Raw genomic sequence first — 144,179 nt, 5'->3', positions numbered from 1 at the left:
ATTTACTTAAATAGCTATTAGTATGTTAACCCTAAAAATAGAGCTTTTCATTGATTTCAAATGGTAAACAATTGTGTTTCAAGAAAGTATTCTATAATTCATGAATAAACATATATTGATACTTACATTATCTGCTTTGTTGTTTAAAAGTTTAGTTTTGAACAGTTATAGAACAATATGTTGAATTAACATTTCCAAAGAAAAAAAGATATTCAATTAAAAAGATTCATCTTATAACAATTTACTACCAAATAGAATACATTGTAACATACACATTACTGTATATTTATATCTATATATTTAAAACTTGAATCCCATAGGATTTTAATTTGTCCCATGGGATATTAAAAATCCCATGGGATAATAACAGTCCCATGGGATTTTTTTTGTCCCATGGGACAACAAATATCCCATGGGACTACAATTATCCCATGGGACCAAAAAAAATCCCATGGGATTTAGCCAAAATCCCATGGGATAATGGTCAATCCCATGGGATTTTGCCCTGTCCCATGGGATATTGAAAATCCCATGTTTTTATAAATCAAATAGCAAAATAAATATAAGAGTAACAGTAGAAAACCAATGAAATTATTGAATCCCATGCAATTCCGCACATTTTGGTTATATTCATGACATTGTAGCTCTTGTTTGAGGCGGCGGCGGATTTGCAAATGAGTGTTTTGCAAATTTAAAGTGTCCAGTGTTTTTTTATTTAATAATTTTCTTTATGAATAAAATAGAATATTAGTTTTATTTTCCAAATTACAGTGCCCATACAGGGTATAAAATCAGTAACAATTTATTGACATAATTGATAATTACAACAATAAACATTACAGTGTATATGACTGTAGATTTAGTATATTGGCACCAGTCAGAGCAATTATGAATGCACAATTAAATAATAAAATTACATTATATGCACTCGTTATAAAGTTTTTTGTTTGAATCAATATTCAGACATGATTTTCTTAATTCAAAACACTTGCCAATATAAAAGCCCATTTTTTTAGAGATACATGTATACATTCAAAGTGCAATCAATCTTTCAATCGCTATTTTATGATATTTTTGTGTCTGTTTATTGGTTTGCATATCAGTAGTCGAAACATGCGTTTGAGGTCCGGTTTAATTTGTACGCATGAAATCTCTAGTCTAAAAAAAGCTAGTGATAGAACCTTCACCAGATAAGCAACTGTCTAGGGCCAAGTAAGGAAGGTGGAAAAAAAACAGTATTGATACTATTACGCAGAACCATAAACAGATGCATAGACAGACCCAGTGGGTGGCAGTGGCGGATCCAGAACATTTCATAAGGTGGGGCCCGCTCCAGTCATGCTTCAGTAATTCCATATATAATCAAATTTTTCCAACAAAAAGGGGGGGAGGGGTCTGCCCCCTAGATCCTCCTATTGGTGGGAAACATTTAGTTGATATAATATATAGGAAATCATCAAAGCTTGACAGGAGTGGGCAGCCCTTTGGAAAGTCAGAGGCCATCCCTTTATGAAAAGTGCTGAATTGCCACTGAGATTTGCAGGTTTTCTTTGTAAAGATACCTTAAAATATCAACAACTCTGACTGAGTACACAATTTGATTCATTTTAGCTCATTAGCTGGGCTCACTCGCTAAAAATATTCATTGCGGCTCACTAGCAAATATCTTACGATACTCATGTGTAGAAAAACTGATAATCTATACATGTGTGTGGGGAGTAGTTAGCTTAAATATAGCTAAATTTGGAAAATTTGAAAATGACTTGGGGAATGAAGATGTAGTAAAGACCGAATATCAGTTTTGGTCTTATATATGTGTACAAATATATCACTGTTTCAGTGGCAATGGTAAATAGACACTGAAAAGTCTTGGATAACATTTTATAGTTTTGAATGTTTCTTCATCAGTTGACTTAAATTAGGTGGAGACAGGAGGTGTGTTCTTATTTCCAACAGAGGAGCGCTCAACCTATATCAATTTGTGCATGAAGCAAATTGATAGTTGCTAGATACTGAATGATTATACCACAAGAAAGTTTTAACCTGTGCATACTTAAAATACGATAAAAAAAAAAAAACATGTCTTTTTCAGGACTTCTGATCCAACCATGTAGTATGGCATTTTATTGAGATATGGTTTTGGTCAATGGATGTTCATGAAGAACCTGCAGTACAAAGTATATCACTGGATTTAGCTCTTTGTCTAAGTGTATTATTAAAGTACTTTGCTTTGAGCTCAGTTCATTGTTATGCAATTCATTCTTTGTGAAATAAAGATTTGACAGACAACTCTCATGTACAAGGATTTGTCAAAGTAGTATCACCTCTTTCTTTAATGTAAGTAATAGGGAGATAAAAAGCATATATCGATTTGAACCAAACATTATATGTCCTTTGACCAAATTTTATAAAAAGAACAAGTTTACCCGACAATGCTACTCCCGCTGCTAGCAATATGATGCTAGGTTGTTTTAATACATCTGTACTGCCTACTGATGACTTGGTCCTGAGTGTAAATGGTCATTCGATTATGTTTAAAAAAAATTATAAGGCCTATCTGGCCTAATTGATTTCTAAAACTATGTTTCATTGTACATGTTCAACATATTTCATTCAATTGTTTATTTCTAATAAATTTGTGTGAATTAACATTGTAACAGTAAATGTTAATTACCACACTTTCATACCACAACAAATACTGTATTTGTGGTACATGTATCACTTATATTTGTATCTATATAACAAACAAAAATGAAAAGAGAATAATTTTGCAATACCTTTAAGTTTTGTATACTATAACTTTTTAGATATTTAGACATATTAAGACTAATTAAGTAGATGTTGATAATATCCACTTGACATGCTTGAAATTCTTTTAGATTACTTTTGGAGCAGTTTTGAGTCTTTGAAGCATGCTCAAAAAAGTTCTTTTGGTGAAATCATTTTCATATTTGTCAATTTTTTGTTTGCTTTGACCAGCTTTGGAGGAAATATTATCAAAGAATTGATAGAAATCAGCACAGAAGTTTACTTCCTAGCTCATCTAGCCCCTAGCATCTTGTCAGGCATTGTCATTACTAAAAACCAATAAATGTATTCTAATCTGAGGAACAATTCGACCTTTTAACAATTTTTTTTACTAATGATACTGACGATCCTCCACAAAGTAATATAAATATAACCATACAAATAGTAAGCAAATACATATAAAGAAAAAAGATGTGGTATGATTTCAAATGAGATAATTCTCCACAAGAGACCAAAATGACACAGAAATTAACAACTACAGGTCACCGTAAGGCCATCAACAATGAACAAAGCCAATTCCGCATAATCATCTATAAAAGGCCCTGAAATGACAATGTAAAACAATTTAAACGTGAAGACTAACAGCCTTATTTATGTAAATGAAAACGAATATGTAACACATAAACAAACGACAACCACTGAATTACAGGCTCCTTATATCATGTTCTCAAATCTAAATATCATCTCCCATTTAGAAAAAAAAAAACATGAAAAAATGAACCTAGAAAAATGTATTATGTGTTGCTCTCCTAGCTACAAAATGATGGAAACAAAGATGTGGAACATATTCTATCATAATCATTTGGTAACTAATGCAATTAATGTCTCTTCCATGCCCGTCTTGAACATAAAAACAAAATAATAAATAAACAACACTCCTAATGCTCAGATTGTTTGTCATTGTGCAACACAACTGATAACACCATATAGGAAAAACATAGAACTCCTTTTGTCATAAGACACTGTCAAACATCCAAACATACTATCCACACTCATATGTGTCCACACTTGTTATAGTGTAAAAATATGCAAGTGTTCGGTAAACAGGAAGTTGTCGAGTGATGAATCTGAAAACGCATCACACGGTATAGCTGACTTATATAAATCCTGAAACCAAATTTCAGAAATCCTTGTATTGTAGTTCCTGCGAAAAATGTGACGAAAATTTTCAACTTGGCTATCATGTGTAAAATCATACAAGTGTTCGGTAAACAGGAAGTTGTCAAGTGATCACTCTGAAAACGCATCACACGGTATAGCTGACTTAGATAAACCCTGAAACCAAATTTCAGAAATCCTTGTATTGTAGTTCCTGAGAAAAATGCGACGAAAAAAAGTCATGGGACGGACGGACTGACTGACGGACTGACGGAAGGACGGAAGGACAGACAGAGGTAAAACAGTATACCCCCCTTTTTTTAAAGTGGGGGTATAATTATGAGTGATTATTCAGACTAGTGCACACATTTTACAGTTCAAACAAGGCAATGCCGAGCGTGGCATCCCCTTGTATGTAACATATTGGGGACAAATATGGACACTAAATTTGTATATGACACATGCAGAAATGGTAAATTGAATATGCATATTTGATACATGTATAAACTATTTTTTTAGAAATCAACCAAAACATTCAGTAACTGGAAATACCTTTAATATTGTCTTTAGAACCAGCAGGTAAAAATATGAGCAACCAATTTCCTGTGTATTATGCTATTTCAAGGAGAAAAAACAAGTCCATCTGCATGACCTTGACCTTTGGCCTTGAACGTAAAAAATGTCAGATCATTACAAGGAGGAACAACGAGATCGGGACCAACTTCGTACGAACTTACAATTTTCGCATTCGGGTGTCCATCGTATATAAAAATCGGGACAGTGGGACGCGGGCATAAAAAAAGCATCTATAACATGATGGATTTTTTTTCGGTGAAACTTTTTAGGTGGTGGTTTTGGGGATTAAGGGGGGTTGGGGTTTATCCTACAATGATAATTTAATCTTTCAATACATGTATTAGAATTTCATTTATAATTTTTGTACCTAAATTTCTCTTTTAGTTTGGAACTTTCTTAATCCAACAACTGTACAGTTTCCGATGACGTTGCTGTCAAAAATACAAAAACTGCTGCAACAGTATGCGTTATTTAAAGAGAAAAGTTTTTGTGATTATAAACCTGGCTTGACTGCAAATAGAAATGAGTTGACTGATATTTCTTTTAATTATGAAATTCAAAATCCTTTTTCATGTTATCATGGTTATTGGCGATCAGGCTTGTCTTCCTAATACAACTTATCAATCAAAATACTATAGCTACAAAAGTGAAATCAAAGTCAATAAATCAGTTTTCCTGAATGATAGTTTCACGTTAATAGGTAACGTAAAAATCAGAATAAAAAAAAATCTACTTACGAAATCTGTTCAACCCTTATCTCTGTCCTGTCTCCTTCAAATAAATCAAATCACCAACTCCTTTAGCAGTCATCACAATGATAACGACCGATAAAATGATTTGTAAATCATAATTTGTTTAGTAATACTAAATTAAGAGTATCTTCTTTTAAACATTAATGAATTTTCTGGACGATTTTCTCTTTGTAATTTGGTTTAAAAAAAAAATGTTTTTTAGTTGAAAGCTTTTCAATATTTTTCGCAAAGTGTTAGAATCATTAATGCAACGTTATTGCTAAATGTCAACCAAACTATAGTTTTATAATTAAGTCTCATTGTGCACATATATATCAATCATTGATTAGAATCAAATAAAATGCTTTACTACAGTTAGTTTGTTTTTAATTGATGTTTGACAAAATGTTTGAATGAACAAGTAATTGTGAAATGTGTGATTTTTTTATCGTTTAGTTATAGGTTAGGGAGCTACCATTTGATTTTTACGGGGGGGGCTAGGATGAAAAATTTTGTCCTGCATTTTTTTTTAGTTGTAATCTCTGTCCTGCCTTTTTATTTATCACTCTATTCGGTCCTGCCTTTTTTTAACTAAATTGTCATCCTGCCTTTTTCTTTTGCAAAGTGTCTCATCCTACCTTTTTTTTTACTCAAAACTCCTGTCCTGCCTATTTTTTTCAAATTTCATCCTAGCCCCCCCCCATAAAAATCAAATGGTAGCTCCCTTAGACAATACTTATCATGTTTTGTGTATATTTTAAGTCTGAGGTAAAGCCGAGGGTTTTAAATGTTCATTAAACATGACCTAGTATTGTATGAACAATTTATATCCACACCTTCGAATGATATGACAAAATTATCCTTTCCCATTGTAAAATTTAAACCTTAATATGTGACTTCACTTTATATAATAAAGTGTTTTAATATTGTTCTTAGAAGGAAAGTAAATCATATTTATTGGTCATTTCAACAGACGGAATGAAATAGCACTGAGATAGTTTTGTGAGAACTAAAAGGATGAATTGTTCGAAATTGGAGTTTTTTCTGCTTCAGGTAAATTTAACATTTATGTCTTTTAAATTTTATTTTCTTTAATAAATATTAAAACGACGGTCGTTCCAACCTCAGATATATTTATTGTTTTTCTCTCTCAAAAAGTTCCTTTGCGTAATTACAAATGACATATACCTCGACAAAATAGATTGCATGAATACAAATCCGATTGTCCGATCTGTGTAAAAAAAACAAGCAGAAGCATCCAGTTTAAGGTGGCTCGGGCGTATTCGAAGTTTCTATCAGAAGTGCCGTATTTTTGGTTATTTTATTCTTTAAAGAAAATGAATCAAATTGGTCGAAAATAAATAGTGGGTCACGGACCATTTAAGCTCAAAATTTTACTTTTAAACAGGTATGTAAAAGGGACCATTTTTCAATGAAATGATAGGGGAAATAGAGGTGTTGACATATTTTTTTCGGAATATCAAAAAAACGTTCTATGAAAATTGTTCCAAATCTATAATACGAAAAGCTGGAATACAGCTTCAAAGAATGAGCCAATAAAAAACATAGGTCACCGATAAGGAAAAAAACATATTTTGCCTTACAACCCAAATTTTGGCGGGAAAATGGTAAAAATGGGTGAAATGTCATTTTGACCCTTTAAAAAATACCGATAATAACGAAAATATTCTATTAGTCACATAACTACAATGATTTAATATTTCTAATCAATCAAAATATGAAAAAAAATTACGACAAATACTTTTGTAATTCATGCGTGAAATTATGCGCAGTCGAATAGTCCCGAGCCACCTTAATAGTAGTAAGCTTAGTAACTGTTTATAAAGTGTTATCCAAATGTGTTATCCAAATTGTGAATGTCAGTTTACATATGAATCAGTAACTGCAAATAATTAAAATACTGAACGTTAATCTTATTCAAATATTCAGGACAACTCATACTTATTCATAATGTATAATGTAGTTAGATAAGATATTAAAATAAACAATCAACAGTTTTAATTTCAACACAAATGGAAAGAATATCAATAAATGTGTTATAACTTGATATAAAAAAAAAACAGTAACCGAGTCACTCTTCCTCAATAACTTTGTCACTGTCAGAACCAGAATCTGTTTCAAAAGGAATATCTTTTACGATATGTTCAGTATATGTACATGTCCCAATTGTTTCTGATTGCCAACGACTATGTCCAAGGTACCATATCGTTTATGCGATGTGGGCACAGCATCCTACTACACGGGCACCAATTTTACATGTACAGTACCAACCTGTTATGTTATCATATCTGTACTCAATCCATAGACTGTAGGCTTTCGATGAAGAGTGTCTTGATGATAACTTAACACGGAGTAAGTTTGGTCGGTCCTTGCATATTTGAAGAGTGTAATTTTCATAGTTTATGTGACTCTCCGTATACCGTGGAGCAAGCTTAAGCTGATACACACCCACAGTAATGTCTCTGATTTCTTGTAAGTACAACTTTGGAAAGGCTAACACATTATACACAGCTTTCTTTCGAATTTGATTGTTATCTTCCTCACTTTGTTGAACATAGTTGCCTTGTCTTCATCGTTGAAGCATTTTTGACCGATCTCGTCACTTACAAAATCGTTTATCAACTGATCACGAAAACAATCGATGAGCGCACTCACTATCTTTACGAAATCTCAAATGTGTGGTACATAGTGGTTAGCAATAACCTTATCGGAAAAAAAAACGCCATTGCTTGATACGGCCATTCGCTTTCGACCATCCACCTTAATTTAGTAAGCTGAGATGCGTTTGCCTCCTCTGTGGGGTGTTGTTTCATTCCTTTATCTATATAAAACGGCATCTCTACCTTTAAATTCATATTTTTTAAGAACTTTTTAGCGTCTCTGAATCCTCTATCCACCACAAAAACATCATTCTCCTGAACCAAATTTTTCATGTCCTCAGCATTTGTCTCAAATAAATACTTTTGTAATTGAAGCATCATTATTATGATAATCAGCAAAGTAGGGCCATGACATTGAAGATGTAGCCATCTACTCCAAGAATTAACATAGGTTTAACTAAAGGTATTCCTTTATGCATGCTCTATGTCATCATTTAAATTGGTGAAACGAGATGTTTTGTATATACAAACTGTCAAGTAAGTACCATCTACAACATAGTAACTGTATCATCGTTGGTGCTGTATGCTTTTGAGAAAATTCTTAATGAGTAATGTGGTTAAAGTCTAAAAAAACAAGGGCACGAAACTCTGCATCAATGATTCTTTTTGAATGAACAGCTCGTCGTATTTGGTGAGATTTTAAGGAGAGCAGAGTGCTTAATATAGAATTTGATAAGCCTGTGCTTAAGAAATGTCCTTACTGAACGCACCTCATAGTTTCGTATGTCCTTTACGTGCAAAGCAACTACATCAAATTGTTTTCGTGTTAGATCTGTCAAATTAACGTAGTAATCATCAGATTGAGGACGAAATATCAAAATTAAGCTTGCCAGTATCTTTTATGACTGCCCGAGTTTTTTCCAACAGCTCTGATATGTCCGTAATGTTAAAATATGATGACGATGATGATGATGATGATGATGATGATGATGATGATGATGATGATGATGATGATGATGATGATGATGAGGATTGTTGTACAGTTTTCAATGAATTTTGTTTAAAACATTTGCCAATAAGATGGTCTGGACAACATCTGCTATTTGTCGCTATAAATTAAGTCAACGGTAGTATACCTCTGTTCGAAATTCATAAATCGATTGAGAAAAATCTGGGTTACGAACTAAAACTGAGGGAAACACATCAAATATAAGAGAACAAAGACACAACAGAAACATGAGAAACACTAAAATGCAACACACACAGAAACGAACTATAAGATAACAAGAGCCATTTTCCTGACTTGGTACAGGACATTTTAAGAAAAAAATGGTGAGTTGAACCTGGTTTTGTGGCTAGCCAAACCTCCCGCGTTAATGGCAATGTTAAATATAACACTAAAATGACAACATTTCATGACAGGACTACAATACAAATAAATAAAGAACATACAGGACAGAGAAACACACATATAAACAATACAATAGAACATTACGACAAGCTAATAGTTATCAAAGGTAACAGGCCTAAAGATGAAGAGCATTGATGACCCAAAATTTCAAAAAGTTGTGCCAAATACAGTTAGGTTATCTGCTTGGGATAAGAAAATATTTAGTTTTTTTTTTAATTATTCATAGTTTTGCAAACAGTAAATTTATAAAATATAAAAATGACCATATAATTGATATACAAGTAAACACCGAAGCGGTGACTAACGAATACGTAACACAACCTAGATTAACACATAAAAAACTGCATAGCCGTACAACGCATTATATTTCAGCCGAAAAGATCGACGCCCAAAAGTGACGTCACAGGTAAATTTATAAAAAAAAAATCCAAAAATAGGATAGAGTTCAAGATTACCATTAGGTTTGTAATACTGATATTACTTACATACTCAATAGTTCTTGGATAACTGGTCATTATCGTGATATATGGACTGCCCACAGGACAGTGGTATTGACTAAGATAGTGGTAACGACTGAGCCGAAGGCGAGGTCATTATCGCTGTCACAGTCAATACCACTGTCCTACGGGAAGTACATGTATCACGATAATGACCAGTTATTCAAGAACTATTATGTTTATTTCATTGAGGAACCATGTTTTTGAGAATTCTCATGAATTCAAACTGTCAAAAGCAAACTCAAAAGTTGTACGATTTCTATGACAAAGAGTGAAGACAATGTTTTAGTAATACTGCCATTCATTTTAGTGAAATTTTTCAGTAAATGAATACTTAATCAAGTTCTCTATAATTTTATAATTTACCAAAACATATGGTAAACAATTCAACAACTAAAATATAATATTGAAAACAGGAAAATGTTTTTATAAAGGGACATCTCTCTTAATAGAGAAACCACGCTCCATCGGTCATTAACAGAGAAACCACGCCCCAACGGTCATTAACAGACGGAAACTACGCCCATCGGTCATTATCATGTAAAAATTCATTAACGACCGGTTTTCTGGTCTGTTTTGTTCTGTTAATGACCGATGGAATTTATTACTGAAGAATAATGAATGTCATATGGTCCCTTTTTATTCAATAAGAGAAGCTTATTCTCAACCGATATGAAATAAATGTATTTGATAACAAGGAAAATTACAATACTTATAAATATAAAATTGTGTTTATCGTAATTAGATAATTAATTGTATCACTAGCTATGTCGGTATTTCGTCTAAATCAAACTGAAAACCAAATACATAGTGTAAGTTTAGTTGACCCAAACTAAAATCTTATAAATGAACTGGGTGATAAATTATCTTTACCCTCACACACAAATAGAACAGAAAAAAGTCAGAATTACAACTACAAACGATAAGACATTTGACAATAACAAATATAACATCAAAACTAAATACATGAATTTTAGATAGCAAAATACCGTGACACGTCTTATAGCAGTGCGAATTCACACTAAGCAAAACATTCACAATCGGTAATACAGTAGGACAACCGGAAGTGCCTGAGTAAAGATGTCGGTGCTCAGTGATACAGTTCACTAGACGACGTTGTCAACACGTAATGGCGGCCATAAACGTATTTACACTTTTGGTATTTAGCTTATCTTGCCTCCGAATGACCTTAGATCGACTCTGAATCTCGTTTTGACGTCAAGCAACAATCACTTTTAAATTGTGACGTCAAATATTTTAAATTATGATGTCAAAGTTTACGGGAACCTGTGTGATTTTACGTAATGTCGGACAAATTTGCATACAAGTGTAAATACGTCTATTATTTGACGTTGGATCTGGCATTCCATGCTGAAAAGTTGCATTTATGACATTCTTGAATGCTTGAACTTTATGCTAAACAACACAAAAGGTAAAGGTTTATTCCAGATATTTCAGTCAATTATTATCAAATAAGTGGGATCCAAAGAAATGATTTAAACGGCAAGAGTAAAGTGTAAAATTGTATAAAACATGAAAATTGAAATCCAATATATCATCATTTCCTTTTCATATAGATATACTAGTGTTGAACCAACTATTTACTGGTGAATTACATTCGGATTTCGGTCTAAGGTATCCGCACTTGTCTCCGGAAATATTATACCCATACAAGTTGTCAACATCCGTTTTTAAACGGGTCAAGGGGTTCTTCATGATCTCCATGGAAAATATTCACGCTTTCACTTCTTGCTCAGATAATAGAACATTGTAAACCTCTAACTGCAAATACGGACCAAAATGAATCAAATTCTATAGCACGTATGATCACGTTTCATACCGATTGTAAGTTCTCCTAAAAAAGGGGGGGAATTTAAAGGCCCCAAAAACTGCATAATATAGGCTACTGAGGCTACACAACTTTTGCTGAACGTCTCGGGTTCAACTCAAAAGGCCATCTACTAAATCATTGGAATGTAAGACACCAACTTAACTTTTTTGGATTCAAGCGTCACTGATGAGTCTTTTGTAGACGAAACGCGCGTCTGGCGTATATACTAAATTTAGTCCTGGTATCTATGATGAGTTTATTTTCAGTGTTCACCTGGTATAATATTTCATTAGAAAAAAAATATTTGTGTTCCTGATTTATATACACCAAAATGTAATATTCATATAAATTTCATAAACATAAAGTACAAAGGGAAAATGATTACAGGCACAGACTCCTCTTTCCCATATAAAAAAAGAATAAAAATAGATAACCATCCTCTAAATTCATATCATATTTTAAAAGAAATTTACACCTTGTAATTAACCACCGAATCACCCACCCATTTGAGAGCTTACACATGCATTAACATGTATCCCCATGACCAGGAACTATTACTAATTTAATATGCCTGTACAATTTCTTCATATCCATCATGTTATATTATTCCTATAGGCTATAATCATATACAAACTAATTAGAAATGATAATCCACTGAGAATATTAATTACTTTCAAAACATGTACTCCAACTTCATTAATATCATAATATTATCAAATTAATGGTGTTATGACAGTGGTGATTCATGGATTTAAATTAAAACTAGGTTGGGAGTGCCCCCAAAATGTATAAAATTTCAGCTTGCATTGTACAATGGACATGTTAGATATTTATGTACACTATTATAATATGTTTTCTTTGCCTGTAACTTTTATGTATTGAGCAGAAATGCTAGAGACATAATCATTTATAATACATAATAAATATAAAATTGAGAATGGAAAGAAATTGTCTAAAATGCAGGTTGCAGATTGTGGGTTGCAGGTTGTGGGTTTAAGTATAAGATATACCACTAGGGCATAAGCATGAGAGGGTTATCTAATTTAATTTTATCCAATAACAAAACACAACATTCTTGTGTAAATAAACTTCCACCAAAAAATAGAAATCTATCAATTTACATTAATTATAATATCTTGATAGGTTTATATAATACATACATTGTCGTATGAAAAGAGATAGCTTACCAACCATTTGGCTAAAACTTCCAATAAACACATAGATTCTCACCACTTACTAATACATGTACATATCAAGCATCAAGATTGACACACTTTTAATTTTAAGTGCCTTTTAACTTAGATATATATGTACATCATTGTATATATTTTTGATTAACAGTATTTCTGCAGTGGCGTAGCCAGGGTTGAAATGATGTGGATGTTTCGGATGTTTGTGGATGTACTCCCCCAGAATCCGACACTAGTAAGATTTTTGTTTAAATTCAAAATACTCACCAATACATATATTTATATTTTCAACCAAATTTTATTGTTTCCTCGAAACTATCATCATTCAATTCATAAATATTTGATGTAAAGTTTCCCACCCAATCTTATATTTGACATATCAAAAAACGGACCTCATTACAGCGGCACTTCTGTATAATTTAGGAACTTCGGAATATAGGAACTGAAGTGACTTCTCTTTCCAGGAATTTGAGTCATCAACCTTGGGTTTTTGATTTTTGATTACTGAGCTAAACACGTTGCAGGAGACATAAAAATACCGGGCGTCCAATCGTCCGGTCTTGTTAGCACTCTTATTTATATTACATATTTATCATACAACATAGCCAGAAAATAGTAGTGCTTTTGCTAATTAATATTCCTAATATGTAAATGAGAATTGTACCACGTGATAATAGTTTGAACTGGACTGGCTTGATATCACTAAAATCTTTAAAACACGGATATTATAAGTTGCCCGTCACAGAGTCCTTATTTACAATCATTTTGATATTTCCGAAAAGTTGTCAGGCGGTCAAAATCAAAACAATGAACGCGAATTTAGTGAATTTTTCATGTTTTCGTGAGTTTATTCTTCATGAAATAGGGACATTTTAACTTTACGTGGGAACCTAGAGTTCAACGACTACACATACAAGGTTTGGACTTGCTTATTCTTTGGACATTCAAGTTTCAAATTTCACCCCGGCAACCTGTTTTTCTAATGACCTTGTAAGCCAATTTTCAACACGAAGTTTGCAAATTTGACGTTTCAGCCATTTCAGTCTGTATTTTACATTGCAATGTTAAAAGGCTCTCGCTTCGATTTTTAAAATAGCTCAGGAACCTTGATTTTTGCAGCAACAGTCATTATGTTTCGTTTAAATGGTGTATATTGTTGTGTATACTTATTTTCTGCCCCGGCAACCTGTCTTTCACTTAAATTAAAATTAAAACAGACATTTTTTTTCAAAATTCCCTATCATTTTAATATAATTTCCGTGACCCGTATCCAATTTCCTTAGTTTAATATTCAAATAAGCAAAGTGGCGTTGATTTCTTGATATGAAATCATGAGTAAGAAAAAGATCCAAATATTACGTCGCAGGATATTCAAATTTTAATTGACGAAGTGGAGAAGATTAAATCTTTACTATTTAGCAGATTTAGCAACATAAGTAATATTTTTATTGTAATAAACATGAAATTATATATGAAAAGTAATTAAATGTTGAGTTGATAATCATATTACCATCATAAGTCAATTCGCGAGGTGTCTTTAAGTTTACAATAAAAGTTTTGACATATCGTAACTTGTGACACTTTCGAAAACATGTCTCACGACTATGACATGTCCTAAGACCATCATAAGACTTGTCTTAGTCATAACTTACTTTCGATAACCAGGCCCCAGTCTATCTGGAGTAAAGTGGTACTCTGACGTAGAATAATTAAATTGTGAATTACTAAATTTAGATAGTGGTATAGTCTTTATAATCTTGCAAATGGACATGACTTGTAGAGACTTGCTACCCACGACTCCCTCACAGAGTTGTTATATACAATTCCAGTGGGAAGGGAGCGTGTCACTCCTCTTATTCGAAAAATTAATTATTGGTCTCATTGAGCACGGACGTTGTTGTGTAATTATACATACCGTACAGCCTTACACACTCCTGTCTATAGCATGGGGTTTCCTACATCATTGGATGGGCTTAAGTCACCATATAACTATACCACAGTCAGCCTTTGCGGTTGCTTACATAAAAATATGTCATTAAAACTAAATATACGGGTTATTATTTTCTCATATATTTTATGATTGTATGATACTAAACCCCTAACGGGAGGGATTATGCTTGATTTTCATATGATGACATAATCTTTCAATCAGTTTAATTGAGGTCTGGAGCTGACATGTCCGTAACTGCTAGTAGTCTTTTGTTAATTTATGTATCATTGTCATTTTGCTTAGTTTCTTTTGTTACCTATTCTGACATCGGACTCGGACTTCTTTTAAACTGAGTTTTACTGTGCGTATTGCTGTGTGTTTATGTAGTCTACATTGGGTAGAGGTATAGGGAGAGGGTTGAGATCTCACAAAACATGTTTAACCCCGCCGCATTTTTGCGCCTGTCCCAAGTCAGGAACCATTGGACTTTGTTAGTCTTGTATGTTTTTTAATTTTATATCATTTATATGTTTGGAGTTTAGTATAACGTCCATTTTCACTAAACTAGTACACATTTTTGTTTAGGGGCCAGCTGAAGCCCGCCTCCGGGTGCGGGATTTCTCGCTGTATTGACGACCCATTGGTGGCCTTCTGCTGTTTTTTGCTCTTTGGTCGGGTTGTTGTCTCTTTGACACATTCCCCATTTCCATTCTCAATTTTATACACGCGTTTCATTCTAGCCAGACAATTTAAATACATTTAAATGCGGGTGTCTGAATCACTGTTTCAGAACAAGAAAGGAACGAAAACAAAATAGAAAAGAAACAATAGCATATAATATTTTACATGTGAATGATATTTATGACCCATTAATATTACCTTTTAATGGGGTCTTATTTTTTTAACTTTAAAGTAAAGACAAAAGATTGCAAAAATCTACAAGACAAATATCAATACTAGTACGCCTTCGTTAATATGACTTATTTGATTATGGATCGACAAATATATAAATATTAAAAGATGTGATATGATTGCCAATGAGTTACCTATCCACCAGACACCAAATGACGTAGACGTAAGCAACTATTATAGTACATTGTTGCGCTTATTGTTTTTTTTATTTATTATTTCCGTGAGTTCAACAAATATTTAACTAGATTTGTTCAAATTAGACGGAACACCATCGATATTGCAGTTAAAATAACAACAATGAGACGTTCTTGTATTTCAATATGCGTTAATTTATTTTTGAAATGATAAAGCATTGTACACTCGTACCATATATATATATAAGTTCTTCATAATGGACGAAGGGACAGTTTCTTATCTACGCATAAAACACAATGCTTATCATGTCATTGTTATAAAAGTTAATGTTATAATTTACAAGTTAACTTTCTACTTATGTTAAACGAAGGGTTTGATTCTTGTAACTTTATATTTCTAAAGAATAAAACAGCTCAAATGATGTATCTGAATTATGTTAATGTGATTCATCAAAAAAAAAAAAAAAAAAATTCAGCGCATATCATCTATGTAAACTATGATTTCATCATGATATTGAACATATTACCGATGGTGTATATTCAAAATAAATTCATTCATTTCGTTGAAAAAAATTAAACACATCATTCTATAATATGTTCAGACCTAAACATTAATCAGAAACCAATTCATGCAGCACCAGTGTAATATATACTGTCCATTTTATTGTAAATATACCACGGTTTGCAACCAACCACACGATACCCTGATTGAAAGTTCGGCAGTCAAGTATTGTTAGCATTTCCTATTAGAAATTTTTAGACTAATTTTCTCTATTCTTTATTTATTTTACCAATTATTCTCTATTCTGTATATTTTAGCACTTCATTATTATCTATTCTTTATTTTTATTTTTTTTTGTCTTTTTTTCTCTATGCTTTATTTTTTGTTTTGCCCTTTATTATGCAGTTGTCCTATTTTTCTCTGTTCTGTAACCCATCCAGACCCTCATATACAAGTCAAAGGTGTCTTGAGGGTATACGGCAATGAGACTGACAACCCAACGACACAATATGCATCAACTGCAGTTAATTCTAGATTTGTTCTAACCGTATTTTAACAAATCCTCGGATTTCACCACTAATTTGTGCTATTTGTAATATATATTAATTAATAAATATCGCCACTTATAACAATTTCGGGCAAAATCCGAAATTATAGTAAGAGTATAAAAATGTCAATTTATTTTTGTTTGTTTGTTGTTTTCAACATTTCAGTAACAGGCTGATTGTCTTCCTATTTTAATTGTTTCACATTTTGCCATGCCTAGGCCGTTTATAGTTTACTGTATGGTATGGGTCTTGATCATTATTGAATGCCGTACAATGTCCTAAGGTTGTTTATATGCTCGTCCCTTGGTATATCTGTTGGATATTTCAAATTGTCTCATTTATGGGAATCATAATACATCTCTATTTTGTATATTAAACAATATTCGCAGGGATTTACGCAACAAATAGAGAAGCGAAAGACACCAAAAAGGACAATAAACTCGTAAGTCGAAAACGAGCAAACAAAGCCATGGCAAAAAAAAAAAACGAAAACGACAAAAAGACAAACAGCAGTACACAAAACACAGCATAGAAAACTAAAGACTGAGCAACACGCACCCCATAAAAAAACAGGGGGTGATCTCAGGTACTCCGGAAGGGTGGCACCCGTCGTAATTGTCAAAATCAAGAGGCAGCTATAATACTATCATGTTTGAGAACGACGTTAATTTTAAAAGATCCTTTAGGTAATACATGTGATTGTGGATTAAGAATTGACCAAATTTCTATCGTGTTATTCACAGTTAAGTTATTATGTTAAAGGGTGCAAACTACTTAAATGTGTTAAGGATAATATATACATACGGTATATTTAAGAGTTTAATGTTTTTCCGTTATTGGTTTTTAAATGAATGTTCTTTTATAAACCCTTTTGTTTTCTTTCAATCTACTAATCGAAAAGATTAAGATCTCAATAAAAACGGGTGTTGCTAAACGGCGGAAACAGAAAACGGAACGGAAACGGAAACGGAAAGAAATTTTTATATAGACAGAATTTAAGGGGGGAAATAAAGAACAGTTTTACTATGATCAATAAATCTTGTCTTGCTGGTAATTTTTACTATTAAGAGTTTTATCTTTTTACCATATATTTCAATATAACAGGCGAACATGCAAGTGAGAAAATTCGTCAAATAAGGTCGATAACTCCTGTAAGAAGTCATTTGACTGTTTTTACGTGAATAGACAATACATAGAGCTTAACATTCTAATAAAATTGAGAATAAAAACGGGGAATATGTCAAAGAGGCAACAACCCGACGTAAGACCAGACAACATCCCAAGGCCACCAATGGTCTTCAACGCAGCGAGAAAATCCCGCACCCGGAGATGGTATCAGCCTACCCCTAGATAAAATTGTGTGCAAGTTCAGAGAAAATGGGCGTCACACTAAACTCCAAAACATATAAATGAGATTAAATTAAAAAATATATACAAGATTAACAAAGGCCAGAGGCTCCTGACTTTGGACAGGCGCAAAAATGCTGCGGGGTTAAACCTGTTTTGTGAGATCCAAACTCTCCCCCTATACCTCTAGCCAATGTAGAATAAAGAAACACATATGAAGCATACGCACAGTAAAACTCATTTTAAAAGTCAAATGTCAGATATTAGACATGTTTTTCACATCAGGTCTTCGTTATTCATAGCGTTTCTTAATAGACAGCCCTTGCATTTTATCCCTATGTTTTAATGTAAGCCATGTCGGCTAACTAAGCTGACAGGAAGGGTTATCCAACACAGTTTTAAAATTAGATACACCAATGGTAATTGTTTCAAAGGTTAACCAAAACTATCAGGCGACTCCCTGAAAGACATATGTTCAATACCATCTGGCCAAGAAGTTTCAGAGACTGAGCAATTTTGTAAAAGACGAAATCGGACGACGAACGCCAAGTGACGAGAAAAGTTCACTTTACAGGGCTAGGTCAGATAAAAAAGAACTCTCGCAAAGTATACCACTAAAGGCTAAAGCAGGTCTTAGTACCAGCAGAAAACGACCATGACAGAGCAAAAACATTGAATGAACATTTCACTATCACTATCAACAAAGACATCAACTAAATATGTACCACTAAATAAACCGTTACACCCAAAATGGAAAGACATAACTACTTAAGTATGGGCGAGAACAAAATTAGAATATGGATTCAATTCATAAAAAGTATGAGGGCCAGAAGTAATAGGCCATAGAATCACTGAATGTAAAAAAAAAATAGACCTAAAAAAAATAAAATGAATTAGCAGCTATATATCATATTATTATTCACAAATTTTTCAACAATCATCAATACCATCTTGATACCTGATGAATGGACAACAGGAGACATTTGTGCATTTCCGCAAATTAAGTATCTCAAACATGCATTCTCTGCAAGATGCTGCAGCATATAGTATAGTCTAACATAATGTGTTATCGTCTAGATTATTATAATATCATCAATGCTTTACGTCTTAGACGCATGATTCTTTTATTAGTTGTTAGTGGCTTTGAAATAGCTGTCAGTTAACTGCGAGTACTCTCAGATCTGTACCGAGTGTCTTTTTGTTATTGGGATGTACAAGTACCCGACCACGTCCACTTCTATTTGTGCCCATCTGAGGAGTTACGCCTTTTCAACGGATTTTTATTGTAAGTTTGTTCTTATGTTGTAATGTTATACCACTTCCAGGTTAGAGGGAGGGTTGGGATCCTGCTAATATGTTTAACCCCGCCACATTCTGTAGCTACAAATGTATGCGCCTGTCCCAAGTCAGGAGCCTGTAATTCAGTGGTTGTCGTTTGTTTATGTGTTACATATTTTGTTTTCGTTCATTTTTTTTTTGTACATAAATAAGGCCGTTAGTTTTCTCGTTTGAATTCTTTTGCATTGTCATTTCGGAGCCTTTTATAGCTGACTATGTAAAATTGAGAGAAATTGAATTTTTAGAGAAGAGTTAAGCGGCATGATATTTGAAGCAGCGTAGACAATTTGATTTTGAAAATCTCAGGACATGACTACGACTTATTAAGTGATGGCACTGTGCAAATCGTATATATCCATGTAGGCTACTAATTGTTCGACACTTTTTGCACATCAATTCGTATTTATTGATTTAAATTCTAGGAGATATAATGTTTTTCCTATGTAAATACCAAACAGCATACTTCAGTATTGCAAGGATTTACTATACAAATCCTTGAGTATTGTAAAAGGGTGAGAACGGCTTTGTAAAGTGAGAGTTTTCGCCACTTTTTTTTTCTCATTAAAATAAAGTATATACAAGTTTATATTCTAGTTCCATGGTTTCCATATTGGATTTTGTCCATACACCATTGCCCTATTAGGTTTCTTTTACGTTTTTTTCCATTATACAAGAAAAGATATAACAAAAATCACCAATGCAGAACAACGCAACAAGATACACCACAACACTCATCTTGATTCAAAAAAGAAAACAGAAAAAAATGATGCAAAGGATTTCCCCAAAAAATTATTACTTCACATCCTATTTATAGAATCGAGGCCGATGTCAATCTTTTTTAGGCCTATATTGAATTTTTGTTGTTGTTGGGTTGCTATCTTATTGACATTGATCAAACTTTTTTTTTAAAAGAAAATTCGAACAGACTATCCTGAATCGCACGAACGACGTACACATGACTTTATCAAATATTTCAAAAACATAGTCTCATCATTTCCTGGTAATTATTTCAATACATTATGCTTTAAAATCTGTTATTTTAAATTCATTCCTCTGGTTTTTTTTCTTGTGAACATGTGTTATTCTATATAAAACATGTCAATGTAGATTAAATAACCAAAAAGAAAAGATACATTATTAATTCTTTATTTTTCCGTTTCCGTTCCGTATTCCGTTTCCGCCGTTTAGCAACACCCCAATAAAAACTTGTTTAACCGTGTTACATTTCCGAACTCCGAAACAGCGGTTACGTCCTCTTTACTACGCTACGTTGACATGATTATTAGTTTAGCACAGCAACGTCACCACTGTTTCGGAGTTTGTTACCTTTCATGTCTTAAATCAGGAACCTCGTCAGAAGTTGTATAATATATAAAAAATCATCTTGTATTTTAGTTATTTTGGCAATTGCTTGTTAATGACGCATCTTTGATTGCGTTTGTAAAATATATTCACAATTTGTATAGACTGTACAAATACATATCTATTGTTTAAGACTATTTGTTTCGTTTGGTAATTTTTGTTGTTGGATTGCTGTCTCATTGACATTCTTCCCAGATTTCCCTTTATTTATATAATATAGTTTTCACTAATTTCAAAGCGTAATTCTATGCGATGTATGTTTACAGTTACATGTAACTATGGAATCAATTCAATTTAATTAACAAGAAAGAGGCGGAAAATACCAAAAGGGATAGTCAAACTCATTAGTCAAAAAACGAACTTTACCATCTCCTTTTGATACTCTAGCTCATTCCTGATTGACTTGCGGTGAAATGAATTTTGAATTTTGAATTATGAATTTTGAATGATCCTTCTCAGCTTTCGTACATGCAGGTATTAGGTTTCCGATCCCGATGGTGATTTAAGAATAGTAAATTGCATACACAATCATATATCATGTCGTCAGATGTATTACACATATGTGATTTCCTCTAATTCTTACCCGATTTATCCTTTTCCTGACCTGTTGATTATTTTTTTAATCAACGTGTGGTTCGTTTGATGTCAGTTGTTCATTTGTCAAAACTCGATTATGACGTCATATTTTCTTGCTTTCATCTGAAATTCCCATTGTGACGTCATGAAAAAAGGCGATCATGTCTGATGACGTCACATAGAAAGAATACATCTTTTTGCAGATCATTCGAAAAGAAGGATTAAACTTGTCTGCATATCGTCTTAAATCATTAGAGAAACAGATTCCACCACCAAATCTCGTGCAATACAATATTTATCCACTCTCGACAGTTAAATTTTTAATATTTAAAACGCTCGGCGAGCCTCGCGTTTTAAATTAAAAAAATTAACTGTCTCGAATGGATAAATATCGTATCACACTTGATGCAGTAGTAGAATCTATATACATGTAATATAGGCACAATAAACACGGTCATCAACATTTCCATTGTCAGATCTGTCGCCTTAGATTTTACACGTATTTTATATACATGTATTAGATATACCGCCTTGGTGGTCTCGTGCTCACCTCGAGTGCGAGAAGTCGTGGATTTGATACCCGACTGGGTCAAACCAAATACTTGAAAATTGGTATTTGCTGATTCTCCACTAAGCAATTGGCATCTAGGAATAGGTGCAAAGATTGGAGTTCGAATAATGTGTCCAGGTAGGGTAAAATGTTTTCCTGCGGACTGTCATCTTATGAACTACTACGTAAAAAATCCGACTCAGCGTGTCAGTGTAGTACAAAGAATGGTTTATATTCATATCAAATTAATATGTTCTCGTCATGAATATACCACTGGACTGTCAACAGCCATCCATCATCATCATCTGTATTGAATCATTTTATTTAACCTAGTATTTTTATTTTCCCAGTAATAGATATTTAATAAGAAGACTATATTTTAGATAATTGATGACACTCGTTACATTCATTATGCAACAGGAAATTCTTCAAAAACAAGTATGAAGCTAAAGAGAAAACTGCATGGTTTAAATTAAAAATAATAATAGCCAATTAGACAGTTGTGTCTAAAGCCATAAAAAAGTAATCTTTTTCTTGAAGGAGTCGCAATCTTGCTGATCAAACAATAACGTGTATCAGGTACAGGACTGGTTACTCTCAAGTTTCAATAGCGATACCAGTAAAATATACGTATACCAGTAAGATATACGTATAGTACTGGTATATTGTTGACGACATTTGTTTCGGAGTAGGACATCCTAAGGTGACCGGGGAATAGAAATATCGTCCCTCTTGGTCTTCTTCCGACAAGCAGTAAAACCCAGCCCAAAGTTGGATTTCCCGTTTGGTTGTGTTGCATGTACAGATTCGCAGCTACGTTCGGTCAGAATTGGGACGAGAAATCCGATGCCTAGTGTAGATAGAGTGCCACACTCTATTCACGTTAACAACCCCTGCAGCAACTCTTTGAGGGGTCAGTAGATGGCGTGTTGCAAGGCTAATTTTTGTGCCTTTTCAATTTATACTTATTTTCTAGTGGCAGTTAAGATTTCCCACCCTTTATCCCGGTCGAATCCTATTACAGGATCTACCTAGTGTATGCATTGTTAATTTGTTCTTATCCTATATATGCATAAAATATTGGTCACTGGACATTAAGCAACCAACTATCAATCGGATTTAGCTTCATCAAGTGTAAAATTTATAAAATTGAATGAAAAATGAGAATGTCGACATCAGTTAAATGTTGCATAATAAGTTGCTCCTTACTTTTACTATAATTACACATAAATCCTATCCTTTGCAGTTTAAGACGATTAACGTTTCTACATATATAATTTTCTCGAAATATAACTGTTCATATATTTACAAATTTACAAAGTCTTGTATATGTTATTTAATCAAAACGTATTTTAATCAGAGAACATTCAATAAATTATATTACTATAAATTACTAGATTGGCCAGGTAGGTGAAATTCCATCTATCCATTGGCGACAAGGTTTTTTTCACAGATGTAACTTATGGGACTATCGCAAGATGCATCATTCCAAATACCCCCGTCCAACATGTATGCACAATCCTCGCCACCGTTAGCATTATTCGGTTCTCCTGTGCTGTGTCTCCAACTATTGTACTGTACTGGAGTGCCGTCATTATACCAAACCCATTGACCTTCATGTCCGCGATCGGTTGCGCCAATCCAGCCTGAAATATGTAACCATTTGTTTAACTAGTCTCTTTGTTTCAAAATGTTCTACTCGAATACAGACAGCGTGACTATTGCATCTTACCGTTATTATTACATGTAACATAAAAACCCTGGAGACAAGTAGAACAATTCAATTATGCTTTTTACTTGCTTCAGCAAGACGACGGGTTCCATATGTGGAGTAAGAATTGCCTATCCTTTCAGAGCATCTAAGTAGTTCATTCAGAGTTTTTGGTTTGGTAAATGTTGCTGAGCCTTTAGTTTTCTATGTGATGTTTTATTATTGTTGTTTGTCCTTTCGTCGTTTTATTTTTGGCCATGCTTTTTTCTATTTTTATTGGACTTATTATTTTTGAATTCCCTCTTGTTATTTTTTCTCCTTTTTTCGAATTAAAGTTTTTCTGGTAATATTTGTGTTTATAAATTTTAAAACAAAATGTCTGCCTTAAATAAGTAATGAATTTTCTATACTCCCATCTGAATGGGGTTTATTTCAAGTTTTTTTATTATTTAATTAAGGTCTTTCCTTTCTTAATGGAAAGACCTTACTGTATTTCGTTTGTTTATTATTATTATTCTTTTTCCTCGTCCGTTTTCAAAGTCTTAAATCAAGAAAAGTACGCAACATATCCAAATGATCTTTGGTACTATGTACCTTATAGGAGTTGTCTTCCCAATTACAAAAAACACTGTTATCACTACTACTCATAAACTATAAGACTTAGCGGCAAATGTTTTTTTTTAAAATGTTCCTTGCCAGATGGCACAACTTCAAATTATTTTAACCGAAGCGATTCAGTGATTTCTTATAGGAGTTATTTCCCCTTGAATATTTTACTTTTCAATATGCAAATAAATCTCATGAACCATCAGTTGTAAAGACCACGGGTCTTTTGATTTGAGATCCTTGGTCCAAAAAAAATGAAAATTAGGTCAAGATCAAAGGTCAAGGTCGTATTTTAGATTTTTATTTGTTTTTGATTTCCCTATAACTTTGGAATGGTTATAGATACAGAAAATTTAAGTAGTGAAAAATGCTTGGTACTTCAAGGGGCAACTTTGTTACGTTATGACTGTATTGGTTTAACCATTATGTAAGGGACATAACCCCCATTTATGGTTTATAAAAAGCCATTATTAGGCAAAATTCTTAAACAAAAGGTCCTTGATCCATAGGGTCTTTTGCAATGACATTGTGGAGCAATGACCTTGACAAAGGTCGAAAGGTCAAAGGTCAAGGTCATGTACTAAGAGGCAAATTATGTGATTTTGGCACTATTTAAAGAGTTTTATGTGTGTTTGAATTCCAATCAATCAATCAATCAATCAATCAATCAGTGCATGTTTCCGTCTCATGTGTTTAATATAGGGTCCAAGATCTCATTTGATTCTTTTTCGCTTGTTTCAAGAGACCCTATTCAACGTGTTTAATCAATCAATCAATCAATCAGTGCATGTTTCCGTGTCATGTGTTTGATATGGGGTCCGAGATCTCATTTGTGTTTTTTTCGCTTGTTTCAAGAAACCCTATCCAACGTGTTTAACCAACCAACCAACGTGTTTAATCAACTAATCAACATATTTAACCAATCAACCAACCAATCAATCAATCAGCGCATGTTTCCGTCTCATGTGTTTAAGATGGAGTCCAAGATCTCATTTGTTTCTTTTTCGCTTGTTTCAAGAAACCCTATCCAACGTGTTTAACCAACCAACCAACGTGTTTAATCAAGCAATCAACATGTTTAACCAACCAATCAATCTATCAATCAATCAATCAATCAGTGCATGTTTCCGTCTCATGTGTTTAATATGGGGTCCAAGATCTGATTTGTTTCTTTTTCGCTTGTTTCAAGAACCCTATCCAACGTGTTTAACCAACCAACCAACGTGTTTGATCAACCAATTAACGTGTTTAACCAACCAACCAACCAATTAATAAATCAATCAATCAATCAATCAATTAATCAATCAATTAATCAATGCATGCATGTTTCCGTCTCATGTGTTTAAATATGGTGTCCAAGATCTTATTTGTTTCTTTTTCGCTTATTTCAAGAGACACTATTCAACGTGTTTAATTAATCAATCAATCAATCAATCAATCAATATATATGACACTTTATTTATAACAGTATAATTAAAAAAAATGGAAGGAAAGACCTATCAATTATTCAAGAAGAATTGAACTTTAATTATTATTATTATTATTATTATTATTATTATTATTATTATTATTATTATTATTCATGTTAGGTTTTGTAGATATACGTATGCAATATGTCAGCACTAATTAAGTAAAATTATAAACCTTCTATACCCCAATCAAAACGGAGTTGTTCATTTAAAAAACAATATTAGTTTATTAAGGTCTTTCCTTTCTTAACGGAAAGACCTTACTGTATTTCGTTTGTTTATTATTATTCTTTTTCCTCGTCCGTTTTCAAAGTCAAAAATAAAAAAAAGTACGCGACATATCCAAATGGTCTTTGGTACCACGTATCAGGGGTATAAAATCTATCTTGTATTAGAAGAACCATTATTTACTATTTACCTTATAGGAGTTATCTTCCCAATTATTAAAAACACTGTTATCACTACTCCTCATAAACTATAAGACTTAGCGGCAAATGGTTTTTTTTAAATGTTCCTTGCCAGATGTCGCAACTTCAAATAATTTTAACCGAAGCGATTCAGTGACTTATCATAGGAGTTATTTCCCCTTGAATATTTTACTTTTCAATATGCCAAAAAAAATCATGAACCGTAAGTTGTAAAGACCTCCGGTCTTTTGATTTGAGATCATTGGACCATAACTTGAAAATATAGGTCAAAGGTCATATTTTAGATTTTCATATGTCTTTGATTTCCCTATAATTCTTGAATGGTTATAGATACAGAAAATTTAAGTAGTGAAAAATGCTTGGTACTTCAAGTGGCAACTTTGTTACATTATGACTGTATTAGTTTTACCATTATGTAAGGGACATAACCCCCATTTATGGTTTATAAAAAGCCATTATTAGGCAAAACTCTTAAACAAAAGGTCATTGACCCATAGGGTCTTTTGCAATGACATTATGGAGCAATAACCTTCACGAAGGTCACAAGGTCAAAGGTCAAGGTCATGTACTAAGAGGCAAATTATGTGATTTTGGCACTATTTAAAGAGTTTTATGTGTGTTTGAATTCCAATCAATCAATCAATCAATCAATCAATCAATCAATCAATCAATCAATTAATCAGTGCATGTTTCCGTCTCATGTGTTTAATATGGGGTCCAAGATCTCATTTGTTTCTTTTTCGTTTGTTTCAAGAGACCCTATTCAACGTGTTTAATCAATCAATCAATCAATCAGTGCATGTTTCCGTGTCATGTGTTTGATATGGGGTCCGAGATCTCATTTGTTTTTTTTCGCTTGTTTCAAGAAACCCTATCCAACGTGTTTAACCAACCAACCAACGTGTTTAATCAACTAATCAACATATTTAACCAATCAACCAACCAATCAATCAATCAGTGCATGTTTCCGTCTCATGTGTTTAATATGGAGTCCAAGATCTCATGTTTCTTTCTCACTTGTTTCAAGAAACCTATCAAACGTGTTTAACCAATCAACCAACGTGTTTGATCAACCAATCAATGGGTTTAACCAATCAATCAATCAATCAATCAATTAATTAATCAATCAATCAATCAATCAATCAATCAGTGGATGTTTACGTCTCACGTGTTTAATATGGGGTTCAAGATCTCATTTGTTTCTATCTCGCTTGTTTCAGGAAACCTATCCAACGTGTTTAACCAACCAACCAACCAACCAACGTGTCTAATCAACCAACCAATGTGTTTAATCAACCAATCAACATGTTTAACCAACCAATCAAACAATCAATCAGTGCATGTTTCCGTCTCACGTGTTTAATATGGGGTTCAAGATCTCATTTGTTTCTTTTTCGCTTGTTTCAGGAAACCTATCCAACGTGTTTAACCAACCAACCAACCAACGTGTCTAATCAACCAACCAATGTGTTTAATCAACCAATCAACATGTTTAACCAACCAATCAAACAATCAATCAGTGCATGTTTCCGTCTCACGTGTTTAATATAGGGTTCAAGATCTCATTTGTTTCTTTCTCGCTTGTTTCAGGAAACCCATCCAACGTGTTTAACTAACCAACGTACCAACGTGTTTAATCAACCAACCAATGTGCTTAATCAACCAATCAACATGTTTAACCAATCAATCAATCAATCAATCAATCAGTGCATGTTTCCGTTTCATGTGTTTTTAATATGGAGTCCGAGATCTCATTTGTTTCTTTCTAGCTTGTTTCAAGAAACCTATCCAACGTGTTTAACCAACCAACCAACGTGTTTAATCAACCAATCAACGTGTTTAGCCAACCAACCAATACATCAATCAATCAATCAGTGCATGTTTCCGTCTCATGAGTTTAATATGGAGTCCAAGATCTCATTTGTTTCTTTCTCGCTTGTTTCAAGAAACCTATCCAATGTGTTTAACCAATCAAACAACGTGTTTGATCAACCAATCAACGTGTTTAACCAACCAATACATCAATCAATCAATCAGTGCATGTTTCCGTCTCATGTGTTTAATATGGGGTTCAAGATCTCATTTGTTTCTTTCTCGCTTGTTTCAGGAAACCTATCCAACGTGTTTAACCAACCAACCAACCAACTAACGTGTTTAATCAACCAACCAATATGTTTAATCAACCAATCAACATGTTTAACCAATCAATCAATCAATTAATCAGTGCATTTTTCCGTCTCAAGTGTTTAATATGGGTTTCAAGATCTCATTTGTTTCTTTTTCGCTTGTTTCAAGAGATCCCATTCAACGTGTTTAATTAATTAATCAATCAATCAATGTGTTTAATTAATTAATCAATCAATCAATCAATCGATCAATGTATATGACAGTTTATTTATGACAGTATAATTAAAACAATATGGAGGGAAAGACCTATCAATTATTCAAGAAGAATTGAATTTTAATTATTATTATTATTATTATTATTATTATTATTAAGTTTTGTGAATATACGGATAATGAAATATTTCAGAGCGTCCTTTAATCTTGTATCTTGCTTCTTGCAAAGCTAGTGTTCATAATTTTTTTATAGAGTAGTATTTAAAAACAATACCGAGCATGTGGGTTTGTAGCCAAATGTCTTCGTTTCTGTCATCAACCTTTGTTAAATAACCTCCTCTCATTCCACAAGAATACTGTAAATACATGTCATTAAAATATCAGAATTATTAAACAAAAATGAATATTGTACGGTTTTCAAATTTTAGTTAGTTTTTATAATTCCCCCGAACATGTTACATTGCCGGTAATCTTAAATGATGTGAATCGTGCATTGATAGTTCAAATTGAAACTATAGGAAATATTGTATGGTGTAAACGTGTTAGTAGGAAATCAACACCAGATAATACTTGACTAATGGAGATGAAAAAGTGAAGGGTAGAAATCACAGAATCTACATCAATCCCGCCAAATGTTCATCTGCCTGTCCCCCATCATTGTTTGGATTTTTCATTCTGTTTTTTGTATACCGCAAATGGTATAGAAACCCGTCTACTATTGTTGAAGAACAATTTGAAATAAAATTGAGATTGTAAATGGGGAATATGTCAAAGAGACAACAACCCGACCAAAGAGCAGAAAACTGCCGAAGGCCACCAATGGGTCTTCAACACAGAGAGAAAATCCCGCACCCGGAGGCGGACTTCAGCTGGCCCCTTAATAAAAATGTGTACTAGTTCAGTGAAAATGGACGTCATACAAAACTCCAAAACATATAAATGAACTAAAATTTAAAAAAAAACATACAAAATTAACAAAGGCCAGATGCGTCTGACTTGGGACAGGCGCAAAAATGCGATGGGGTTAAACATGTTTTGTGAGATCTCAACCCTCCCCCTATACCTCTAGCCAATGTAGAATAAACAAACACATATCAATTCGCACAGTAAAACTCAGTCCAAAAGAAGTCCGAGTCCGATCGATGTCAGAATAGGTAACAAAAGAAACTAAGCAAAATGACAATGATGCATATATTAACAAAGGACTACTAGCAGTTACTGACATGCCAGCTCCAGACTTCAATTAAAGTGATTGAAAGATTATGTCTTCATCATATGAAAATCAAGCACAATCCCTCCCGTTAGGGGTTTTGTATCATACCATCACAAAACATATGAGAAGAACATAACCCGTATCATGCCAACAAAAGGTTTTAGAACAAATGTGTTTATTTCCGAAGCAATCCCCTATGAGTGAATCAATATTAATACCAAAATATGCCATCTTCAATGATTGGATGTGAAATACCTGAACGTAAGATGTCTGCATGTTAATTTATATTTACAAATAATGTCCTTGTACCGATGATAAAATTTAGTAAATGTTTTGACTAGTTTGTGATATTGAAAACCCTGGTGTAATAATTTTTCGTTAATACAGATATTTCTTTCGTTAAAATCAAATACGTCTTTACATACAGTAGCGAATCGAACAAGCTGAGATATATAAACACCATACGATGGTTACAAGGGAACGTCACCATCTAAAAATGGATAATTAACAATAGGAAATGAACAAATCATCTCTTTTATCATAAATTTTGGTATTAAGCTTCCCGTTAAAGATATAGATATCAAGATCCAGGAAAGGGCAGTGTTCATTGTTAGTATTAGCTTTATTTAAAGTCAATTCAGCAGGATAAATCTCTTTAGTGTACATACTGAAGTCGTCATTATTGAGAGCCAATAAGTCATCCAAATATCTAAAAGTGTTATTAAATTTTTGTATCAGATGTTGTTTCGTTGGGTCTTTGCTGATTTTAGTCATAAATTGTAACTCATAACAATACAGAAACAGGTCCGCAATAAGTGGTGCACAGTGAGTGCCCATTAGAATTCCGATAACTTGACGATATACGGAATCTCCTTAGCGAACACAAATGTTTTCTAGTAAAAATGCAAGGGCAGTTATAGTATCAAAGCAGGTCCGATTAATATAGTTCTTTTGTTTGTTGTTACTAAAAAATGACTTAAAAGAGTTTTAACATGTATATTCGCATTCCTATTTTTTGAATGCCTATTTAATTAGGTATGTGAATTTTTTCTCAATGAGATTATGAGGCAAAATGGTATATAGGGTAGAAAAATCAAAACTTTGAACAGATTCGAAATCACTAAATATAAGCATACAATTTATCAAGTACTTCCAAAGAATTTTTGACACTCCAAAAGTAATTAATTCCACTATTCAAAGGCCTTATTTAAACAATTTATTTCCAGGCTTTTGATTGTACTAAGTGTACTTGTAAGTAAATTAGTCAGTTTAGATGGGGAACAATGGCTTGATGACGAAATAAATCTATATTTGTAAGGTGTTTTGTGCAGTTTCGGAAGCCAGTACATAGTTGGAACTTTCATTGTATTTGGTTCTGATTGTAAAGAGGTAGCTTAAAGTTTATGTTTGTTACAGATGTCATTTTCCGAATATGGAGTCAGTTGGTAAGTTGGTGAATTCGTGATTTCCTTTTGCAGATTTACGTCAAACAATAATGACATTATTAACACCCTTATCAGCCGGGACAAAAACAAATTCCTTGGCGAGTTCTTTTAGCTGATGTTTGATACGAGAAATAGGGCTATTGTGGTTGTTCTTTAAAATGTTGTATACGTATATCAACTATGTTCATTACTGAATTAAAAAAAGAATCTAAGGATTTCTTGTCAGCTTTTTCGCGTTTTATCCGTTTCGAGCAGTAAGTACGTAGTGAGTCGTGGATGATATTACGACATTCATTCCAATAATTGACGGCTGACGATATTTAGGTTCTTTACCGAGAAATGATTTCAACTCTCGGTCACGAACGATGTTAAGGCCTCTTGTTATAACATGGGAACAAGGGCCATAAACGTATTCGGAATTAGTACAATTTAATGACGTAGGTGTATTGTCACTGATATTTAAATCTTTACACATCTTTTAGCTGTAATAAAACACATATTTCCGGGTGATTTTTGTAAACATAACAAGTAAGAAGGAGTTCAGTATTATCAAAATAACCAGGAATTTGTCCTTTAACTGAATGCATTAAAAATACCGGCAACATTTACAAAATCAAAACCTTTATTGAAATATTTAATTTTTATAAAATGTTTCCTGTGATCTTCGGGGCGATAAATTTTGGGAAACAGTTTAGAATTACAATATGCAATTATAATTTGGACGATTTCATACTTAGGACTGCAATATGGAATTGTGTTGCAATCCTCTAAAAATTGATGTAATTTATTAACAGGTAAAGAACACAGCTTGGTTAACAGATAATGTGTACCGTTGTTTTTTGAAATAGAAATTAGGTCCAAAATAATTGTATTATTGGTACGAAATTTTCTTTGATTGCGATTTATTCTACGCCCATGAAAACGGTTTTTACGAACTTTTTTAGAAACTATATCCAAAATATTAACATAATCGGTTCTTGATATATTACCAATTCCCATAATATTATCATTAAGGCCGAGAGTATAGACTGTCTGTAATTTTTTAATCCAATTTAATTCAATTATTTTTCGTGATCGTAAAAACTTTGAATGAGATTCCCCTGACTGCTTATATACTACATCGAAAGGTTGAACTGTTAAATATTTAATAGGATGATTGTGCTTCTTAAGGTGTTGATAAATGATACTTTTGAATTTATGAGGTCTTTTAAAACGATAAAGGTGTTCTTGCGTGCGTTTAGATAAATAGCGTCCAGTTTCACCTACGTACAGAATACCACATCCCGGTTTGTTTCATATGAGTAAATATATAATGCTGTTAGTTTTTCAATTGATATCAGTTTCAAATTTTAAGGAAAATGTGCGACCATTAAACGTGGACCTTACCGTATTGTTGACCTCTATATGTTTGATATTCATTGTGTCGTTGGTTTTCCGCCTTGTTGTCATCTCCAGTTTTTCATAGTCAATATCAATATCATATTCCGAATAAATTATTCATGAAAAATTACTTTAAAATCAACAAGGAAATTCAAAATTAAGATGTTCTTAGGTGCTTGACAACATGTGAACTGTCAAATTGTAAATGTTGTTTTACAAGTTGACAATTCTCAAATCAATACAGGACCGTCACTGTTTTATTATATTAAATATAAAATGACTAGAGTCTTTCCTCTTACTCCTTAATGACGCGGGCTTAGCGAAGAATCAGCAATTACAAAGTCTTTGGTTTGACCCGGCGGAAGTTCGAACCCACGACTTCCCGTACTCGAGGCTATCACGCTATCTCGACACCACCGGGGCGGTTGGAAATCAATGGAAACATTGATACTATCATAATATGGTTATTATTTTGACCACTCAGAAATTCTCCTCAATAGTAAGGTTTAGTTATAGCAGTAATGGCAAGTAACCGACATCTTTTGGCAAAGTTATTGTTAACCTTAACTGATTTTCATTATTATAAGTTTGGATTTTGCTACCCATTAGACTTACCGCTGCTTGATCCCAACTTATCTTCTCCCTTCCAAAGAAGTAGCAATGATGATTATATAACATCCAACCATTAGGACAATGTGGCACTGTGGATATAAATGAATATATTGATGTTAATTTAAACGTCGAAACAATAATTAGATGCTGACATTAAGCAGGGTCCATTTTATCAATGGTTTAAATCAATTGGGAGAGTATCTTTCATAACCAATATTATATCAATGTTGATTGATCGATTGATAGTTGTTTGCTTAACGTGCAGTGGCATATATTTTATGCATGTTCAGGACGAGAACAAATTAACAAGTATAAATCAATTGTTTTGAAAACAATTATGAACGTTTGATTGATTGATTGATTGGTTGGTTGGTTGGTTGGTTGGTTGGTTGACTACTGACTGACTGACTGATTGACTGATCACATGCATTGGACCGGGTCTCTTAGAACAAATGAAAAAGAAAGAAATGAGATACCGAATCCCTTAATAAACACATTGGACCGAAACATAATTGATTGATTGATTGTTTGTTTGGTTAATTGATTGACTAATTCTTTGATCAAAATTTTGCATGGCACTCTCTTCGCAAGACATCGGATTTAATGTCCCCATTCCGGCCGAACGTGGCTGCGTATTTATACATCCTGCTAAACCAAACGGACGCCCTGTACTGGTATGCCTTAATATAAGTTATATGTATAGCATAGTATTCCGAGTTAGTAAAATACACTTTCGAACTCGACGCGTGAGAAGTTTATTTGGCTAACGAGGAAGGCGTTGCTATCAAGGACAAAAATCATCGTTTGGCGGCAAAATATAATAAACCGCAGTGTCTAAATATTTTAGAAAGCATGGCAGACGTATTCCCTCTTCCAGATTGGCTAGAAATCGAAGGCGATGATTTAGTTCTCTCTCAGGTGTGTATTTAAAAAAAAAATTAGATTGATTTGAGGTTATTGTCTTTTTTTTTTTGGGGGGGGGGGGGGGGGGGGGGGGGCTTTTAATCGAAAAGCGGTAAATATTTCCTGTGATTTTTTTTTTTATTTAAGTATGCATTTCAATTATGTCGATCATCTGATTTATATGCCCTTTATGAGCAGTGTATTTTCGGAAATGAAAATATTTTAATTCTATTAATTCTATTAAAACGAATTTTTAAAATATTGTTTTACTGTTTTGCAAACAGGCTCTCGTAATATATAATAGCTACTAGAACGCACCCGCGAAATCACGGGAGTATACAGCTTGTGATCTGTTGTAGGGTGATTTTTTTTGTTAAAGATATTATGTATGGAGAATTTCATAAAAGGTATCAAAAGCCCTCTCCCTTTTTCCAAAGTCCGATATTGTTTCCTTTCTGTTAAATTCAATTATTTTTGTGTTTCTGGCCTCAGAGCACAATTATTCTTCTCCTTTACTACAATGCATCTTTTGGTAAAAGTCAAATTAATTAAAAATTTGCACCGCTTCAAACATGAAATAAAATTAATGTAACTGCTTATATAAAGACCATTATTAGTCTAATAAAATATTCTTCTTGGAAAATCCATCAGTGATTTTTCTTTTGAGAGCCTTATTAACATGCCAATGGTAGGATATGAATCTTGTATAAATGACTAAAACCGACTAAGGCTTATTTGAGGGGTGGTCGGAGGGGTCCTGATCCCGAAATCCCGGGCTTAAAAACATGAAATCCCGAGATGCAGAATTTAAAGAAATTCATATCCCGAAATCCTGAAATGGAAAAATATATTCCCGGATCCCGTAAGGATCAATCCCCGAATTCCGAGCTTAAACACACCCGACCCCGACTCCCGAAAAAGGTCATGCCTCCCTCTAATCTCTACCCTACTTTCATTTTTGCCAAATCACTACTTTCACTTTCAACAATAAAATGTTATGCCCCATTTATGGGCATTATGTTTTCTAGTCTGTGCATCAGTGCGTTCGTTCGTCCGTCCGTCCGTCCGTCCGTCTGTCCCGCTTCAGGTTAAAGTTTTTGGTCGAGGTAGTTTTTGACGAAGTTGAAGTCCAATCAACTCGAAACTTAGTAAATTAGTGCCGATGTGGCATCCGTGTACTATGGACACATTCTTGTTTCCACATTTTTTACTTATTTTAATATATATATGCAACTGGTATGACCCCTTAAATAGTAAACATTTCAAAGAAAACAGTAGACAAAATACTGAGAGTCTATATATATTAAAGTAGTATAATCGTAGTTTATATGTAGATAAACGCGAAAAATAATTGTCCTAAGGAGGTATAATTGTTGTGGTTCTTGCGATCTAAACACCATGATACGGAGAACGCTCTGATTGGCTTATTTATTTTTTATTTTTGTTATCTATCATACGATTGGTTGTACTTGTGCATGTTTCCAACCGGAAGTCTTATCTGTGACTAAAAGTCAGTCTGATGACGGAATCATTATCCGGACTCCTTTTTTTGTCGTTTTTCTCCAAAAATAACTCAATCTGAATAATCATAAGAATGCATGACAAATGCGACTATGCATGTTACCTATAGAACACAGAGGCATGCTGATTAGTTTATCGTGGAAGGAAGAGAAGCGACACATAAAATAAGGTCTTCTCGTTTAATAGTATAGATAGAATATATAGGGATAGTAGATCTTGCCATGGATAGAAAACAAGTGCCTGTGGTTTTGCAGGTTCTTCACGATGTCGAGGAAGATATATCATTAGCAGACGCGTCGGCAATAATAGAGGAGACTATAAGACTGTCGCAAATTCAAATGCATCAAGCTGTGGATTATTACGATTTAGGCACGTTTGACATAGGAAATTTTCAAATCGTAATCCGCCTCCAGATTCCACCGGGACTGCACCAGCGCCCATTTATGTTGGAAACTCTGGTGCTGACGCGACAAATGGAAAATTCGAGCGTGTTGGCCATTCCAGCGATACAACGTCAAAGGACCACACCAGAAATCCTTAAAGACGTTACAAATACTAAAGGGGTAGTTCAATTTCAAATTGCAATTTGAGCAACATTTCATTTTGATTTATAATTGTTGTTCGTTTTTTTTTTTGGCAAATACGTTCTGTTTCAAAAGTGACAGAAGTTATATTTATTTTTTTCGGCTACTTCTTGAAATTTAGGAGTGGACATTATATTTTTGATTCTCTTGCCTGATTGAGAAAATCTGCAGAGATTTCCTATTCATTTGTATTTTTTTATTTGAAACCTAATAAAATTGACATTGATGTGTGTGCTTTTATGTAGGCGTAAATTTTCCCAATGAGGCAGAGCTTACCCATTAAAAATTTGATTGTAGGATTTCACTAATATTTACGATCTTGGGAGCCATTTCTGTGTCATTGATTTTAATTTCTCAGTTCAGGTTATGGACGTCATGCAAACTGCACGTGTTTTTATAGTGCTAACGGGAATATATATTTGCTTGATTCATTTACAGGTAAACTGACGTCTAACGCTGACCACTAGTCTGAATTCACTACATGCATTAAAAAAAATAAAAAAAAAAAATGCTGTTGTTATAGTAATTGAACAACACGTGTATGGATTTCTATTTCATAAGTGTGTACATAAGACGGATTGCAAATTTACAGTTAAATCTACATTTACGGGTGTGTAAGTAGTGTACAAAGGCCGATTCTGCGGCACTTTCCATTTTTAAGGGTAAATTTAGCACAAATCCAACTTTAGATTTTTTACAATGTAAACGGTTAGGGTTAGGGTTAGGGTAAGGGCTAGGGTAGAAACAAGAATATGGCTTTTTGTAAAAAATGGTAGAAACACCTTAAAGGGATGTAATCCTAGGGTAGAAACAAAATATGGCTTTTACAAACAATTGTAGACCTTAAATGACTGTGTTGCTAAAAGTAAAATGGATGAAATTGAAATAAATAAAAAGATGGCATTCAATAGTGTTGATATGAATATGGATCAGTTCAAAGAGAATGAAGAACTCAAAACTTGTGGTGCTTCACTAAAAAGAAAGAAGGGGCAGTTTTGTAAGAGTAAACCAGGGAAAGATGGGCTTTGCTGGAGACACAGCAAAGAACCACGCCAGCAGGAGGATACCCCAGATGTAGGGAATATTGTGGTGAAAACCAACATGAAAGAACTTCGAAAAATTGCGAAGAAGGAGGGTCTTAAGGGATACAGTAGGAAACCTAAGGGAGAATAGTTAAAGTTAATTGAGACCAATACTGCCCACAAATTTACTCGCGAAGAGGTTTTTACCAAAAGGGAACTGAAGACCATTGCCAAAAGACGGGGAATTACCAACTATTCCCGACTAGGTAGAGCTGACCTGACCGAACTGGTGAAGAAAAACATTGAAAATGCCCTCGTTAAAGAGGAAATCAAAATTGTTGACCGACGCGATGCATTGAAAGGTGTATTTGGCACAATCACCATTGAACCATTGAAACAGCATGATATGGTAACGTTTTTTAATGTAAGTCAAAGCACTATCGCCAGCACAATTTCAGATTCACTCATCAAAATGAAGGCCCTAAAAGTGTATTTAGTACTACAGGTGGAGATGGTAAAAACAAACCCAGCGACCGGAGAAAATATCTACGTCATTCCCCACTTTAGATCAACCCTTACCACCATCACCGAATCCACAGACCTTGAGTTGGAAATAGCATTTATGTTCGAGAAGGTCAAAGAAAATATGGCTAAATACATGCGTGAAGGTAGTGGGTGGACATTTGGTCATATTGAAAAGCTAGAAATCCACCTGAACAAGTTTAAACCTCTCAATGGCAGTTCCTACATAGCATTGCCAAAACCGCTCGCTCAAAAGAAAGCTATTATCAATGTGCAGAATACTGATGAGGAATGCTTACGCTGGGCCATTCTTTCAGCCCTACATCATGAGGAAGTTGACAAAAACTGTACCAAACGGGTGGGTCAGTACAAAAAGTGGACTGATGAGTTCAATTTTGATGGCATTGAGTTTCCAGTCTCATTAAAGGCCATTGACAAATTTGAGAGGCAAAACACCGACTTAAACATTAACGTCTTTGGCTTTGACAGTGTAAAAAAGGGTGAAGATGAAGAAGAGAACCTTCAAATATATCCCCTCAGAATATCTAAGAATACAGGTTCGAGACATGTGGATCTTTTGTTCCTGAAAAATAAGAGCAAGCAGCACTATTGCTGGATTAAGAGCCTATCTCGACTTTTGAGCTGTCAAATCTCAGAGCATGGTCATGAACTGTTCTTCTGCCGCAGGTGTACGTCTCACTTCTCAAGACAGAATATCCTGGATGAGCATATGGAGTATTGCAGTCAGAAGGATGTAGTAAGGATCGAGATGCCAGAGGAAGGAACCCACATAGCCTTTTGTAACTACAAAAAGTTGATGAGGGTTCCATTCGTCATTTATTCGGATTTTGAGTGTTTTACAGAGAAGGTCGACACTTGCCAGCCAAATCCATCACAGGCCTACACAAAGGCATATCAACAACATCGACCATCAGGTTTTTGCTATAGGGTGAAATATGCTCACGGTGATTACAAAGACACAGTCATTTACTGTGGAGAGGATGCAGCTAAAAAGTTTGTACAGTGCATGGAGCAGGAAGTTAGGGAGATTGCTAAGCTTTACAAGGAAAACAAACCTATAGAGATGACCGATGCTGATAAGGAGATTTTTGAAGCAACCACAAAGTCACATTAGCGGTGGTGAATTAGCTGGTGACAAGGTTCGCGACCACGATCACCTCACAGGTAAGTATCGTTGCGCAGCACACAACCAGTGCAACTTGGACTTCCAACTTCCAAGACATGTACCCATTGTTTTCCACAACTTGGGTGGATACGACGCCCATCTTTTTGTGAGCGAATTAGGATTTGGAGAAGGTAAGATAAACTGTATCCCTAACACCGATGAGAAATACATTAGCTTTTCGAAAGAAGTAGATGGAGCATTGGAGATGAGATTCATAGATTCATACAGGTTTCTACCGAACTCCCTGGAAACCTTGGCAGGGAATCTTACAAAGGAACAATTTGGGGCAATAAAGAAGTGCTTTGGCGATCGATATGAACTGATGATTAGGAAGGGAGTATATCCCTATGATTACATGGATGGACCTGCCAAGCTAGAGGAAACACAACTACCACCCAAGGAGGAATTCTTTAGCAAACTTTATGGCACACACATCATCGACGAGGACTATGCACATGCTCAGCAGGTGTTCAAGGAAATTAGGTGTAAGACTTTGCGGGACTACCACAATCTATACCTGGAAAGTGAAGTAGCCATATTGGAGGATATTTTTGAGGACTTCAGGAATATATGTATGGCTAACTATAAACTCGACCCTGCACACTATTTTACATCTCCAGGACTATCCTACCATGCAATGCTAAAATCTACAGGAGTTAGACTAGAACTCCTTTCAGACCCCGATATGCTGATGATGTTTGAGAATGCAACCAAAGGAGGTGTCGCCATGATCTCTCATCGACATGGCAAGGCCAACAATCCCTACATGAAGAATTTTGATAGCTCCCAGCCAACTAATTATTTGACCTATCTTGACGCCAACAACCTTTACGGATGGGCGATGGTACAATCTCTGCCCACAGGAGACTTTGAGTGGGTAGAGCCAGAGGAGATCCTAGAGTACCCCGATGACCATGAATATGGTGCCATGGTGGAGTGTGATCTGGAGTACCCCGAAAAGCTTCATGATGATCACAATGACTATCCACTAGCTCCAGAGAATGTGAAGATAAATAAGGTGCGAAAACTAGTGCCTCACCTAGGTAAGCGCGAAAAGTATACTCTACACTACAGAAATCTCAAAATGTACCTGACGATGGGCATGAAACTCACCAAAACACGTCGGATAATCAGGTTTAGACAATCCCCATGGCTCAAACACTACATCGATCTTAACACCGCTCTCCGCACCAAAGCTACGACCGATTCTGAGAAAGACTTTTTCAAACTTATGAATGTCTCAGTTTTCGGGAAGACCATGGAGAACATCCGCAAGAGGGTGGACGTCAAACTGGTCAATAGTGAGAAGCAGGCACTTAAGCTTGTGGCCAAACCCAACTTCGATTGTCGGGTCGTCTTTACCGACAACTTAGCAGCCGTCCACATGAAAAAGACCAAGCTTAAGTTTGATAAGCCTGTGTATTTGGGAGCCTGCATTTTGGACATATCAAAGACCCTGATGTATGACTTTCACTACGGTTTTATCAGGAAGATGTACGGTGACAACGCCCAGCTGCTCTTTACCGACACTGACAGCTTGGCCTATGAGATTAAGACCGAGGACTTTTACAAGGACATTACACCACACGTCCAAGAAAAATTCGATACCTCCAGCTACCCTACCGAACATCCTTCAGGCATTCCCACCGGTGTAAACAAAAAGGTGGTTGGAATGTTTAAGGACGAGTGTGGTGGTAAAGTGATGACAGAGTTTGTAGGTCTTCGGGCAAAGTTATACTCCTACAAGATGAACGACCACACTACCACCAAGAGAGCAAAAGGAGTAACAAAGTCTGTCATGGACCTCTATTTGGCCATTAACATGGAACATTAACAGGCATTTTACAACAACAAAAAGGCATATTTGAAGGTCATTTTTGGTATCTTCCGCCTATTTTTTAACATAATTTAATTTTAAGTCCTTAATTTAATAAGCATATGACTTCTAATAAATAATCCCTAAAGTTTCATTTGCTTTTAAATGTCTGAATTTAAAATCAACGTTTGTAAAAAAACATTTCTTTTAGTACTATAATTAACTGATATTTCGGTTAATAGCCAGTAAATTAAGCAAACATAGATAGATTGATTGATATATTGGTGTTTGCCTCATGTTTCAACTGCAGTAGTATTACATTACTAATTTCATTAAAATCGGTATATTGTATTCACATTTAGATATAAGGGTCGTTCAGGGCATTTTTGATTCCTAATCTACACCTGTGTTTCCGGGGATGCCAGTATGACTTGGTACCCATAGGAAAGTAATTTCTGAATTGAAAATATTCTAATTTCTCGCTATTTATAGAATTTTAAGATTTAACGGGTTTTTAATTTTGGTATTTTGTGTTGCTCAAAATCATGAAAGCGAGTCAGAACATATAATAATACATTTTGATTGTCGAAAGGAGCAATAAACTACAAGGCCAGAATTATTTCATAAGCTTCAGCATAAAGAGGGATGCAGCAGGAGGTAAGCTAAAAGTTGGAGCTCTGTCCATCATATAAGCAGTTAAAAGTCAGACTTGTTGGATTTGATAATTATTTCAGCATAATGTTGCTGAAATAAAGAGGGTTCGTTTTGAACAGTCTTAGTGTATTTACGGACTTGTCGATAATAATCATTTTGGTTTAGGAAGTACTCATGAAGTCTAATCTTAGTCTGAAATAAAGCAACGGAAATGAGAGGTATTCAGATGTGGTTTTAAACAAAATCGTAATGGAGGAATTTTATTAATTTTTCAAAAATATCTTCATAAATAGGAGGGACCTCAATTGCCGAGTGGTCTAACTTCAAGTATATCTCACTAGCCTGTCACGCTGAGGTAATGAGTTTTAGTTCCGGACGTAGCAGGTGTGTTCGACTCCAGTCGTAATTGACCACGATTGTCAGTTTTCCTACCGAAGGTCGGTGGTTCTCCCCGGGCACTCCGGCTTCCTCCACAAATAAATCTGACCGCGACGAAATAGCCAACAGTGCTGAAAGTGGCGTAAAACGCCAACCAATCAATCAATCAGAAATATGATTGAAAAAACAGTTGTAGGCAGAATAGTGTGGAAATGCCTTTCGCTTGACAGCATACTGGAGACGAAGTTTCAAACTGTAGGGAAGAGTGAAGGCTAGTCGGCCTCTACATACAGACTGTGACCTAGCGTGTGTTTAAAGAGACCAAGACCCATCATTGATTATTTTTGATGTAATCATTTCCTTGCAGAACCATACACTACGGAACCATAATCTAGTAAAGACAGAACGATTGATCTATATAAATGTTGTGTTAGCCATAACTTTGAAAATATCTTAATATTTTAGACACTTTGACTTTAACAAATTAATTTAGAAAGAGAAGATTAACTTTCTATAAAAAATAGACAAAGAAATCTTATTTCATCAACCATTCTAATCTGGTTTCTGTACAATGAAACCTAAGGATCAAGATGCAACTTCCGTTTGTTGTAAAGATGCATCCGGACGGTTTTTTATGTTGAAAATTTAAAACCATTTTCAGAAGCCCATTTCCCAGTTCTACCAAGGATTAATTGTAATTGCGTTCAATATTACTCATATTTTGGCCTCTGTAACATATTAAGACATCATCAACGTACAAAGGACCTTCAATATCGCTCATTAAAACTTCCACAAAACTGTTAATTTTTCGACTGAACAGTGTAACAGACAAAATACTCCTATGAGGTCCACTTTTAAACCAGACTTTAGATCTGTGATCTAAATAAAATGTAAAAAAAAAAAAAAAAAAAAAACAGCACCGCCACTAGCCAAAGTCAGTGCCAGCCACAACCTTTTAAATATATAAAGCTTTTAGACATCTTTATTTTAACATGTTGATATTAGGGAGAAAGGCTAATTTTCCACCAAAAATTAGACCAAAAAGGTGGTTTCATTTACCATTTTAATCTGGTTTCAGTACAAGTAAAGCTCAGGATAAAAAAATAAATTATCCGTTTGTGGCAGAAATGCATCCCGACATGTTTTGATGGTGGACATATTAAACCTTATTCAAAAGCCTATTATTCAATTTTCCCAAGACATGGTTGTAATTGCGTTCAACATTACTCATATTTTGGCCTCTGTAACATATTAAGACATCATCAACGTACAAAGGACCTTCAATATCGCTTATTAAAACTTCCACAAAACTGTTAATTTTTCGACTGAACAGTGTAACAGACAAAATACTCCTATGAGGTCCACTTTTAAACCAGAGTTTAGATCTGTGACTGATCTAAATAAAATGTTAAAAAAAATTAAAAAAACAGCACTGCACTAGCCAAAGTCAGTGCCAGCCACAACCTTTTAAATACATAAAGCTTTTAGACATCTTTATTTTAACATGTTGATATTAGGAAGAAAGGCTAATTTTCCACCAAAAATTAGACCAAAAATGTGGTTTCATTTACCATTTTAATCTAGTTTCAGTAAAAGTAAAGCTCAGGATAAAAAATAAATTATCCGTTTGTGGCAGAAATGCATCCCGACGTGTTTTGATGGTGGACATATTAAACCTTATTCAAAAGCCTATTATTCAATTTTCCCCAAGACATGACTGTAATTGGCGTTCTATATTACTCATATTTCCCCTTCTACTATAAAAACATATAAAAAAGTCATCAACGTATATTTGACCTTCAGTATTGCTTTCCAAAACCCCAAGAAGACTTTAAAGTGATTAATTTAATAGATAAAATACTCCCTTGAGGGACACATCTTATAATCATAAAGATCAGACATGGTCGATTAACTAGAATATTAAAACATCCGTTTGTGAAAAAATGGGCATACTGCCTTTCAACACTATATATAAATTATCTTTTAGAATACCATAATTCCATATGGTGTCGTAGGCCTTTTCAAGATCGAAAAAGACTGACATCACATGCTCATGCGTAATGTAACTGATACAATAGTCTGTCGGGCTCCTATCGAATTTCCCAAAGAACGACAGCTGGGGAGTAAAATATATGGTCACTTTGGTCCTCAGAGCAGCGGTAAAACCTTGCAAAAGTGAGGGGTCCGTTTGGCTGTGAGGAATATACAAGTACGTAGCAACGTCCGGTTAGAATTGGGACGTTAAATCGAAAACCTCGTATAAAAGGAGTACTACGCTTTCTGCATGTTAAGAAACCTTGCAACAACTTTGAAGGGTCCGTAAGTGGCCGGTTGCAAGGCAAAATTTCTGTCCATATCTAAAATACCCACATTTCCAAGAGGCAGTACAAATTTCCCCGACCTTCATTCCGGACGTCTTCTATTACAAGACCTACCATTTGTATTTATTGTTAATTTGTTCTCGTCCTGAACATGAATGAAATATTTGCTACTGGAAGTTTGGCAACCAACAATCAATCAATCCTATCTAAAAGGATCTTGGTGTTGTATTTACATAGTTTTTATTTATGTTAGAATTAATATGTCAGAGCTTAATTTGTATTGCAGTTAAAATAGTATTATGAATACATTTCTTATTTCAAATCTTTAGGCTGATACCTGTCTGACAGTTAATTCCGCCGTATCCTGGAACACATGAGCAACGGTATTCATTTGCATGATCTATACATGTCCCTCCATTTTGGCATGGGTTGGAAGTACATTCGTTAATATCTGAATAAACATAATAAATTAGTTTGAAATACTACGAAACAAACAAACTAGAGGCTCTAAAGAGCCTGTGTCGCTCACCTTGGTCTATGTGAATATTAAACAAAGGAAGCAGATGGATTCATGACAAAATTGTGTTTTGGTGATGGTGATGTGTTTGTACATCTTACTTTACTGAACATTCTTGCTGCTTACAATTATCTCTATCTATAATGAACTTGGCCCAGTAGTTTCAGTGGAAAATGTTAGTTAAAATTTACAAATTTTATGAAAATTGTTAAAAATCGACTATAAAGGACAATAAATCCTTAGGGGTCAATTGACCATTTCCGTCCTGTTGACTTATTTGTAAATCTTACTTTGCTGAACATTATTGGTGTTTACAGTTTATCTGTAATAATATTCAAGATAATAACCAAAACCAGCAAAATTTCCTTAAAATGACAAATTCAGGGGCAGCAACCCAAAAATGGGTTGTCCGATTCATCTGAAAATTTCAGGGCAGATAGATCTTGACTTGATAAACAATTTTACTACTTGTCAGATTTGCTCTAAATGCTTTGGTTTTTGAGTTATGAGTTAAAAGCTGAATTTTACCCCTATGTTCTATTTTTAGCAGTGGCGGCCATCTTGGTTGGATGGCCCGGTCACCGGACACATTTTTTAAACTAGATACCCCAAAGATGATTGTGGCCAAGTTTGGATTAATTTGGCCCAGTAGTTTCAGAGAGAAAATTTTGTAAAAGATTACTAAGATTTACGAAAAATGGTTAAAAATTGACTTTAAAGGTCAATAACGCCTAAAGGGGTCAACTGACCATTTCGATCATTTGACTTATTTGTAGATCTTACTTTGCTGAACATAATTGCTGTTTACAGTTTATCTCTATCTATAATAATATTCAAGATAATAACCAAAAACAGCAAAATTGCCTTAAAATTACCAATTCAGGGGCAGCAACCCAACAAAGGGTTGTCCGATTCATCTGAAAATTTCAGGGCAGATAGATCTTGACTTGATAAACAATATTGTACCTGACAGATTTGCTCTAAATGCTTTGGTTTTTGAGTTACAAGCCAAAAACTGCATTTTACCCGTAAGTTCTATTTTTAGCCATGGCGGCCATCTTGGTTGGTTTGCCGGGTCACCGGATACATTTTTTAAACTACATACCCCAATGATGATTGTTGCCAAGTTTGGATTAATTTGGCCCAGTAGTTTCAGAGGAGAAGATTTTTGTAAAAGTTAACGACGACAGACGACGGACGACGGACGACGGACGCAAAGTGATGGGAACAGCTCACTTGGCCCTTCGGGCCAGGTGAGCTAAAAAGGACCAGAAGAGCTATTATATCTAGCGCACGACTCTTTGTTATGTCAATTAAGGGCTAGACTGTCACAATAGCAAATGCAGAACAAAGATACAGAACCATGTTAATTGATTGAGTGATGGTTGATAAACGTCCAGTTTGTATGGTGTTAGCATATGAGAGGAAAACCAAGACCGACATATAAGCATATATGTATAACTAACATTTTTTTTTCATATTGAGCAGTTATGAACATGTAAACAGTAAAAGCGCCGCTCACTCATACAATTTACCCTAGCCTTAAAAACTAAACTTTCTAAAACCCTAGCATTCGTATAAAAAGCTCATAAAAATATCGACACATTCGGTATAAATAAAAATCAAACGTTGGTACCCCAAAAATAAAATCACAAGACATTTATTAATCATGAGAATAAATGATTACAAACATTAAGTATTCATTTGGATATTATTTCCTCAAGACATACATTTTTGTTATTTACGCCAAAGTAAAGACAAATTACAGTCCTAATTGTCCATATACATGTATCTTCCCATTTTTTTTATTATTATGTTAGAATAATTTCTATTCCTATCTAATATACCCAAATTTGTAGTGGCAGTTCAAAATTTTCACGACCTTCAACCCGGATGGCCTCTATTACAGGACCTACCAATCGTTTTTATTGATAATTTGTTCTTGTCCTGATTATGCATGACATATTTGCAACTGGATGTTAAGCAACCAACAATCAATCAATCAATTCTATCCAGTAGGATCTTAGATTTGTATTTACATGGTTTCTATTCAAGTTAGAATGAATATTATTGAGCTTAATTTGCATTGCACTTCAAAATAGTATTTTGACTTATGAATACATTTCTTATTTCAAATCTGTAAGCTGATACTTGTCTGACAGTTAATTCCGCCGTATCCTGGAACACATGAGCAACGATATTCATTTGCATGATCTATACATGTCCCACCATTTTGGCATGGGTTTGAAGTGCATTCGTTAATATCTGAAAACATAATAAATTAGTTTGAAATACTATATGTAACAACAGACAGGACCATAAGAGCTACTTATCTTTATCGCAAGATATTCTTTGTGTAGTTAATTACCAGTTAGAATGCACAATAGCAAATGCAGAACAAACATACAAGTATCATGTTTACATATGAGAGAAAACCAAAGAGACATATACGTTTACGGACAATTTTGTTCATAGTACATGTAGTATGCAGTTATGAACATGTAAACAGTAATAGCGTCGCACACATATACAATTTAACGTAGTTTTAAACACGAAACTCTAAAAAAAAAAACAGCATTCGTATGAATAAAGCTCGTATACCGACACATGAAATATAAATAAAAATCAAACGTTCGTACAGACAAAATAAAATCAATTTGACATTAATTAATGATTAGACTAGCTGATTACAAATATTTACTTTTCATTTATATATTATTTCCTAAAGACATTCATGTTTGTTGTTTACGCCAAAATAAAGACTACAGTCCTAACTGTCACTTATCTTCCCAGTTTTCTTATTATTATGTTAAAGAAACAGATTAATGAATTTGTATAACCGCTGCCTTTATTTTCGATTTTGCAACTATAGTGTGCATCATAAGAGTTCAAAATATCATGTGTGTCTTCTATTTTAGCAAAACTTAAATTAGAATAGATTACATTCCGAGCAGGGACAAATACATAGATTTATATTCCACTCTTTAATTACAAAAAAAAAACAATAGACAAATATTATGTGTCCAAAACAAAAACACAATAAACCGAAAGGCAAGAAAGACTTACCCATACAATTTGCAATCGGAAAAGGACTGTAAATACGTAAACCTAAAGTATCAACCAATACGAATTGCACACAACCATGACTAATATTACAGTTCCTTTAGAAAGCTGTATTCTTGTATTTTTGTTAACAAATATGACCAGTGTATTAGATGACTAGTTTTGATATATCTGAGAAGTTGTAGGAACACAATCTTGCGTTAAATTGTGACCCGATAGGAAATTGTAAAAAGGAATAGTATATGTTGTCAAGGAATTAAATCTTTCATACAATTAAATGTCACATTAAGTTTATCTCAAAAGACACATTTACGCGTACATAATGCTATGTGTTAAGGAAATAAACTGTATATAGTATTATATGTTTTTTATACTAGCCAAAAAAAAAAACACACACAAAAAAAAACGATACCAGATATGTTTACATAAGAAATTATATATTCAATCTTGTAAATTGGCCGGGTTAAGTTTTATGTTATGATCCTGACCTCTTGCAAAGTATTTAAAACAACAGGTAGTCTGTGAAATGTCTACGAAACCTCTGACCTCTGATCCTAACCTAACCTATATCTTATGAATATATACATGATATAGTTTAATGTCCATCCAACTAATAAGGTAAGAGAAACTCAGTGTATTACAAATGTCAGGCCGGTATATGAACCACTGGTGTTAAACTGATCACCGTAACTGCAGTTACGGTGATCCCAACATGGCGGAGCCAAAAACAGGTAAACTCGTCTTTTTGTAATTTTCTCCGTGTACACGCATTGTTTTAAAGAATTACTCAACCGCTATGTTGATATGTACGGTATTGTTGTATGTGTGTGTTGTTAATATAATATGTGACCTTGTTACCGAAATAATAGCCATTGAAAATTTACGGAAGATCATCGTAACTCCAAGAATTTTGTTTGTTATGATAGTGGTAACTTGATTATTAGATAGTCGTAACTTGTACATGATCATAGTAACTTGTCAGTGATGATCGTAACTTTCTCTATATACTGATGGGCGACTATATATAAATAGTGTTTGAATGTTTGATAACTAGGGAATAATTTTCTAATTTACTTTTTGCTTTGTAGGTATAGTCTTTATATTTTACAAGTAATAATTTACGGTAAATGTTCATCATGAACAAGGAGAGGAAAACATTTTCCATGTTCACACATTATTAATGGAAACTATAATGTTTAAACTACGTTCGTTTTCAAGTAAAGATATTCTTTAGGTCACTGTATCTTATTTTCCTGTGAATCACGTTCCCTTTTCAAACACTTTTTTTCTTAATCTGAATGTTTTAATAGTTCCTTTGGTGTTGGTAGTTAAGGTGTGCGCCAATACTGCGTCTGCACTAGACATAAAAGAACACATATTGCGCATATTTAAGCAATTTTACAGATCTGACATTGTTGGGGTTGATGTTTATACTTGTAGACATATATATATATACACGAGTCTAAATTGAAACTACGTTCAAACCTATGATTGCGTTGGATAAAAACCGCAATTTTTATACCTGTGCATTAAAACAAATTTCGTTGTAGAAGGGTCTAAAAACAGCACAAACAACATTTTCCAAAAGACCAAAAAAGTGAAAAAGTATATTTAAACAAAACGCATTTGACTAACAGGTCGAACAACTGATGTTCTTTAACCCTGCTGACTGCAGCTGTGATTGCCAAATAAAATTGATCACAAGATGTAACAAAATGGATCTTAATATAAATTTAATACTAAACCGAAAAAAATTTAACCTGTGGCCACGATGTTATGCCACAAACATACGGTGTCAATATTCTTTTAGTACACCAGATCCGGATTTCGACAATAAATGTCTCTTCAGTGATGTTAGAGATCGAAACGGTATTTGGAAGGCCATATAAAAAGTACCCGCATTTTAGATAAACTCTTGAATTTTAAGAGTCAATATAGGATGAACGTATATATATATATATATATATATATATATATATATAAAGTGCCAAGAAAATCAACCTAACGATGTTAGAGTAGATTTGATTTGTAACTTCCTCCCCGGTGCCGGGGCTGGAACCTGTATTTTATTTTCTAACTTCTACGACAACACCGCCTAGCATTGCGCAGAGACCTTATCCCCTCCTCTAACTTTAGCTTATAAAAATAAGCTTTCGTTTCGGGAGGTGTTACCTTCTTGTAGGAATTAAACAAGGATCTCTGATACAATACACGAAGTATTTATTTTTAGTGTACAGAAATGATCATCTACTCATCTCTTCAGTATAATTGCAGGATGCTAATTTATTTTTAGGAGCATACAATCACTGTAAATAAATATATGTATATGTCTGCCTGTGTGTAGTGACAACTGCAAATTATACCTTGTCCATCGGATTTCTTATGATTAAGAAATACCAGGCCTTAGAATATGTATAAAGTGCCTAGAAAATCAACCTAACGATGTTAGAGTAGATTTGATTTGTAACTTCCTTCCCGGCGCCGGGGCTGGAACCTGTACTTTATTTTCTAACTTCTACGACAACACCGCCTAGCATTGCGCAGAGACCTTATCCCCTCCTCTAACTCTAGCTTATAAAAATAAGCTTTCGTTTCGGGAGGTGTTACCTTCTTGTAGGAATTAAACAAGGATCTCTGATACAATACACGAAGTATTTATTTTTAGTGTACAGAAATGATCATCTACTCATCTCTTCAGTATAATAGCAGGATGCTAATCTATTTTTAGAAGCATACAATCACTGTAAATAAATATATGTATATGTCTGCCTGTGTGTAGTGACAACTGCAAATTATACCTTGTCCATCGGATTTCATACGAGGGGGGCAAGAACCTAGGTACTAGACCCAGATTTCTTGGGGCCCTTAAAACCACCAGAAGACTTACCTGAGCTTTAACCGGAGTTATGGGATTTGTTCTGAGGTTTGCCGTAGTTATTCTTCCTTTTCATAGCAGAAGAAGGAGGACCACCAGAAGCAGAGGTACTAGTAGAACTAGAGGTAGCATTAACCGACCTCTTTCCATTGTTAACTTGTGCATTAACTTTGACGGCAGGAGAGTTCCTCTTGAACCCACTGTACGGGTTAACCAAACATCTTGTCAGAAAGTGGAGATCTTTCAAAGACTCAGCAACAGAAGCATTTTCAATAAACTCTGCTTTTTTAGATAGGGTGCAATTAACAATAGAACCCATTAAAATCAACTGAGATGAACCTAGCGATTTATCCAGTTGAAGAAAGAAAGATCGTACTTCCGCCGATACAACCGAATATTCGCTGTTAAGCAAATGTCCGGTTGCAGCTAGAAAATGTTCGGCTGTACCAAGAACTTGCAAAGTACTACGAAGGAGATTCTCAGTCTGTGCCCAAACAGGTTGAGAAAGACGAAGACCATCTACTGGCTTTGTTCCCAATAAAGATGAAAAAGATTTGTCACAAATGGGAACAGGTCTACCCAGCGAAGAATCAAAGATATTAAAATCTTTGTACTTGAAGTGATCAGAAAATGAAGACATATCAAAACCAGAGATATTGTTATTAGCAACCTTTTCACTAGCAGAATTAGCAATACCTTCTTCATTGACAGGAAAAGAATTGTGAGAAGTCACAGTATCCTGAGAAATACCACAGGAAGCTTCAAAAGTTGAAGAAGGTTTCTTCGGCTTGGAAGGAGAGGCAAAAGGTATATGTGCTTCATCCCTCATCAAAGTATACACCTTATCCTTAAGATCGGTCAAGTATGAAGGAGGATCCTCAGTCTCCTAAGTGGCAGGTTGGTGAGCTGACTTAGAAGTAGGCTCAGGGGCCGTCTTCGAAACCTTGGGATAAGAAGAACTATCAACATCCTTATCAGTGAGGAAAGCCCTTTCTTGAATCTCAGGGGAAACAGAGAGCTCATCATCCTCCCTCTCATCATATTCTACAGACTGAGTTGGAGAAGGTTGATGAGAAGAAACTCTATTCTCCAGTAAAGATATACGACTGGATAGAGTACTACACTCAGCCTTGAAAGACTCACCAAAGTCCAAAAGTAACTTCTGAAAGCCATCTAAGGATGGTGCAGAATCAGAACCCTGAGTACCATGAGAAGAGCTAGAAGACTGAGCTCGAGAGTCAGGTACGGGGGTAGAAGGAGCTACTGCAGGAGTCAAAGATATTGCTAAAGGTGGAGCAGTAGCTACCGATTAGATGACTAGCAACAAATTAATATGCATATTCAGGACGAGAACATGTTAATGTTATATGAATATTAAGCCTGCTTTGTACTAGACCGACACGCTGAGCCGGAATTTTAACGTGCTACTTCATAAGGTAACAGTCCACCGAAGACATGTCACCTTACCCGGACACCAGTCTTTGCTCTTACTCCTTAATGCCACGTGTAAAGGGAGAAGCATCAAATAACAATTTTAAAGTCTTCGGTTTGACCTGGCCGGGTTCGAACCCACGAACTCCCGCACTCGAGGCGAACACGCTACCACGACACCATCGAGGCGGATAATTGGATTGAGAAGACATTAAGCAGTTTTCTCCATAACGACGATTAATCATTAACTTTAATGCATGCTCTTCATTAAGATACAATGTTTCGTGCTTTTTAGGATTATTACGATTAAATGTGTTTTAGAAGGGTTTAAAGTCTGTTTCAATATCATTACACATTTTATAAAACTTATACATGTATACATGTATATATTTAATTGTTAATTAATTAATTGTATACTAATAACTTTTATTTTGCTTTTGATTTCGTTTTCTTTAGTTCCTTTCGGGTGGAAATATTAACAAAAAATGCATAAAAATAAAAATTTGATACCTGTCTGACAAACCAATCCACTATATCCAGAATTACACGTACAACTATATCCGTCTATTTGGTTTGAGCACTGTCCATCATGCTGACAGGGATTGGATGTACAAGAATCGATATCTGAAATATATCATTATTGATCATTATTCATACAACATGTTTTGTTTAAACTTAAAACTTGTATTGGACTTGTAGGTGGACACAGTTAATAACTGTTATTGTACTTGTTAGCAGTGCATTTATTTTCACTTATTTCGCTCACGTAATTATTCTTCTATACAATCAAATATTTTGATAGCACCACAATGTCCACAAGACTAAATTCTTACGTCTAAGCTGATAAATGTTGTTTTCAAATTCTAAGAACATGTTTACTAAACTGGAAACATTTTCACGATTCATTTCTACACTGAACGTAAAACAAACAACAATCAATTTATAAAGTGAAAAATTTTTTAAGCTAAGATTCCATTTACTTTCAAGTGGCAAATGCATATTTAAACAAGATAGAATAAAAAAAAATAACAAAACATAAAAAGGATTTTGTCTTAGTGCTGCAAATCACGATAAGACAGGATTGAAAACTATACAAATTATACATACGATTATGGACGTCGCACTTCAAATCATGATTACACAGAGAGGATACGGAGCAACACGCCTCACATTGCTGATGGACTCCTGTCGACGTACGTAGACCAAATGTATTTATATGTGCACAAAGCTGGAATATAGAAGAAAATCACATTATATTCTCCTTTGATTGCTCATCATTCGAAAAACGTTTTCTTTTGCATGGCCGATATAGTTTCCATAGCAGAAGAAACGTACATGTACTCCGTGGACGCATACGGTCTTGAAACGTTTGAAGTTCAAGATATTTTCTTTTTTTTATGTTTTCAAAAAGGATTAACGAGTTTGAAAATCGAAGACGTACTGCCACGCATATTATTTAGCATCGAATACATATCCGTGAAGTGTTTAAATGGTAGACGTTATATATTCATAGAAAATAAATACACATGTCAGATGTTAAAGATAGTCGAGTCGATTTACGTTAGGATTTATTTTTTCTTATATTCACTATAAGATGGTTTGATTCGTATTTTTTTTACATGGTTTGGCTTTACTTTTGGTTTTTGGTTTTATCAGAATTTTAGCGTTTGTATAAGATTTCGAATTTCGTCTAATCAATAACTGTTTACGATGAGTACAAGATACACGAATAAAAAAAATAAAAAAATATTAAGAATTTTGATAAAAATCAAACGAAATGAAAACTGCTTATCACTACCACTTGTTTTCAGTGTACTTGTGCCACTCCATTGCCAATTGAATGAAGTGATACATTTGTAAAATGGAGTGCAATGTATATCATTTGGCAAGAATTAGCTTTTTTGTGATCATCAAATATACGTTATGAATTAATTTAAACCTACATTATTAATGTTTGTACTGATATAAAAATAAGGAAATGTAGTTCGATCACCATGATATCAACTATTATATAACGCCATTAAATTTAAATACTAGCACTACAGCCAACAACCGTGGAAATTATAAGAGTAATGTAAATAGAAAATAAAAGAAAAATGTGTCCGACACGAATGCCCCGCTCAAACTTTGCAATTTTCCAAGTTAAAAAGGGACATAACTATAGAACGGCAAATGAGACACTGACCAAATTCGAACTGTGTATGAGTTTGATAAAATTTGGATGAGACAAACTTAACTTGGAGTGCGGAAACTTAAAACATTGTGATTTTCCCAGTTAAAAAAAGGCATAACTCTAGAACAGTTATTGACATACTGCCACAATTTAAACTCTGTATGCATTCTGCGGTTCTTAACATCGTGTATGAGTTTCATGAAATGTGCATGAGGCATGAAACTTAAGTTAGAGTGGAAAACGAATAATAAAATGCAATTTTCCAATTGCTAAAGGGGCATAACTCTAAAACGGTAAATGAGTCACTACCAAATTCGAACTCTGTCTGCGAGTTTTGGTTCATAGCACTGTGTATGAGGTTCTTAAAATTTGTATGAGGCCAGGAAACTTATTAAGTTGGAGTGCGGAAACGAAAATGGGACAGACGGAAGGACAGACGGTAAAGGGTAACACTTAATGTCCTCATTGCCTAGCGGCGGGAGCATACAAATCAGATTGTTTCATTGTTAATTTTGTGATCCTTTATTTCTTTCCATAAAGTGAGTTCTGAATCCCCGAAAAAATCGTCTTTCTAGTGTTTACATATTTCCATAGTTCCTAGTGCATAAGAAATAAATACGTACAGTTTTGGTGCCATTGTTGTTTCCTCTAAATCAGACTTTTGTGTCATTAACGGAAAGCGTCAAACGTTATAGTTTTAAAATACTATGTGCATGTAGTTTTTACTAAAAGAGAGGCGAATGATACCAAAGGGACATTCAAGCGCATAAGTAGAAAATACACTGACAACGCCAAGGCTAAAAAAGAAAAAGACAAAATGATCATAGCACTAGAAATGATTAACCAAAATTGAAATATAATTGTATAAATAGCAACTTTTACTTACATTTGAACGCTTGCATCCAACATCATAGAGTTGATGTCCCGAATGAGTCTGGTATTTATTAACATAACAAATCTGTATAATCATTTAAATAAAACATATATCATATAACTTTCGAATACAGTTATTTTTAATTTCATTAATGCATTGAGTTTCTTCCTTACTTTCCTCGGAATAAAGACATTCATTTGTTCAATATCTAATATTGATATCTTATTTTTACAAACAAAAGAATACTGGTAGGAATAGTTTTCATGTCGGATAAAATAAAGTAATTAATGCGGTAACAATATATTTTTTATACTCAAGCTCAAAGATAAAATCCCAAATTAATATAACTGGCAATTTTGCAGTTCATTCCCTTTAGATGTGAGCTGGTTTATTTTTGTTTATGTTTCCTCCTGTTTTCTTTTCAAAAGCTAGGTTCTATAAATATACCTCATCCTGCCGACACGTTATAACATTTACGCACAAATGTGGATCAGCTATACCATGACAAGATAGGCAATTCAGCTGACCTAAAAGAGAAATGACAAAACGTAATGATAGAATAAAAACGACGAAAGTATTAAGGCGGTGATAGCAATCATAAGTATAAGAGATATGCAAATTCATCAACATAAACAGACGAGCAGACAACACCAGTCCAAAAACAGGGGGTAAAATCTGATGAGTAGGACTGATTTTTTCTTGCTCAACCCAAATGATAAATATATTTCATGTAAATTTTCGACGTCAAATGCTCCTTAAGTTATAAGTTAGTAAATTTCTAAACATGTTCTTTTGACATTGGTTATCTCAGTGGTAAAGCTGTACTTGTTTTAAATAGTCCTTCTTTTACATGGAAAACCTACAATGACTAGAGTAGCGTAGCGAGCATTTGCCTTCAATGGGGTTATCTAACATTTCTAGAATTACAGTGTAAACAATTTAAATTACGGTATGTTTTTTTTACTGACATTTGAAATATTACTTGAATTTTGAGATCGGTAATGAAAATAGTACTGTGGTTTTGACCCTTCAGCTGAAAAGGGATCTCCGTTTTGGAAATGAGGGCATTAAGTCCGATACACGTTAAGGGACCTTTGTCAGGACGCTTTGCTGGGTCCATAGAATTATAAAAATGAATATGACTTATTACCATTTTTTATTTAATGAATGGCTATTATCTATTTTGAATTTATTGAACCATAAAACTAATTTTTGACTCTTCACATTGAATAATCCGCGAAGCGGATTATGTAAAATGTGAACAGTCAAAAATTAGTTTTATGGTTCAATAAAATCAAAATAAATTATTGCCATTCATTAAAAATAAATTTCTATCAAAAATAAGGCTCAAAGAACTTTTTATATTATTTATATTAACAATTACAACGTACACACATGTTGGCGTATGAATACACAACGTCAGAGTGGGCGTGTCGCCATCAAAATTGACAACATTGAAAATAAAACTAATAATTTTAACCAATCAGAAGACAGTAAAAACACCAAATTTATTTATTTGTGTGTGAAGAACAATACAGGTGAAAATAATTGAGCAAATGTTGCTTACTCATCCAGAGCACCATAATTTACCCGTCTTTAAGGTGGTACTTTGAACCTTTAACAAAAATATAAAAATTAAATTTTTTTTGAACCAACCGTTTTGTCAGAAAAATTACACTGGTTATATAGCAATTTGACAAACACCAATTTTGATCATTGAGAAGCTTAATATTCCTTTTACAACACAGCGTAATTAAAACGTTTAGCTGACTTTACAGAGTTATCTCCCTGTAGTGTTAGGTACCACCTTAAGGAGGTTCCTTTTTGCTTTCTATGTAGTGTTTTGTAAAACTGTTGCTTGCCTTTTAGTTTGATTTACATTTTGCTATAGATATTGCTTTTCTTCAGAGACATATTTGTACAGCACTTTCTTTATATATGATATACACCATTAAAACATTAATCAACTGTAAATATTAAGAGTTTATAAAACTTTATTTTATGAAACTAAAAGTATGCATGTACCGTGTACAACGTCGCTGCAAGAAAGATGAGCATTGCAAATATCTGAATTATTACAGCATTTGTGACACAGAACATGGCTATAATCACTTCTCCTACCAAAAGTATGTCCTACCATATCGTTGCTGCATACCTGCGACATGTAAACATAGGTCAACATAATAATAAACGGTTCTCTACAAGCAGATTCACTTATAATTTATTTACGTATCCGAGTTATTTAACATGAATACGATACACTAGAAGTGGATGATATAACACCTTTTAATTAGAAGAACTTCTTATAAACAAGAATTAATTATCTGATATATCAGTAAAAGTTTGTTAGAATGCTTTTTAAGAAGCCTCTTTTATACAATACATTTACTTAAATAGCGGTATCATTAATATATGACTTCCGAATTTTGTTAATGTTGTTAATCACTGTGATGATATCTTTAATGACATAGTATATCTCGCGACATTTCCCATCTTCTGTATCTTCGCATTCTTTGAAGTGATCGAAACAGACGGGAATCATATGTATTTAAACATCTTGACTGTGTTATCAACAACAATCGCTTCCGAAATATTAGAAGGAATTGATCGAAATATTAAGGATTTTCTACCTCAGGAATAGATTACCTATACTGTATGCTGTTTTGGCAAAACCTTTCGGAATTTAGGGTCCTTAATGCTCTTCAGATTCGTACTTCATTTTGCCTTAAACTATTTTGATTAGAGCGTCACTGACACCAAAACTAGAACCTCGTATCTTCCATGTGTTTTTTTTCCCAAAGGCAAGATTATTATATAAATAAGATGTGGTATCCACCAGAGTCCAAATGACGTGGATTTAACCAACTATATGTCATCGTAGGCCTTTAACAATTATCAAAAATCATACCAAATTGCCAGCTATAAAAAACAATTCAAACGAGAAACAAACAACATAATGTCTATACAACACAAATGAAAAAGAAGTTTGATATACAGCAACAAACAACAACCACAAAACACAACCACAAAACCTCAGGGTCCTGACTTGAGACAGACTTCCCCAAGTTATTTTTTCAAGCAACTTATTTCAATCCGGGATATTGGCGGGGTTCTTGTTTCTCAATTTATTTTTTTTTATTTTTTCTATATAGTGTTTTGTTTGTTTGTCTTGAGATTGAAGCACAGTAATGACTGCTGTAACCATATTTTGACTATTTTACCGATTATGTCTGTTTTGTTCACGCATCGTTGTAAAAAGAACGGAATTTGATGCGACTGTCATAAAAGTGAGAGGTTTAGCGCTATAAAAAGAAAAAATACTGAACTCCGAGGAAAATTCAAAAAGGAAAGTCCAAAATAAAAAGGCAAAATCAAAAGTCCAAACACATCAAACGAATGGATAACAACTGTCATATTCCTGACTTGGTACAGGCATTTTCTAATGTAGAAAATGGTGGATTGAACCTGGTTTTATAGCTAGCTAAACCTCTCACTAAAACCAGGTTCAATCGGCCATTTTCAACATTTGAAAATGCCTTACCAAGTCAGGAATATGACAGTTGTTGTCCATTCGTTTTTATGTGTTTTGTCATTTGATTTTGCCATGTGATAAGGGACTTTCCGATTGAATTTTCCTCGGAGTTCAGTATTTTTGTGATTCTACTTTTTGTAAACTGTTGTTTGTCGTTTCGTCGTCTTTTGTGGCCTTGGTATTGTCTGGATTTATTCTATTTAATGCTTTTTGATCGCCCGTATATATGCACTCTGTGAAATTGTTTCCAGAAACACGTGTTGCGATCCCTGAAATTGGATTATTTCATTTATTCAATAAAATTGTACCATATTTTTTAATGAATAAATGACCTTCCTACGAGTATGAGTGTGATTGAACAAGAAGAGAATCAATACAACAATATATTAATGGAAATAAATTTTACCTGCGCGTTTGCACATCCAACATTATATCTATACTCATTTGTAGTGGTAAGATACTTTTCTATGAAACATACCTGTAATAACGTAAAACATGTTTTTGTTTAGACCAGGTGTCAAAATTGTTTTTTTGCATTTTATATGATTGTTATATTTCTTACAAAGTTGATTAATTGATTTTTGCTAAGCGTTTAGTGTCAAATATTTCATGCACTTTCAGGACGAGAACAAATTCACAATAAATACAACATTGTACAAGTAGGTCCTGTAAAAGAGACCGCCTGGGATGAAGGTAATGGAAACTTGGTGCCACTGGAAAATTAAAGTTAATTGAATATGGACCGAAATTTTGCCTTGCAACAGGTCACCTACAAACTTCCAAAAGAGTAGTTGCACATGTTCTTAATGTACAGAGAACGTAACACTGGATCTAACTTCACATTTTTTCCGGCCATGGCTGCTTACTTATGCACCCCGGACAGCCAAACGTACGCCCCACTTTGGCATTGGCTGAAGTGTCGGTCGGAAGAAGACCAAAGTGACATTGTTTCTATTTCCCAATCACCCTTGGGGTTTCTTTCAAATTATAGAATAAATAACTAAGTGAAACAATTGTTAATGGAGGTTTTCACCCCTTTCCTAACAAAAAAATCTTGTCTGTTTGTTGGTCGGTGGTTGTTTTTGTTGGTTGGACCAACCACAAACCAACCAAGTGACATTTTCTCAATATCGATTGGTTGATATGTGTGTTAGTTTGTTGGTTGATCGATTGAAGTTGTATACAAAGCCATGTTTGACGAAGCTCAAATTCATTATTCAATGATTTGCTTAATTCGTTGGTTGGTTGGTTGGTTGATTAATTAATGAATTGATTGATTGTTTGTATCACGTCCAGTGACAAATATTTCACGCACATTCTTAACCCATAGAAAAAAGTAAATGCCCGCCCCCTTATCTCCAAAAAGAAGGAAGGACGCAGTTCCTCGAATGAACAGATGGAGTTAGGTGTCTAGAAACAGGCGAAAAGGAAAGACAGTGGACATGTATGACTTTTCAGGTCAACGCAACAAGTGTATTTTGTATTTAAATTGTGGTATATCTCGGATACTACAATGCATTCTTCCTCCGCTTTGCAAACAAAGCCATGTTCTTATACTAATAAAACATGGGCTGCACGTGATTGACGTCATAATTGAAATTGCAACGTCAGCTGTGTTGTACTACAGTCATTTTTCCCCCATGCCAATATTTCCGGGGGAAAAATTGGATCCCACTTTTCCCCCTCAGTGTGATGGGGAGAAAACCAGGATCAGTCCATTTTTTACCCCCTTGTAGCACGAGAAGCTAATTTCCCCCTTGTAATACAACGTCGGCGACGTCAGGTAGAAATTTTTATAAAAAAAAAAAAAGTAACTTTTTTTTATTAGTTTAGCGGTACCAAACCTTCATCGTATTAATAAGCATTTGATATCAGATGATTTATATATATATACACATGAAGCACATTATGATGTGGTGATCACATCCATTCTCATTCATGAACCCTTGGTATCATTTGACTAAACGAATACAATTAGTTAAAGCACTTCAGGTCAGTGAGTAGACTTCACATAACCTACTCTATCTCTACCCGATGATGTTACATCGGTACTAGCTGTAGTGGGAAGTACAACCGTCGACTGGACTTTAACCAGAAGGAATGGACAGTATACTTTAACAGTCAGATGGCCGCCATTAGGAAAGGTTACAACTAAAAAAGAGACAACAAAGAAAAAGAACTCATTCAAAGCACGGACAGAGTGAAATACTCGCTGCCTTAAAAAGCTTTCATTTAGAAGAAGAAGTCCGATACGGATGAAACTTCATTAAACCCAGAGGAGATAGGTACTACGCTCCAACCAGCATGTGAGACGTGAACGTACAGGAATAACCGGAAACCACATCAAATCAGAGGAGATAGGTACTCCGCTCCAACCAGCATGTGAGACGTGAAAGCACAGGAATAACCGGAAACCACATCAAAACCAGAGAGGATAGGTACACTGCTCCAACCAGCATGTGAGACGTGAAAGTACAGGAATAACCGGAAACCACATCAAACCCAGAGGAGATAGGTACACCGCTTCAACCAGCATGCGAGACGTGAAAGTACAGAAATAACCGGAAACCACATCAACCGAATGCAGAGATCTACTCCAATCAGTTGGAGCTGTACAAGATCAACAAAAAGATCATGCCTGCCCCGGTACAGCAACAAATCCATGAGGTAGAAAAGATAGTTTTCGACCATCCACAGAGTACTTACATACTGAAGTTGAAGGGAAAAGATATGTATGTCCTGGTGTATTCAGATACACTACAGGCATACAGAGACGTCAAAAAGAGAAAACACTCTGATATTTACGCCGAAATCAATAAAAGCTTCAATATGTGGCCGGACATAAGGACAAAACGAACTTTCTCTTTAGCGAAAGTAGAGGAAAAGATAACCTGCAAGAACTGTGCCAGAAGTACAACTGACATCTTAGAGATTTAAAATAAAGGGTGAGATAAGCCCCAACCACAAATTACCCTTTGTCAATTATTTTTTTTTGTTACAGGGGCAAGATAAGCACCCCCCCCCCCAAAAAAAAAATTAGAAAATTTAAAAAAATTCTTTAGTGTAAAATTTTGTCTCATGTAGACATATAAGTCCATCATTCTGTTTCATTTTTTGAGTAATTCGCCCTTTCAAGATATTTGCACCAATAAGTAATATGACTTCGATATACAAATACTGTATGGAACAATGATAAATAATTCTATGAACCCCTTGTTTTCTTGTGATCTCCCTTTCATTTATACCGTTACAGCGATCGGAATTAATTGATTATTTTTTGACAGATTTGTTTATATTGGATATTACCTTGGGTCATTTCTAAACGAAAATTCTACCCATTTGAAGGGATAAACGTTTCCTTCCGAAGAGTTTGGCTCTTTTTTTACAAAGTCCATGCTTAATAGTATTTGGCCTGTGATCTAAATGTGTCACAACTGGTATAGCGTTAATAAGCTACCTGATCATTTGCATCGTTTATAAGGTTGATATAATTCGGCACAGTACTTCACTTGCTACAGATAGAAGTGCAATGCCACTACAGTTGTCACATATACCTAAATCTCCTTTCTTAGTCAGCTTAACTAACAAACTCTTTATCCACTCTATTGGTATCTTTTCCCCATTCCGGATTGCCGGTATTCAAGAATTTGTAAATGTATTCTATTATCTCATTTGAAAGCTTCAGGTGGTATTAATTTCATCTATGCCTGCTGATTTTCCATTCCAAAATGATTTGATGGCATTTTTCACTTCATTATTATTGATATTATCTTGTTTTATGTTCAAATATTCCTCTGGTTTTACTTTTACTTGATGGTCTCGTTTGATGTATATTTAAATTGTAATAAAGTATTCATTCCATCTTTCTATCTGTTTGTTAAGATTGGTTAAGAATTTTCCATCTTTATCCTTTACTGGTTTGGACTTATAATTTTTACGTCTACTAAGAGTTTTGGTGATATCATACAAGGTTTTGATGTCGCCTTTATATGCAGCAAATTCTGCTTCAGTTGCAAGGTCATTTACATTTTACATATTCTATCTTTTCTTTCCTACAGCATTGTTTTGCTTCTTTTTTTTTTAGGTCCTGATGTTTGTTTTCTGCCTCTTGTTTCTGAGCCTTTGTTCGTGCATTATTCCTTCGTTTTCGTTATCTCATGTTCCATGTGACATCCAATCTTTCTTTCTGTTTTGTTTGTTTTCCTTCCAAGAACCTCTTCACACACTTCCTTGATGATATCTCTACCTGCTTCCCATTCTAATCTATACTGTGGGGGGAAATTGGCATGTGGAAAAGTGGCTATATATATACGTATTGTCAAATAACCGCGGGGGAATAATGGCAATGATCCAAAATTTCCCCGGGGTAAAAACTGGCATGGGGGAAGAATGGCTATAAGAAACACCGGAAACCAAAATGGACATTTGTGTTGATGTTTCTTGTTAGGAAATTAAATAAAATCATTCCGAAAGTAAGTTTACATGTATCTGACCATTTGTTTATCGTGAAACGGTTGATTTTCTATAACGTTTTTGCTTCGTTAAATCAAAACGGATGCCTTTCGAACGCGTGTTATAGGTCCGCTTCGAAGTACAAAAGTTCTAAATTTTCCTATTAAAATTGAAATAATTCTATCATGCCATGCTCTATGCTAAGGATTTGAACACCACTTCAAAATAAATATCTTTGCATCTTCCTTATAAATTTTATATAAAGAGACCACCAGAATATATGTTTATTTAAATCGGACCTGAGATTTAAATTTTCTTTTAATCAGTTGTAAATTTCTAATTCTATTTGAAAGGTGAAGACCCTGTTTTATTCATATGAACACGCGCTGAAAACGATTGTTAAGTTAAACGTAATTCACAGAGTTAGGTTTTGCAGTTGGGACACGTGTATATATACATGTGCTAAGGGATTTAATTTTCTTTCATGTACAATGCAGGATCTATAGTTTATGGTGTATAATTTGACATGTTTATCGATTACTTTCAGTATTGATAGCAGGCTTGTGATCAATAAAACACCGTTAATTTTCTTCTTATTTGTAAATTATTATATTATGTCAGTGCTTACCTCCCCCACCTTTTTTTTTGAAGATTTTGCTCAATTATTTCAAAGTTGACATTCATTTGTCCATGTATAGTTTAAGTCTCTTCACTTGCCACTTGATTATGTTCTTGTAGATAGTAGTGGGAATAACTGAGGCTCTCGCTCAGAAATTAATGGAATGTAATGCAGGCTACGGTTCGAAAGGCGTCTTAGGACTGTTGATTTATATAATATTCAACAACTTAACCCAACTTAAATTTCAAAAACACAAGATGAGATATTTTTTGGATTTTCTCTTACGTTTAACTGTTGTATTCAATTTTTATGCATAGATAGAGCTGATTAAAGTTGTTTGCCTTTTTCTCTCTCTAGTGTCGTAAATGGTTTTATTTCGTCTCAGAATAGCATTCTTTCGTAAAACAAATGATTTTGAACTTGCTTTAGTAGAAAAAAATATATATTTCTGCGTCTTTTTTTCCATTTTAACTGTCAAATTCGGGACATACTTTACCATTTAATGAATATCTACATTAATACCAACATTTGTGGATACAAATATATAAACGAACTTTAAACACTGTTGCATTGAGTGGCTAATATCCAGGCATATGTAAGCAGTACAGATTTGTATTTCATCGTATTTCAGACCTGGAACGATTTTTATCGAATTGAAGTTTTTTCTTCACCAACAATTCTTCAGGGGTAGCTGCACAATTGTGTGCAAAAGTGACAGAATACATGTCTAACCTGTTACCCTTCATACTTTTAAGTAATAATCTGTCAATTAATTGACTTAAACATTCAATACACTTAAGATGTCATTGGAATGCTTTTGACCAAATGTACACAATCTGTATCTCAGTATGCCAAACATTTTGCTCCAATCCTTTTTCATCTATCTTTTATAGGCAAAGAGGAGATATATTTGCAAGCAAATAGCAACATTTAGAACATGACTTGGCCTTTTACCATGACCGAAATAACTATTTAATATATTCACGATCTTACACCAAATAAGTAATTGACATGTTGCAGAAACAAAAGTTGCAGAAGAAAAAAAAGTGATAAAAAGCAATTGTTCAAACAACAAGCGAGATTCTTTCCACCATTGATTTTCATTTATTAAGAAAAAAACACTTCCGGTCTATTCGTGACGTCCTGCGTTAAATAAAAGGTTTGATCCGTTTTGAAAAATATCATTTCCACTTTAACAATATAGCTTTTTCAAACTGATTCCAAACATATATATTTCTATGTTCTTTTCTATGAAAAAGGACATCATTTACAGGTTACTTCCGGTCTCATAAAATACGTTACTTTATTCAATTCCAAAAATATGATGTTTACATGATCTTTTACTAGTGTCAAGCTATCCAGCAATTCTCACCCTGCAATTCTCCTGCGATAAAGCTATCCTGCAATTCGCCATCCTGCAATTGCGTTCGGAAAAACTACTTGGGTGACAATTTTATTTCATTCAAAATCATGGTTTTTGACTTGTTTTGTTTAAAAAAAAAAGATAAAAATAAATATAAAGTTTTTTTTATATCCAATTCGTATTTCTAACTTTAGTTAAACAAATTTCAAACTCATCTTCAAAGTTTTATAACTAGAATTTACATTCAATTAGAAAACCATGACGATTCACAAAGAGTTATATCTTTGTGCAGTCCCACATATGATTCGTATTTATGCATGTTAAACAATTTCATGGGTAAGCTGTCTTAAAGGCCCAAAATTTCGTTCGAAACACGTAAAAAAAAACAAATTCTATAAAATACTCATTTGGGTACCCACTTTCCGACCTCAGCATTGTTTTGGTAGTTCTTTATATTTTTTAATGGCTCGGGATTAGAAACTCTGCTCTAATATGCAGGTACTGGATAGCACTACAACGGGAGGGTAAAGATTTTCTTGGGTAAGCAATCTTAGAGGCCGAAAATTTCGTCCGACACTTGGAAATAAAGCCAAATTGTATAAAATACGCTTTGCGTGACTAACTTTCCGACCAATTGTCCTTGTAGTTCTTTATGGCTAGGGATTCAAAACTCTTATTCAATGCTTTTATATTATATAGTAAGATATCGGGATAGTAAAGAATTTCTGGGGTAAGGTTTCATAAAGGCCCAAAATTTCGATCGAAACACGGAAATAAAGCCTAATTCTAAAAAATACACGGGGTCCGACCCTTTTGTTTCGGTAGTTCTTTATGGATAAGGATTATAAACTGTGCGCATATAAATAGCCATTGGATATTACTACAACGGGAGGGTAAAGAAAATCTGAGGTAATCATTCTTAAAGGCCAAAAATTTCGGCCGAAAAACAGAAATAAAGTCAAAATCTATAAAATACGCTATGGGATTACCCACTTTCAAACCAATTGTCTTGGAAGTTCTTAGTGGCTAGAGAATAGAGATTCTGCTTCATTGAATAGCTATTATATAGCACTACATCGTAAAAGTAAAGAATGTCTGGGGTACAAGCTTTCTTAAAGGTAGAAAATTTCGTTCGAAACACGGAAAAAATTCAAATTCCATAAAATACGCATTGAGGTACCCATTTTTCGACTCATGCATTCGGTAGTTCTTTATGGCTAAGGATTAAAGAAACTGCTCTATTCAATAACTATTGGATAGTACATGTACTACAACGGAAGGATAACGATTGTCTGGGGTAAGTTTTATTCAAGCTCTTAAATTTCATCCGATACATGGAAATAAAACCAAATTCGATAAAATACGCTCTAGGGTCACCCCCTTTCAAACCAATTGTATTAGTAGTTCTTGATTGCTAAGGATTATAGACTATGCTTCAATGAATAGCTAGTATATAGTACTACATCGAGAGGGTAAAGAATTTTTGGGGTAAGCTTTTTTTAATGGCCTAAAATATCATTCGAAGCACGGAATTAAAGCCAAATTCGATAGAATAAGCCTTAGGGTCACCCAATTTACAACCAAAAGTCTGGATAGTACTTAACTGCTAGGGATTATTTGCGGTGATTCAATGAATAGTTATTATATTGTACTACATCGGCAGGGTAAAGAATTGTTTGGGTAAGCTTTTTTATAGGCCCAAAATATCGTTCGAAAAATGAAAATAAAGCCAAATTCGATAGAATAAGCCTTACGGTCACCCACTTTCTAACCTAACGTCTGGATAGTTCTCAATTGCTAGGGATTATCTGCTCTGATTCCACGAATAGCTTTTATATTGTACTACATCGGGAGGGTAAAGAATTTTTGGGGTAAGCTTTTTTTAAAGGCCTAAAATATCTTTCGAAACACGGAAATAAAGCCAAATTCGATAGAATTAGCCTTAGGGTCACCCACTTTCTAACCAAAAGTCCGGATATTTCTTAATGGCTAGGGATTATCTGCTCTGATTTAATGAATAGTTATTATATTGTACTACATCGGAAGGGTAAATAATTTCTGGGGTAAGCTGTTTAAACGGCCCAAAATTTCTCGTTCGAAAAACTGATATAAAGCCAAATTCGATAAAATAAGCCCTAGGGTCACCCACTTTCCAATCAATTGTCTGGATAGTTCTTAATGGTTAGTGTTTATAGACTCTGCTTCACTGAATAGCTATTATACAGTAGTACATCGTGAGGGTAAAGAATTTTTTGGTTTAGCTTTCTAAAAGGCCAAAAAATACCGTTCGAAACACGGAATTAAAGCCAAATTCGATAGAATTAGCCTTAGGGTCACCCACTTTCCAACCAAAAGTCTGGATAGTTCTTACCTGCTAGGGATTATCTGCTCTGATTCAATGAATAGCTATTATATTGTACTACATCGGAAGGGTAAAGAATGTTTGGGGTAAGCTTTTTTAAGGCCAAAAACTAGGTTCGAAACAGGGAAATAAATCCAAAATAGATAAAATAGGCTCTAGGGTCACCCATTTTCCAACCAATTGTCTTAGAGGTTCTTAATGGCTAGGGATTATAGACTCTGCTTCAATGAATAGCTACATCGAATGGGTAAATAATTTTTGAGGTAAGCATATTTAAAGGCCAAAAATATCGTTCGAAACACGGAATTAAAGCCAAATTCTAAAGAATATTTGGGTTTAACTTTCTTAAAGGCCAAAAATACCGTTCGAAATACGGAATTAAAGCCAAATTCAATAAAATACGCTCTAGGGTCACCACCTTTCCAGCCAATTGTCTTAGCAGTTCTTAATGGCTAGGGGTTTATTACTCTGCTTCAATGAATAGCCATTATAAAGTACTACATTGCGAGGGTAAATAATTTCTGGGGTAAGTTTTCTAAAAGATCAACTACGGAATTAAAGCCGAATTCGAAAAAATACGCTTTGGGATCACCCGATTTCCAACCAATTGTCTTGATATTTCTTAATGGCAAGGGATTATTTCCATCTTTCGGACGCAATTTTCGTCCCCAACGAATGCTTACCCCAGAAATTCTTTGCCCCTTCGTTGTAGTACTACTCAATAGCTATTAATTAAGGCAGAGTCTATAATCCCTAGCCATACAGAACTGCCGGGGCAATGAGTTTGAACAAGTGATGTGACCCCCGTGCATATCTTATCAAATTTGACTTTTTTTCCGTGCTACGGACGAAATTTTCGGCTTTAAGAATGCTTACCCCAGAAATTCTATACCCACACGTTGTAGTACTGTCCAATAGCTATTCATTAAAGTAGCGTCTATAATGCCTAGCCCTAAAGAACTACCGAGACAATGGGTCGGAAAGTGGGCGCCCCCAATGCGTATTTTATCGAATTAGGGCTTATTTCCATCTTTCGGACGCAATTTTCGTCCCCAACGAATGTTTACCCCAGAAATTCTTTGCCCCTTCGTTGTAGTACTACTCAATAGCTATTAATTAAGGCAGAGTCTATAATCCCTAGCCATACAGAACTGCCGGGGCAATGAGTTTGAACAAGTGAGGTGACCCCCGTGCATATCTTATCAAATTTGACTTTTTTTCCGTGCTACGGACGAAATTTTCGGCCTTTAAGAATGCTTACCCCAGAAATTCTATACCCACACGTTGTAGTACTGTCCAATAGCTATTCATTAAAGTAGCGTCTATAATGCCTAGCCCTAAAGAACTACCGAGACAATGGGTCGGAAAGTGGGCGCCCCAAATGCGTATTTTATCGAATTAGGGCTTATTTCCATCTTTCGGACGCAATTTTCGTCCCCAACGAATGCTTACCCCAGAAATTCTTTGCCCCTTCGTTGTAGTACTACTCAATAGCTATTAATTAAGGCAGAGTCTATAATCCCTAGCCATACAGAACTGCCGGGGCAATGAGTTTGAACAAGTGAGGTGACCCCCGTTCATATCTTATCAAATTTGACTTTTTTTCCGTGCTACGGACGAAATTTTCGGCCTTTAAGAATGCTTACCCCAGAAATTCTATACCCACACGTTGTAGTACTGTCCAATAGCTATTCATTAACGTAGCGTAAAAAGAAGTTGTGTTGTGGGTATATCATGACAATATTTATTTTACATCAAAATTCTATTTTATGTTGTTGATATGAGTTTTAAAAATCGCAAATGTGGATAAAAAATGCGTTTATCACATCCTGGACTTATAATACTTTGTTTCGTTATCATGATATCATCGTAAATGCTAATTACAAAACCGTAAATATGAGTTAGAAATTTGTAAACTAAATTCAGAATTTTGTTAATTGGATATAGAACATTTTGATTTTCTATATAAATCTTGTAGTCGAACAAAAAAGTCAAAAACTATGATTTTAAAGAAAAATAAAATTGTCGCTCAAGTAGTTTACCAAACGCAATTGCAGGATGACGAATTGCAGGATAGATTTTCATAAAGAGAATTGCAGGATGAGAATTGCTGGATAGCTTGACACTTGATCTTTTCCTTGAAATAAGTGCAAAAATGGCTACCTCCAGTTTACACAAGGTCACTTCCGGTCGACTTATTTCAATTTCATATTTCACCCAAGCCTTTGTAAAAGGTATCATGGCTTTATCAGTTAAAAGTTTAAAGTAATAATCAATTAACCTTCAATTTGAACATTTCTTGGGCAATAACTCCTAAAAGATGTCATTGTATTGGTTTCGACCATTGAAACCATATTTACTCTTCAATAACCCAAACATTTTGCAACACTCCTTTTATAACTATTATTTATAGCTTCATGTAACAATCAAATGTCATTATTAAGAACCTGAACTTTATAATTGGACTTGACCTCATTTTCCAAGTCAAGACACAAGGATCTGAATTCAAAATACCCTAGGCCTTTTGGGTTTACGGTTAAGAAGTTACCCAAACATATTGATATTTTAAATTATGATAGGTTAACAGTCTCCGGGACAAGTTTGCAATTCCGCTGAGTGCAAAAGTTGTCACCTTACTTTTTGGAGTTAAGTCAAAATAAAGTTGATAACTTGGTTGGTATTAGTTCCCTGATATTTGTCCTAAAATTTTTTGGATCTAGCACCACTGTTGAAAAAGTTATGCCCCTTTTTTCAACAATTTCCTCAGAGGAAAAGTACTTTTCCTCAAGGGAAATCAAATTTCCCTGAAGGAAAAAGATTTTTCCTCAAGGGAAAAAGATTTCCCTTAGGGAATTTGCTGCATAATTATTTCCTTTGAGGAAATTCTATTTCCTTAGAGGAAATTCTTTTTCCTTAAAGGAAATTCTTTTTCCTTTGAGGAAATTTGCAGCTTCAAATTTTCCTTGGAGGAAATACTTTTTCCTGTGAGGAAATGTGTAGCTTCAAATTTTCCTGTGAGGAAATGTGTAGCTTCAAATTTTCCTTGGAGGAAATACTTTTTCCTGTGAGGAAATTTTTGACAAACACTTTTCCTTGGAGGAAAATTCAAGACAACAAATTTCCTCTAAGGAAATCATTGATCTTCAAATTTCCTCTAGGGAAATTTCTGAACATCAAATTTCCCTTAAGGAAATGTTTTTCCTTTATGGAAATTTCATAACAGTACAAACAGTATTAATATATTTTCTCCTAGACTGAATTATTGATACAAAAGATAATTAAAACTTTAATACTGTAATACAAATTTTCATGGTGAGTATTAAACATACAAAAACAAAAGGCTGACTGTTTAGCATGTTTAAGACAATACAATAATAAGCAAAACGCTATGAATATCATACCATTTGTGATGTTATTAATATTGTGCTCATATTTGCATATTAAATCAAATAAACACTTTTCATGTCAAATTAACTTGTCTTCTGTTTCAGCTGCTGTGTATTCGACCCCCTACATAACTGTTCAGTGCATAAATAATTCAATCCACAAGACATCTTCCTTCAATTGGTTGAATAAATTTTGGCAACATATGTTCTTCAAACATCTTCTTTGTATATTTGATATGATGGAGCCATGTACATGAATGGATAAAGCAGGTGTTTATTTCGACAACAAACATGACAAAGATACTATTTTTTTTCTTAATTTCTCCATAATCCATCAGTTAATATGAATGTAGGTTGTTACATTTTACACAATTGTGTTCTTTGATAGTACTCCATTTTGTTTATAGCAATTTTGTAGGATTTTTTCTATTTCTTTTTCCAGAAAAACACACAGTTGAGTTCATTTCACATTAATAATCCAATTAGCACATTATGTAGAAAAGTATTAACAATTAAGTTTCCTCTTCAGTATAGACCTGCAGGACCTGTTGATGATCATAAAAACCAAGACATCTGACCTATAAATACACAAAATAAAAAAAAAATGTTATAAATGGAGAAAAAAACAGCAATATAAATAAGCTTATTTTATCATGTTTTAATGAACATTTTGAGAAACTTTCATTTGATATTATTACTTGTCATGCTTATGAGTTCTCTTATTTCAGTGCTTTGTGTCCAAGATTTAATATTCGTTGTTTAGTGCCTTGCAGTGATATTTAAAGTTGAGCCACTTGCAATAGTTGTTATAGAATGTTCATATGTTGTGTTAATATTTGAACCACTGTCCTATATTATGGTCAGGTTGAGTGCTCACAGACATGAGGCCTAAATTAATATATTGTTTTTTTCCCTAATCCCTATTCTGACAAGCCAGGTGTGGGTAGTTAGGTAGGTAAATAATTTTATTTTTCCCAAAAGCCTGAATATTATCAGATGATCCAGCAAGCCCGAAAATCAGAAATGAATAAAATAATATTTGGCTTAGTTTTGACAATAAAATTTTATGAGTAGGGCCATTTTTGCAGGGTCGGTCAGGATTGGAGAAACAAACAATATTTTATATTAGGCATGATTTTTTTTTATTAATTGTTATTGACTTTGAACATGTTGAACTAAATTGGATTGTTTAAATCTTTATATGTTGAGATCTTTAATGGATGACCTATAAAGGAAGTGTTTTCTCATTATTGAAGGCAGGCCCATGATTGGCCTTTAATTTCTTGCATCCGCTTCATTGAACTCTGGTGTATAAGTCACTCATTTACCATACCACATTTTCTTATTTTTATATGAGTCATCATTCAAAGGCAATTTCTTTTATTACTGTAATTCAGAAATTATCGAAACTTTTTAGTAATGCGAATAATGTGACTGGGTGAGTATCGCAAAAACAGAAACATATATATATATATATCATGTAACTATATAGATCTTTATGCAGATTTTTTTTGTAATCACAATAAGTTGTCCATTCCCTGAAAAATCTGAATTTACAGTATATAGAAGTGGTCTTACCATTTAGGCCTTGTTGTATTCTGTTAATCTTGTTTTGCGCTCATTTCTATTGTAACTGTTTATATTTTTCATTATTTTTCTATATTTCTTGTCCTATAAAACATAAAAAGGGTAAAAACTATTATAAAACATCAGTTTGTGTTTTTCTTTATATTCAGTTATATTTAAAAAGAATGGAATATTTGTGCTATTTCATTTCACAAACTTTTTGCCAGTCATGACTTTCAAAGACTTTCACCCTGGTCAATAGTTTAAAAAACAAACATTCCCATACTTTTTCTTTGTGTTCGTACTAATTTTTCATTTGACAACAAAGACATGATTCAACTATTCTTCTAAAATTTGTTTCGCTTGACTACGTTAAACTCTGAAATATTGTTAACAGTATAATCTGTATGTGTCTCACTTGTCAAAATTTCAAATTAATATATAAATAACCAATAAAAATGCTATGCATGGCTCAGCTTGATACAAACGTACAGGTTGAACCCAGAACAGTTGGGGCAAGTATGGACACAACATTCAAGCTCGATAAACTCTGAATTTTAAATTTGGATTGTGATTCAATAGTTGATGCAGCATAGGTTTCTGACACAGAATGAATGCGGTCCAAGTACTTAAAAATTTTAAATTGACAATTAACCTCTAAAATGGTCCAATATTCAAAATCTCAATACATGGTTACAGTAGATGCAGCATATTAACATGATCAAAGAACCCCAATAATTCATTTTTTGGTGAAATCAAACTTAAAGTTAAATTTTGGACCTTTTAGAACTCAATGTGGACCAATTTGATAACGGGCCAAAATATCAAAAATCTTAATGAATGGTTAGATTCAGCATATCAAAGAGCCTCATATAATCAATTTTTGTTGAAATCAAACAAAGTAAAATTTTGGACCCCGATTTGGACCAACTTGAAATTTGGGCCCATAATAAAAAAATCTAAGTAAATATTCAGATTCAGCATATTAATCTGAACACCAAGAATTTAAATATTGTTAAAATCAAAATAAGTTTAATTTTGGACCCTTTGGACCTTAAGGTAGACCAATTTAAACAGGACCAAAAAACTAGGAATCTAAATACACAGTTAGATTTGGCATATCAAAGAACTCCAATAATTCAATTTTCTATAAAATCAAACAAAGTTTACTATTGGCCCCTATTGGCCCCTAATTCATGTAATTCCTAAACTGAACAAAAACTCTGGTCACAAACCTTGTGTTTGAATTTCATAGATTTCTATTACTTGTACTAAAGTAATTAAGCGAAAACTAAATGTCCCGGGACAACGACGACTACATGATATAATTGAGAATGGAAAAAGGGAATGTGTCAAAGAGACAACAACCTGACCATAGATTCGAGGGTTGGAATCCTTTTCTTTTACCGAGCAATGCATTTGAATGGGAGATATAGTTGGAACAGGAACCCCTCTTTGCTCTTGGTTGGGACCCCCCTTTTAAAATGGCTGGATCCGCCCCTGAGAAGCATTATAGAAAAATCTATAAGCTTTAACTCAAAATAAGGATAATTTTATTTTTAAAGGGCAGGCACAGATCCAGAGAGGGGTTCAAGGGATTGGAACCCCCCTTTTTTAGCTCACCTGGCCCGAAGGGCCAAGTGAGCTTTTCTCATCACTTGGCGTCCGGCGTCCGTCGTTGTCCGTCGTCCAGCGTCGTTAACTTTTACAAAAATCTTCTCCTCTGAAACTGCTGGGCCAAATTAAACCAAACTTGGCCATAATCATTATTAGGGTATCTAGTTTAAAAATTGTGTCCGGTGACCTGCCCAACCTTCCAAGATGGCCGCCATGGCTAAAAGTAGAACATAGGGGTAAAATGCAGTTTTTGGCTTATAACTCAAAAACCAAAGCATTTAGAGCAAATCTGACGTGGGTAAAATTGTTCATCAGGTCCAGATCATTCTGCCCTGAAATTTTCAGATGAATCGGACAACCCGTTGTTGGGTTGCTGCCCCTGAATTGGTAATTTTAAGGAAATTTTGCTGTTTTTGGTTATTATCTTGAATATTATTATAGATAGAGATAAACTGTAAACAGCAATAATGTTCAGCAAAGTAAGATTTACAAATAAGTCAACATGACCGAAATGGTCAGTTGACCTGTTTAAGAGTTATTGCCCTTTATAGTCAATTTTTAACCATTTTTCGTAAATCTTAGTATTCTTTTACAAAAATCTTCTCCTCTGAAACAACTGGGCCAAATTAAACCAAACTTGGCCACAACTATCATTTGGGTATCTAGTTTAAAAAATGTGTGGCGTGACCCACCCACCCAACCAAGATGGCCGCAACAGCTTAAAATAGAACATAGGGGTAAAATGCAGTGTTTGGCTTATAACTCAAAAACCAAAGCATTTAGAGCAAATCTGACATTAGTAAAATTGTTCATCAGGTCAAGATCTATCTGCCCTGAAATTTTCAGTTGAATCGGACAACCCATTGTTGGGTTGCTGCCCCTGAATTGGTAATTTTAAGGAAATTTTGCTGTTTTTGGTTATTATCTTGAATATTATTATAGATAGAGATAAACTGTAAACAGCAATAATGTTCAGCAAAGTAAGATTTACAAATATGTCAACATGACTGAAATGGTCAGTTGACCCGTTTAAGAGTTATTGCCCTTTATAGTCAATTTTTAACCATTTTTCGTAAATCTTAGTAATGTTTTACAAAAATCTTCTCCTCTGAAACTACTGGGCCAAGTTAATTATAGATAGAGATAATTGTAATCAGCTAGAATATTCAGTAAATTAAGATGTACAAACACATCACCATCACCAAAACACAATTTTGTCATGAATCAATCTGCGTCCTTTGTTTAATATTCACATAGACCAAGGTGAGCGACACAGGCTCTTTAGAGCCTCTAGTTCGGATTATCAATGCATTTGAATAGGGACATGTAATTGGACCCCCCCCCCCTTTCCCCTTTTGTCCTGGGTTAGAATCCCACCCCCACCCCTTTTTAAAATGACTGGATCCGCCCCTTAAGGGTCTATAATTAAGTTTGACAACATCAGACATACTACTTTATCAAAAAAAAAATGCCACATTTCATCCAATTTAATTTCATCCCTTACTTGCTACATGTATTTCATCCATAATATTTAAAGAAATAAATTTGGAAGGAGTATGATTTTAATTTGCAAGTTATTAACTATCCAAACTAGAGACCTAATAGAGAAGATATATACTTGACTAATTTAAATCAAACTTGGGGTGACTGGGAACAAAGATTTAAGGGAATAGATGACAGTTTACCTACAATGACCTAGTTTCATAGCAATAGCATACATTAATAAAGTCAGTAAGGAGGCAGGGGCGGATGCAGGAATTTTCGAAAGGGGGTGCTAACCCAGGGCAAAGGGGGGGTGCAGGGGGGGGGTGCAAAACATATGTCCCGATACAAATGCATTGATCGGCAAAAATAAAGGGGGGTGCGCACCCCCGGAACCCCCCCCCCTGGATCCGCCACTGGGAGGCAACCATTTGATGTGTAGGCCGGGTGAAAAATGTGATTAATCTTGCTTTGTACATGTTGTAAACTTGTGCTTTAAATAAAATTACCAATCCATTAAAAAATCTGTGAGCCCAATCTCATCCAGTGAAATAGATTATAGTCTGTTTTCGAAGTTATATGGAAGTAAGTTAGTAGTCCAGATAATTATGACGCATTTCAAGGCATTTTTTCTAAGGAGAAGTGTAGAATGGGGGAATGGAACCAATAAATTGATCGGATCCGAAATGTTCTTCCCAGTAAAGGAGCACCTATTATTTTGTAGGTAATTATTATTAGTGTCGGTGGTCTCACAAGTAAATCAGAGTGAATATTGCATGCACATTAAAATTAGCAGAGAAGAGACAATTATCAACTTGTGTATTATTCATTTTCTCGCAGTTATTTACGGTAAATCAGCTATAACGTGAGGGTACCCAAATTGCACCTATTTTGACAGTTTTTTAACCTACGTTTATATATGCTTCACACAAAAGTTTTCAGTATGTGTTTATTTTGTAGATGTATCATTATTTACTATATGGTTTCACCAATTTAATTTTGAATTCATTTGGAATCATAGAAAAGTTGGTCTGAACTAACCTCCAAACCATCAATGATTCTGTAATGAGGAGTATCCAAATTGCATCCATGCTTAAAATCGCATCCGCAATAGTCTGAAAACCGAGCTTTTGTTTAATTTCTTAAAATATTCTGAACAATTGAATATAAGTCCATGCTTACTCTTCATTTTTTACGAAATGGATACTTGTAACATATTGTATTTGCTGATTTTAAAAAGATGACGTTTTGATGACGTCGCATGGCGACGTTTCCGTACATTTTGCTTTTTCAGTAAACAGTCCACCTGTTGATAAATACTGTGAACGTTTTGTGTATATCTAAATATTTTACCTATGTTGGAAGACGTGCATAGTATCAAATCATAAAAATACAAATTGTTTAGTCTCTAGGAAATCTGGGAAGATTTCCGTTGCTATTTTTGCTAAATAGGTGCAATTTGGGTACTCGGTGCAATTTGGGTACCCTCACGTTATAGACATAGGAAGATGTGGTGTATGTATATATATCCCAAAACAGGTGTTCGGTTCTAGTACTATATAGTATATGACTTTTAAATAACAATTATCAATTACTATCTGTATTCTGTGGCGGGTCGAAGGGGATGGAATCCGGGGTTGGCCTCCCCTAGCATTTTGTGAGCAAGCATTGCATAAATGATCATAAATGATTATCTCGGGAATCCTCTCAAGTTCCTATATACAAGGTGATAGGACGTTCCGTTGGAATAGGTTACCTGTGCATCAGGAAAAGTTTTAAGGCATAGCGTGAAAAGGTAACCTATTCCAACGGAACCGAACTACCTATCACCTTGTATATAGGAACCTTAAAAATATGTGAATAGGTCGGGAAAAACTCTCTTTTGACACTTAGGTATGCTTAGACACCCCTTATTTAATGGAGACATGTAGTTGGAACCCCCTTTATTATGGCTGGATCCGCCCATAATTTTACATGTAAATCAAGCCCCGGGTATTTGTTGGCATAACGGTAACCACGAAAACGGGGGGGGGGGGGGGGGGGGGGGGGGGCTAATTAAAAGCACGAGGAATTATAAATATACAATTCATCAGGGGTAGAGTGCATCGAGGAATGGGAATTAAAATTGTCTCTTCACGATGATCGAAAAAAGTATCTTGCACGTTATTTTCATCATCTTGTCTGAAACACTCTAAATAATGAGCTTCAAGGCGAAAACAAGGCATGTGAAATACTAATAAAAAACTTCTTTTTTTATACGTTGTATGGACAAACCCATAAATCCCTCAACAAAAATTGCTTGATTCATGTCATATCAAATAAATTACAGCGCGGAAAGGTAACTTTAATTTAATATCAAAACTAAATTTTTGTTATATTTTTCAATAAATTTATAAATCTTAATTAGGCATGCGTTGCGTGAGTTCCATTTCATGAGACCTACACAGATTTCTATAAAACAAATAAAAAATTATAAATACAGTTTTTCAATTCTTTCCGGCATAGATAAAAAAAAATATGTATATAATCAAGGATTTGTATAGTAAGAAAATCCTTGATATAATTTATATACGATTTGGTTGAATTATTTCACTTCATTATAATGATAAATCCTTTAGTTCTTAAATTTTTAATTAAAATGAATTTATCATTTTGATATCTAACGATAAACTTTTTAAATTGAAGTGACATGGTCAGTAACCTAATTAGTTGCATGGCTGATTACCATCTTACAGGTGACCCAGTAATTTTCCATATGACAGTAGCGTGTACCCTCGGGGTTATATCGGGGTGTGTATAACTTATTTTCTGGGGAACATCCTGTCCACGTGTAGTACTTAGCATATATTGCAACAGATGACATTAAACAAATTTTCTTTGTAGCATCGGAGGCAATTTCATGTTCGACCACACAAAATATTTCACAAAAAAGATATGATAAAATCAAAAGAAAAAGATAAAGAAATATTAACAAATAAAGGTGGAATTGAGTAAACGGGGATTCGTGTTTTTATGAGCTTATTTTCAGTGGACAACAACAAATGGAAGTTTTTAACGACCTTGTGTGACCTATAGTTGTTAATGTTTGTGTCATTTTGGTCTTTTGTGGATAGTTGTCTCATTGGCAATCATACCACATCTTTTTGACTGGCTATATACATGATATAATATATATAGCACTTGCACGGTCGGTCCAGTGGACATATTTCATACTAGATAACTTATACAGTAATTCTTTATATATATATGAAAATTATTGTCCGATCTGATACACGTACCTATAATGTACAGAATTTTGAACAGCTTCAAATATATGGGGGTCCGTAGAAACACCGCAAAGGACCTCCTTAGTGCACTAAGAACAAAAATGTGCACTAAGGACCTGAAGGAATGATACAACTGTCACAAAGGATATGGCATATAGAAATAGACTTTGTAAAAGGAGAAGGTCCGGTAAGACACCTTTTTGGCCCCAAAATATAGCAGATTTACAAAATTGTTAAAAGTAAACTTTTAGTTATTTTTTGGACAGTAGAATGCTTCAAGAACAAAAATGTGCACTAAGGACCTGAAGGAATGATACAACTGTCACAAAGGATATGGCATATAGAAATAGACTTTGTAAAAGGAGAAGGTCCGGTAAGACACCTTTTTGGCCCCAAAGTATAGCAGATTTACAAAATTGTTAAAAGTAAACTTTTAGTTATTTTTTGGACAGTAGAATGCTTCTGCTACATAAATATGGGCTGTTTTTGACAATACATGGCACATATATCGGGTACAAGCACCATAAAGTCATGCTAAATTGCAAAAACCATCTGAAAAGTGACATTTTCCGGCATATTTGGTGGATTTTTCATATTTAATTGAGCTTTTAATGACAAAATCAGTGAAAATCTTCCACATACACTAATAGAATCAAATAAAATAGACACTTAAGTGTTTCAAAAGTGGTCAAAATCTTTCGTCAGATGAACCTGAAATTTGAGGCCAAAATCGGTCCTTACCGGACCTACTCCTTTCATAATTTTAAATTATATTTTTTCTAATGTTTTCTCGACACGTGCCTCAAAAAGTTGATTGTCACCTTTAGTATAATCGATAGCAATTCATGTTCGCTCAACCTTGGCCCGTGATCTACTAGTATATTGATTAAACATGTATATGGTATTTCAAATTGTTCTCTATTTTTTTTTTCATTTGTTTGTTTTTGCCGTCTTTATTCTGTCTGCTATATTTTTTACTTCTAAATTAATAGCGTATTTTCAACTCTTTTCAGTTTGGGAATTTTTCATCCTTTTAATTTTAAAAAGACAAATAATTGTGAACACTTCACGGAAAAGTGAGGATTGATATTTGGTTGCTTAACGTCCAGTTGCCAATACTTCATTCATTTTTCTAATGTTAAGAACTATGCCATTTATCAATATTTCGATTTGAGCGTTACTGATGAGTCTTGTGTAGACGAAACGCGCGTCTGGCGTACTAAATTATAATCCTGGTACTTTTTGATAACTATCACAGCAATGTTTTTAAACATGTTTAGGAAAGGAACATATTTCGGATTCGATGTTTATATACAAATGCATTACAAGTATAAATATGTATAGGTTGATGTTTAGTCCCTTCGATGTTTTAGACTGTAAATAAATTATGACCAATTTATTTCTGACATCTTCTTCATTTTTAACTTTTGTGGATAGGTGTTTCATTGACAGCCGTACCACATCTCCTTTCGCTTATTTTTGTTGTATATATTTTTTAATTCACTTTCCTTGTCTTTTAAAATATATTTATTCCATTATTTTTATTTGATGCCGAAAATAAGAATACGAAGTTATTTGTTAAATGCTATAAATAAGCGAAGTAAAACAACCGTTAATAATTATGTATATGAGCATTACAGGGGCGGATTTAGGCGGGGGCGTGGCGGGCGTGCGCCCCCCCCCCCCACCCCTAAAATTTGCAAAGCATGGGTTGTCCGGACGTAATAAAGTATCCGACGAAAGCTAATGTCGTCGCATTCAATCTGTCGTAACATTCAAACAAGTATTACTATATAAAACAGTAATTTAACAGAATCATTTAACGTGATTACTAATCAACTGACCTTTTGTTTATTTAAGTTCTATAAACATGTTACACTTCAAAGGAAGGTGTCAAAAGCGGTACTGCGTTTGATGACAAATATCATAGGCTTTTAGCAGTTAGAATAAAAAAATTGTGACATTCTAGTTGCAGTTTTAATAAACAATTTCTTTGATAATCGAAGTTCAAAAACATCCCTACATCACTTTACCACGAAGAAGGTGGGAGCCCTACCCGCTATTTGGGTAACCGGTTAGTTATTTCATCATACCAAGAAAGCAGTGTAAGTTAGATTCTTTCTTAAGGAAAGATAAAGATTATGGTTCAAGCGAGAGGTTAGTTTGTTAATTTGACTCATTATTTAATATCTCTGTGACAATACATGATGTCTCACTTGCAACATGTAAATTTTGCCGAAGCATGCATAAACGGTCAAGGCCCAAACCCGTAGGTACTACCGTATTACATGGGATCCCAAGAAAATAAGCACAATGAATTGCTTAAGGATCTCATTTTGATTTTAGTGGTTAGCGGCCATTTTTGTTTGTTTTACAGTATGTAAAAAGTCTTGCACGACCTCCGAAAATAGAACAAAAATAAAAACACATATCATGAATTGACAAATAAATTGTACCAGTAATCATTTTCGTTTTCAATACCTTATATTGGTCAGATGAGCTATCGTCATTTGCTTCGTCTCACTTTTTTTATATGGAGAATCAGTTTGTGTACTCAGAATTGTTTCTATTCTACTTTTGTTCAGTCCCGTTTTCTGGTAAATATATAGAGGTAGTCAATGAACAGAAACTAATAGATTTTTTGTTAATTATGGTTAATGTAGATTGTCATTTAAATTATGCGGTTTTAGATTGAAACTTTAATTTCTCGCTCATTTTACCACAAATGTTTCTCGCCACACTTCGCTTGGCAAGATATCTATCTACATTGCACCTACTCTAGAAGAATATTTCAATAACTTTGATAATTTTAACCTCAACAAATTTTCGAAATTTTATTCTGCGCCCCCCTAACGTCAAATCCTGTATCCGCCCCTGCATTATATCTATTTATAAAATATTTTAAATACAAGCAGACATACCATTTGTGACACCAATTTCATTTATTTCCAAATCTTAAAATCATACATTTCCGTTCTTTAGCGTTTCTTAATAATGGCAGAACGGGCTTAAGAGTCATATGATTAAGTTAACTAAATAATTTAGTTCTCCCACATCATTAGCGGATTTAGGGGGTTAAAGCGAGCCCACCCCCGGTTGAAAATCTTAAAATATTTTTTGTATTAACCATTTCTTGTTTTAATGTTATCTTTACTATAATTTGAATATCTAGCACTGAATAGAGTGAGACGTTGTCGCTACACTTCTTTAAATATACACAAGTCATAATAACATTGGCCAGAGGGTAACTTGATAATTAGAGGACCAAAGGATTTAATTAAGACAATCCAAGGCTGCTATCTATATATTTTATTATATATATCTTTATTAGCCTCCCTTAGAGTGATACAACAATTGCAAAACGGGTAGATACGATCTGTAATCAAATAATTAAACTTATAAAATTAATACTTAACATTTTATTTAGAGTAACCATATGCCGGATGAACAAAAAGTGTGCCATTTCTTGAAAAACATATGGTTTGGTATAACATGAAAACTTCTCTAGTGTTTTAAACATTTCTCACATAACCCCTCCCCCAAACCCCCACTTCAAGCTCTGGATCCGCGCCTGCCCATAGTGCTTATTACATTATAAAATAAAATGGTATTCATCTTCAATTGTTGAAATAAAGATGAATTGTTAAAAAAAAAGCATTGACACCAGTTTAAAGTTATCGTTCATAGAAGACAGTTATTATTTATTCTATAATTCTCTTTTTAAAACGTAAAATGATTTTACCTCTTGGAGTTTTTCTATATATTACTTCTGTAATCGGATTTTGAAGAACCCCATGGACACCACATACTCTCAAATGTCTTTCAAGGAATAATGATAGTATGTAAACTATTATGTTGTTAGTAAGGAAATGAAATATCAAAAGCATTTGTTTCTCAATTTTAATCTCAAAATAGGGTTCTTTAAATAAAAAAAAAAGCTTGCATAGCAATTTCCTTAAAAACTAAATATATATAACAAAGGCAAAGTTTTAAAACACAAAATTTATTTTTTATTTTTCTTTCATAAACTTGAATTTATACCACGCTAAACCGTTAGGTTAACAACCATTGATTAATCAATAAGTAACGATCAAAAGACAATTGTTTATTGGATTAGGTTGATTGAACATGATGATTCGGGAATCTGCAATAAACCGTTGGTCACGTGGCGAGTGGCAGGCGTTGATTAAAAAGTCATTTAACTTCAAAATTACAAAATCTATTGATACCTTACTTTATAGATTTGAGGTATTTAATCATACCCTCTTATATTCATGTTCGCTGTGATCTTAAAACATCGTTTTAGTGTCCTTAATGCAAAAACTTTCTTCTTACAAGGAGGGGAATCTACGTCATCACGCAGGGTGTCGGCGATTGAAATTGGACCACCATTTTGTCGCTTCAAGGTAAGAATTTGACTTATTATGCCAGTTATATGAGGGTTATGATTATACAAAATAGTCCACCAAAGACTATATAAAGTAGGAAAATAAATGAGCCATCGCTCAATATTATTGGTTATCTCAATTTTGCAAACACTTCGACACCAGTTTTAGGAATTGGGTCAACATGCAGGATATCGGCAAAATTTTTCATAACAACATCTTGATTATCAAGAACCGCCTACTTTATCAACAAATGAACATGTCCGAATTCTTTATTGTACTCGGGAAAATACTTGTTACTCACAAATATCCGTCATTATGGTCGAAAAACGTCTTATTTTTAAAAAATTAAAAATGGATGTCGGCAACACATCGAATATCGAAGGATGTCGGGGACACACTAATATATACTATTTTTTTAACACATATGTTATTCAACATGTGACTAGATCTAATTTAAAACTAATGGTCATGACAAGCCGCAAATCAAATTTAAACTTGTGCAGGCGGAAACGATCGCGAATACGTACAATCTGATGTTGAACAGCCGATCATGTCGCCCACTAAATCGCCACCCGTAAAAAAATCAAACTATGCAAGTCCTCATTTGTCATCAAAATAAAAACTCCTGCCAAAAATGTTGAGTTTCTCCAATGCCAATTACTGAAGAAATTTCAACAAAACCGCCAGTAGACTTGCGCAAATGTCACGATAGAGGACCAACAGGGCCATGCATACGATTGTTTGCAGATCAACTTCAAAACGACATGTTACATGAAATGGAACATGAAATAAAGGATCTCCCAAAAAATGACAAACTGCAAGAATTGATAGCACTTGCTCCTGCAGTTCTTCCGTATTCTAATGTGTGGTTGAACAACGTGTAGTTATATAAGATAGTTTTTTAATCTGGTGTCTGGGATGACATTGCATAATTGTCTGGGTGGAATGCCTTTACCAGCATAGTTTCCCATGAGATCTTTTTGTACTGTAGAGACATGAAAGTTCGATTAAAAAGCCAAATTAACTACGGTATCATATGCAAGTAAAAATGTAACGAAACGCACGTCTGGCGTAAAAAATTAAAAAATCTGATACTTTTTGTTAGCTATTATTAGTGTATTTCTCTGTCCTATATATTTTCTCCCATTTTTTTGTAATGTAATCCTGTCAGGTAATATTGTCATTTTAATGTTAAATTTATTATTGCCATTAAAGTGGAAGGTTTGGCACGTCACAAAACCAGGTTCAATCCACCATTTTTTTCGTCTTAAAATGTCGTGTACCAAGTCAGGAAAATTGCCATTGTTATATAATAGTTCGTTTCTGTGTTTGTAACATTTTAATGTTGTATTTCTGTTGTGTCGTAGTTTTCCTCTTATATTTGATGCGTTTCCCTAAGTTATAATTTGTAACCCGGATTTGTTTTTATTTCTCGATTTATGAATTTCGAACTGCGGTATACTACTGTTGCCTTTACTAAACACCCGGTAGATGTAGGGCCAGATGAAATGTCATATATATATATATAATATTGTGCAAATCTTTAGACTGATATAATATATATATAGTATAAAATAAACTCATCATAGATACCAGGACTAAATTTTATATATACGACAGACGCGCGTTTCGTCTACAAAAGACTCATCAGTGACGCTCGAATCCAAAAAAGTTTTAAAAAAGCCAAATAAAGTACGAAGTTGAAGAGCATTGAGATCCCAAATTCCTAAAAGTGTTGCCAAATACAGCTAAGGTAATCTATGCTTGAGGTAGAAAAGCCTTAGTATTTCAAAAAAATCAAAATTTTGTAAACAGTTAATTTATAAATAAAAAGACTTGGTCCAATAATTGACCCCTGGCTTAACTGAAACAAAATCAGACTTTCACCTTCTAAAACTTTTTTTCTCTCGATTATTTACAAAAATTGAATCCTGAAATTGAGTGCATGAAAACTAATCCTGTTTTTTTTTCGTATCTTTATTATGGTTGATATAATCAAAGGACACTTACATTAATATATTAGTGTGTCCCCGACATCCTTCGATATTCGATGTGTTGCCGACATCCTTTTTCAATTTTTTAAAAATAAGACGTTTTTCGACCATAATGACGGATATTTGTGAGTAACAAGTATTTTCCAGAGTACAAAAAAGAATTCGGACATGTTCATTTGTTGATAAAGTAGGCGGTTCTTGATAATCAAGATGTTGTTATGAAAAATTTTGCCGATATCCTGCATGTTGACCTAATTCCTAAAACTGGTATCGAAGTGTTTGCAAAATTGAGATAACCAATAATATTGAGCGATGGCTCATTTATTTTCCTACTTTATATAGTCTTTGGTGGACTATTTTGTATAATCATAACCCTCATATAACTGGCATAATAAGTCAAATTCTTACCTTGAAGCGACAAGATGGTGGTCCTATTTCAATCGCCGACACCCTGCGTGATGACGTAGATTCCCCCCCTTGCACTAAGAAGTCTTTTGCGGTATTTCTACACACCGAAATATATGGCCTTATTATTGGTAATATACCATATTAGTGTCACTAATGGCTTAACGTGTTACCAAATTAAAAAGAAGAAATAGACTCAAAACCGCATTTTTAACTTTAGATTTTTTTTCAATCCCAAAATAGAGAAGAGGTCCGGTATACAGACTTATTAAAAAGTCCAGATGAGAAGTTTAACTTGCTTTTCTATTCCCGGCACTTTTAACTGTTTCTTGACGCATGCAAAAAAAAAATGCAGTACCTGGTTACAGTTGCGCATTGACAAATTATAATCTTTCGATTAAATGATCTTAAATCTATATGGTCTTAATTTTAAAAGTTATAAAATCTAAATGTGAAGTGATCTAAAATGTTCAATATTAATGAGTATTTTCGCTGTGAAATGAATCTAAGGTCGTCTAAAAGTATATACATGTGTATTTGACCCGACTACTGACTACATAGTAAACTATTCATTATGTACCTATAAGGGGGGTCTGAGCGGGACTCGGGATTGTCGAGGCGTATTTTTTGTAAACGTGACACATGAAAGTCAAATTATGAGGGAGGGTAGGAGGGGTACTGATCCCGAAATCCCGAGCTTAAAAACACGAAATCCCGAAATCCCGGGCTTAAAAACACGAAATCCAGAGGTCCCGAAATTCGAAAAAAGAATTATCGTATCCCGAAAGGGTCAATCCCGAAATCCAGAGCTTAAAAACACCCTATCCCGCAGTCCCGATAAAGGTCCTATCCTCCCTCAAATTATTGTGCCGTGAAAACGCGAAATGAAGTTTAGCGGGACATGGGAAATTACAAAAATAGCAGAATTGTTCACTTACATAGTGTAAGCGGGATGGCATCATGCGAGAATCTAAAAAAATAAGTAGTAACTAAGCGGGATCCATGAACAAAACCCCCAATGAGACCCCCATTAGTTGTGGCTTATTTTGGTCTTTTTAGTTAGTTTCTTTCCCCTACATTACTTGACCGTTTTTGTAAAACAACAGCACTCGAGGTCTGACAGTATTTTACCAAGAAATGCACAAAATATTCAAAAAGAAGGCCTAGAAAATTTAAATATTGGTATGCACACATACTCCCCTATCAGCACAGACAATTATATTTTTGTAAAGGCGCCAAACTCGTTTCTAATATTTATAATAGAACCGAAAAGAAAATGGAAATGGAAATGGGGAATGTATCAAAGAGATAACAACATGACCAAAGAGCAGATAACAGCCATAGGTCACCAATGGGTCTTCATTGCAACGAGAAAATCCCGGAACCTGAGACTGGGGTGGATCTAGTCATATAAAGGAGGGGTTCCTCACCCAGGACAATTTTTTTTTTTGGGGGGGGGGGGGTGTCCAACTACATGTCCCCATTCAAATGCATTGATCGTCCAATAAAGAAAGGGGGTTCCAACATGTCCAACCCTCAGCCCCCCCCTGGATCCGTGCCTGTGAGGCATGCTTTAGCTTGCCATTAAACAAAAATGTATACTAGTTGAGTGATAATGGACGTCATACTAAACTCTTCAATATAAAAAAAAGAAACTAAAATAAAAATCATACAAAGGTCACAAAGGCCATAACTTCTGGCTCCTGGATTAGGAAAAGTGCAAAATGCAGTGAGGATAAAAGCCTTTACTGTAAATTCCTGAAATTACAATTATATAAATCATCTCACATCTTTGTGCATTTCTTGAAATTGGTCATATTAATAAATGCATGCAATATTTTCAGAAAATTCCAATATATAGGCTTTTAAAAGTCAATCTTGTGCATGATTATCAATGATTATACTCGCACAATTAACACATGTGGTTCTCAAAACTCAGAGGTGTCTATGCTATTTATGACAACATTTTAATCAAGTATAAATTTACAAAATTTGTTTAGAACTATATGATTTTTAGGTTTTTAAGCATAGATATAGTAGGTCAGGATCTGCGAACTCTGACTGACTGAGCACATGAATTCAACACTAGTTTTTAGGTGATGTTGGTGTTGCTTAGTGTTTTGTTTTGTTTTTCTTTTCTGCATCTTATGTTTTGCCTTGGCATTGTCAGTTTCTCTTTCATTGCCTTTGTTTTTTTTTGTTATGTTAAATAACAAGTCACAAGAGAGAAAAAACAATAAAAATATGTGAAAAAATGGCTTAGTTCAGTATATATTAAGGAAAGAGATAACAAATAGCTAAATAAGAAAAAAGAAAATTCCTTTTCTACAGTCAATTGTCTGATAATCTAGAAGATAGCCTGATTTGGTCTAATTCTCCTGAATTCTAGCAGGTACTTTATTCCAACTTTTTTAATTCAAACAAACCATGTCTTAGATAGTCTTGGAATTAGAATACATTAATCATGAAATTTTCATAATACTTTGGTGAATTATCTATTGATATAATCATGATAATTAAGCTCCTTTTTAATTTTTAGGGATTTTAAATTTTTGATTTAAAGTTAGGGATTTTATTCATAAAAGGGGGGATTTTTCCAGTACGTATACTATTAATAATGCTTTGAGCAATTTTCATGAAACTTGGTGAATTATTTTTGTATAACATAAACATGATAATTTTCCTTTCAATTTAAAAAAAAATCTGATTTATGTCATTGTACTATCATGACTTGGGATTAGGATAGTCTCAAGAATGCTTTCACAAATTTTTATGAAACTTTGGTGAATTGTTTTTATATCTTGACAAACTCCCTTTTTAGCTCACCTGACCTGAAAGGTAGCTTTTCTCATCACTTGGCGTCCGTCGTCCGTAAACTTTTACAAAAATCTTCTCCTCTGAAACTACTGGGCCAAATTCTACCAAACTTGGCCACAATCATCCTTGGGATATCTAGATTAAAAAATGTGTGGCGTGACCCGTCAAACTAACCAAGATGGCCGCCATGGCTAAAAATAGAACATAGGGGTAAAATGCAGTTTTTGGCTTATAACTCAAAAACCAAAGCATTTAGAGCAAATCTGACATGGGGTAAAATTGTTTATCAGGTGAAGATCTATCTGCCCTGAAATTTTCAGACGAATCGGACAACTTGTTGTTGGGTTGCTGCCCCTGAAATGGTTATTTTAAGGAAATTTTGCAGTTTTTGGTTATTATCTTGAATACTATTATAGATAGAGATAAACTGTAAACAGCAATAATGTTCAGCAGAGTAAGACCTACAAATAAGTCAGAAGACCAAAATTGCCAGTCGACCCCTTAAGGAGTTATTGCCCTTTATAGTCAATTTTTAACAACTTTTCATCATTTTTTGTAACTTTTCTAAAAAATCTTCTTCTCTAAAACTACTTTGCCAAATTTAATCAAACTTGGCGACAATTATCGTTGTGGTTTATAGTTTAAAAAATGTGTCCGATGACCCAGCCTACCAAACAAAATGGCCGACATGGCTAAAATTAGAACATAGTGGTAAAATGCAGTTTTTGCTTTATATCTTTAAAACCAAGACATTTAGGGCAAATCTTTCAAGATTTTAATGTCCATCAGAATAAGATATATATCCCCTCACAAATTTTCAGTTGAATCGGACAACCTGTTGTTGGGTTGCTGCCCTTAAATTGGTTATTTTAAGAAAAGTTTTTGGTTATTATCTTGAATACTATTATAGATAGAGATAAACTGTAAACAGCAATAATGTTCAACAAAGTAAGATCTACAAATAAGTCAGCATGATCAAAATTGTTAGAGGACCCCCTAAGGAGTTATTTCCCTTTAGAGTCAATATTAAACAACTTTTCCTCATTTTTGTAACTTGTATAAAAATCTTTTCTAAAACTACTTGGCCAAATTTAACCAAACTTGGCCACAATCATAATACTAGGGTATCTATTTTTAAAAAGAGTGTCTAATGACCCCGCCTACCAACAAAGATGGCCGACATCAGTAAACACATTAACAGGTGAGCGACACAGGCTCTTGAGAGCCTCTAGTTATTATTATGACCCAAAGTGGAGGGGGCATAATGTTTAACACTTGTCAGATCGTTTGTCCGTCTGTCCCAAAGTTGTTTTTTGTTCTCTTACAGTACTTTAGTTTGCCTCAACCAAATTCAATTAAACTTTTACAAAAGCTTGTTATCACAATTCTCAGATCAAGTTTGAATTTTGGTGATGTCAGTGTTACTGTACTAGAGTATCAGAGTTATGCCCCTTTAGAAATGGGGAAAATATGCTGAATTTTTGGTTTCCTGTTCTCTAAAATTTAGTTTGTCTCAACCAAATGTTATGAAATCAATACACAATGCTTATCATCACAAAATACAGATTAAGTTTGAATTTTGGTAGTGTCTCTTTTACTAAATTCTATAGTTATGTTCTTTAAAAATGGAAAAAATTGTTTCGGCCTTCTAACTTAAGTTTTCCTCAACCAAATTTTATTAAACTTTAAAAAAATACTTTTTATCATAATTTTAATCAGATCAATTTCAAATTTTGGTAGTAAAACTTTTACCGTACTTCAGTTATGTTCCTTTAAAACTTTGAATAATATGCAAGCTGGAGTATCATTCCCTATTTATCATGTATATTTTTTATAAGATGCAGAGTTAAGGAACTTTAGTTGTTGCAAAGTTATTTTAAAATTGTCCATTTTCAAAAACTTTGAAAGGTTTTTAGAAATTTATGTATTTGTTAAAAAAATCGCAGCCTTAAACTTATAGTCACTTGAGATATATATCTATAAATGGAGCCATATTATATACATGTTTTATGTCAATAAATACCACTGTTTGTGCATGTTTTTTTTTTTTTGGAGGGCAGGGGTCTTATTTGCACAGTGCTCATAGTTTTTTAGTCGATCATTAAAATTTATTTAAAGCTTAAAGACCAGCTATAAGGGCAAGAAGCTTATCAAGCACTCACGGTTTAGATTTTTATTAAACACACATTAATATACATAATGTACATTAAACAGAAAAAAATATTGATGCAAGATGTCATTCAACTTTTACTCTTTTATGTATAGGACAAGAACTATAGAAGATACAGAGAAATTATATACAGCAGAAATGATAGGCAATGTAAAATTTGCAGAAGCCAACTAAACCTAAATGGTAAGGCACCTTTTAATATAAAAAAGTTATTGAACTTGAAAGATGATTACTAGTATCATGATTACTATAAAAATTAAAAGATGTGGTATATTAAATATGAAAACTATCATGGCTTTGAGAAAGCAATTGTAGGCCTGTTACGACCTTCAATAATGAGAAAATCCATACCCTATACTATAGTCAAAGTAGGCAGCTATAAACACTGTGCGGGACAAATTTGCCATTCCGGTATCGGCAAATCTGACTTTGTCGGTTTACAAGATATCAAAAAATAAATTTGCCCAGTGATAGATTATTGAAAAATTAAAAAAATGCCATATGTCCCAACTTGTCACTGTTGTCACTCTTGTCACTGCAGCTGATTAAAAGTACATTTCCCATGGGAAATTTGATAATTCCCATGGGAATATTAGAATTTCCCATGGGAACATTGAAAGTTCCCATGGGAAAAATTACTTTTCCCATGGGAAGTTTAGAGTTCCCATAGGAACTTTAAAGTTCCCATGGGAACATAAGTAAATTGTTTGTTCCCATGGGAAGTTCTAAATTTCCCAAGGGAACTCCTTTTCTTCCCATGGGAAAATACTTTTCCCATGGGAACAATATTTTTTCCCATGGGAACAATATTTTTTCCCATGGGAACAATAATTTTTCCCTAGGGAACAATATGTTTTCCCATGGGAACAATAATTGTTCACATGGGAAGTGATATAACTAAAAAGAAAACATAAAAAATCCTCTCATTGCATGAGTGAAGCAATTTCACAAAACGGACTAAGTTATTATGGGTACAAATATTTCTTTGAATCTTAATTGTAGAAATATATAATTGTGTGTTCTACGATTTTTGTCTTGGCATGCTTAATTGAAAGTAAATCACTATGTGTCAAAAATTTAACTACTATAAATTCAGAAATTATTGCTGTTTTTATTATTGTGAAAATAGTGACAGGGTTATAATCACAATAATATACACTTGCATATTGAAATTTTTTATGAACTAAACAGGATTATTCTAAATTTTGCACACAAAAAAATGATGAAATTGAGAAAAATCGCACTTACAATTGCTAGCAATAATTTCTGAATTTTCAGTATATAGTTTTGCATATATAGCTTTCACACCATTGCACACAGTGTCTAATGTTTATCCATTTGAATGTTTTTGTGTTTTTTTCATGCAGACATTTAAATGTTGATAGGTCTTGCTCATTGTTGACGGCTGTTCAGTCACTGGCTGAAAATACCTTTATCTCTGGTTTTTAGTTGTCTCATTGGCAATCACATACCATATCCTTACTTAATTTCAACACTTCTTATAAATTTAAGTTATGTACATTTGAGAATATCATTTTCAAAAAGACAAAACATTACAATTGGTATAACAAATAAGGCACTTGTGTTTTAATATTTCATCTTTCACTGAGATAACACCATCAAGTAAAATGTGTGAAACAAAAACAGAAAGTTAAACAAACAGCAATAAAATAACTTAAGCAAGTGTCAATAAACCTGCACAAATAACATGAATAATATATCTAAGGTCATAAGCAAGTGACAATAAACATACAGCAATAATATATCTAAGGTCATAAGCATAAACATGCAGCAATATTATACATTGTATATCTAAGGTCATAAGCAAAAGACAATCAACATACAGCAATAGTATATCTAGGTCATAAGCATAAAATGCAGCAATAATATATCTAAGGTCATAAGCATAAACATGCAGCAATATTATACATTGTATATCTAAGGTCATAAGCAAAAGACAATCAACATACAGCAATAGTATATCTAAGGTCATAAGCATAAACATGCAGCAATAATATATCTAAGGTCATAAGCATAAACATGCAGCAATATTATACATTGTATATCTAAGGTCATAAGCAAAAGACAATCAACATACAGCAGTCAGAGCTCAGACATAAACAAGTCGATTTTTGTTTTTGACTTAAAGTTTTTGACTTAAAGAAGTCAAAACATGTATTTATCATAAAAATGTGTTTTCAATTTTAGACTTATCTAAGTTAGAAAATGACAGACTTGTTTAGGTCTATTTATGTTGATGAAAAAACTTAATTTCACTTGGTGGCCAAACTACACCACCTATGACAGAAAAAACCTGTCTGAGAGTTCACAAGGACTTGAGCTATCTATATTTAATTGTCTAATTGAACATCCTTACTAAACACAGATATTTTACCTCATAAAGTGTGGTTCCAGGTGGTTGCATTGTAAGGTTAATTAACATTATCTCCGATTTTTTAGACTCTCATTCATATTTTTCTTTAGAAGACAAAGCATTGTCTTTCAATGTTGTCATTATTTGATTTAGATGCATGACCTCTAAATAAATATGCGTGAGTCTTGAATTAACAAATTTTGATCACTTATCGACTTGTAGGAGTCGATATTTGCAACTTTTTGATTCTGGTCAATTCTTTCTTGCTTAACAATATTTGACTTATTAAAGTCGTATTTTGTCTTGCATTAAAGGGAGACAAATCCTAAAACTTGCAAATTTAGACCTCTATGAGTCAAAAGCAGATTCAGACTTATTTATGTCTGAGCTCTGACTGTACAGCAATAGTATATCTAAGGTCATAAGCATAAACATGCAGCAATAATATATCTAAGGTCATAAGCATAAACATGCAGCAATATTATACATTGTATATCTAAGGTCATAAGCAAAAGACAATCAACATACAGCAATAGTATATCTAAGGTCATAAGCATAAGCTGCTGTGTATAATTATTCTACCCCCTACATAACAGTTCAGTGCATAAATAATTCCATCCACAAGACATCTTCCTTCAATTGGTTGAATAAATTTTGGCAACTTGTTCTTCAAACATCTTCTCTGTATATTTGATATGATGGAGAGCCATGTACATAATATTATGTACATGAATGGATAACGCATGTGTTTATTTTGACAACAAACATGACAAAGATACTATTTTTTTTCTTAATTTCTCCATAATCCATCGGTGAATATGTAGGTTGTTACATTTTACACCATTGTGTTCTTGTGCATCTTTGATAGTACTCCATTTTGTTTATAGCAATTTTGTAGAATTTTTTCTATTTCTTTTTCCAGAAAAACACACAATTGAGTTCATTTCACATTAATTAATCCAATTAGCACATTATGTAGAAAAGTATTAACAAATAAGTTTCCTCTTCAGTATAGACTTGAAGGACCTGACGATGATCATGAAAACCAAGATATCTGACCTATAAATACACAAAATAAAAAAAAAGTTATAAACATGATAAATGGAGAAAAAAACAGCAATATATATAAGTTTATTTTATCATGTTTTAATTAAAGTCATAAAAAACCTCAAATTAAAAAAAAAATATGTATAATAATTATGTTTTTTATAACTAAATGGATAGTTTTCATTATGCAACTTAAGTACATATACTTTTTTCTGAGGAAAATTCTTTAATTTGTCCACATTTAGAAGAAGTTTAGGGAGCTACCATTTGATTTTTATGGGGGGGCTAGGATGAAATTTGAAAAAAATAGGCAGGACAGGAGTTTTGAGTAAAAAAAAAGGCAGGATGAGACACTTTGCAAAAAAAAAAGGCAGGATGACAATTTAGGTAAAAAAAAGTCAGGATAAACTAATAAAAAAAAAGGCAGGACCGAATAGAGTGAAAAATAAAAAGGCAGGACAGAGATTACAACTAAAAGAAAATGCAGGACAAAATTTTTCATCCTAGCCCCCCATAAAAATCAAATGGTAGCTCCCTTACTTATTTTTAATTGCTTGCTTCCAGGAAGCAATTCACCGATACATATTTTCCATATACATAGTGACCCGAGCGTAACCCTCCTTGCAAAAATCCGGTGACCACAATATGCAAGGATCTGTCATTGAAATAAACAAATAGCTGATTATACATGTTAAACACGTGCTCAATACCCATGCTTTTTGTGATTTGTTTACTATAAGGTGACAATCGGTAAAACTCAGCTTCAAAACACGGCATTTAATGAGCAGCATTATTTGTTAAATCATAACAAACAGAGAGAAAAAAAAATTGACGATTTATATGATATACTTGTGAAAATAATGATAAAATCGTGCACAGAGGACTAAGTTTATGATGTATACATGCATTGGTTCAAAAGTTGGACAAACTTTATTTTTCATCACTCACTCGTTTCATATGACTTCTTTAAGTTTAACATTTGAGAAACTTTCATTTGATATTCTTACTTGTCATGCTTTATATGAGTTCTCTTATTTCAGTGCTTTGTGTCCAAGATTTAATATTCGTTGTTTAGTGCCTTGCAGTGATATTTAAAGTTTAGCCACTTGCAAAAGTTGTTATAGAATGTTCATATGTTGTGTTATTTGAACCACTGTCCTATATTATGGTCAGGTAAGAGGTTGAGTGCTCACAGACATGATATTTTTTTATTAATTGTTATTGTTTTTGAACATGTTGAACTAAATTGGATTGTTTAAATCTTTTCATGTTGGGATCTTTATTGGCTGACCTATAAAGGAAGTGTTGTCTCATTATTGAAGGCCAGCCCATCATTGGCCTTTAATTTCTTGCATCCACTTCTTTGAACTCTGGTGGATAAGTCACTCATTTACCATACCACATCTTCTTATTTTTATAAGAGTCATCATTCAAAGGCAATTACTTTTATCATGTTTATTAGGCCTAAAAAAAAAAGATATGTGTTTCCGGTAACATCATTTTGAAAAATAGGGTCGGTAGGTCGGAATTCTTTTTTTTTTTTTTTTTTTGACATCGTAAATGAAATCCGGAAAATTATCATGGTTTTTCCAAGTCCGGATCCGTAATTAGTTTCAAAAACCGGAAGTGTGCCATTTGCAATGTTTTTGAAGCACCTGCTGTGCAAATTTCTTGGATTTTAACCTATTTGGAATACCTTTTGACATTAATAAAATGTTTTACTGGCTTTCTATGCAAGTAGAAGCAAGAGAGAAAAAATATTATGTCATCTATCAGAAGCCTGTGTCAAAAACGGGGTCGGTTGATACAATTTTTTTTTTGAAGATCCAATAAAAAAGTTAGGGTCGGGGGCTAAAAAACAGGGTCGGTCGGGTTACCGGAAACATCGATCTTTTTTTTCTCGGCCTTACTGTAATTTAGAAATTATCCAGAGGTTTTTAGTAATGCGATTAATGTGACTGGGTGAGTATCGCAAAAATAAGAAATCATATTTTGATAACAGAAACATATTTATATCATGTATATATAATTGATGCAGATTTTTTTTGTAATCACAATAAGTTGTCCATTCCCTGAAAAATCACAATAATAAATGCAAGCAATAATTTCTGAATTTACAGTATATAGAAGTGGTCTTACCATTTAGGCCTTGTTGTATTCTGTTTATCTTGTTTTGTCGCTCATTTCTATTGAAACTGTTTATATTTTTCATTATTTTTCTATATTTCTTGTCCTATAAAACATAAAAAGGGTAAAAACTATTTTTAAACATCAGTATTTTCTTTATATACAATAATATTTAATAAGAATGGAATATTTGTGCTATTTCATTTCACAAACTTTTTGTCAGTCATGACTTCAAAGACTTTCACCCTGGTCAATAGTTTAAAAAACAAACATTCCCATAATTTTTCATTGGACAACAAAAACATGATTCAACTATTCTTCTATTATTTGTTTTGCTTGACTACGTTAAACTCTGAAATATTGTTTACAGTATAATCTGTATGTGTCTCACTCGTCAAAATTTCAAATTAATATATAAATAACCAATACGAATGCTATGCATGGCTTAGCTTGATACAAACGTACACTTTAAACCCTGAACAGTTGGAGCAAGTATGGACACAACATTCAATTCAAACTTTTCTACATTGGTTAGAGGTATAGGGGGAGGTTGAGATCTCACAAACATGTTTAACCCCGCCGCATTTTGCGCCTGTCCCAAGTCGGGAGCCTCTGGCCTTTGTTAGTCTTGTTTTATTTTAATTTTAGTTTCTTGTGTACACTTTGAAAATTAGTATGGCGTTCATTATCACTGAACTAGTATATATTTGTTTAGGGGCCAGCTGAAGGACGCTTCCGGGTGCAGGAATTTCTCGCTACATTGAAGACCTGTTGGTGACCTTCTGCTGTTGTTTTTTTATTTGGTCGGGTTGTTGTCTCTTAGACAAATTCCCCATTTCCATTCTCAATTTTATGGATACAACTCTGAATTGTAAATTTGGATTGTGATTCAATAGTTGATGCAGCATAGGTTTCTGACATTGAATGAATGTGGTCCAAGTACTTAAAAATTTTAAATTGACAATTAACCTCTAAAATGGTCCAATATTCAAAATCTTAATACATGGTTAGATGCAGCATATCAACATGATCAAAGAACCCAAATAATTCATTATTTGATGAAATTATCATTTTTGGACCCTTTAGATCTCAATGTGGACCAATTTGATAACGGGCCAAAATATCAAAAATCTAAATGAATGGTTAGATTCAGCATATCAAAGAACCCCATATATTCATTTTTTTTAAATCAAACAAAGTAAAATATTGGACCCCAATTTGGACCAACTTGAAATTTGGGCCCATACTAAAAATCTAAGTAAATATTCAGATTCAGCATATTAACATGATTAAAGAACACCAAGAATTTAAATATTATTAAAATCAAAATAAGTCAATGTAAGTTTAATTTTTGACCCTTTGAACCTTAAGATAGACCAATTTAAACAGGACCAAAAAACTAGGAATCTAAATACACAGTTAGATTTGGAATATATATATATATCAAAGAACCCCAATAATTCAATTTTCTATAAAATCAAACAAAAGTTTAATATTGGCCCCTTTTGGCCCCTAATTCATGTAATTCCTAAACTCTGGACAAAAACCCTGGTCACAAACCCTGTGTTTGAGTTTCATAGATTTCTGTTAACTTATACTAAAAGTAATTATCATGATTATGGGAAAAAGTAATTATCATGATTATGGGAAAACCAAGTGTCTTCGGACTACGACGACTACATGATAAATAGAGAATGGGAATGGGGAATGTGTCAAAGACCCCCCTTTTTTGGACTATCAATGCATTTGAATGGGGACATGTAATTATCCCCCCCTTTTTTTTCCTGGGTTAGGAAACCCCTTTTTAAAATGACTGGATCCGCCCCTGAAGGGTCTATAATTAAGTTTGACAACTTCAGACATACTACTTTCATGACTTTACCAAAAAAAATTAACACATTTCATCCAATTTAATTTCATCCTTTACTTGCTATTTCATCCATAATATTTTAAAGAAAGAAATTTGGAAGGAGTATGATTTTAATTTGCAAGTTATACACTATCCAAACTAGAGACCTAATAGAGTAGATATATACTTGACTATAAATTTAAATCAAACTTGGGGTGACTGGGGTCAAAGATTTAAGGGAATAGATGACAGTTTACCTACAATGATCTAGCTTCATGGCAATGGCATACATTACAGACTACATCATGTACATGGTCATTCTTAATTGTGTTTAAACTTTGGGAGTTCATTTTTTTTAATGTTTAAAGCTAACAATTTCAACTACATAAATTTATCAAGATTTGATTCTACATTTATATATAATTGTGTATGTCACATGTATGTACATGATGTATTTTAATGTAAAGCATCTGAAAACTCATTAGCCGTTTCATATTTATTTCAGTTCTTCAAAAGGCAAATTTATATGAGCCTATGCCTGAAAACAGAGATTTCTTATTAAGGAGAAAGCCCCGCCCCCCTTTTTGGTGTGAAATATTTTGTTGATTATATAGGGAATCACTGAAGCATGACTGGAGCAAGCATCCCCCTCTGCCCCCCCCCCCCCAAAAAAAAATTTTTTTAAAAAAAAAAATGGAAATTTCTGGATCTGCCCATGTCAACCTTTCACTCAGGTCATTGGTGAAGAGTTGTCACACAAAATAAATGATATCAAATGTTCATATGTATATGTTTTAGCTCGTGTATGTGTAAGGAGGCAACCATTTGATTTGTAGGGCGAAAAGGGTGAATAATCTTGCCTTGTAAAACTTGTGCTATAAATAAAAATTAATACATTTCCATTTAAAAATCCGTCAGCCCAATCTCATCCAGTGAAATAGATTATTATCTGTTTTCGAAATTATATGGAAGTACTTAGTAGTCCAGACGCATTGCAAGGCATTTTTTCTAAGGAGACGTGTAGACTCATTTAATTGGGGGAATGGAACCAATAAATTGATAGGATCCGATATGATCTTCCCAGTACGGAGCACCTATTTTTTTTAGGTAATTATTATTAGTGTCGGTGATCTCACAAGTAAATCAGAGAAAATATTGCATGCAAATTAATAAGCAGAGGAGAGACAATTATCAACTTGTGTATTATTCATTTTCTCGCAGTTATTTACGGTAAATTAACTATATGTAGTATATATCCCAAAACAGGTGTTCGGTTCTAGTACGATACAATTTAGTAAAAGTTTTTAAACTGCTATATTTTGGGGCCAAAAAGGGGTCTTACTGAACCTACTCCTTTATAAATCTTAAGTAGGCATGCGTGGGTTCCATTTCATGAGACCTACACGGATTTTTTATGAAATAAATTTAAAAATTATAAATACAGTTTTCAATTCTTTCCCGGCATAGATAAAAAAAAAAATTTGAAAATAAATAATCTTTTGTGAAATAATACGATATGGTTTAATTATTTCACTTCATTATAATGATAAATCCTTTAGATCTGAAATGTTTAATTAAAACGAATTTATCATTTTGATCTACCGATAAACTTTAAATTGAAGTGACATGGTCAGCTAAGTAACCTGATTAGTTGCATGGCTGATTACCATCTTACAGGTGACCCAGTAATTTTCCATATGACACTAGCGTGTACCCTCGGGGTGTGTATAACTTATTTTTTGGGGAACATCCTGTCCACGTGTAATACTTAGCATATATTCCAACATTTGACATTAAACAAATTTTCTTTGTAGCATCGGAGGCAATTTCATGTTCAACCACACAAAAAATTTCACAAAAAAAATATGATAAAATCATAAGAAAAAGAATAAGAAATACTAACAAATAAATTTGGCATTAATAACACGGGGATTCGTGTATTCAAGAGCTTATTTTCAGTGGACAACAACAAATGGAAGTTTTTAACGACCTTGACTGGCTATAATATATATATATATAGCACTTGCACGGTCGTTCCAGTGGACATATTTCATACCAGATTACTTATTCTTTTTATATATATGACAATTTGTGTTCAATCTGATACACGTACCTATAATGTACAGTATTTTAAACAGCTTCAAATATATGGGGTCCGTAGTAATACCGCAAAGGACCTCCTTAGTGCACTAAGAACAAAATTGTGCACTAAGGACCTGATGGAATGATACAACTGTTACAAAGGACATGGCATATAAAAATAGACTTTGTAAAAATTCATAATTTTAAATTTTACAATTATACCTTTTTTAATTAGAAAGTTATCTAATGTGTATTCGTCGGTAAACGGACAGAAAGTCACAGGACAAAAAGTCACAGGACATAAAGTCACAAATTTGATAGGACAAAAAGTCACAGGACAAAAAGTCACAATTAGTTCTCTGACAATTGTTTAAATATATAAGAGAAAGATCTTGAAATATTTACTTTTCAATACATCTCTTCATTTTTAAGTGTAGGACATTGTTCATAAGCTTTGATAAATAAAAATTATTAAATTTTAATCATTTAAAGGAGATATTTCTTGGCACTATGAAGCCATTTAGGTACCATGTCACGTTGACATCTTGTTTTCATAACACTTATTTGATCATTATTGATATTTATTGAATACATTTTAATTACAAAGTTGCTTTATGTATAACACTTCAAGAAAAAAACAAAACTTTTATCTTTAAATTATTTTTTTCTTGTTTAAAGAAAAATATTCTAAAAACTGAATTGTGACTTTTTGTCCTGTGACTTTTTGTCCGTGACTTTTTGTCTGTGACTTTTTGTCTGTGACTTTTTGTCCTGTGACTTTTTGTCCTGTGACTTTCTGTCCTACATTCGTATTCGTCACGTGCCTCAAAAAAGTGATTGTCACCTTTTAAAATAGTGTAATAGGTAGAAATTCACATTCGCTCAACCTTGACCCGTTCATAATCTGCTAGTATACTGTTTAAACATGTATATATGGTATTTCAAATTGTTCTCTATTTTTTTCCCATTTGTTTGTTTCTGCCGTATTTATTCTGTCTGTTATAATTTTTACTTCTAAAGTAATAAAGTATTTTCAACTCTTTTCAGTTTGGGAATTTTTAGTCCTTTTAATTTTAAAAAGACAAATAATTGTGAACACTTCACGGAAAAGTGAGGATTTATAGTTGGTTGCTACAACGTCCAGTTGCCAATACTTCATTCATTTTTCTGATGTCAGAGACCATGCCCCACAGCAAGGTTTTATAAGGATAGAACATAGGCAAATGCAAATAGATTCTATTGACTATATTTTTGCTGCTTTGGTCTCTGCATGTATAATGATTCATTATGTTTTATGGGATACTTAACTTCTGTTCTACAAATTTTATATTAAAATATATTCTGATTTTTCATTTTTAATGAGATTTTAGTTTCTGTTAATAAGAGGCAGTAAAAAAACCATGTTTTAATCATAATTATGGTGAACCCAGCCCCTCCCCATTCAACGTGACACCCAACCACACCGCTTGAAAATCTTAAAAATTTTTTTAATGTTATCTTTACTATATATTGAATAGGGTGACACGTTGTCGCTACATAATAACCAGATAAAAAGCTTGTGGTTTCTCAAACATATGGGAGTCACAAAATTTTGTTAATAAAGAATGGTTAAAAACTGTCATAAAGCAGAGATTACTAGATCAATATATTCAGAACTGGAATTCCCTCATTCAAAATTCGTCAAAAGGTATAAACTACAAAATTTTTAAGAAAAACTTGGAATTGAAGAATAATTTAATATTTTGGACTTCAAAGACGCTATTGTTTTTTGTCGATTTCAAACGACTAATACTAAGTTGCCGATTTAAACAGGAAGATGGCAAAACGTAATCAGAGAAAACCGCTTTTGCAGTCTATGTAACAATCGACAAATAGGTGACGAATATCATTTTATATTTGAATGCAAATTTTTCAATCAAAAACGAAAAGAGTTTTTAACTGCATATATTACAAAACGGCAAAATACAGTTAAATTATCTGAACTTATGTCAAGTACAAGAAAACCAGTTCTGAAGAAGCTTTGTTTTTTTTTATAGAAAATATAAATACTTGTGTTTGTCGGCCCGTGATGTACTCCTGGCTTGTAACTTTTGTAACCTCTCTCGCTTGTTTTGTACATATTGTAAATATTTATTGTTGTATTTGTTGTCTCTGTACCGATGTAATGCATTTGCTTTATGAGAATAAAGATATATATAGAAACTTCTTTAAATATACACAAATCATAATTACATTGGCCAGAGGGTAACTTGATAATTAGAGGATCAAAGGATTTAATTAAGACAATCCAAGACTGCTACCTCTATATTTTATTATACATATCATTATTAGCCTCACTTAGGGTGATACAGCAGTTGCAAAACGGGTAGATACGATCTGTAATCAAATAATTAAACTAATCAAAAGTTTATTTAGAGTAACCAAGGATTTGTATAGTTAACTATACAAATCCTTGGAGTAACCATATGCCGGATGAACAAAAAGTTTGCCATTTATTGAAAAACATATGGTTTTATATAACAAGAAAACTTCTCTAGTATTCTAAACATTTATCACGTACCCCCTCCCCCAAACCTCCGCTTCAAGCCCTAGATTCGCGCCTGCACATTGTGAATTATATTTCTTACATCAAGATGCTTATTATATTATAAAATAAAATGGTATTCATCTTCAATTGTTGAAATAAAGATGAATTGTTAAAAAAAAAGCATTGACATCAGTTTTAAAGTTATTGTTCATAGGAGACAGTTATGATTTATAGTCTCTTTTTAAAACGTAATATAATTTTACCTCTTGAAGTTTTTCTATATTACTTCTGTAATCGGATTTTGAAGAACCCGAAGGACACCACATACACTCATGCATATGTCTTTCATTCAAGGTATAATGATAATATATATGTAAACTCTTGTGTTGTTAACAAGGAAACGAAATCTCAAAAGCATTTTTGTCTCAATTTGTATCTAAAAATAGGGTTCTTTAATTTTAATAAAAGCTTGCATAGCAATTTCCTTAAAAACAAAATATAACAAAGGCAAAGTTTTAAAACACAAAATTCATTTTTTCTTTTTTTTTTCTTTCATAAACTTGAAATTTAACCACGCTAAACCGTTAGGTTTATTCAACAACAACCATTAATTAATCAATAAGTAACGATAAAAAGACAATTGTGTATTGGATTAGGTTGATTGAACATGATGATTAGTGAATTTGCAATAAGCCGTTGGTCACGTGCCGAGTGGCACGCGTTGATTAAAAAGTCATTTAACTTCAAAATTACAATATCTATTGATACCTAACTTTACAGATATGAGGTATTTAATAATATCCTCCTATATATCCATATTCTCTGTGATCTTAAAACATCGTTTTAGTGTCCTTATTTTTTTAATGCAAAAACTTTCTTCTTAGTCAGCGCCATTAAGAATTCCTTTGCGGTATTTCTACACACCGAAATATATGGCCTTACTATTGGTAAAATACCACAGTACTTAGTGTCACTAATAGTCAAAATTTTGTGCCGTGAAAACTGGAAATGAAGTTTAGCGGGACATAGGAAATTACAAAAATATTAGAATTGTTTACTTACATAGTGTAAGCGGGATGTGGGAATCTAAAAAAAATAAATAGTAACTATAAAGCGAGATCCGTGAACAGAACCCCCAAATGAGACCCCATTAGTTGTGGCTTATTTTGGGTCTTTTTAGCTAGTTTCTTTCCCCTACATTACTTGTAAGTTGATCGTTTTTGTGAAAGCACCACTCGAGGTCTGACAGTATATTACCAAGAAATGCACAAAATATTGAAAAAGAAGGTTTAAAAAATTTAAATAATGGTATGCACACACACTCCCCTGTCAGCACAGACAATTGTATTTTTGTAAACGCGCCAAACTCATTTCTTCCACAGTGAGACAAGCTTTACAATGTTGATGGTGGTGAAAATCTAGTCCAAATAATTATGACGTCTTGCAAGGCTATTTTATTTCTGGAACGCTTTCCTCTGACGAAGCCGAAATGTGAAACCAAATCAACAAGAAGTCTAACATTTATAATAGAACTGAATATAAAATCGAAATGTAAATGGGGAATGTATTAAAAGACCAAAGAGCAGATAACAGCCAAAGGGCACCAATGGGTCTTTGCCATTAGATCTTAGAAGAGAAGAAATGGCTATTAGAGATATTGCAAGACTAAATTCTTATTCAACCAAAATCCCTATCAGAAACAAAATAGATGAATGGAAAAACAAAGAAACAGTGGACAAGTTCATATCACCTTTAGGCTTAATGTTACAACAAGCAAAAAACATGAAAGAAGAAACAGATATCAGTATTGATGACATAGAACCAGAATATCAATTTCAAGGTCTACAAGCATCAAAATCTCCACCAGAATATTGGCGTACTCTTGGTTCCTCAAAAAACAGAACTAAAGAACAAGAAATCACAGGAAAAAATTTAATATTAAACAAACTTAACACAGTATCTCCATCAACAGTTGTTGCTTTTACAGACGGTTCTTGCCAATCCAACCCAGGACCTTGTGGAGCAGGTGCAATTGTAATCTTCAACAATAAAGAAATTGAACTTAAACAACCAGTTTCAAAAAGGGGTTCAATTCTTTTGGCAGAGCTGGTTGCAATAAAATTAGTATTAGATTATGTAAGCAGAATTGAAAACAAAACATTAATTGAAGAAGTAAAAATATTTTCGGACAGTCAAACAGCAATTGGAATTTTAACATTAAATTGGAAAATTGAAAATAACAGATCCACTTCACATGAAATTATTTCCCTTATTAAATGTATCCAAAAACACCATGGAATAAGAATTAATTTTGATTGGACCCCAGGACATGCAGATGTTAGAGGAAATGAAATAGCTGATAAACTAGCTAAAGAGGCAGCTAAAGAGGCAAATCAAATTCAGAAAGAAGCCCATATTACAGTAACTAAACAAGATATTAAAACAGCAGCAAGAATTTTAGTAAATAAAAAGTGGCAACATAGATGGGATAATAGTGATACAGGAAGATTTTATTATAACTTTCATCAGACTGTCAGCAATAAATCGACATTTAATTATCCAGATCACAAAACAGCAAAAATTATTAGAAATTTAAGATCCAGATACTACCTAAAAAATTATCAAAACAAAATCATTCAAAATATAGACCCAAAGTGTGAATGCGGTCAATTAGAAACTGTGGAACATTATTTACTATTTTGTGAAAATTATTAAGAGGCAAGACAGAAACTTATACATGAGATATACTTCAACACAGGATCGTTACATATTGATTTGGAACTTTTATTGTCAATAGAAAAAAACGGCAATGTCGCCGTCTCTAATGAAACACTAATGCGATAGTTGGGTGACTTTATTTGCGAGTCGCGCCGGTTTGATTAATGTAATGTTAGATTTTTTTTATTTTTTTTCTTTATTTTTTTTCTTTCTTTTCCTTTAAATTTTCATGTTAATTAATAAATGTAGATATATTTTTTAATTTTTGGAAAAATATGTTAAGCACAGTTGCCACCTAATAGTATGTATTTTAAAGTACAAGTGAGTTGTTTACCAGAGTGAAATATAAATACACGCGAGATTTAAATAATTACAAGGGAGACAATCCAGTGTCAACAGCGACACCTACAGAATACAGAATACTAGGTCTTCAATGCAACGAGAAAATCCCACAACCCGAGGAGGGGTTCCTAACCAAAGACAAATGGGGGGGGGGGGGGGGTCCAACTACATGTCCCCATTCAATACAATACAATCTGCTTTATTTGAAAAACACTCCGTCACATTGACATGTGAAACAATTAAGAGGTAAATTACAAAATACAATCACATACAATTAAAAAAATAAATAAAACAACTTAGAAATAAAATATATGGAAAATTACTTTATATTATAATATTTTAACATTATAATATTTTAGTTAACTTTGAAATGAATTATATATAGACACATTTTTAAGTAATAAGTTAATATTTGTCAATGACAGTTAGTCCTTTCATTTTTGCTTAATTCTGATATTTCACATAGTACTCTGGAATATGCTGATTTCTGATATTTTTTAACTAATAAAGAATTGCATTCAAATAAATAATGGAATTCATTGCCAATTGCAGTTAAACACAGATTGCATGTCCTTTCTTCTTTTGGAATGACTTATACCATCTTCCCAGCTCTACTGGGATTTTACATTGCAGCGTCTTAATTTTGAAATATATTTACGTTCGAATGGTGTTAATTTTAAAATTCAAATGCATTGATCGTCCAATAAAGAACAATGAAGAAAGGGGGTTCCAACATGTCCAACCCTCAGACCCTCCTGGATCCCTGCCTGTGAGGCATGCTTTAGCTTGCCATTAAACAAAAATGTATACTAGTTGAGTGATAATGGACGTCATATTAAACTCTTCGATATAAAAAAAGAAACTAAAATAAAAATCATACAAAGGTCACAAAAGCCATAACTTCTGGCTCCTGACTTGGGAAAAGTGCAAAATGCAGTGGGGATGAAAGCCTTTACTGTAAATTCCTGAAATTACAATTATATAAATCATCACACATCTTTGCGCATTTCTTGAAATTGGTCATATTAATAAATACATGCAATATTTTCAGAAAATTTCAATATATTAATAGGCTTTTTTTAAAAAGTCAATCTTGTGCATGATTTATCAATGATTATACTTGCACAATTAACGCATGTTGTTCTCAAAACTAAGAGGTGTCTATGCTATTTATGACAATTTTCATGGTTCAGTGGTTATAGTTAAGTTTTTGTGTTTTGGTCGGTTTTTCTCATACTTTATGCAATAGGTCTACTATATTTGTTGTATGAAATGATTGTAAGGTGTACATGTCTAGTGGGATGATGTCATCTGACCTTGACCTCATTTTCATGGTTCAGTGGTCAAAGTTAAGTTTTTGAGTTTTGGTCTTTATCTATTAAATACTATAAGCCATAGGTCAACTGTATTTAGTGTATAGAAATATTTTATGATCTATATGTCAGCATGGTCAGTGGCGCAGGTTTTATTTGACCTTCATCTCATTTTCACGGTTCATTGATCAGTGTTTTTGTGATTTGGTCTATTTTTCTTAAACTATAAGTAATAGGTCAAATATAATTGTTGCATTGAAGCATTGTTAGCTGTATATGTCTGCCTGGCATGGTTCATCTGACATTGACCTCATTCTCATGGTTCATTAGTCTTTATTTATTTATCTTGGTTAATGTTAAGTTTATGTGACAGTTGTGATAAAGCTTTATACTTAGGACTATCAACAAAGACAACATATTATCAATGATTAGTAAAAGAAGGCGAGACATTTCAGCGTGTACACTCTTCTTATTAAACACGCATTAATATACATCATGTACATTAAACAGCAAAAAAAAAATATTGATGCAAGATGCCATTCAATAATAACTTTTACTCTTTTATGTATAGGACAAGAACTATAGAAGATACAGAGAAATTATAAACAGCAGAAATGATAGGCAATTTAAAATTTGCAGAAGCAAACTAAACCTAAATGGTAAGGCCACTTTTTTTTTTTTTTAAGTTGTTGAACTTGAAAGATGATAATCATGATTACTATAACAATTAAAAGATGTGGTATATTAAATATGAAAACTATCATGGCTTTAAGAAAGCAATTGTAGGCCTGTGACGACCTTCAATAATGAGAAAATCCATACCCTATAGTCAAAGAAGGCAGCTATAAAAGACCCAAAGATGAAAAATTGAAACAATCCAACATGTTCAAACTGTAAAACTATTAAATTGCCTAGTTTATTACAAAATAAATTACAAAAAATAAATATAACCGGTATGAAACAACAACAACAACCACCACTAAATTTTAGTGTCAGACTAAACTTACAAAAACTACAGGCTCTGAACTTTGGACAGGCACAATAGGAATATGGCAACCTATGATGTAAATTTCCTGCAAACACAGACTGGACTAATGTAAATCAACTAATTTTTCGCGAATACTTTATTTTGCGTTTTATACTTTTTAGTCTACATCACAGCTAATTATTTTTCACAAGGTTCAAGTTTACTTAATGAATTTTAATAAAGAAAGATACATATGAAAAACATTTATTGCTGTTTCTCTCTCCATTTATAACATTTTATTTGTTTATTTTGTGTATTTATAGGTGAACAGACATCTTGGTTTTCATGATCAATAGGTCATTACTGAAGAGGAAACTTAAAGCTGAAATTTATTTACAAATTGCATAATTGGATTAATTTGAACTGGAATGTGTGCTTTCCTGCCAAAAAGAAACAGGAAATTTCATCTTTATCACATGATAATGCCCATAAACAAAATGGAGTTCTATCATAGATACACAAAAACACTATTGCATAAAAGCAACAACATATTATATATATTATTCGAAAGAAAGGAGAATGCAGAACAAATACTATTTTGTTGTTGAAAAAAGGAACACCAGTTTTATCCACTCATTTACATCGCTCCCTCATATCAAATATACGGAAGAAGATCATTGAAGAACAATTTGCAAAAATGTTTTCTCTTAGAAGTGAAGGAAAATGTTAAGTGAATGGAATAATGTATTCACTGAATTCTTACGTAGTGGATTGAATAACTGTACACAAGCTGAAACAGAAGACAATTTTAATTTAAAATAACACGAAAAGTGTATATTTTATTATTTAATCTGCAAATATATAAACAAATTTTTTAGAACACCACAAATGGTATGACATTCAAATTGGTTGCTTATTAATGTATTGCATTGAAACAATTACAAAGAAAACAGAATCATTTGCTACAAATTTTTTTTATAAATCATAGTTAAATTTTATAAAAAGTATGAACAATACCTAGATCTAAACAGTCAGACTTTATCAATTTTCAATGTCATTAAAATGTTGAGTCAAACATTTATGAAAGTTTTGAATATCATTTGCATCAACTATACAGTCTTGTAATAATTATATTCATACTGTTTGTATACATGGTATAGCGAAGAAATGTTTAACAAGAACAAATAAGGGAAATTTGATGTTCAGAAATTTCCTTAGAGGAAATTTGAAGAACAATGATTTCCTTAGACATGTAAGAGGAAATTTGTTGTCTTGAAGGAAATCTTTTTCCCTTGAATAAACAATTTCCCTTGAGGAAAAAACAATTTCCCTTTGAGGAAAAATCTTTTTCCTTTAGGGAAATTTGATTTTCCTTGAGGAAAACAACTATTCCTCTAAGGAAATTGTTGAAAAAAGGGGCATAACTTTTTTAACAGTGGTGCTAGAGCCAAAAAATTTTAGGACAAAAATCAGGGAACCAATACCAACCAAGTTATCAACTTCATTTTGACGTAACTCCAAAAATTAAGGTGAACAACTTTTGCACTCAGCGGAATTGCAAACTTGTCCCGGAGACAAATCTGCTTTTCTGAGATGTTTTACAAGGTTCCAAAAATGTGTTATGCCCTACAGCTTTCCATCCAGCTAAGGCAGAAGTATATTCTCTTTTATTCTCATATATCCAGTATTTGCAACAAATTGTAATTTTTCTGAAAAAAAAATTCAAATGGAAAATAATGTTTGTATTGTAATATAGTATGTTCCCATGGGAAGAAAAATTGTTCCTATGTGAAAAAAAATTGTTCCCATGGGAAGAAGATTTGTTCCCATGGGAAGAAATATTGTTCCCATGGGAAGAAAATTTGTTCCCATGGGAAGAATTAATTCCCATGGGAACTTTTTGTATTCATCTTTTCCCATGGGAACTTTAAAGTTCCCATGGGAACTCTAAACTTCCCATGGGAAAAGTATTTTTTCCCATGGGAACTTCCAATGTTCCCATGGGAAATTCTAATATTCCCATGGGAATTATCAAATTTCCCATGGGAAATGTACTTTTAATCAGCTGCAGTGACAAGAGTGACAACAGTGACAAGTTGGGACATATGGCATTTTTTCAGTTTTTCAATAATCTATCACTGGGCAAATTTTTTTTTTGATATCTTGTAAACCGACAAAGTCAGATTTGCCGATACCGGAATGGCAAATTTGTCCCGCACAGTGTTTATAAAAGACCTAAAGATGAAACATTGAAACAATCCAAACTGTAAAACTAATCATGGTAATTGCCTAGTTTATAACAAAATAAATTACAAAAAATAAATATGACCGGTATGAAACAACAACAACAACAACCACTAAATTTTAGTGTCAGACTAAACTGACAAAAGCTACAGGCTCTGAACTTTGGACAGGCACAATAGGAATATGGCAAGGTTATATAAAAATAAGATGTGGTATGATTGCCAATAAGACAACTCTCCACCAGACAACCAATGATGTAAATTTCCTGCAAACACGGACTTGACTTCTGTAAATCAACTAATTTTTCGTGAATACTTTATTTGGCATTTTATACTTTCTAGTCTACATCGCAGTTATTTATTTTTCTCGAGTTCAAGTTTACTTAATGTATTTTAATAAGGAAAGATACACATGAAAAACATTTATTGCTGTTTCTCTCTCCATTTATAACATTTTATTTGTTTATTTTGTGTATTTATAGGTGATCAGACATCTTGGTTTTCATGATCAATAGGTCATTACTGAAGAGGAAACTTAAAGTTGAAATTTATTTACATAGTGCATAATTGGATTAATTTGAAATGGAATGTGTGCTTTCCTGCAAAACAGAAATAGGAAATTTCAACATTATCACATGATAATGACCATAAACAAAATGGAGTTCTATCATAGATACACAAAAACATTATTGCATAAAAGCAACAACATATCTTAATCAAAAGAAAGGAGAATGCTGAACAAATACTATTCTGTTGTTGAAAAAAGGAAGACCAGTTTTATCCACTCATTTACATCGCTCCCTCATATCAAATATACAGAAGATCATTGAAGAACAATTTGCAAAAATGATTTCTCTTAGAATTGAAGGGAATTGTTTACTGAATGGAATAATGTATTCACTGAATTCTTACGTAGTGGATTGAATAACTGTATACAAGCTGAAACAGAAGAAATTCTAATTTAAAATAACACGAAAAGTGTTTATTTTATTATTTAATCTGCAAATATATAAACAAATTCTTTAGAACACCACAAATGGTATGACATTCAAATTGGTTGCTTATTAATGTATTGCATTGAAACAATTACAAAGAAAATAGAAGCATTTGCTCCAAAAAAAAATATAAATCAAAGTTAAATTTATATAAAAAGTATAAACAATACCTAGATCTAAACAGTCAGACTGTATTATTTTCAATGTCATTAAAATGTTGAGTCAAACATTTATTAAAGTTTTAAATATCATTTGCATCAATTATACAGTCTTGTAATAATTATATTCATACTGTTTGTATACATGGTGTAGTGAAGAAATGTTTAACAAGTAAAAATAAGGGAAAACATTTCCTTAAGGGAAATTTGATGTTCAGAAATTTCCTTAGAGGAAATTTGAAGAACAATGATTTCCCTAGAGGAAATTTGTTGTCTTGAATTTTCCTCCAAGGAAAAGTGTTTGTCAAAAATTTCCTCACAGGAAAAAGTATTTCCTCCAAGGAAAATTTGACAGGAAAAAGTATTTCCTCCAAGGAAAATTTGAAGCTGCAAATTTCCTCAAAGGAAAAAGAATTCCCTCTAAGGAAAAAGAATTTCCTCAAAGGAAATTATTATGCAGCAAATTCCCTAAGGGAAATCTTTTTCCCTTGAGGAAAAAACAATTTCCCTTGAGGAAAAATCTTTTTCCTTCAGGGAAATTTGATTTCCCTTGAGGAAAAGTACTTTTCCTCTGAGGAAATTGTTGAAAAAAGGGGCATAACTTTTTCAACAGTGGTGCTAGATCCAAAAAAAATTAGGACAAATATCAGAGAACCAATACCAACCAAGTTATCAACTTACTTTGACTTAACTCCAAAAATTAAGGTGACAACTTTTGCACTCAGCGGAATTGCAAACTTGTCCCGGAGACTGTTGGTTGATAACTCATTTGAGATGTATCCTAATCGAAGATTCCTCATTTAGAAACGAACAGTTAAGAAAAAGATCAAAAGGTCTTTCCGCGCTCCCCCTAAATTTTCTAGTACTTACAAGAATTAAAACGCCTACTTATGTCTTTAGTTTTTTGGATGTTAGGTTTAATGTGTCATTGAATTAAAAACCACAACTACTGAATATACCTAGAAAGTTTAGGTGTCTTATATTGTGTATGTCAGTTTGAGATAGTTGTGATTGTGATATTATTCGTACATACCTCCTCATTGTTACACCTTTCATGCTGATTACAAAATTCATTCTAAAGAAGATCGTTACAGGATAAGCATATTGTTCCTGAACCTATTTATATGAATGTATATATATTTGCATATTTTATATATGTATATTTGCGTATTTTATAAATTTATATTTTCCTGTCGAAGGGCGATGGTTCTCTGTTGGTAATCAGACTTTCAATAAAAACTGACATCCATGATATAGTAAAGGTCGTCAGGGGCGTAGCTACCCGGAGGCACGACAGCACGTGCATCCACGTCGTTTTCCCAAAAAAAAAAAAGCAGAAGAGAGAGAGATGAGTTGGTCAATCGGAATCGGAGACTTTTGGTGTCTTTTTCGTCTATTCAGAAAAAGATCGTAGCTCCGAAGTTGCGTGCACATTGATTCGGCATGCAAAAAAAGAAATGGCAAAATAAAAATTTATAAATTGAATGTTAAAGGAAACAACTATGTTGTCACTTTTTTTAATTGATGAAATATCATTAAATAACGGCATTTGGTTTCAAAATAATTGTTTTTTTGGAGATTATGACAAAATCGGAAGGTTACTTGTATCTTTTACAAGATTACTTTTGAATTTGTAATACTCAGTCTAAGATATGTAGTTTTGGAGCACATTTTACAGTGTACAGTTCATCAGTTTGGAATGAGATGTACCAATCGGCATTAGAATTATCAGATCCCTTCGATATCGTTGAAAATATGCAGAGGCGATGTGGTTGACAGACTACCGGAGCCAATCACCCTGCAACCACGCCAAAACAGTATTGGAAAGTCTCATTATTTTTTGCGTTCATAGACCATATGATAAGGCAACTGGAGAGTGGGATCTCGTCAAGTTATCAGAAAATCGCTTCTTTGTGCTGTATCTGCTTCATCGTGTTGTAGGAAATATCACAAAAGAACAAATCTCAATATTGTCTGAAACATACGAAACTGACCTAGCATGTAATTTTGACGAATTCAATTGGGAGGTCGCTCGATGCCGAACACGTACACTGGTTTATAACATCTCGCGAGTGCTACCATGCCATGATGGCCCTGAGATCTATCAGTCACGGTACTACGTATGTAATTGAAAACAAATGTACGATCAACAATGAACAACGAAAGTTACATAGCATTACTGCATATTCATCGGGATTTTAGTGTGAATGTTGACAAAGTAATAGAGAAGTGTGTTTCTGCCCAGACCCGAAGAGCAGATTTTGGACAATTTTGAGTAAATTCTGTATCACAAATATGTGTTGTTTATGTATAACTATATTCAGAAGATTTATTAATAGTTTTACATTCATAAATTTTTATCTACAAATAGCTCCTCTTTTAACCGTCCTATGACCGAAAACCGAAAAAAAAAATTTGCTGCATAATAGGGTCCCAAAAATTTGTCGCCTCGCTCCGCTCGGCGGTAGTTGCTTCCACATCGTTTCTTTCTAGCTACGCCCCTGGTCGTGTCGTTAAACACAAACAAAGATGAATGTATATATTATAAAGTGTAAGTTCACCTGTCATTACGTACGCTTTTTGTTGTTTTTTCTTCGACGTATGATTTTTTTTGCATTCCCTTTGGGACCTAGGTCTACCACTCTTTTAAATCAATTCATGCTTTTTTATTTACCTCCCTTATATATTAATTCCATTGTGTGATCATTTGTAACATTTTTTTTTATATCTAAGCTCTTAAAGACTAAAACTAATCGAAAAGTATCACTCACACAATATCTATAAAATGACAAATGACTGAAACCTATGCGACTATCATACATATGAGAGGCTAGCGCATAAGGAAATGCCTGTACCAAGTCAGGAATATGACAGTTGTTTTCCACTCGTTTTGAATTTCCTTGGAGTTCGGTATTTTTGTTATTTTACCTTGTTCTCATACGAGTTGTTACTCTTAATTGACAAATTCTGACCAAATAAATTAAGGAAACGGCTAGTATAAAAATAATTGCTTCATATCGTGAACACTATAGTAAAAACAAATACAATACTGTAGTACCTAAGAAAAATATAGGAAAACAATAGGGGGAATTTTCTTATATCTCTTGATATGCTGAAAAAAAAATGGAATCTCGAGATATACTAAAAAAACGTATCTGTTAACTTTTTATTGGATTGGTTGACCATAGCGTTTTTGGTATATAATCATGACATATTAATGGATGGAAATTAAGAAGCAGACGATACCAAAAGAGGGCATTCAAAACTCATAAGTCGAAGAGTAACTGATCACGACATGGCGAAAAACTAAAAACTACAAAAATACACCAAAGTCCAAAATCCACTCCATAGTAACCTAAAGACATAATCTATCTATGATAGTTTTCATGATGATAGGTTAAAAAAAAAATCGGCAATTAAGAGCAATTATGAGGTGTCGACTGACTATTTTGGATATATTAATCTACTTGAAGATCTTGTCTTGCTGCTCATGTTTGCCTAATCAGTTTTTTCTTAATCTACTTTAAAGCCATCAAAATTCAGCGTAAAAATCTTCATTCAAGGCCAATAACTCCTATAAGGATTTGGAAGACAATTTTGACCTTGTTGACAAGTTTATAGTTCTATGTCAGCTGATCATTATTGATATTTAAATGTGTTCTCTATCTTATATTATAGTTTTTATGATAATCGGGAAAATAATAAAAAAAAATGTAGAAGTCGTCATTTAGTTGCAAAAGTTGTTTGACAATTTCGACCATGTTGAATAATTTAAAGATCTTGCGTTGCTGATCATACCTTGATCTTAAAAGTTTCTCGCTATTTATCCTAGTTCTCAAGATTATAGGCAAAACAAACAAAAATAGTACAAATCGGCATTTACGGGCTATAAAGAGTTGGTCGAAGTAGACAGTATGTAAATTTCGACATATTGAAAATGTTGCCCTTGTCAGATTTTCACTTTCTATAACGGTTTTCAAAATAATAGACAGTTTGATTGATTAATGTTTGTTTAACGTCCAGTTGCAAAATTTTCAGGACGAAAGCAAATTAACAAAAAATACAGAACATAGGTCCTTTAATGGGGGCCGTTCGGTATGAAGGTCGGGAAAATTCAGGCTGCCACTGGTAAATGAGGGTATATATAACAGGAATATAAATTTTGCATTGCAACCGGACACCTGCGGACCCCTCAAAGAGTTGGTGCAAGGGGTCTTCAGATTCAGACAGCATGACATTATCTCGACACTAAGCAAAGCTTATACGTACCATTCTCAGTGGACGCGGCTGCGAATTTATACATCCCGCACAGTCAAATAGACTCCTTTATATTCATTATTCTAGACAGGACAACCATGTTTATTGACTGATCGGAATAAAAAAAAAAAACATCAAATATAGATAAAATACCGTAAGGATCATTCACCCTATGTTTAGTTGAAATTGATATTTACGTCCTCTTTATGTCCGAAGATGGATGCGTATTTGTACATCCCGCAGAGCCAAACGGACGTCCCACTTTGGCAAGGGTTTAAGTGCTGGTCGGAAGGAGACCAAAGTGACCATTTTCTATACCTCAGTCACCCTTAAATACAGTTGTACCGAGGAATGGTTTATAAATTAAATGATGTCTTAAGATTATAATATGATTAGACAAGATTTCTTTACCAAGCCGTATGTAGTAGATCAGGAACCGATGACCTTTTAGATGCACTGGCGGCCTCTTTCGTTTTTGTATGGGGTTTGATTTTTTTCTTTCAAAGATAGTGTTGTTTGATAATGCTTGATTTTAAATTGATCTCTTAGTATCGTGTTCTCCTTTTTGGTCAAAGAGAAATGATCTTTGCTAAACCCTTGTATTTAATGGCCATTTTATTCTATATTAGCACTTACTTGTTTGACTGATCGATAATATAGATATCAGTAAAAAACATCGAACATCTGTGAAGGACAAAAAAGGTTAAATAATTTTCACTGTGTCATGCGTGTGGTGTGGTAAAACAACAAAAATATACTTACACATGTTACATACGAATGTTGTTGTTGATATTGAATCTATTGTCAAATGAAATCAATACACCAGTGTTACAATTGTAGAGGTAGAATTATTCATGCTTAATAATTTGCTTTCTACTTTCTAGTAAAACAATTGTTGATGATCTATTATCATACATGGAACGGAGTGGATTAAGTCCAATAAGTTCAATTTAATTGGCAGCCACAGAGATTTTAATATTTAATGTTCATGATGTTATCATAATCAAAGATGCGCAATTATAACAGAAAATGTTGTGCATATCCGTTGCCTATGTTCTTATTTTCTTGTTCTGTGATGTGTAAGACCTGTGATATTTGTTTATTATAAAAGTTTAAGTGATAGGACCTTTTTATTTTTATTTTATTTAAATTTTTAGTTTTAAAGATTTTATTTAAGAGACAGTTTTATTTATTTTTTCTCTGTGTTTTACTGGTTAAATTTCTACCTTATATTTTCTCTTAGCCAAGTGAATAAATCCTTTAATGCAAATTTTTATAGATTTTACTTGTGTATATAACGCAGGGAATGTAATTACTTATAATTTTCATCACTATTTTATTTAATTTTTGATTGACTGTTATATTTAATATGTTTTTATGGTATTCATTGTGATATATATTTCCCCTTTAAATGCTCTTAATTTACATCATTATACTATTTAATTTCTGTTTTATTCTTATGTTATATATATATATATATATATATATATATATATATATATATATATATATATATATATATATATATATATATATATATATATATATATAAATGCTATTATTGTATGCATTGTGATATATATTTTCCTTCAATTTTATATGTTAAGCGCTTAGAGTATTATGTTATTAGATAGGCGCTATATAAAAGCTATGTAATAATAATAATAAATAAATAATTTTACTCATCCTTTAAATGCAAAACTGAAGATTGTTTAGGCTAATTAGAAGATACGTTAACTTACAATATATCATTTCGTTAAATTCTTTAATCAGATCTGTCGAGAAGTGTTTCTCAATATCTTTCTCCTCGGTATATATGTAATGTAGTTGACATTTTTCGCAGAATTCTACATGCGATAAGATAATCTGAATACCACGAATTATTTACCAATTGCGTAATTATGCGTTCACAAAGTTCGTTTCATGCTTATAGTGTAGACAGTGCATATTTAACTATTACGACCAATACATGTTCAACAAGGCTGGCTTGTGTCTTTTTTCTAATATTATGTCTTAATTTATGTATGTTAAGTCTTTCTTAAAGGCGTGAAAATGTATATAAAAATTGTCAGCAACAATCCTGCAAGACAAGTTTAAGTGTGGGCAGTGTGTGTCAGCTAAGTTCAAATATGTTGTCTTGCTTCAGAGATTCAGTGTAATTTAGAACCATTTTACATCAACGAACATAATCCTTGTGCTATTTATTCTCTCTTTCTACATCTTGTTTTCTTTGTTAATCTTTCAATATGAATAAACATAAACCCTTTCCTCAAGTTGTCCTCATAAAAGCTTTCTGTCTACCAAAATACTAGAAACAGTGACCTATATAACCTTTAGAAATAATAACGATCTAATAAAATACCGTTTATAATAACCGTCTTGTCTTGCCTTTTCAAAATTTAGAAGAAAAAAAATAGAAATTGAGAGGATCTCCAACCACATGAGATATACAACTGTCAGTCTTGTCATGACTTGTTAATTTTACAAAACGTAATGAAAGAATATCACATTTACCACATATATTATATCTAAAGTTCTCTGAAGTGACAAGAAGAAGCTGAATGCTAGCTTTTGACTCCACAAGATCGTATACAATGTGTAAGTTTGGTTAGCCGCAGGTTCATCTGATTTCTTGCCAACAAAAATCAAATAGACAAAAACATGTCCTGGAAATCAGCCCAAGTTAATTGAAAATAATTTTATCAATAGCCTTTTATTCATGTCAGAAAACTAAAGACTGAGCAACACGTACCCCACCAAAATTCGGGAATGATCTCGGGTGTTACGGAAGGGCAGATCTTGCTCCACCTGTGCAACCTGTCGTGTTGCTCATGTCAGTAGAACCCGCTGATTGGTCGAATTATGTAGGTCACATTCGGAGAAAGGGAACGGACACGAACGGGCACGTGGTTACGACACTTGAAACATATCTGTCATCATCTGTGAAACAGATATTTCATAACGGTCAACCAACTCGTGATGGCGTCCGTAAAGTTTACGAAGGGATGATTTTAACTTCGTCACTTGGAACTCTTGGTTTAATTGCTTCCTTGTGAGCATCAACCCTCTATCAAGGAAATCATGATAGGAAATACAAGCCCTGAAATATCGTTTCAACTGGGACATATATACTCTGTATGCAGGCGCTGCTGGAATGTTGCTACATAGAAATGGAAAGTTCACAATTGGGAAGCTGAAATCATCTCTTTTGTCGTAAAGTTTTGTCTTCAACCGACCCTCATTGTCAATTTCGAGGTGTACGTCAAGATATGAGGCAGACTTAACTGTATCTGTTGCATCCTTTATCTCAAGTTCGACGCGATAGATGCGTTCAACATAGTCACCAAATTTTGAATTATTTAGTGAGAGAACATCATCTATATAGCGGAAAGTAAAGTTAAAGGATACTGCTACATTCTTTCTAAGAAGTTCCTGTATGAAGTCAGCCTACCAATGACCGATCAAGCCAATGCAAAGTGGTTTTGTAATATTATAATTTTACATATGTAGAAAATAGCATATCTGGTTTGTAATATAATATCAGCAGCTGTGTTTTCACCCACCGTGGTTGGCTTAGGAGTTATCGGAGCACTCGATGTGAGTATATGAAATGAAGAAGTAAAATTTAACCAAATTATATATCATCCTAATATGCTGTCTTTGACAAACATGATAATATTTGACAGTAGAATATTCTTAAATCAGAGTAGATTTGTATTGAGATGATATCATAGAGCTTTCCTCAATATGTATTACCATCAATTGAGTTATTTTCACTGTTTCTTTTAATTTATTTTAACAAAGTGTTGTTCTGTTCCTTCAAAACTGTAATCAAATCGCGAAAATGTTTGAACAAATTTGCGCAATAAATCAACAAACAAAACTATATAATTTTAATTAACATCCGAACTTTAAAAAAGTTTTATGAAATGAAACCAATCGGTGCACATATTTTTATTAATATTTAATTAAATCATTTTGACCTTAAATGAATTTAGTTATTTTCTGTACGTCCTTTTTGGTTTTATAGCTCTTCAACTGTTTCGATTCTTATACATCCTTGGCTTTCAAATATTTGGCTATGAGCGTTCCTGATGAAAGTTAAATCCATAAAGCGCTTCGGACATTTAGGACTCATACAATCAATAACACTGGTATTAAAGAGATAATCGTAACTGCAATTACGATTATCCCAATATGGCGACGGTAGATATAGGTAAAATCTTTACACTCATTTTTCTTAATTGTAGCATGTTTTTGTCAATAGTTACTCAGCTGCAAGGTTTATCCATACCATTTCATCATATTTGAATCGTAACGGTGCACTGGAATTGTCTAAGCGCTTTGAAAATAGCCGTTGAAAAATTCGGGATGATAATCGTAACTCGGAAAAAAGATAATCGTAATTATGGTATTTAAAAATAAAAAAGATAAACGTAACTGGAAACTGTTTTATTGATATTGACACTAAAAACGTATATCTGATAGCATATTATGAAATTATGGCGATGAATTATTTACGAAACGTCCCAACATCTTATGACATTTCTTTTTATGCATATATAATTAATTGTTCTTATGAAAACAGCTACATACTAGTATATTATAAAATTGGAAGGGTGAACAAGCTTCAAGAAATTTGGAAATGGGAAAACACGAACTTTGTTAATATACAGAAATTTATTAAACTAGGTATGCCACAAAATATGTGAATGAGCGATGGAAATTATGATACATGACAATAATTGTCAGGCGACACGCATGTGTCACCTTACATCAGATTTCTGATTAAGACAGTAAACAAAAAATAATTTATCCTGAAGTAAATAGTAAATATAGTTAATATTGTTTAAATTATTTTATTGTAGGTGGTTATATGTGCTATTTCTGCCCCCGGGAAGCCACTGCTGATTTAATTCTAGAACATACCCTATTATGCCATAACGAAGTAGGAAAGACATTTAGTATTCGTCAAAAACCGTTTGACGAGAAATCAGTGGCTACAGTTTTCATGTCACTTCGATCATTTTTCATGGATGATATCACAACTTAAAAGTTATGATGAACAAGGGATAACTTTGAAAAGTGTTTTACAGTGTCGTTTCTTTTATAGCTGACTATGCGGTATGGGCTTTGTTCATTGTTGAAGACCGTACGGTGACCTATATTTGTTAATTTCTGAGTCATGTTGGTCTCTTGTGGAAAGTTGTCTAATTGGCAAACATACCACATCTTTTTATTCATATTAGCTACTTCATGACTGTCACTGAAATTTCAGTATCTCAGATATAAACTATAAACAACACAAATTCAATTTTGAATTATGATAATATGACATCCTTAATACATTTAATGCTATATAAGACTAGAGAATGTTTGGCCCTAAATGGGATTCTTTGTGTATTATGAAATTAAGTAACGTGGAGTTCATTGACAAACATGGATTTGTGTTCTTTTATAGTTTGGCCAAAAGCCCGAAAATCAAAAAATAAAATTGATGTAGCTTTAAATTTTCTTACAAGAAATACTTATTCAAAGAATGACTGCAAAGATGAGAATAAAATAACGCATATTCCGCAAAATTAGACACAAACTTATTAAAAATTCATAAATATTCGGTATATGAAAATTATGCTGCATACATATGCATGGAAGATATTGTAGAGAAAAATATTGAAGGTACTAAACAAGGAACATTTTTGTATTTGCATACTTGCCATATAATTAGTACTTTTCTATTAAATGAAAACATAAATTAGCCTTTCCTAATTTTCATGCATTTTTCTGAAGCACAAAATATTTGTTTTAAAATCTATAAAAATCTTTGTAATTAAACCAGTTCCGACTGTGATAATCTACATGTTTGGCCCTTTGATGTAATTTATCAATATACATATTTGTGTTTTTTTTCGTCTGCCAAATGCTTCGTAAGACTATAGGTAAGGCTAATAAAAACAAAAAATAAAAGTAACAATAAACAAAAGTAACAATAAACAAAAGTAACAAAAAACAAAAGTGACAATAAACAATAGTAACAATAAACTGGTAACTATTCTAGATCCTTTACCATCCACACTGTTTAAAGAAACGTCCTAAAATACATGGGAATTTGATCAAAACATTTGAATTTAATTTTTAAAATCATATATCAGTATAAAATAGAAAAAAAGTGAATCCAAAGGTAAAATATGGACGGCTGAATTTATTGATAAGAACTAAATCATCAGCGTATAACAGATATGATATATCATTATCATTTAACTTGGGTGGTTCACATGTTGAGTCAAAAATAGATGGTAAATCATTAATATATAAAGAAAATAATGTAGGTCTTAAAATACACCCTTGTTTTACTCCAACTGAGGAATTAAAAAAATCAGTGATACCTTCCGAGATCTTTACCAAGTACAAAACCTCTTTATACATATCTTTCATTATACTAAAAAAAAAAAGGACCATCTATGTTGTAATAAGACAATTTGTAAAAGAGGGCATCTCTATTAATAGTATCAAATGCCTTCCTGAAATCAATGAAACAGGCATATATCTTTTTTGACATATGAAAATGTGGTATACGTGACTTTCATTTTGAGCAATGAATTGAAAGGATTGCACTTTTGGAATATGGGATATAGTTAATCCATCCTTTTTCTCATCAATTAGAGATATATAGGTAAATTTATCCTAGATATTAACCTGTAAGTTTCTTCATTTATTTTTATATGCGTTAATGTCATCGTTTAACTGGGCATTTACATTTTTAACACACAAAATACCATTGAAATGCTGAAAGACACATTTATTATGTTTCAGTTACTATTATCATATAAAGAAAATTACGATTATCAAAGAAGAAAAATACCATAGAGTTACGATTATCATCCCGAATTTTTCAACGGCTATTTTCACAGCTCTTAGACAATTCCAGTGCACCGTTACGATTCAAATATGATGTAATGGTATAGATAAACCTTGCAGCTGAGTAACTATTGACAAAAACATGCTACATTTAACAAAAGCGAGTGTAAAGATTTTACCTATATCTACCGTCGCCATATTGGGATAATCGTAATTGCAGTTACTATTATCTCTTTAATACCAGTGATAAAGGATCAATACAAAAACATGTATATTACTTATCTAAACCTCATGTATACTGTAGAATACGTTATGACATTAAAAAATGTATTTTATAATAATTATAATTTATTTGTTTTTACATCGCATTTCTTATAAGCTTCTTCAGCTAGGTTGACATATTTCCTTTTAGTTGATTCATACATGGTGCAAAAATCAATAAAAGTAAGAGAAAAAGTGTATGGTATATACAGTTATATTATTAATTGTCTAAACACCCAACTACATGGGTAAATATATTAAAATAATTTAACATTGTTTAAATTATATGTCGATTTTCTGAATTTCAAAGTTAAACGACTGTCAAGAGTTCAAATTATTATGTAAGAATTTAACACGTCTCAGTAAGCTAATTGACAAGGAACGTCACGATCTTAATGTAATGAAAGTTTGATAATAGAATACTATAGGCATTCTTTGATCCTTTATCAGAAAATGCACCCTACTACGAAACATTTGTTCTTCCGGATGTGAAAATAACTGCCACATTTTAGAGTTTTAAAGTTAGGGCAAGGAGCTCATATACAGTACTTGCAACCTTAGGCGTTACTATTTCAGCGATCAGTCAGCGGTCATCGATCAGTCACCGATCAGTCAAGTTCGCGTCAAACTCACGTCAGCAATCCGTCAGACTGATAGTAAAAGTAATTGACTGATCGGACTGATCGGACGGATAGTACCGATCGACCTTGACGACGGATTGAACTTTAATACGTCACATGATAAACTAATACAAATTACGGAATCTTAGTTTCGTTTAATCTAATTAAAATGGCGACTCTTGAAAATCGAACGTTCAATGATACATTTTGTTTATTAATTATTTAGCAAAGTTTTATGAATTGAAATGAAAAGAAATATACTGATAAAACCTAAATTAAAATATCATCATTAAAGAATGGTCTTTTTAGTTTTATTTAGGTTATATATTTTCAAAACCGGCGAGTTCTAAAACGGTGTCTACATCGCGATTTTTGTTTTATTATTTTCCAAACATTCTCGGGAAAAACAAAATGAAAGAATCAGTTATTGAAAAATGTAGTCTATTTTTTTCAATATTTTAAATTTTTATATCATTATCATCATAAAATTCTTAAAAAAAACTTATCATAATCACGGACTTTCTATATTCTCGTCACAATCGAAGCATTTAAAATAACAAATTACAAAAATAACTGCTGTATTTTTTAACAAGAAATAGAAATAATTTTAAACAATGCAAACAACATTACATTATATTTTTCTGATAGTCTTTTTTTAATAAAAAAGATAACTACTCCTAAACAATAAAAAGTACAAAAATCCAATGGTGGTCAACATAAATATATTTCTTAAAAAGAAAGAAATAAGCAAATTTATTCTTGAATAATTCACATTTTCTACAAAAAACATATGAAAATCATTTATAACAACTGATTGCAATTGAAAGTACAATATTTTCCAATATGAGAAGAAATATTTGCATTTTTGCCAACACGTACAAAAAAATAATATATCTTTCCTTATAGTAAACATAATTATGAAGAACAACCAATCCTGATGGACAAAAAGTAATGCAATCATTTATTTTAAGTATTTTAAGTCTCATTACATCTCAATTCTAATTAGCAGACTTGTCTCAAGATGGTAAAATAACTGATTTCAAATAAAATAGTATCATTTTCAATAAAAAGAAGAATAATTTTAGTTATTTTAAACAATGCGAATAAAAATTTAGTATGATTTCTCTGACATTCCTTTAATTTTATGAACAAAAAAAACTATTTTCAACTATAAAAAGTACAAAATCCAATGGTGGTCAATAATTTTCAGTAAAATGAAGAAATATTTGCATTTTAGGTAACGCGTACAAAAATTTAATATCTTTTTCTTTAAAGTAAGCATGTTTTATGAAGAACAGCCAATCCTGATGTACAAAAAGTACTGAAATCATATGACGGTTAATAATTTGTATCAAAATAAATCAATAACTACATTCTTATTCCACAAAAATAAAAGTTTAAGTATTTTAATTCTCATTATATCTGCATTCTGATTAGAAGACTTGTCTCAAGATGGTAAAAATAACTGATTTCAAATAAAATAGTATCATTTTTGATAAAAAGAAGAATAATTTTGATTATTTTTAACAATGCGAACAAAATATTAGTATAATTTCTCTGACATTCCTTTAATTTCATGAACAAAACAACTATTTTAAACTATAAAAAGAACAAAATCCAATGGCGGTCAATAATTTTCAGTAAAATGAAGAAATATTTGCATTTTAGGTAACGCGTACAAAAATTTAATATCTTTTTCCTTAAAGTAAGCATGTTTTAGGAAGAACAGCCAATCCTGATGTACAAAAAGTACTGAAATCATATGACGGTTAATAATTTGTATCAAAATAAATCAATAACTACATTCTTATTCCACAAAAATAAAAGTTTAAGTATTTTAATTCTCATTATATCTGAATTCTGATTAGAAGACTTGTCTCAAGATGGTAAAAATAACTGATTTCAAATAAAATAGTATCATTTTTGATCAAAAGAACAATAATTTTGATTATTTTCAACAATTTGAACAAAATTTTAGTATGATTTCTCTGACATTCCCTTAATTTTATGAACAAAAAAACTATTTTAAACTATAAAAAGTACAAAATCCAATGACGGTCAATAATTTTCAATAAAATGAAGAAATATTTGCATTTTAGGAAACGCGTACAAAAATTTTATATCTTTTTCCTAAAAGTAAGCATATTTTATGAAGAACAGCCAATCCTGATGTACAAAAAGTACTGAAATCATATGACAGTTAATAATCTGTATAAAAATAAATCAATAACTACATTCTTATTCCACAAAAATAAAAGTTTAAGTATTTTAATTCTCATTATATCTGCATTCTGATTAGAAGACTTGTCTCAAGATGGTAAAAATAACTGATTTCAAATAAAATAGTATCATTTTTGATAAAAAGAAGAATAATTTTGATTATTTTAAACAATGCGAACAAAATATTAGTATGATTTCTCTGACATTCCTTTAATTTTATGAACAAAAAAACTATTTTAAACTATAAAAAGAACAAAATCAAATGGCGGTCAATAATTTTCAGTAAAATGAAGAAATATTTGCATTTTAGGTAACGCGTACAAAAATTTAATATCTTTTTCCTTAAAGTAAGCATGTTTTATGAAGAACAGCCAATCCTGATGTATAAAAAGTACTGAAATCATATGACGGTTAATAATTTGTATCAAAATAAATCAAGAACTACATTCTTATTCCACAAAAATAAAAGTTTAAGTATTTTAATTCTCATTATATCTGAATTCTGATTAGAAGACTTGTCTCAAGATGGTAAAAATAACTGATTTCAAATAAAATAGTATCATTTTTGATAAAAAGAACAATAATTTTGATTATTTTCAACAATTTGAACAAAATTTTAGTATGATTTCTCTGACATTCCCTTAATTTTATGAACAAAAAAACTATTTTAAACTATAAAAAGTACAAAATCCAATGACGGTCAATAATTTTCAATAAAATGAAGAAATATTTGCATTTTAGGAAACGCGTACAAAAATTTTATATCTTTTTCCTAAAAGTAAGCATATTTTATGAAGAACAGCCAATCCTGATGTACAAAAAGTACTGAAATCATATGACAGTTAATAATCTGTATAAAAATAAATCAATAACTACATTCTTATTCCACAAAAATAAAAGTTTAAGTATTTTAATTCTCATTATATCTGCATTCTGATTAGAAGACTTGTCTCAAGATGGTAAAAATAACTGATTTCAAATAAAATAGTATCATTTTTGATAAAAAGAAGAATAATTTTGATTATTTTAAACAATGCGAACAAAATATTAGTATAATTTCTCTGACATTCCTTTAATTTTATGAACAAAAAAACTATTTTAAACTATAAAAAGAACAAAATCCAATGGCGGTCAATAATTTTCAGTAAAATGAAGAAATATTTGCATTTTAGGTAACGCGTATAAAAATTTAATATCTTTTTCCTTAAAGTAAGCATGTTTTATGAAGAACAGCCAATCCTGATGTACAAAAAGTACTGAAATCATATGACGGTTAATAATTTGTATCAAAATAAATCAATAACTACATTCTTATTCCACAAAAATAAAAGTTTAAGTATTTTAATTCTCACTATATCTGAATTCTGATTAGAAGACTTGTCTCAAGATGGTAAAAATAACTGATTTCAAATAAAATAGTATCATTTTTGATAAAAAGAACAATAATTTTGATTATTTTAAACAATTTGAACAAAATTTTAGTATGATTTCTCTGACATTCCCTTAATTTTATGAACAAAAAAACTATTTTAAACTATAAAAAGTACAAAATCCAATGACGGTCAATAATTTTCAATAAAATGAAGAAATATTTGCATTTTAGGAAACGCGTACAAAAATTTTATATCTTTTTCCTAAAAGTAAGCATATTTTATGAAGAACAGCCAATCCTGATGTACAAAAAGTACTGAAATCATATGACGGTTAATAATTTGTATCAAAATAAATCAATAACTACATTCTTATTCCACAAAAATAAAAGTTTAAGTATTTTAATTTTCATTATATCTGAATTCTGATTAGAAGACTTGTCTCAAGATGGTAAAAATAACTGATTTCAAATAAAATAGTATCATTTTTGATAAAAAGAAGAATAATTTTGATTATTTTAAACAATGCGAACAAAATTTTAGTATGATTTTTCTGATATTATTTTAATTTTATGAAAAAAAACTATCCTCAACTATAAAAAGTATAAAAATCCAATGGCGGTCAATAATTTTCAGTAAAATGAAACAATATTTGCATTTTAGGAAACGCGTACAAAAATTTTATATCTTTTTCCTAAAAGTAAGCATATTGTATGAAGAACAGCCAATCCTGATGTACAAAAAGTACTGAAATCATATGACGGTTAATAATTTGTATCAAAATAAATCAATAACTACATTCTTATTCCACAAAAATAAAAGTTTAAGTATTTTCATTCTCATTATATCTGCATTCTGATTAGAAGACTTGTCTCAAGATGGTAAAAATAACTGATTTCAAATAAAATAGTATCATTTTTGATAAAAAGAAGAATAATTTTGATTATTTTAAGCAATGCGAACAAAATTTTAGTATGATTTTTCTGATATTATTTTAATTTTATGAAAAAAAACTATTCTCAACTATAAAAAGTATAAAAATCCAATGGCGGTCAATAATTTTCAGTAAAATGAAACAATATTTGCATTTTAGGAAACGCGTACAAAAATTTTATATCTTTTTCCTAAAAGTAAGCATATTTTATGAAGAACAGCCAATCCTGATGTACAAAAAGTACTGAAATCATATGACGGTTAATAATTTGTATCAAAATAAATCAATAACTACATTCTTATTCCACAAAAATAAAAGTTTAAGTATTTTAATTTTCATTATATCTGAATTCTGATTAGAAGACTTGTCTCAAGATGGTAAAAATAACTGATTTCAAATAAAATAGTATCATTTTTGATAAAAAGAAGAATAATTTTGATTATTTTAAACAATGCGAACAAACTTTTAGTATGATTTTTCTGATATTATTTTAATTTTATGAAAAAAAACTATCCTCAACTATAAAAAGTATAAAAATCCAATGGCGGTCAATAATTTTCAGTAAAATGAAGAAATATTTGCATTTTAGGAAACGCGTACAAAAATTTTATATCTTTTTCCTAAAAGTAAGCATATTGTATGAAGAACAGCCAATCCTGATGTACAAAAAGTACTGAAATCATATGACGGTTAATAATTTGTATCAAAATAAATCAATAACTACATTCTTATTCCACAAAAATAAAAGTTTAAGTATTTTAATTCTCATTATATCTGCATTCTGATTAGAAGACTTGTCTCAAGATGGTAAAAATAACTGATTTCAAATAAAATAGTATCATTTTTGATAAAAAGAAGAATAATTTGGATTATTTTAAACAATGCGAACCAAATATTAGTATAATTTCTCTGACATTCCTTTAATTTTATGAACAAAAAAACTATTTTAAACTATAAAAAGAACTAAATCCAATGGCGGTCAATAATTTTCAGTAAAATGAAGAAATATTTGCATTTTAGGTAACGCGTACAAAAATTTAATATCTTTTTCCTTAAATTAAGCATGTTTTATGAAGAACAGCCAATCCTGATGTACAAAAAGTACTGAAATCATATGACGGTTAATAATTTGTATCAAAATAAATCAATAACTACATTCTTATTCCACAAAAATAAAAGTTTAAGTATTTTAATTCTCATTATATCTGAATTCTGATTAGAAGACTTGTCTCAAGATGGTAAAAATAACTGATTTCAAATAAAATAGTATCATTTTTGATAAAAAGAACAATAATTTTGATTATTTTAAACAATTTGAACAAAATTTTAGTATGATTTCTCTGACATTCCCTTAATTTTATGAACAAAAGAACTATTTTAAACTATAAAAAGTACAAAATCCAATGGCGGTCAATAATTTTCAGTAAAATGAAGAAATATTTGCATTTTAGGAAACGCGTACAAAAATTTTATATCTTTTTCCTAAAAGTAAGCATATTTTATGAAGAACAGCCAATCCTGATGTACAAAAAGTACTGAAATAATATGACGGTTAATAATTTGTATCAAAATGAATCAATAACTTCATTCTTATTCCACAAAAATAAAAGTTTAAGTATTTTAATTCTCACTATATCTCAATTCTGATTAGAAGACTTGTCTCTAGATGGTAAAAATAACTGATTTCAAATAAAACAATATCATTTTTAATAAAAAGAAGAATAATTTTGGTTATTTTTAACAATGCGAATAAAATTTCAATATGATTTCTCTGCCATTCTTTTAATTTTATGAAAAAAACTATTCTAAACTATAAAAAGTACAAAAATCCAATGGCGGTCAATAATTTTCAGTAAAATGAAGAAATATTTGCATTTTAGGAAACGCGTACAGAAATTTAATATTTTTTTCCTTAAAGTAAGATTATTTTATGAAGAACAGCCAATCATTATGTACAAAAAGTACTGAAATCATATGACAGTTAATAATATGCATGAAAATAAATCAATAACTACATTCTTATTCCACAAAAATAAAAGTTTAAGTATTTTAATTGTCATTATATCTGAATTCTGATTAGAAGACTTGTCTCAAGATGGTAAAAATAACTGATTTCAAATAAAATAGTATCATTTTTGATAAAAAGAAGAATAATTTTGATTATTTTAAACAATGCGAACAAAATTTTAGTATGATTTCTCTGACATTCCTTTAAATTTATGAACAAAAAAACTATTTTAAACTATAAAAAGTACAAAATCCAATGGGGGTCAATAATTTTCAGTAAAATGAAGAAATATTTGCATTTTAGGTAATGCGTACAAAAATTTAATATCTTTTTCCTTAAAGTAAGCATGTTTTATGAAGAACAGCCAATCCTGATGTACAAAAAGTACTGAAATCATATGACAGTTAATAATTTGCATCAAAATAAATCAATAACTGCATTATTATTCCACAAAAATAAAAGTTTAAGTATTTTAATTCTCATTATATCTGAATTCTAATTAGAAGACTTGTCTCAAGATGGTAAAAATAACTGAACAATGGGAACAAAATTTTAATATCATTTCTTTGACATTCTTTTAATTGCATGAAAAAAAAACCCATTCGAAACTATTAAAAGTTCAAAAATCCTGGCTTATCCAATGGCGGTCAACAATAACCATTTTCGTAGAAATAAGTTCATGTTAACAGAGTCATATAATAGAATTATGTATTATATGTCTCTGATGTTTATAATATTTAATACGAAAATATTAATCAACAAAATCAATTTAACGCTCTAAGCATCTTATTCTGTTAAACTATTTTTACTTTTGTATTGCAACTAATTTTATTACAAATTATAACGTGTAAATTAAGGTGTCTTCGTAGAGGTCCGCGTTCATCGATTGTAAACACGGTGGAGTTCGGTTTACATAAGAATTTTAAATATATACGTATCCGTCCGATCCGTGCATAAATTTAATTTACTGATCGATCGGTGACAGTTGTCAGGGTAACTCTCACATAGGTTATTTGACTTATCTGACGGATCCTATGGGTCACCGATCACCGATCACTCATCGATCAGTCAAACATCCGTCACCGATCATTCACCGATCAGTCAAGTTCACGTCAAACAGTAACGCCTAAGGTTGCAAGTACTGTAACCTCTTTGGTTATTTTACTTCCATGGTTAGGGTAAAAAACTAAATAAAAGTCAGGCGTTGATAAAATAAAAATAAATTTTTAACATGGAAAGCGGTATAGCTAATTTCCTCTAAATTTCTTTCTACAAAGACCCAATTTTTTACAGATATTTGCAAATTTTTAGTATTTATTAAAAAAACGATCTGTTGGATATCCCTCAGCAATTTAAATCATACATGAAGGTGAGCTTTAAACTTTTAAAATGCCTTCAGATAGCATAAGACTTTAATTAATTTTGACAGATATTTGATTTTTTTTAGTGTTTATAAAAAAAAATCTGTTGGACACCCAAAAGCAATTTAATTCGTAGGAGAATTTTAAACTCCTTATTGAATAATAATTGATACACTTAAGTTACGACCTTAAAATAAGTTGGCAACTTTTGGAAATTTTGATCCAAGATTTTAATTGATACCTAGAAGTGCATTTAGAAAGGTTCAGAGTTTGAATTTGAAAAATATTATTGCTGTCCATTCGTTAGGCCAGCATTAAGTACACAGCTTGGGATTATCGACTATATTTTACCTTCCAATAAAATAGACTTGTGGTTAAAGCATATACTAGTTAATTTTCACCTATAAATATATTTATATATATTATAGTAAAATGTTTTATATGCTTATCTGTCATGTTGTATATGTTGTACAGTTGTATTGCGAATTATATCATAATTATGTACTTTATCCAATAAATAATTAGGATTTTCGCAAGTTTAAAATTTGGACACGTTAGACCAAGTACAACAGATAGAGGGGTCCGTACCTCTGTAAACTTTCATATCCTTTGAATTTTGCTTTATCTTAATATTGAACTTTCAAAATTGCTTTAATACATAAGGCCAATGTATACCAAATTGTATATGCCACATATTATAAGTGAGGGTTTGGATGGGGTTAAATGATTAAAGAATAATACCCTTAAAAAATGAAGATTACAGAATAATGGGCCAAAAAATAGAAGATTAGAGAAAAAAAGGGTTAATTTTTGGAAGATTAGAGAAAAAAGGGGTTAATTTTTTAAAGATTAGAGAAAAAAGGGGTGAAAATCAAATGTTTACAGAATAACAGACCCCCTCATCCAGACCCTCATAAGTTATATGGTTCGCTTCTGACCCCATACGGATCCATAGAGGGTTAGTAAAATTCATTCTATGGATTTTATTCACCCTCTATGGTCCGTAGGGGGTCAGTAGTTAACCGTATAACGAATTTATCGCACGCTGGACTTTTTCTGCTACATTATGTTGAAAAAAAAACAATGAAACACAACAACATCGATAGATGACGTCACCATTAACGCGTCATGAACCCCCTATGAAATCTACTAATACGGTCTCATAGGGGGTCACCACGTGACGGCGTTAAACCAATCACAACGTGATATTTTACCCGCGATGCAATAAGTCTATATAATAGAAACTGTGATTGGTAAACACACATAGCTGTAATGATTACACAAAAGATTCCATTGAACCATATTTGCATCTTCCTTTCTACGATACTAAAATACTAAAAGAGAAAATATACATGTACATAAAAAGACACATTATAACGACTTCTCGATTTCTACAGATTGGAGTGAGGTGCAAATGCCCATTTATTCCGACATATCATAGATCCGTCTCCCATTTTGAAAATGATAAACCACTTAAAAAAAGGGGGGGTTGTTAGCCAACATTTGGATTGATACTGCTAAAAAGTCTATGTTCTAACAAATATGTAATTCAATAAGGGGGACACCTCCTCATTTGGTCACTTTCGTTATCGAAATTTTACTTCATTGGAGTCGGTGTTGACGAAGTCTTCTGTGTACATTAAAAAGAAACCTGAATGATACAATGGCATACCTTCTCTTGTATTAACGATAACATTTAAGAACACCGAAATTAAAATGGTTATTCAATATTTTGGGAAACAAATACAGTATATCTGTTTTCAGGGATAGGCGCACAATTAGGGTTCTCAGAAGTGCAATATCAGAAAGTGAAGAAAAATGTTTGCGCAATTATGTCTTAAAAACTTCAAAACTGCAAGTTGTCAAATTATAAATTGATTATCAAAGTCTACAGATGAGTTAACGTACATCAACAAGGTCAAAATATCGATGAACAATTAGTTGTTTGCTGGTTTTAACGCCACTTTCATTACGCTTGGCTTTCCATGTCAATCAAGATTAATTTGTAGAGAAAGCCAGTGAGAACCAGCGGCCTTCGACAGGAAAACAAGAACCGCCTGTCTGTTTTTAAAGATCTAAGCCGAACACACTTTGCCGAAGAAAGAACCAAAGTCACAGCCTCAGTTTTGACACGTCAGTGGCCATTAAACTACTACGTACACAACTCGATGATCAAGTTCTCTACACATATAGACAGTTCCAGTTTACTTATGATAAATGAATATTCTATATCAAGGTTGAAACTCTTTAAAATGGATAGGGCTTATTGAATTGGTTCGTCCTGGATATATCTGTAATATTTGCCACTGAACTAAGAAATTATCTATTAACCATTCATATATAGGGATTGCGGAATCGTACTTTTACAACTGGGAGTAAGATTAATTGTTTATTGAATTTTAATCATCAATATCATTTCCTACGTACTGTTAAGGGGATGACCATGTAATTTTTGGAGGAGAGGGGGCAGTATATGATTTTCGGGTAGAGAATATTAATTTTCCCCTTTTGCTAAGCCGGTTTTTTTTTTGTAATCTAAAAATTGTCTTTTTTCGGAGACATGTATAACAAGGCCAGAAGATTCATTAAATAATCCACCTCCCAGAATATCAAATGGTTGTTCCCATATATATAAACAAAGAAAATCTTTATTATTTTTTATACATATTAACAGAGAAAATTGATTAAGAGATTTTTAGATAGCTGCGTCACATCAACAAGCGACAAACAGTACACGTTAATGTTAATGCGAAATGTCTCAGAAGATACACTGATTTATGTAGACCGATACACTGAGTTGATATTTTAAAATGATGACTCCGTTAACAGTCCGAAAATAAACTCATTGCAGTGGCTTATCCAGGAGGAGGGTTCCGGTGGTTGGCATGTCTTAGTCCTAAGTGGGTTTCACAAAGTGGTCCTAAATTAGGCCATCTCTTAAAGTTGGTCATAAAGTTAGGACTACACGAGAGGTGTCTTGATGAACTTAGGATAATCATAAGTTTATTTATATAAACTGCACTAATTTTTTATATTAATTTTGCAATTTATCTTGATATTATATAATTATATATTCTCCTTTTCCTGCTTATAACTTAATCTTTATAGATTGACGGATTATCATGATTTGTCAACAATGAAAATTCAATGTATTGATATCAAGAATGCACGATTTTATCCTTTAACCTTTTATAACCGATACAGTGGGAAATGAATTCAACTCACTTGTACAAAAGAAAATGTCATAATTTTATTCTTTTTTCCTCAATTTTTTTTTTAACATTTCATATATATATATATATATATATATATTGGTGAATAATTTTTATATCAATTATCTTTCTTTTTAATATTAATTTTGCAAATTATCCAATTATATTAATTAATACGTTAACTGTAAATACAGTACTGTAGTTGATTTTTTTTGCAGTAAATCAATGTTTATATTTGAAAATTAAAAAAACTTGCGACAGGTTTAGGATATCTTTGCTACGATCATCCTAAGACAGCTTCTAGACGAGGTCTGAGATATGTCCTAGATAAGTCATAAGAGTATCATAAGACATATCCTAAGACAGGTCTTAGGATAGCTTCCTGAAACCGGCCCCTGATAACTATAAATATCATTTGTAAAGTCTTTGGTTTTTTTTTTTCGACTTGGACAAACCCACGACCTCTAGGCGTGTACCTGGGAAAAATACACACTACCGTGAAACTACCGATGTGGTAATACAAGAAATCTAGAGTTAAATAGAACTTAACAAAAGCAACAACAGTTGGAAGGATATTTCAGGTAAAAAAACTTTCATTTATAACCCTTTCAAAGAAGGTATGCCTATTGTGTGTGCCAGTCTCAAGTGTGGAAGTGCTCTTGTAAAAAAACTATTTTCTTTTGAAGAAGAACTGCGACATACGATGATGTGGGGCCTGTCATCATGACTGGTACATAATGTATATTTCCTTTAAGCTCGATCTCAATGTCAAAGTATCAATGTCGCATTATTCGTATTGAAGTTACCTTTCGGAATAAAGTCCTTTGACTTAACCTTTGTGAATTGATTTTAAAGGAGTTGGTGTAGTTTTCGTCAATCTTGCTTATTCATGATATTGGTACTCCAAAAAAAGTTCTCGGTTTCTACCTTTGTGTTCGTGTGACATTAAATAAAAAAGAAATAGATTTCAGGTTTGAAGGTTAGAAATGTTTCATACAATAACAACTTGAACTTATTTTAGCCAGATTATTAAATTCTGTGATATTTAACAACCTGGGTGTAGAGAATGAGAATATACGGAGAAGTGCAAAACGTCAAAATGTAATGCAATAATGGGTCCCGAGGGGAATTGTGTTTTCGTTCTTGGTTATAAACTGACAACAAAAACTTAAAATATTTGAGCAAGCTTGTTTAGTTTTCATTTACCAAACAAAAAACATTCACAGCTCGCCTTTCTCGTATGATATTGAAAAAGAATCGGATGCTTCGCATGCTCAAGTCGATATTTCCGCCTGTCCCAAGTCAGGAGACTCTGGCCTTTGTTAGTGTTGTATGTTTTTTTTTTAATTTTAGTTCATTTATATGTTTTGGAGTTTAGTGTGACGTCCATTTTCACTGAATTAGTACACAATTTTATTTAGGGGTTAACTGAGGACTACCTCCTTGTGCGGGATGTTCTCCCTGCGTTGAAGACCCATTGGTGGCGTTCGGCTGTTGTCTGCTCTTTGGTCAGGTTGTTGTCACTTTAACATATTCCCCATTTCCATTCTCAATTGTATTATAACTTTACATGTTTGTGTTCAATTTAATGAAGATAAACGGGAGCTCGATAATGATTGTTATCTCTTATACATCTTTGTAATGAAAACGTTTAACGAATGTGCATCGTGCATAAATTAATAAAACACTTTAGCCAGCGTAGATACAAGTATCTTGTTTTAGGGAGGGATAAATCGTACTTTCCAAAAATCACTCTGATGAAACAAAATCTTCTCTGAAACTGTCATTATCAATTAAGATGCTTGGTTTCTTGATTGACAACATATTTGCTACGTTTGGAAAACGTGTTTTTCGACAAACAATCGGCATTCCGTTGGGAACCAACTGTGCTTCATTCCTTGTCGACTTGTTTCTTTTTTCATATGAGGCTGACTTCATACAGGAACTTCTTAGGAAGAAAGAACAGAAATAAGTAACATCCTTCACTTCACTTTCCGCTATACAGATGATCTTCTCTCACTACATAATTCAAAATATAGTGGGTATCTAAGACGCATCTATCCCATCAAGAAAAAGGATACAACAGATACAGTTGATTCTGCTTCTTATCTTGACCTACATCTAGAAATTGACAATGAATGTCGTTTGAAAACGAAACTTTACATAAAAGAGATGAGTTCAGCTTCTTATTGTGAACTTTCCATTTCTATGTAGCAACATTCCAGCAGCGACTACATACGGAATATATATCTCCCAGTTTATACGATATTACAGGTTTTTTTTTATCATGATTTCCTTGATAGAGGGTTGCTACTAACAAGGAATATATTTAACCAAGAGTTGGAATCATCTCTTCGTTAATTTTACAGACGAGTTTGTTGAATGCAATGGAAAATCTGTTTCACAGATGACGATATGTTCCAATTGTCGTAATTTCATCCCCTTTTCCCAAAATGTGACCTACCAAATTATACTTATCACAGAGTTTGTACTTGCATGAGCAACACGACGGGTGCCACGTGTGGAGCAGGATCTGCTCACCCTTCCGGAGCACCTGAGATCACCCCTACTTTTTGGTTAGGTTCGTGTTGCTCAGTCTTTAGTTTTCTATGTTGTGGTCTTGTGTACTTTTGTTTTTCTGTTGATCTTTTTATTTTTAAGCCAGGCGTTGTCAGTTTATTTTCGACTTACGAATTTGAATAATCTTTTGGCATATTTCGCCTCTCTTTTAGATGCATGTAATCAAATGGCTATGGTCCAATAATTTAATTTTGGATGTAACGCGTCTTCTGATTGGCTGACGTTATTTTGTTATGAGCCCATAGACATAAGTTAGTCATGTGACCGTGACGTCATCAACGTTTTTTCATGGTTTTCTACGGTTTAAAATGGAATTTGGGATTAAATTATAAGAAATGACTGTAATATTTTTTCTGTCTATTCGAAATAACATAAAAAATGTGGTGCACACTGTTAAATAAGCCGCTACGCGCGTTATTCAGTGTGCACCAAATTTTTAATGTTATTTCTTCATAGACAGAAAAAATATTACAGTCATTCCTTAAATGGAAAATTATGATTTAGACTAAAAAGTTCTTTTCTAATATTTTACTTGGTATGACCTGATTTAGAAATACAAGCACTCATACCACATCGTATTTATATACACTACAATAGATCGACGGCATACACGAGTTGATATTCGTTTTTTCATTGCATAAAATATTGGTTTATTGTCCAGAAAAGTATTTCCGGATCGAGGAAGTGGTACCTGTCTAGTTTATAATTTGACAAAATATTCTTATCATTCACCTCTAATGACAGAGAGAAAATTCGTTTCACCAAAAAATATAACGATTTAGCTTGATCGTAAGTACCATTGAAGTGTTTACTATCCTGTTCAGAGAAAGGAGCCTGTAATACGGTTGTTGTGGTTGTTGGTTGCCCTCTGCCATATTTATTTTTCATTTATTGCTGAAGTATACATGTAAGTCAGGCTGTTGGTTTTCTCTTTTGATTTTTTTCGCATTTTATAATACCGATGCATTTTATAGTTTACTATACGGTATGGGTATTTCTCATGGTTTAGGACCGTATAATCACCTGTACGTGTTCACATCTTTGAACTTTGGTCTATAGTTGGATGGTTGTCTCATTGACAATTTTATCACATCACATTGTTTGAAAACGCCGAAAAATATCCTGATGGTAACGTATACAATGAAGAAAGCGAGAGTATGCAAACTATTAAATTTCTATGTCGAATAGTTTAAATAAAATAAAGAATTCCTCCTTTTCAGTTGATGGAATATTTAAAACTAACTTAAGGTAAACACTTTATATTTTGCTTAAGCACAAACCAATCAGTTAAAAAATTAATTTGTATATGGCAGTCCAATATCGTCACTAGAAATGTTTATTTTAAATTTGTGTAAATTTAAAATAAATGTATGGTGTCGAAAAATATAAAACTTATTTGCATCAACAATAGATTTAAAATTGGTTTGTGCTGTAGCTAAAACACTTCCTTTATCTACCAAATATAGTAACACAGGGATATTCGTGCAATGTCGATTTCATGTCACATTATTTTCCTCCCAACCTGGGGTTCGTTTAGGAATGGTAAATAAGGTGGTTTTTTTTTTGTGTTACATGTAGCATTCTCATAAATATGATTGTAGCAACTTTTAGCTGCAGTACAAAAACATTATAAATTCAATGTGAGAAAACTGTCAACTTGTTCTGTATTCAACACGAAACTATTGAACGTCTCGGTAAACCTCAATTTTCCTAGTTTCTACTAAAAAGTTGATATTTGTGTGAGATTGATCTAATATTGAATATTAAGTTAGCGATTTACCCTCGGTGAATTAACATTTACTTTTTTTTTTTAATTCTAAGGAAGCAGAAACAAGTTATTTTAAAAGAAACCATTTGAATTTCATTGATTTATGATTTAATTTTCCCGAAAAATCAGTCAAGCAAATATGCCAATTATTAATAAGTTTACGGTTTCGGGTAACTGTGAGATATGTGCTTATGTGAATATACAGAAAACCTGTTTATTTTGATGTTTGTCCAGCATGGAGATTTTTTAAATTCATACATGCATTGAAAAATAAGGCAAAAAAGTGATGCCCTGATACATGTCAGATTTTCACCTGCAGAATCCTGCTAATGTCGGGAAGAATTTAAGATAAATTTCACGAGATAAAAGAGAGGCGAAAGATACCAAAGAGACATTCAAACTCAAGTTTGGAAAATAAACTGACGAGGCCATGGAAAAAATTAAAAATAACAAAAGACAAAACAACAGCAAAGAAAACTAAAGACAGAGCTAACTGATAACTAAATAATAGCTAAATGATAACTAAATGATTTTCAATGAACTAAAGCCTTGTCCGCAACTATCCTTTCCATTAAAATCTCAATTTCGTTTTGTTTATGTCCCATTCATATACACGGATTTTTCTTACGAGTCATTACGGATCTTTTACTCGTAGTTAATTGCAAGCATCCGTAAATAACTCGCCGACATACGTTAATAACTCGCCACAACTCGCAACAAATCGCAGAGACACTCTTAAGTCAAGAACATGTAAAACATCTTCTTACTTATGTCCACCCACGAATTGATTTTTAAGTAAGTAGCTCGTATCAATTCGTAAGTATCGTAAATCGTTCGCAACCACACATAACCATCCGTAAACTGTTTGCAAGAATACGTAATTACTTGTAATAAAAAAAAAAACACGATATATCAACAGATTTTTTACTTAACGTGTAGTTACGAGTACTTTACGAATAGATACGTATTCGTTACGCATTCTTACGTATTAGCTTTTATTTTTGAAAAGGTATTAAAGCTTCAAAATCGTAAGGACTCGTAAATAATCATATTTATTAACTAACTCGTAGCTATATGTAACAACACGTAGTATCTTAAACAACACGTAACAGCTTCAATGAATAGACACATTCCATCATATACTCGTAATAATCCGAAAAAAGTAAAATAGTAAAATGCCCGTTTCAAGATCGTTTAATGCCCTTGGGTTGCTCGTAGTTATCTATGAAACTCGATACAAATCGTGGAATTCGCCGTAATTACATCGTTATTATTCGTAACAATCCGTAATAAATTGTAAATTGTTATTGATAACTCGTAGCAACTCTTGAATCGGTCGTTAATGTTGCAAAACCGTAAAATCCGTGAGGACTAGTAAGAAAAAGTTTTTTTTCCAACTTTGATTGGACATGGATGAAATCAATAATAAACGAAAAGCAAATATGTAACACAGCAACAAACGAAAACCACTGAATTACAGGCTCCTGACTTAGGACAGGCACATAGAGAATGTGGCGGGATTCAACATGTTAGCAGGCGCCCCCCCCCCCCCCCCCTAATCCTTGAACAGCGGTGCAACAAACCAGCACAAAAACTGCACAAAACAATAAAAAAAAATTATTCAACAGCAACAAACAACAACAAACAACAACCACTCAATTACAGGCTCCTGGCTTGGGACAGGCAACAGACCTGGGGTAATTAAAAATGTAATTTTAATTAGCTGTAATCAATTAAAATTTTGAAAGTAATTCAATGTAATGTGTAATTGAGCATAAATTATTTTCATTTACATGTACTTGAAAGTAATGAATTTCATTGCCTTTTTGTCACGTAATTATAAATTACTTTTCAATAGACAACTTTCGAGTTCGATGCATTTCCGTCAAAAACTCTGGTTTTAGTGAACGTCATTTGTGCGTTTAGGGGCGTCGTCACTTCCATTCCAATGTTGAGCGAGTGGTTGGAAAACTATAATTCTATATTGTACGAATTATTCGGCAAATTGAATTCTCAAAATTGACAATCAGCATTGCTGTCATAAGGGAATTGTCATTAAGTACCTACAGAACAACCATTATTTCTAGTTTATCCTGCACAATGACGATCACTAAGGCGCTTGATGAACGTAAATAGTGCAGGGATACAGGCGACCCCCTCTATCTGGTAAATGACGTCATAAAGGCGCGTATAATTGACGAGTTTTTTCCGGTGACGGATGAACTCGAAAGTGGTCTATTACTTTGAAATACATTTAAATGATTGCATGGATATTTTAAAAACAAAATTGGTTTTTCTGATGCAACTTGTAAATATTTTTTTCCTTCATTTAGTATGCACTTGGTGCTTTCATTTTTCTTAATACTTTTAAAAAAAATTATCATAATGAAAAAAAATATAACATTCCTCAAGATATTTTATTAATCATTATAGCATGTATAATAATAATCTTTATTTGTATTTAATTCATTATTTTTTTTCACATGTTAAGATAAAAAAATCTAAAAAAAAAAAAAAACAATACCAATTTATTTGCATACAATTTGTAAATAAGTTGTTCTAACAATTAACAATAATTCTAGCCTCAGGTTATTCCTTTCACTTACCTTATTATGGGAGAGATCCGTTTACGCCAAAAATGAGTCCTTTTGCGCCACAACTTTTTTTCTACAATGTTACGTTTGCGCCACCTGTTTTAAAATTACATGGTATCATTTGCGCCAAAAATAAAACATACGATTGCGCCAATTAGAAGAAAAATGACTTCTCTCCACCTTTATTCGGACTTGGAACCGGCAGATGGGTTCCGAATATTGGCGCAAATGATACCCCTAAAAAACAGTAATTGGCGCAAAAGGACTACTGACCTTATTGTTAAGTATAAATTTGTCCCTTGATTAAAATGCCAAAGGCAATGCTTTTTAACCATCATATTTATATATTAGAATCTGTACAGATGGACATGATGGATATTATTTAAACACTTTTTACAAACATTTGAATACAACAATAAAAACATACAAGAATAGATTCAAATATACTTGACAATTTTGACACATCATAAAACGAGTCTTGAAAATGCTACCACTACTCTTCTGTAATAAATGGAAGCTTTAAAGTTACTTCAAATTTCACATGAGGTACATAAGAACACCTTTGAATTATAAATTAACATTTTTAGTAGCCTTAAACTTGAAATTTTAAGAACAATTCTTAAGAATAAAAAATATATTAATCTGGATCTTTAAATAATATACATATCTGTAAATCTTTATAAATTGTTTCCCTATAAAAAAATAAGAATGCAATCAAATAATCAGCTGCATTTAAAATCTAATGGTGATTATCTCAGATATAGCCATTAAAACAAAATACATATATGGTTGGCGATATCTGGCCACAGCTTTTATTCATAATATGATAAATTCATATGATATATAATATATATATATATAGAGATAGATAGACCATAGATGTATATGTAGATAGATCTATGGTCGGTTACCCGAAGATAATATGGCAACCAGATAGATAGATAGATAGATATATATGAAAATGTAAAGATGCACCGTGGGATACACTGGTGCTTTAGATTTAGAAAACACCGTGGGATACACAAGTGTAGTCTGTATTATCCAAAAACCTAAAATTTCATAGTTAACATTAAGATTCTATGCAACGGATTCTGCCACGTAGACGGAAGAAAACAGAGACTCTGTCAACCGCCATAAAAAGGGCGGTTCGCTGCAAAGCTGTGAACCAGATATGACATAACTACAGATAGATAGATAGATATTTAATTTAAACTACAGATAGATAGATAGATAGATAGATATTTAATTTAAACTACAGATAGATAGATATTTAATTCAAAGTACAACTTGGTACATACATTATGTTAAATAATCTAGATGATGTTTTGTGAACAACTGTTCAAAAACATATTTACCTACAATGTATGCATATTTTGGAATGAATATTTCTACTGTAAAATAGTAACATATTTGGTTGTTGGTTTTTTTTTTTTTTTTTATTTCGATGTTGTGTTATATTATAAATAATAAAGACAGTGTTTACTATAATATGTTAATGGATCATATGGTTTAAATTCAAACAAACATTTATCACAATCTTTTAATTTTAGATTTATTTTACAAATTGTTATTATTACAATTAGATGGACAACATGAACAAACGAACAATTGAAATTAAATATTGCTTAATTGTATATCTGGATCCTATTTTGGTACTCTCAACCAATGTTACACTTGCTACCACAAGTAACGTAATATTTTTTTACATTTACATGTTTGCAGTTCATGCATGTTCCTTTGCATTTGCATTTTTTTTATAAAGTTACTAAATATTCTAAAATAATTGTCCTCCTACATTATGTTTACTTCCAATATCTTCAATTTCAACAATCTTAATTTAATGTACTAACTACTGGTCGACATGCTAAATACAAGAGATTAACAGATTTAAATAGCGTGAATTCTTAAATAGATAAAATATAAAGTTTTTATTTAAATTACAATTGAACCTTTTTTTTATATTAATTCGAGAGTTAAGTTAATATGTTGATCTGTTATGCATTTGTACCTAATACACTTGACCAATTTCTTAATATTAGTTAGACCGTATGCGTACGAGTATTTTGAAAATGTACGCATGCGGTCCAGACCGTACGCGTACGGTCCAAATACTCATACGGTCCGGAACATAAATACTACTTAACATATTGCATAAAGCATCGAGCATATTAAACCATCAACATCAGAAGACAGTCATGGCGCTCCATACAAATTACTATAGGTATTTTACAAGGTGTGCATGATGTCTAGACATTTGAGTGCCAAAAAGTCGCTTCAGATGTCATTTTGACGTCATAAATATGGCGAAACTTATGTATTTGAGAAATCATTTTCATGAAGTCTAGCCCTAGTCGGAGGGGGCAATACCTTTTTATGTTAACCTGTTTTGGCATTTTTCAAGGTGTTGTTAACTGTTATCTGAGATAAATTTAAACTGTAAACCGTTTTCAACCCATTCTGTTAACTGTTATCAGCATTTTAGCTTATCCGCAGCAATCTTGATAAGTTTATTTCTTTCTTTAAGTTGAATTACACAGCAAATCACCAGCATAAGAAGAAAGGGGCGAAGCAACAGATACAAGATCTTTGTGGATTTTTTGTAAGACCATAATACTCGCTTTAAAACGAAACTGAATGCGATTCCCTTTTGATTTAATCTTAATATTAGCCTCATCTCTGTATTTCTATGACAAATTGTCTTGTTCTGAAATATTATCGGACTTTTAATCAAAGAGTTTCTTGTCTTAGTATTTTTTGGAAAGGCCAAAAGTGTCTACTAAGCCACGGTTTTGTTGACTAACTTGATAATTGTAAGCGTTATGACGTACAGACTGACTGCGTTGATGGTCACTTAACAATACGTCTTCATTGCAATCTGGTTGGACTGAATCGGTCATGTTTTCATCTAACATTAACTGCACTGTACTGTATATGAGCTTCGAATGACAATATTCCTTAACTCACTTTAA

The 144,179-nt window shown here is 32.8% G+C and overlaps 1 protein-coding gene and 3 long non-coding RNA genes across 7 annotated transcripts; 1 reads left to right on the top strand and 3 right to left on the bottom strand.

Moving 5' to 3' along the window:
* Nucleotides 1–23,283: 23,283 nt before the first annotated feature.
* LOC143079922 (neurocan core protein-like) lies at nt 23,284–117,274 on the bottom strand. Of its 2 annotated transcripts, XM_076255548.1 has the most exons (14): nt 117,167–117,274; nt 116,061–116,108; nt 112,201–112,283; nt 58,945–59,016; nt 57,032–57,161; nt 55,454–55,533; nt 55,019–55,090; nt 53,067–53,187; nt 52,470–52,583; nt 46,742–46,855; nt 44,411–44,524; nt 33,170–33,255; nt 28,791–28,872; nt 23,284–23,608 (listed from the first exon to the last, which is right to left on the bottom strand). In XM_076255548.1, exons 5-14 carry the CDS (start codon nt 57,144–57,146, stop codon nt 23,385–23,387), a joined length of 1,122 nt encoding a protein of 373 aa, XP_076111663.1. In that variant the 5' UTR covers nt 57,147–57,161; nt 58,945–59,016; nt 112,201–112,283; nt 116,061–116,108; nt 117,167–117,274; the 3' UTR covers nt 23,284–23,384. The 2 variants fall into 2 exon arrangements, with proteins under 2 accessions (XP_076111663.1, XP_076111664.1); XM_076255549.1 differs by lacking the exon at nt 46,742–46,855.
* On the bottom strand, nt 70,608–76,239 carry LOC143079921 (uncharacterized). The gene is made up of 3 exons (XR_012979542.1): nt 75,895–76,239; nt 72,299–72,391; nt 70,608–71,298 (listed from the first exon to the last, which is right to left on the bottom strand). It is a non-coding gene; the product is annotated as an uncharacterized LOC143079921 (long non-coding RNA).
* LOC143079919 (uncharacterized) lies at nt 93,579–98,851 on the bottom strand. Its single transcript, XR_012979538.1, has 3 exons — nt 98,718–98,851; nt 95,986–96,079; nt 93,579–93,858 (listed from the first exon to the last, which is right to left on the bottom strand). It is a non-coding gene; the product is annotated as an uncharacterized LOC143079919 (long non-coding RNA).
* On the top strand, nt 98,820–108,153 carry LOC143079920 (uncharacterized). Of its 3 annotated transcripts, none has more exons than XR_012979540.1 (3): nt 98,820–98,929; nt 107,376–107,463; nt 108,095–108,153. It is a non-coding gene; the product is annotated as an uncharacterized LOC143079920 (long non-coding RNA). The 3 variants fall into 3 exon arrangements; XR_012979539.1 differs by lacking the exon at nt 98,820–98,929 and adding an exon at nt 103,624–103,718; XR_012979541.1 differs by lacking the exon at nt 98,820–98,929 and adding an exon at nt 103,664–103,739.
* Nucleotides 117,275–144,179: the final 26,905 nt, after the last annotated feature.

This window comes from Mytilus galloprovincialis, chromosome 6 (genome assembly GCF_965363235.1).
Source record: "Mytilus galloprovincialis chromosome 6, xbMytGall1.hap1.1, whole genome shotgun sequence".
Taxonomy (NCBI): Eukaryota; Metazoa; Mollusca; class Bivalvia; order Mytilida; family Mytilidae; genus Mytilus; species Mytilus galloprovincialis.
This window is presented reverse-complemented; position numbering and strand designations above follow the sequence as displayed.

Excerpts from the sequence above, each read along its gene's own strand:
- LOC143079922 (XM_076255548.1), bottom strand. The coding sequence starts at position 57,146 with ATGGTAGGACATACTTTTGGTAGGAGAAGTGATTATAGCCATGTTCTG. Across the intron at positions 52,584-53,066 it reads GAAGTGCGACGTCCATAATC|ATATCGATTCTTGTACATCC; the intron begins GTATGTATAATT and ends GATATATTTCAG. Across the intron at positions 28,873-33,169 it reads TAAGTTGGGATCAAGCAGCG|TATTCTTGTGGAATGAGAGG; the intron begins GTAAGTCTAATG and ends ATGTATTTACAG.